The sequence below is a fragment of the Panthera tigris genome, chromosome X (genome assembly GCF_018350195.1).
Source record: "Panthera tigris isolate Pti1 chromosome X, P.tigris_Pti1_mat1.1, whole genome shotgun sequence".
Classification (NCBI taxonomy): domain Eukaryota; kingdom Metazoa; phylum Chordata; class Mammalia; order Carnivora; family Felidae; genus Panthera; species Panthera tigris.
The window spans coordinates 86,879,400-87,023,578 of NC_056677.1; the positions used below are offsets into that span (position 1 = coordinate 86,879,400).

The 144,179-nt window shown below is 39.4% G+C and overlaps 2 protein-coding genes across 4 annotated transcripts; both read right to left on the reverse strand.

The window, feature by feature from the left end:
• Positions 1 to 255: 255 nt before the first annotated feature.
• MORC4 (MORC family CW-type zinc finger 4) lies at positions 256 to 60,274 on the reverse strand. 2 transcript variants are annotated; one of them, XM_042974639.1, is made up of 17 exons: positions 59,915 to 60,274; positions 59,749 to 59,821; positions 53,244 to 53,376; positions 41,373 to 41,587; positions 40,126 to 40,273; positions 37,497 to 37,629; positions 37,058 to 37,186; positions 35,093 to 35,212; positions 33,573 to 33,673; positions 23,791 to 23,889; positions 18,796 to 18,924; positions 16,308 to 16,376; positions 15,855 to 15,903; positions 14,060 to 14,235; positions 1,506 to 2,199; positions 966 to 1,211; positions 256 to 622 (listed from the first exon to the last, which is right to left on the reverse strand). In XM_042974639.1, exons 1-17 carry the CDS (start codon positions 60,014 to 60,016, stop codon positions 542 to 544), a joined length of 2,697 nt encoding a protein of 898 aa, XP_042830573.1. In that variant the 5' UTR covers positions 60,017 to 60,274; the 3' UTR covers positions 256 to 541. The 2 variants fall into 2 exon arrangements, with proteins under 2 accessions (XP_042830573.1, XP_042830572.1); XM_042974638.1 differs by having other exon boundaries at positions 928 to 1,211.
• On the reverse strand, positions 19,164 to 21,266 carry LOC122235395 (histone deacetylase 1-like). Of its 2 annotated transcripts, XM_042974642.1 has the most exons (2): positions 19,808 to 21,266; positions 19,164 to 19,761 (listed from the first exon to the last, which is right to left on the reverse strand). In XM_042974642.1, the coding sequence occupies exons 1-2, from the start codon at positions 21,179 to 21,181 to the stop codon at positions 19,636 to 19,638; spliced, it is 1,500 nt and encodes a 499-aa protein (XP_042830576.1). In that variant the 5' UTR covers positions 21,182 to 21,266; the 3' UTR covers positions 19,164 to 19,635. The 2 variants fall into 2 exon arrangements, with proteins under 2 accessions (XP_042830576.1, XP_042830574.1); XM_042974640.1 differs by having other exon boundaries at positions 19,164 to 21,253.
• Positions 60,275 to 144,179: the final 83,905 nt, after the last annotated feature.

Here is a 144,179-nt window from a genome sequence, read left to right on the forward strand (position 1 = left end):
GAAACCATGAGTTATATTTCTTAATTTATCCCCAAACACCTACTGCGTTGGACCCAATATTTGCTGGCTGATTTCACCTAAATGAATACAAACCATTTAGGAAAGGATATAAAACAGGCCAAGTATCTACATCATCATGAAAATTACAGCTTTCAGGTCATCTGGCTTGGTGACTATTGCTTTTCTGTTCCTGGAAGTCCTGAAAGCCCATCAACTAGCCTCTTTCTCCACACCAAAACTGAGTAAGAAGCAGACTGAGTAAGAGCCAGGATTTACTCAAAGATACTCTACATAAGGCATAAAGGTGAGAGAGAGAGAGAGAGAGAGAGAGAGACAGAGAGAGAGGGAGGAGGAATAGAGAGAGAGAGAGAGAGGAGGGATAGAGAGGAGAGAAGAAGACAAGAGAAAAGAGAGGAGAATAAAGTAGAGTAGGGTAAAGGAGGGTGTATAAAGTAGTAAGTCTGGTGCTCAATCCAGTATGTGATTTGCCTCCAGCACCGTATACAGGATCCCATCCACTTGTTCTGAGTCAAACCCGATCTCACGAAGCTCCAAGTGAGGGAGGACAGAAGTAAGGAGATAGCTGACGTGGATACGCAGCCGCGTAAGCTTTGCCAAAGCCCTGTATGATGGAGTGAGGGGGCAGAAGAGATGACATGAAGTCATTAGCCAACAACAAAATGAAGCTCCTTACAAACGGGCCTACATTTCTCAACAATTAGGTTTTCATTAGCTAGACAGAAAGAAGAAAGCACAGTGCCACTAAGCACGGGGAGACTGACTGCAGCTCTCTAAGTAATTCCTTGATCCTTGGTGGCCTATGCATTAATTAAGGCTTCCGCCCTTATCTATGGCCAGTGACTGGGGTTCCTCAGGGATGCTTCCCATTAGCACTCACAAGCTGATAACTAAACCCTAGTAATTAACCTTTCTAGGTCATCTCCCTCTGGGGTCCGGTAGGAGACCTGAGCCTTCTGCAGCACTTCTAGGTGTGTCTCTGTCTCCTTCAGTTTCTCTTTGAGCTCCTGCTTTTCCTCCTTGGTTCTCTCCAGCTCAGCCTTCAGAATCTGGAATTCGGCTTGGCGATAGCCCATGTGTTTCTTGCTCCAGTACAAGCCTTCTGTCTCCTGGGTAGTATAGGTCACCAATTCATTTTGGACTTTCTTGAATTCAGAATGCCAGTGATTTCTCTCCTGTTCCAGCTCCTCCACCTGCAGTCCAAGAAACAGAAATTCAATGACCCCCACATGCTATGAGTGCCCTGGATTGCCCCTGACAATTTCACTCTGTGATTTCTCTATCCATATTCTACTTATGGGCCTTCTCAATCCCCAAATACGGGAGGGAAGCCCATTTGGGCCCATTCAATCTGAGACCTAGCACAGAATGACTCAATGTCTTCTTGTGTTTAAAGGCCTCAGGACACGAAACCATCAGAGCTCCAACTGTCTGGTCCCTTGGTTAAAATGAGGTCTTATATCCTAGTGGTAAGGGGGTGCCCTAACCTTTTGCTGGAACAAATTCCTTTCGGCCAAAACACGTTCCAGTTTTTCTGTGGTTCTTTTCAGTTCTTCCAGCTCTCTTTGGTTCTTCGTCTTTGGCGTACTGCGCCCTCCACTCTCCTCATAACCTCGTCCCTTCTCCCCAGTGGCTGCGGCAGGGGTGTTGACAGAGGCCACAGAGGAATAAGGCACTGGGCTCCAGGATTCAACCACTTTTCTTCTCTCGGCAAGTTCCTCTCTGTTAAAAGGGATCAGCTGAATGGGAGCTCCTGAATCTCTAACACCTTTTGCGACACCCACGACAGCTACAAAAGGTCCCTTGTTCACTTCCTCCTTGTTTATGTTTGTGCTGCCTCTGTTAGACTCTTCTGCTATCAATCTTGGCATCTGATCTTCTAATTCTTCAGGGAGCAGGGACCCCTGGTGTTGGTCTTGGGCCCCTGAATACAGAACAGAGACCTCCCTACTCTGATTGGTACTCTTGCCTGCTTCTGGGTATTCTGGGGAAAGGTACGGTGGTGTGCTTCTCTCGGAACTGGATTTATCATGGCTGTTCTCCCCATCTGGGTATGTGACAGCTGCCTCAACCCTCCTGTAAGGGCCAGGATTGGAATAATCTAGAGGAGGTGTTGTCCTCTCACTATGGAGCCTTCTTCGTTTCTCTGCCGGCTCCTCTCCCAGGATCCATTTGTACTTACTGCAAGAAGAAGAGGAAATTAAATTTTAAGCTGTCACAATACAAGCTAAATATATTCTTAATCCTGTGGAGCCTCTCTCCAAATTTCCCACATTAAAACTGACTTGAGCTTTTATCCACAGAGCATTTCAAGTTAGGAATATAACTCAACCCCCAAACTCCAAACCCTTCAACTCATGCGACTTGCTGAGATAGCAGTCGGTCTGAAGGGACAGCTGAAATCAAAAGGTAGGAGAGTGAGCATCTGGATATAACAAGACCAGATTGACTTTGGTAAGAATTCTGAAAACAGGATTGAAACCAGACTGACTTAGGAGGTCCCAAAATGCAAGGAAAGGCAGAAAAAACAAACAAAAAATACACATGCAAAATCCCTTAACACAAGAATGGAAAAAAGGTCATAAAAAGCCCCGCAGAGTATGTGGAGGAAAACCAAGCCAGCTCGTTAATTTTAAAGTGTCACAAAAACCTTCCAGTATCAAAGACTTAGACATATTTTTTTTTATATTGCAAGAGAACACCATACAGTTCCTTTGCCAGCCAACTGGATTGTGGTTATTGCCCATTATTCACTTGTAAAAGTTAATTAAAACACAGGGTGCTAGTCAGGAACAAACAAATTGAATCGGCCAATTCAAGTCATTTCCCTCTTAGGGCAAAAGAACTCCCCTCTGTCACGGCAAACAGGCACTCCCTCATTTCTTCAGGAAAGTGCAGGACAGTAATCTTGAGTCACCTTCCATTTCTGGCTGCTATGTGCACTGACTGTTGAAGGAATTAACAAAACAAACTTGTACCATGAAATCTGTAGGCAATTTAAAATCATGCAGGATGGGGACCCCCCCCCCCAATTTTTACCCATATCACTGTTCTGTCTTCCCTGCAGAAAACCAAAGAAGTTTCAAGGTAAAAAAATCAACTTTTGAATTTTCAATGAGAAAGAGTCAGGCACATTATGGGCCACCTCACAGTATTTTGAGGCCACTAGGTTTTCTCTGCAATTTTTGGCAACATCCGTAAGACATCTCAAACATTAGCTTCTTATAGCACCATGAATGTTCTTCAAAACTAGCGTTCACTCAGCAAGAAAACTGGTCTGCATCTTAATAGATCTTGCTGTGTCAACCTTTGGGGGAAAGCCAAAGTATTTGTGGGCAATGTGAGAACACATGGATCCATCTATATAACATGCGCAAGGGCCACTGCAGATGGCCCATTTAGCTGCAGCACTGAGGAAGATAGTAAAGCAGTCAATTCAGGGGCACCTGGGTGGCTCAGTTAAGCGTCCTACTTTGGCTCAGGTCATGATCTCATGGTCCAAGAGTTCGAGCCCTGCATTGGGCTCTGTGCAGACAGCTCAGGGCCTGGAGCCTGTTTCAGATTCTGTGTCTCCCGCTCTCTCTCTGCCCCTCCCCCGCTCATGCTCTGTCTCTGAGAAATGAATAAACCCTAAAAAAAATTTTTAAAAATAAAAAAAAAGCAGTCAGTTCAGAGGTCTTCATGAAGGAAGGTTATGGGATACTGGATAGCAACACCCAAAGTTTTATGAAAGGCAATGAAAGTCAAATGATCTGCCTTCTCTTCGTTTTCCCACCTCTAAGGGTTCTGTCCTTAATTCGCTTCTCTTCTCTCTTTTCTTTGGTAACTTCATACAACCTCTTGGCTATAACTTCTGGTCAGTAACTCTAAAGTCATTTCCCCAGCCCTGATTTCTAGTACTGAATTTCTAATTGCCCATCACTCATTCCTTCCTGGAGGTCCCACTTGTACCTCACGATGTATAAAACTGGCCTTTCCATTTTCATCTTTAAGCCTGTTCCCTCCCCTATGTTTCTGATATATGTTATGACACCAGCAAACTCTCAGTAATTTCATATAGTTCTACTACTATCAATACTCAAGTTCAAGCTCACATTACCTCTCCTGAACTACTGCAGTGGCTTCCTCCAGTCTCCCCTTCTCTCATCTCCAGATTACCTGCTGCCAAGTTAATCTTCCTAAGGTGTTACTCTGATTATGCTATACCATTAATTGAAATTTTTATGTACTGCTCCCCACAACAGAAAAGTTCAAATGCCTTAGCTTGGTATGCTTTAGCTTAGTCCATTTGGAGTGGACTCCAAAACATAAGAAACAATTATTCAGCACTTACTCTGTGCCAGACAGTGTGACAGGTGCTTAATGTGTATGGTCTCATTTAATTTTTCCAATAACCCTGAAGTAGGTGTTGGTATTATCTGCATTTTTTGAAGAGGATGCGCAGACCTAGAGATGTTAACTTTCTCTAGTCAGTGACAGCACTGACTGCACTAACTGCAGCTAGTCAGTGACAGAGCTAGGACATAATTTGGCCCTAGCTGCTCTCTCATTACCTCCCTTCAAGAACACCAGCCAAAAGAAATGTCCCATGATTTCTCATGCTGCTTCTTTTGATTGGAATGCCCTTCTCCTACCCAACACTGCAAATCTGAGTCCAGCTCAAATGCTACTTCTGAATTCCCATAGCACCTTAGCGCTCTATTATAATGTATATCACTTTTTACAGCATGCCTATGTGTCTCTTGTAAATTCCCTACTAAAGTACCAAAGTAGAAACTCCTTAAACGAAGAGAGCTTAACTAACTATGCTAGATGGGAATGAAGGAACAAAACTTTGCATATAAGAGGAAATCAAAAAGAAACTATTATGTGAATGAGAGAAAAATAGGTGGATATTACTTATTGGTTCTATAAGTACTTACTAGCTCTGTAAATTAAGGTCTGGTTCTTCCCTTTAGGGATTGATTCTTATTCTAGACCTGGAGTCACTCATTTTAGTAAAGATTAATATAGGGTTTGAATAGCAGGAATTCTTCTCCAACTGCATAGTTTCTTCTCATTTTCTTTCTCCTTTTTGTCATATCCCTCAAAGGTCTGTCTGCAGAAGAAAAGCTGATATTTTGATAGGGATTGCATCGAATCTGTAGCTCAATTTGAGGAGTACTGACATCTTATCAACATTACATCTTCCGATCCATAAACACAAAATGTCTTTCCATTCATTTAGGCCTTCTTTAATTCAGCAATATTTTATGGTTTTCAGTTCCCAAGTCGTTCTTGCACTTCTGTTAAATTTATTCCTAAATACTTCATTTTTGAGACTACTGTAAATAGAATCATTTTACTGTTTTCTTAATTTTTGGTGGCTATTTATTTTAAGTATAATTAACATACAGTGTTATATTAGTTTGAGGTATACAATGTAACGATTCAACAATTCTATACATTACTCAGTGCTCATCAAGAAAAGCATACTCTTAATCCCTTTAATCTATCTCATCCATTCCATACCACACATCCCCTAGCAACCACCAGTTTATTCTCTATATTTAAGAGTCTGTTTTTTCCTTTGTCTTTTTTTGTCTCTTTTTTCTTTGTTTGCTTATTTTGTTTCTTAAATTCCACATATGCGTGAAACTATAGGATATTTATCTTTCTTTGACTTACTTCACTTAGCATTATACCCTCTAGTGTTGCACATGGCAAGCTACTGTAAATAATGCTGCAATAATCATAGGGCTGCATATTATTTATTCAAATTAGTGTTTTTATTTTCTTTTGCATTCTCACCAACAGTGCACGAAGGTTCCTTTTTCTCCACATCCTTGCCAACACTTATTATTTCTGCTCTTTTTGATTTTGACAGGTGTAGGGTGGTATCTCATTGTGGTTTTGATTTGCCTTTTCCTGATGATTAGTGATGTTGAGCATCATGTGTCTGTTGGCCATTTGTATGTCTTCTTTGGAAAAATGTCTATTCAGGTCCTTTGCCCATTTTTTAATCAAGTTATTTGTGGGTGTTTTTGGTGTTGCATAAGTTCTTCACATATTTTGGATATTAGCCCCCTTATAGGATAATTTGCAAACACCTTCTCCCATTCAGTACTGGTTGCTTTGGCGTTTTGTTAATGGTTTCCTTCACTATGCAAAAGCTTTTTATTTTGGTGTAGTCCCAATAGTTTAATTTTGCTTTTGTTTCCCTTGCCTGATGAGACATATTGAGAAAAATGTTTCTAGGGCCAATGTCAAAGCTTTCTTCTAGGAATTGTTTTAATTTGTTTTTTTTTTTCTTCAAAGACCTGACTTTTGTTTCCACTGATTTTTCTGTATTGTATTTCTACTCTCTATTTCATTTCCATTCTGATCTGTGTTATTTCTTTCTTTCTGCTTGATGTGAGTTTAGCTGGCTCTTGTTTTTGTAGTTTCTTCAAGTGGAAGTTTAGGTTATTGACTTCAGGTCTTCCTTCAATTTTAAAATGAGCATTTACAAATATAATTTTCTCTTGGAGTGCATTAGCTTCATTCCATAAGTTTTGATATACTTTATTATCATTTTAATCTCAAGATATTTTCTAATTTCCCTTGTGAGCTTTCCTTTTACTCATCTGTTATTCTGAAGTGTTCTTTAATAGCCACATATTTGTGAATTTCCCAAGCTTCCTTCTGTTGTTGATTTCTAATTTAATTCCAATGTGACTGAAGGACATCCTTTGTATGCTATCAATACTTTCAATTTGTCAAGCCTTTTTTTTCATGGTCTAACACATAGTCTGACCTGGAGAATATTCCATGTGCACTCGAGAAGAATATGCATCGTGCTTTTTTGGGGGTGAAGTGTTCTATATGTGTCCATCAGGTCCAGTTGGTTTATGACATTCTTCAATTCCTCTACTTCCTTGTTGATCTTCTACCCATTATGGAAGGTGGGCCATTGAAGTCTCCAACCATTATTGGTTTATTTCTCCCTTCAATCCTGTCTGCTTTTCCTTCATGTATTTTGGGGGATCTGTTGTTAGGTCCATATTTAGGTATAATTATTACATCTTCTTGATGAACTTTATCATTATGAAGTGTCCCTTTATATCTAGTAACATTTTTTTTTTGGTTAAAGTCTATTTTGTCTTGGGGTGCCTGGGTGACTCAAGTCAATTAAGTGCTGCACTCTTGATTTCAGCTCGGGTCATGATCTCATGGTTTGTGAGATCAAGCCCCACAACGGGCTCTGTGCTGACAGTGCAGAGCCTGCTTGGTATTCTCTCTCCCTCTATCTCTGCCCCTCTCCTGCTCGTGCTTGCTCCCTCTCTCTCACTTTCTCTCTCAAAATAAATAAATAAAAACTTTTTAAAAAGTCAGGTCTATTTTGTCTGATGGTAGCATAACCACTGAAGCTCTCTTCTGGTTGCTGTTTGCATGGTATATCTGTTTCCATCCTTTTATTTTCAACCTATTTGTATTTCCAAATCCAAAGTGTGTCTCCTGTATATTTAGATATTTAAAAAATCTAATCTGATAATTTCTGTCTTTTGACTGGATAGTTTAAAGTTGTCATATTTAATATTATTGAAATGACAGAATTTACATCTGCTACTTAGCTTTCTGTTTTATACATGTGTCATGCATTCTTTGTTCCTTTCTTCCTCTACTGTTTCTCTTTTTATGTTATGTGGGTATTTTCTCATTTAACATTTACAAATCTAACAATATATTATTGTTTTATGTAATGTTATGTCTTTTGAGGAAGCTGAGAGAAGAAAGCAGAACAATTGCATATTGATGTTTATAGAGTTTGCTAAATCAACCTTATTTTTCCATTTAAAATTTTCTTCATTTCTTACTATGGTGTTATTTCCTTACTCCAATACCACTTTGCTCCCACTCACCTCCTCTGTGCTATTATTGGCAAACATTTTACATCTGTAGATGAGCCCAACAATAAGGTTATATATGTACATAAAATTATATACAAATATATACATATTGTTTTGTGAAATTATTCTTTAATTAAAGATAGAAACAGGAAAAATGCTATTCTATTGTCTTTTATAATTAATTAGGTACCACTGCCAGTGCTCTTTTATTTTTTCATGTGAATTTGAATTACTATCGGGTATCACTTGCTTTCAGCCTAAAGAACTCCCTTGAGTATTTCTTGAAAGGCAGTTTTGTAGAAACAAATTTCATCTGCTTTTGTTTATGTGAGGATGTATCTATTTCACCTTCATATTATAAAGATAGTTTTCCTGGATTTAAGATTCTGGCCTCACACTCTTTCTTCTTTTACTACCTTGAATATGTGATCCTACTGCCCTCTAGTTTCCACTGTTTTAATGAGAAGTCAGCTGTTAATCTTACTGGGATTCTCTTGTACATGATGAGTATTTTTCTCTTTCTGCTTTAGAGATTTTCTCTTTGCCCTTGGCTTTCAATATTTTCACTATGCTATGTCTGACTGAATCTCCTTGCATTTGTCCTATTTTGAATTTGCTAAGCTTCTTGGATGTGTAGATTAATGGTTTTCAGCCGTTATTTCTTTGAATATTTTTTCTACCCTTTTTCTTCTTGTAAATACAAGTAAATACATCTACTCTCAGATGTTAGTGTACTTAATGGTGTCCCACATTTCTTTTGAGGTGCTGTTCATTTTTCTTCATTCTTTTTTTCTCTTTGTTCTTCAGATGGCATAATCTATAATTGATATATCTTCAAGTCTGCTAATTATTTTGTGCCAACTGATATATCTTCAAGTCTGCTAATTATCTTGTGCCAACTCTAATGCACTTTTGAGTCTTTTTAGTGAAATTTTCATGTTAGTTACTATACTTTTCACGTCCAGAATTTCCATTTGGTTCTTTTATATATGTATTTACATATAAAATATATAGATATAGATACAGATATAGAAACAGATACAGATGTAGGTATAGATAACTTTCCCCTTTATTGATATTCTCTAGTTGATGAGATATGCTCTCCTTTTAGTTCTCTGAACATATTTACAATGGCTGCTTTGAAGTCTTTGCTAAATCAAACATCTGGATCTCTTTAAGAGCAGTTTCTATTATTTGCTTTTTTTCTTATGTACAGGTCACACTTTCCTGTTTCTTTGCATGTCTCATAAATTTTTGTTGACAATTGAATATTTTTTAAACTTTATTTATTTTGAGAGAGACAGACACAGTGCGAGCAGGGGAGGGGCAGAGATAGAGAGAGGGAGAATCCCAAGCAGGCTCTACACTGCCAACACAGAGCCCAATGCCAGAATTGAACTCATGAAACCACAAGATCATGACTTGAGCCGAAACCAAGGGTCCGACGCTTAACCCACTGAGCCACCCAGGCACCTGGATATTTTTTTTAAGGTTTCTTATTTTTAAGTAATTGCTATAGTCAATGTGGGGCTCAAACTTACAACCCTGAGGTCAACAGTCTCATGCTCCACCAACAAAGCCAGCCAGGCACCCCAACAATTGGATATTTCAGATAACACAGCATAACAACTCTAGATACTGAGCCCATCTCCCAGAGTAGTTGATCTGTTGTTGTTTGCTTGGTTGTTTATTTAGTGACTTGGCTGAACTGACTCCATGAAATCTATTTCCTCTGTGGTATGCAGCCTCTGATGTTCCTGTTCAGATTTCTTCTTGGTTTTTACCTTTTACCTGACAACCTAAGAGTCACCCTTGGGTCAACAGAGGCCCCTTAACTGGTCAAAGATTATGCTTAAGCCCTCTTATCCAGTTATATTTTTAGCTTTTATATTTCATGTATGGTACCATTGGCTTGGAGGCTGCTATCACAGTTCAAGGAATCTGTTTCTACCCCACATTCAGCCAGATAGTAGCAGTTTGGATTTTCCCTTTCTAATCACCTTTGAGAGGACACAACTTTGAGCATGCACACAGTCTTCCAGTCTACCAGGAAAAGTGTGATTTATTTTTAAGCCTGGTTTCCTAGGAATTGCCTATGGGTCAGAAAAGCTTACTGTTCAGCCAGTGGTTATAGGTTGTGCTTAAGCCCTTAGTGCCAGTGAGAGCCCTGTCCTTTGTTGTTTGATCTGTGTGAGGCTTGAGGGCTGCTTTACAGTCCACCTTATGTCCTAGTTTGATTGCTCTAGAGTAAATGCAGCCTTATGCTTATACACAGCCTTCCTAATCCTAGGGCTGACTATGATCCCAGAAGAGGTCTTCTTGACTTTTTCCTTGGTTTTCTCTGTTATCAAACTTCTGATTGTTCAGTCACCTTTCTTGTTGTAACTTGTATCATGGAGCTATGAGTGTCCTCTTAATGCTCACCAAGATTTCCATTTTTTTTTAAATTTTAGAGAAAGAAAGACAGCATGAGTAGGACAGGGAAGGGGAGGGGGACAGAAGGGGAGAGAGATAATCTTAAAACAGGCTCCACATTTAGGGAGGAGCCTGACATGCGGCTCAATCCCACCACCCTGGGATGATGACCTGAACAGAAATCAAGAGTTGGACGCTCAACCGACTAAGCCGCCCAGGCACCCCTCCATTATTTTTGACAATGCTTTTATGAATGGAATTCTCCATGATCTGTTCCACATAAAGGCAGCTCCTTTGGGCAGAACTAAGGAATTCATCTTTAAGGCCTCTCCCTAAGCAGAGCCTCAGTGCCATTGTGCACAAGTAGCATAAAGAAAAGAAAATTTTCTTTATGAATGGGTGCTGGGTGATGTTTTTTGGCTTGCTTCTTCAGGCATGAACCTCTGCCCTATAAGCAAGCTTGGGCTAGAGCAATAGGAGTCCAGTATTGTCAACATACTATCTCTACATGCTACGTGAGTGCTTCCCCTGAGTGGGGACTGCATAGGAGAAGAGAGACCTATTCCTTTTGAGTCTGCCTGGAATAGAGCTTCTGCATGACAGAACTGGGGGAGATGAGAAATATCAGAAGCCTATTCCTCCCAGGTGAAACCATAGCTCTAGACTGGGAGCTAGGGAAAGAACTTCTTGATCATACCCACCTGCATTAGAGCTCCCTGAGAAGTTTTTATAAAATATAGCTCGTAAGGGGGTGAGTGAGAGCAAGCTAAATGTTGAAGACTGTTGCTGTTGTATCTGAGATTTCATAGATTTTCTTGATTGAATATTTCTGTATGCCTCTAGGACCATTTCTAGGAACTCCAAATAATTGTTTTTGCTGTTTAATAATATTTTCCAGTTAAATTGTTATTTGTTCATGAAAGAGTCCATCACACTCCTCATTTCTCCAGTCTGGAAGTTGCTCTCAAAGATCATCTTTTAAAATATTAATACTAGCTGCTGAATCAACCTTACTCATTTATAAAACTGTTCTTCTAGTTCTACCTGTATTTGTTGTTTCAAATATTCCTTTAAACATATTAGAATGTCTTTCTTCCTCTCCTTCAGCTATCGCAGTGTCATTTGGATGGTATTTTTTGTTATCCTTTTAAAACATGAATTATCATTAGCCTTTGACACATAGTTTATTCAAAGGGTCTCTAAATAGCTAAATGAATTACAGCCGCTAATTTTCTCCTTTGTCCATATGCTAATGGATACTTTAGAACTTAAGTTTGTATCACACCTAATGAAAAGTAGCATATATTGGAGATCCTTACATATATAACTTTACCATAAGTTGCTTCATTTTTCATTCCATTACTGCCTTAGAACATTGCCTTTCAGGGGCGCCTGGGTGGCTCAGTCAGTTGAGTGTCTGCCTCTTGATCTTGGCTCAGGTCATAGTCTCACAGTTCATGAGATTGAGCCCTGCGTTGGGCTCTGTGTTGATAGTATGGAACCTGCTTGGGATTGTCTCTCTCTGTCCCTCTCTCTCTCTCTTTCTCTCTCAAAAATAGATAAATAAACCAAAAAAAGAACACCACCCTTCATTCAGCAAGCACTCAAATATATGCAGAATGAATAAAGAAAAAAGGACTATTTCCTTTAACAAAAATATGCTAAACGATTATGCCTGCTTACATACTGGCTGAACCCATTCTTTACTGCAAGTTCTCCCATCCCCTTGCTGGTTTGTGAAAACTCACAAAGTTATTTCCAATGACACCTTTGGAGCCCTGTACTCCACTAGAACTTTAAAAAACTCTGTAGGATACTGTGGGCTTTATTTTATCCAGAGTTGGAGAGCTGTACTGCACGACCCAAGGAGCCTTATTAGCTTTAGGTTTTGATAATAACAGGGACCTTTGTAACTCCTGAATAAACCTATTATTTCAAACACTGTTTTACCAAGAAAACCCTGTAAATTTTACTAAACTCTTGTGTACCTTCATTTTTCCCTATAAAAAGGCAGACTCTTTGCAATCAATCTGAATCCCTTTATACATGTAGCTTAAAATGACAAAATCATCTTACCGAGCTTACATAAAACATAACATTAGCAGCATCAATTATCACGTATCTCTTTCCCTTGAAAGAATATTATTGTCAAATTAAAATTACACATGATTGAAGTACTTTACCTATCCTCTATAGCCAAAACCCAAATCTAGATACAGCAGCTCCATAAACAACTCATACGGAAATCCCATTAAAGGATGATGAAGTATGCCACCCAATGGATGTACTGCCATACTGCACTCATAAAATACACGCATATATATATCAGCATTTGCAATCTCCTTCAGATTACCAGAAACCACTCTAGAGTAACAAAACAAACACTGAAGCAAAAGGAAAAGTTGTCACAGAAGGGAAAGAATAGCCTGCAAGGGCAATGAAACATTGATACGGCAGTGGCAATTTGGGTGCATGACCATCTCAAGGAAATCAAAGTAGAGAGATAACAATGTGCTTTGAAAACACATAACACTTTACTGTCTATCCCTCCCAATATACAATGGGAATTGGAAAACAATGGATAGGAACAGAGTCGAATTAGACTCAAGGCCCTGACACTGAATGGATTATATTTTGTGGCACAGTTCAATCTTAGAAATTGCTCCTTCAGCACTCCAGTGATACTCCAGTATCACTCAGATTTAACATTAGTTACTGAGTACCTATTATCTTCCAAGGCACTGTTCTAGATGATTTCATACAGATTCTCATTTAATTCCTTTAGCGTTGTGTTAGTTTTACTCCTAATAGCTTACTTCCTCTTGAGACTTTCTGCTCATGTTCGGGGGTGGGGGATTGAAGGGGGGTCATGCGATTCTTCCATTATCTATGGGGCCTAATTGTGAAGAATCACAGAATAGGGGACCTGCACACATGCAGAGATGTCTATCTAGATGAGAAGCTGAAGAGACCCACCTAAGAAGAAAACAACCCTTTATATAATTGTCACATTACTGATGACTGCAGAAGTTTCTACTTCTAGAGAGCAACTCTGTTATCTGCCTTATGGTTTGGCCCTGCCAGAAGTGAGAAGCATAGTAGAGAGGAGAAGGCAAGTCATAATTAGGAGCCCTGAGTTCCAGTCTTATGGTAGTAGAGGGGCAGTCATATCTTTCAGCACTTCAAACACTCCTGTTATTTAAGAAAAAGGAAAGGTATGCTTCTTCCTGTTATAAAGATGAACAAAATCGTACTGAGGAGGTGCTTGAAGATGGACATGGGAAGACCCTGACTAAACTCATACCAATACTGACACAAACTTCTAATGGTTATTATTTATATGTGACCGACATGTTAGGCCTATGGGGCCCTACAGGACTAAATGTAAGGAGAGAAGTAATGCTTATCTAGGTACCACTCCCTTATATCTGGATTGCATATTATGCTTTTGAAAGAGTTTTCACGCCCGTTATTTCACTCACATAGTTCCCAACATAATGTGAAGACATAATACATAAATGAGTATTTGTCAGATGACTAGCTCAAAAGAGACAGACAGACTTGACATAGCAGGTGTAATGTCAAAAAAATTGGAAATACATGCAACACACAAGTCTATCAGCTCCAAATGGTGTTTCTCCATCTGAGTTCTATGCTAGGCCTTAGGAGAAACATACACATAAACATGATAACCATACCTACTTTACAGGAAAATGGACCTGAGGCTTACTATTGAAGAGAGACTATGTTTTACCCACCTGGAAAATTGAAAAATACTGGAATCCAGAGGCTTAAGCTGAAGAGAAGGTGTCCTGCTTTCTTCTCCAACAGATGGAGGCCGGCTAGGACTATCAATTCCCTCATATCCAATTGTCTTATTGTTCAATTCATCCAAATCTTGAATAGCAGGAATCCTCAGTGGATTAGTGAACACCTAACAAAGAGAGAAATGATTCATAAAAATCCTAATTTCTTTTTTTTTTTTTTTTTAATTTTTTTTTCAACGTTTTTTATTTATTTTTGGCACAGAGAGAGACAGAGCATGAACGGGGGAGGGGCAGAGAGAGAGGGAGACACAGAATCGGAAACAGGCTCCAGGCTCTGAGCCATCAGCCCAGAGCCTGACGCGGGGCTCGAACTCACGGACCGCGAGATCGTGACCTGGCTGAAGTCGGACGCTTAGCCGACTGCGCCACCCAGGCGCCCCAAAAATCCTAATTTCAAATGAAATACCAAAGGATGAGTCAATCCTTCTGATGCTCGGAGAAAACACTTGGCCAAATAAAAAGAAACTGGTTTCTTACACAAAACAAACAGCACACGGTAATGTACACTCGAACACTGAACCCAGTTCAGTTATAACCTTATCAGCTGGACAGACCTCCCCAACTCACTTATTAGCTCCTACAGTCATCCCACCCACAACATAAAACCCAGGCCCACTAATCACCACCTAATTCTCTCCTGTGACCCAGTTTTAAGGCTGGGTTTTCACTCCTCTGAAATCTGTGATGCTGGCAGGGGTGGAGGGAATAAGCATTGCAGCGAGTGTCAGTGCTGGTTTTGGAGAAATGCATGCTAGAGACTAATGTATATCCACAATGCAAACACACAGAGACATGCATCTAAGATCTTGTGGAAGAGCCAGCTTATGAAGACAGTACAGATGATGAAGGTGGAGGGATGTAATGGGAAGGCAAACTGAATGAGGACAGGGCGGTCCCAGGAAATCTCCCAATCTCCAGATCAGACTACTAAGCCAAGACATTAGGGTCTGAAACCTATGTATTCATATACCCGGGTCTCGGTAGGATGTCAGAAGAAGAATAAATTGCCTCTATCCTCACCAGTCTGACCTACCCTGATTGAGTGGGTAGAAGGTGAATCTAACATGCGACTAGCAGATTATCTCTGGGAAAGAGGGTCAAGAGGACAATCATGCAGAAAGGCAAGGTTGGGTGGGGAAGATACATGGGTGCTATGGTGGCTGTCAGGAAAGGAGTGTCCCTGAGAGGACGGCCAACCTTATTGCACCCTTCAGCGTCCGGAGCTGGGCAACCATGTCCGAGAGACAGTGCTCCTGAAAATTCAAAACAGCAGAGTCTTTATAAAGCCAGCCAGCCTGAAAGCGGGGAGAGGGGAGGGGCACAAAGAACCACCCCTTCTTCCCAAGAGGAAGGAGGAAGGAATCACCCCTGAATCCTGGAAGAAAGGAGATTGAGGAAAAAACAGACACTCAACAGGAGCAGCCTGTATGAGAATGGAATGCAACCCTGAATATTCTGTGACATTGAATGTGATATTCACACTGTCCAGAATCAGTATGGAATCCCAATCTGGGAAATATATGATTTGGCTCTTCTATTTTTGGCGATCTGAACATCAGTAACAGGAGATCAAAGCAAAATCAAAAGATTAAACAGAAAAAAAGACCACCAGGAGAAATGTTTCATGATTTTTATGCAGCTTTCAAGATCGTTGCTTCCTTCCACCTATGTCCTCTGTTGGGGAAAATTTCATGTGAGAAAAAAAAGACGATGGGCTGTCTCTCACCTGGTGGTTCTCACTGTCCACTGGCAGCTTCTTCTCAAGAGCTTGATCTCTAGGAGAAGATAAAAGTGCTATTTAGTTCATTCATGAAATTTCTCCATCTGAAATGGATTACCAATTGCAGATTTAGGTTATATACAATGTTCCTACCAATTTAAAAATAGTGTGGGCCTCACTGAATAACTGAGGGTGCCTTCCCAAACTCTGCTACTTAAGAGAGAGTTCAAATGCCCCATCAAACGAGAGACAGGGAGGGGAAGGTAAGAGACTAAAGACAATCACTAATTAGACACTCAGGTGATGATCAGCAGGAATAAAGAACTGGTAGAATAGAGAAGTGAGAGGGAAATAGTTAAAAATCAAAAAAGAAAAAAAAATCTCTCTTCTCAAAGGTCCCCTGTCCTATGAGAGTCAGGCTCCTCTACCTTATGATCTAGAACCTTAAGTATACTCAACTGTTTCTTGGCTTTGTTCAAGTACAGGTCTTCATCGATGAGTTCTTGCTCCTCTGGAACAGAGCATCTCCTGCAGTACAGAGAAGAAATCATCTTTTGGAAACAAAATGTGCTTTTCAGTTTTACCCTTTACTTTCCTTACAACTATGACAAGACAGGTCATTGAGGTTAACAACCCTCTAACCTCACAGAGTTCAGATTCCACCCACATTACAAAACCTGTATGCAGGTTAACATGTAGCAATTCTTATTTCAAGGCATCATCTAATTCTTTTGGTGCATATATCACCTTTCTCCCATGACATTCAAAGTATTTGACAGCTACAAAGTTCCTATTATGGTGGACAGCAAGAAGCATAATCTTTATTTTTACACAGTGAGTTTCAAGAGAGACCTGTTTGAGGTTCCATACAGAGATTATTGTTAAGAGTAGAACCTGGGTCTTTTGCCTCTTGTTTACTAAGAAAGTAATTCCCAAAGTGCAGTTTAGAAGCACGAGAATCCCTAAACTAGGTGATGATGCCTGAAGAAAATCAAAGGCTATGAGAGAGAGAAACAGTAAGGGATTAGGAGTTTACACTGCAAAAACCACACAACAGATTAGCAAAGAGGAGAGAAAGGAGGATTTTATAAATTGAAAGCCATCTGTTATATGTAAAGCACAAGGAAGAGAATTTTAGGAGTTAACACTAAAAGGAGTACTAGAAAGTATATTCAAAGATCAAAAGCAGTCCTAGGAACAAATAAACAAAAATTAATAATAGTTGGAAACCCTCTATTAAAACTATTTTATTTTATTTTTTTTAATATATATTTTTTAAATTTTTTTTATGTTTATTTATTTTTGAGAGAGAGACAGAGCATGAACGGGGGAGGGTCAAAGAGAGAGGGAGACACAGAATCTGAAACAGGCTCCAGGTTCTGAGCTGTCAGCACAGAGCCCGATGCGGGGCTCGAACTCACGGACTGCGAGATCATGACCTGAGCCGAAGTCAGTCGCCCAACGGACTGAGCCACCCAGGCGCCCCAAAACTATTTTATTTTAAAGTTTATTTATTTATCTTGAGAGAGAGAGAATTCCAAGAAGGTTCCACACTATCAGCACATAGCCCCGTGTGGGGTTTGATCCCATGGAACCATGAAATCATGACCTGAGCTGAAATCAAGAGTCAGACACTTAACCAACTGAGTCACTCAGGCGCCCATTACACCCATTTTATAAGGAGGCAGTGTCCTGGAAGGGTATGTCTCCCTGATTGAGTAGAAACTGACAGAAGATACAGGATTAAAAAATGAGACTCCTAAACACTCAGTCCCATATTCCAATCACACAATCCCAGTTATTCTCCAGGAAGAGGTGCTTAGGCACATCTGGAGACTATGGGGGAATGCTTACTCATTACAGACCTAGACCTCACTTACTGAATTTCCTCCATTTTAAACATTTTTTTCTAAAAAGCATACCCTGTTTTAGTGCCTTTTTTTCTACTGCTGTCTATTGTGCAGAAAAAATATTAAGAAAATCACAGCTAATTGAAGCAAACAGGATAATTATTTTGAGTCTCTCTGATTACTGAGTCAAATAAATATTTGTTAAATTGAAATAAATGCTCGTGGGTATGCCAGGCACTATCTAGATGTTAGATGCTGCAAGGGACATGCAAACAAATGGCATTAAATGTACAATATGTACTATAATAGATTCAGGCATAGGAAGCATATGAGTGAAATTATCAACTAAACGTGAAATGTAAAGTCCTTGTTCTTGAATAGTTTACAATCTTTTGAAGAGCCAAACCATATACATATGAAAAGCATCTAAAAAAATACAAAACAGTATGCAAACAAATGTTAAGAATTAAATACCATGGGAAGCTAGCATAAAATCACTGTAAACTATTGTCAACAGGAGAAGTATCACACAAAATACTTAAGCTTCCCAGATGGATATGATTTGGATAGGCAGATGGAATGCAGAACGTCACTGTAAGCAAGCAGAATAACACTATCGAGTCATGGGGGAGGGAATAAGCATGGCATGTGTTGGAAATACTGAAGCCCGAAGCCTGGCTAAAGCATATGATTTGGGTTAAGTACAGTGAAAAATAAGGTTGGATAGATAGGGTGGGATCAGTTAGCAAGGGGCTTGGATGCCAGGCTGAAGAGTATAGACTTGAGATAAAAAGTGTTTTAGTGGGCAAAGTGAGTGAAAGGGAGTGGGAGTCCAGTTATGGAATGAGTAAGTCATGGGAAAAAGAGGTAGAGCATGGGCAATACAGTCAGTGGTAGTGTAATAGTGCCATACGGTGACAGATGGTAGCCACACTTGTGAGCACAGTGTAACATACAGAGTTACTGAGTCACTATGCTCATGCCATACATGTGAAACCAATGTAACATTATATGTCAACTGTACTCAAAAGAGCTTTTTGTAAGTGTTTTAGAACAGAGAGACAAATCAGGCATTTTCTCTGGCATAATAACCTTACCTGTACTTTGGATGGGAATTATAGTAACAGAACCATCTTGCAGGTAATGTAGATGGATCAACCTTGCCAGGAAGCTTCCTCCATTTAAGACACTCATCACACTGTACCCATGTCTGGTCGGGAATCTTCCTGAATGAAGGAAAACAGAAGTATGACTGTGTATATCCTAGCTCTGTGCTCTTATGTTAGAAAGGCACACCCTAAAAGGTAAAGAATAAAATTTTATATATGAATTGTGTTAGAACTGTAATGCTATGGTCTAAGTGTTTAAAACACACATCTTGAACTTCACAAAGAAAATAATAATAGAATTATACCAAACATGGATAAGAAAAATAGTAACCAGTCTTTTTTTTTTTTTTTAGAAATGTACCATTTTATTACAAAGACTCTCACAAAAATTAAAATAGTATCTCAAAAAGGAAACTAGACTACCAATCTCCACCTGCAGAACTGGGCGAGGATAGAGGGCAGGCAGTGTGAGTTTCTTGGCTCACAGGGGGCCAGTGGGAAGGTATGATAACAGAACCAATCTAAAAATGGCTGATATTACCTTAAGGAGCCTGACAGGGGGTCCCTCAAGATCTAGCCACTCCTAGAATGCCCAGTAAGGGCACCTTTCCAAAGCCACTAAGCAGGCACTTAACATTTCAGGATTTTGTCCTATGGCTTCTTAAGAATATGCTTTCCAGACCCAGCACCCTTTATGGTTCAAAATTAAGAAGTGGGAAAGGATGGGTGGCAAGACAGCCACTAGAAAAGCTCACTCCTAACACGTGCCCTGGGCTCAGGGCCCTGGTTCCTGTCTAGTCCCTGGGGATATTTATATTTAATATATTTTTATATAAATACACAGAGAGATAGAAAATATAAAATCTGAGGGGTTGTGGGAGAAAGGTGGGAAACTTGGCAGGAAGCCACAACTGGAGAGGTCTGCTCAGGCCAACTTGACCTCCTCCTTGACCCCTTTGGCTTCTTGCTTCTCCTCCTTGGTTTTCTCCTCTTCTGTGACTTCTTTCTTCTCTTCTGGATCTTTCTCTTTTTCATCCTCAGTTTTGACTCTCTTGGCTTTTTTGAAGTTGGAAGAGTTCTTGCGACCGCCTTCTCCCTCTTCATCAGAGTCCAAGAACTCTTCCTCACAGGCGATTCGTTTGTCAGAGGAACAGATCGAGATGCGCTTGTCAGGGTCTTCTTCGTCCTCGTTGCCACTCTCCTCTGGAATGGCATCCTCAGGAATCACCTGCATTTGGACCCCAGGTGCGTGGGGCAGCATTCGCAGGTTCTCAAACAGTCGCTGTTTGATCTTCTCCAGGTACTCCTTGGTGTTCTGGTTGGTCATACTGGAAGGACTGATGTGAAGTTTGAAATCTGGTCCAAAGTATTCGAAGTAGTTGTTGTATGGAAGCTCATTTGGGATCTCCGTGTCCAGAGCCACGGCTGTTTCATACGTCCAGCAGCGGGCCACGTTACGGATGGTATAACCACCTCCTCCCAGCATCAGCATAGGCAGGTTGAAGCTCTTCACAAACTCTACACACTTGGCGTGCCCTTTGATGGTCAGGTTGAAGCAACCTAGCCGATCCCCAGATAGGGAGTCAGAGCCACACTGTAAGACAACTGCACTGGGTTGGAACATCTCCATTACTTTGGACATGACCGGCTTGAAAATGGCCTCATAGGACTCGTCATCGATCCCATCTCGGAGCGGGTAGTTAACAGCGTAATACTTGCCTTTGCCAGCCCCAATATCCCGTAGGTCCCCAGTTCCTGGGAAGTACTCTCCGTATTTATGAAAGGACACAGTCATGACCCGGTCTGTGGTATAGAAGGCCTCTTCCACGCCATCGCCGTGGTGAATATCAATGTCAATATACAGCACCCTCTGGTGATACTTTAGCAGTTCCAGGATGGCCAAGACGATATCATTGACGTAACAGAAGCCAGATGCCTCAGACTTCTTTGCATGATGCAGGCCCCCAGCCCAATTCACAGCGATGTCCGTCTGCTGCTTATTAAGTTTCACAGCACTTGCCACAGAGCCACCAGTAGATAACTGACAGAACTCAAACAGGCCATCAAATACCGGACAGTCCTCACCAACGTTGAATCTCTGCATCTGTTTGCTGTACTCAGACATGCTATCTGGGCGGATGGAGCGCAAGAATTTAATGTAGTCGTCACTGTGGTACTTGGTCATCTCCTCAGCATTGGCCTTGTGAGGGCGATATATTTCCATTTTTCGATAGAGACCATAGTTAAGTAGCAAATTGTGAGTCATGCGGATTCGGTGAGGCTTCATTGGGTGGCCTTGTCCATAATAGTAATTTCCAACATCCCCGTCATAGTAGTAACAGACTTTCCTCCGGGTGCCCTGAGTCTGCGCCATTTTGCTCGGCTCCTGTCCCTCCCGTCAGTCGGTCCGTCTGGCCTCCCCAGTAACCAGTCTTAACATGGTAAGCTACCATTATTTATGGAACTAAATAATATTTTCCAGTATCTCTTGTTCTAAGCAAGCAAGAGGATCATTTTAACTCTAAAATTAACAAGGAAGAATATATATTACAATATTACCAAGAAATAAAACCCATATAATCATTGTATTTGCTTCTATCCAACTGTGTATCAAGTTTAAAATGTATTTGTGGGGGTCACGGAAGCATCATCATCAAAAACTCTTCCCCATTTCCCCGCAGACTCCCTAGTCCTCTCTTTTTGTCCATTTAAAAGTCTTTGGTTATACTTCAACCAAAATTTTATTAGGTTGGTACCCTCAACATTAATCTTAAAAACTCCTATAAATGTGATTAAATCTCGTAACTAGAAAGGGTGGCTTCAGTCTAACAACTGAGTGAAATTAAGGCAAAATCCTTCTAGAGGTCTATGCTTAAGATACAAAGCCACTCAAATCCCTGCCAGGAAGCCAGTCACCTACACCTTAAAGCAAATGTGTTTCTCTATGAAAGGAGGTGGTCCATATAGAACAGAAGTAGTCAGCAACTAAGGTGTGAAAAGCAGACTGGAGGGAGAAGGCTGGAGAAAAGAAACAGAAAGAGGGCACAGGGGTACCAAGGGTCAGTCTGAGAAACATGTAATTTAGCTTAGAGCATGATGTGCATATGTCACATTTATACTGCTCTTACCAGTAGCCATTTTCAATAGTGACAGAGTTCTTTTATGTCTTAGTTTGTATCTTTTTCTTTAGTCTTTATTTTGTTTAAATAATGCATTTTTTCTAGTTATAGGAGTCATATAAGCTCATTACAGAAAAACTGGAAAACACAGGAAGATATGAAAAAGAAAATAAAAGGCATGCATATTTCTACCAGTGTCTTCTTGTTCAAAAGTCTGTTTTAACATGGAAAATTCGTACGTGTTTTTGGATATATGGCTTCCTTATCTCCTAGCTCCAGGCTGCTCTAGCCTTGAAACTTCCAAGCTCTAAGCTCAGGCCTGACCTCTGGTGTCTATTTATTTCCATACAGCTACTGCTTAATTTAGAGCCAGAGACAGCAAAGGGCAGTTTCAGCAGCAGTGGGAGGGAAGAGGAAAGGTCGTGTTGGCTTTGGTTTGGCATGCGGATGCACAGAAGAGTTGCATGCAGAAGCATGCCAATGTGACTGCCTTGGAGAGAAGCATTAGAGACAGCAAATCCTTGCCTTAGGCTACATCAGACTATGGAGGATCCTTCCAACCAGGCAGACAGGAGAGGCATTTAGCTGTGATTGCAATAAATAGGTAGTTGAAGGGGCTGTACCATCCATACTCCCCTACTAACAGATTATATCCTTCCAGAAGAGCGTCATGGCTAAGCACTTGGGCTTGGGGGTCTGACTGCCTATATTTGAACTTCATATCTACCACTTTCTACTTGTTTCATCTTGAGCAAGTTACTTAAGCTCTCAGTATATCAGTGTCAGTAAAAAGGTAATAATACCATCTGTCTATCCCACAGGGTTGTTGTAACGATTCAATAAATCTAAATACATGTAAAAAACTTAGACCAGTTGACTGGCATGTAAGTACTCAATAAAGAATAATAATTATTACAATTCTGCCTCCAGAAAGGTTGAATAACATATACACACACTCTCTAGCAATATATGAACATCTGTTTAATGGCATTAATCACTACTTATTTGAAAGGCAAAAAAATGGCATCTTGTCCTAGCTGGAATTTCTTTGAAAACCACAGAGGTTATACATGAGCAGAGATCTTTAGAGTGTTATTCACACAACAGTCAGTCATGTTGCACCAAAACAAAATTTTGTATCATACATTTGCCTGATAACTTCCATTAAAAAAAAGTGCATGGGTGTCAACCCCAAAATCTTTTAACACTCTAATCCTTGTCATGATAGGGGTGTAACTGATTATATATGTGTTGGTATGTATTCTATCTTCTGTTTTACCCTTTCCTGGTTACTGAGGCATGTCATCCTGATCCACACTTCTGTATGTAATTTGCCATCCTAGACTCAATAAATTCTACCTTTTTCCTGATATGCTGGGTTCTCTACTTCTACCCTCAAATGCCTTGGTACAGGTCCAACAATGTTCACTAAGAATAAAGAGAAGGGAAGTTTGCTAACATTTCTGAACACCTACTATATGCCAGGCACTATGCTACAAATGTTATGCTCATTTCATATTCTTACAGAGGTGTAGTAACTTACTTACCCAAGCTCACCCAAACTATTAAGCAGATCCAGAGTTTCAACCCAGGAGTGTCTCATTTAAATGGTCATCATCTTCCACTATATCACACTGCCTGTAGGATAAACTGACAGTACTAAACTCTGCATATTTATGACCCAAGCCACACAAGTGTTAAACCAGAATGAAGAGGTCTAGAGAATGATGAAACCAGTACCTGTGATTTCCTATTTTTAGTTAATTAAACTTCCTATGTGAAAGCACCATCTTACCCTTGTTCCTTCCATTTGCTCTATGGACATTAACCCCTGACACTTCTATATTCTACATTTACTACTCACGGTGTTGGCCTGGCTATGGCTGAGGTCTCAAAATTCTCTTGGGAGGTCTTTTCCTTCCAATAAGCATTGAGCTTCTGGGCAAGGGCATTTATTGTCAACCTGAAAGAAGAAGGAAGAAGAAGCATATCAATGCTGAGGATCTGTTGAACAATTTTATGATCTCTAAGGTGCTCCCATTTAATAGAGGCCACCAATGTAGAATATTCAGCCTAAGTTTGAACATCTACACTTTCAGAAACCAGGATGGGAATCTACTGCCTTTGCAAATTACATGTCAAAATGACGAAGTCATACTGTTTACTAGTCGCTTTGGTTGAAAAGGTAAAATGGTCACAAGTCCTAAGAAATACTGTGCTCTTCAAATTTTCAGGTCTTTTAGAATCACGAAGTGGGAGAGATGACATTCTAGACAATGACAGAAGACTAAATTGCAGAGCTAGGACAGAACCAAATACTGGTAAGATTAAGGGGGAGCTGCTCAGACTGTCAGATGACTACAGGTAAACAATTCAGGACCAAATTGAAAGTCAGGGATCAAATGCTGTACCCTATGTATTAGAAATAAATCAAATACTAACATAAAAATGTCTACGCAGTTCTTCATTCAAATGTTGATCACAGAAGTTACAGCACCAATGGACAACAAAGTCCCCTACAACCTTCCACTACATATCCATTAGTGGAGGCTGGACCCCAGCTCTGGCTCTTTCTCAGTCTCCTTTATTTCTCTTTCCAAATGAACAACAGTAAGCGTAGGGTCAAACAATGTAAGGTGTAGAAGACAAAACCTGAATTTTACTTTTTTTTAAACTTCACTTTTAAAAACTGTCAATTCGAGTGACGAATTCCTATTTAATTCTAGAACCTAGGATTATAATTTTTTAAATAAAAAAACTTAATGTTTATTTTTGAGAGAGAGAGAGAGAGAGAGAGAGAGCGCTCACAAGCAGGGGAGGGGCAGAGAGAGGAGACACAGAATCCAAAGCAGGATCCAGACTCTGAGCTGTCAGCATAGAGCCCGATGCAGAGCTTGAACCCATGAACCAAGAGATCACGACCTGAGCCAAAGTTGGATGCTTAACCGACTGAGCCACTCAGGCGCCCCTTGAACCTAGGATCACAAAATAATGTCGAGTTGTACACACCTGGTATACTACAAATTTATGATTTAAAAAAAAAAAATCTTTGGACTTCTTGGATCATTGCCCAAGGGTTTTGTAGGCCTCATCTCTCCTTAAAAGGAATTCTTCCTTACCTCCACCTTACTAATATTAAATTAGATTCTGACTACACAGAAAAGAATAAAGTCATTATATGTGAGCCCTCCCACAAACACTTACTCTACTCCAACCTACTAACGTTCATACTTTTATGATTATATCTTTCCTTCAAGTCACGGATGAAGAACAGTTTCTTGTCTTCTCTTTAAATTCTATTTTAAAAATATTTTTAAATTTTTTAAAGTTTATTTATTATTGAGAGACAGAGAGAAAGAGAGCATGAGCAAGGGAGGGGCAGAGAGAGGGGGAGACACAGACTCTGAAGGAAGCTCCAGGCTCTCAGCTGTCAGCACAGAGCCCGACACGGGGCTCAAACTCGCAAACCGCGAGATCATGACCTGAGCTGAAGTCGGATGCTTAACCGACTGAGCCACCCAGGAGCCCTCTATTTTAAAACTATTTTTAAAAGAAGTAGATTAGATGGGATTCTGGAGAAGGCTTGAGTGGTAAACTGACACATTTCAGCTCTTAGAAAGGCAGCAACTACCCATCTCCCATCCACGCACAGCCCCCATGGCAGGCAGCTGTGCACATACTTTAAGAGCAGCTTATAGGGGCCAGTGTGGGCAAAATAAACCTGCCTCCAAATACAAGCTATCTGTACTCTGACTGCTGTTTGCTGCTCCTGATCACAGGATCATGTCATCCCATGGTAGCCACAAAGAAAACAGCTAGAGAATATACACAAAAAGAAATTAGGAATAGATCTTTCACTATAAAAAATCAACTGAACACAAAAGAAGACAGTAATAGAGGAAATGAGGGGCAAAAAAAATCTTAAAAGCCATACAGAAAACGGAGCAAAATGACAGAAGTCCCTCCTTATCAGTAAGTGCTTTAAATGTAAACGGTTTAAACTCTCCAGTCAAAAAACAGATTGGTGTAATGGGTAAAAACAAAACAAAACAAAACCACATGATTTAAATATATACTGCCTACAGGAAATGAACTTTAGATAAAAAAAAGACACAAATAGGGGGCGCCTGGGTGGCTCAGTCAGATAAGTGTCAGACTTCAGCTCAGGTCATGATCTCATGGTTTGTGGGTTTGAGCCCAGCATTGGGCTCCATGTTGACAGTGCGGAGCTTACTTGGGATTCTCTCTGTCCCTCCTGCACTCTCTTTCTCTCTCAAAATAAATAAATAAAAACTTGAAAAAAAGACACAAATAGTTTGAAAGTGAAAGGACAGGAAAGGCTATTGGTAAATAGTAACTAAAAGAGATAAATGATGTCTATACTAATATCCGACCAAATAAACTATGAATCACAAAAGCTAGAACGTGGAAGCAGCCCAAGTGTCTGTTGATGGACCAATGGATAAGCAAGATGTACTGTGCGTGCGTGCGTGTGTGTGTGTGTGTGTGTGTGTGATTATTATTCTGCCTTAAAGAAGGAAGGAAATTTTTTTTTAAACTTTTTTTTTAACGTTTATTTATTTTTGAGACAGAGAGAGACAGAGCATGAACAGGGGAGGGGCAGAGAGAGGGAGACACAGAATCTGAAACAGGCTCCAGGCTCTGAGCTGTCAGCACAGAGCCTGACGCGGGGCTCAAACTCACGGACCGCAAGATCATGACCTGAGCTGAAGTCGGCCGCTTAACCGACTGAGCCACCCAGGCGCCCCAAGAAGGAAGGAAATTTTGACACAGGCTACAACATGGATGAAGCCCAAAGACATTATGCTAAGTGAAAATAAGCCAGTCACAAAAAGACAAATTACTATACGATTTCACTTACATGAGGTACTTCAAGTAGTCAAAATCGTAGAGACAGAAAGTAGAACGGTGGCTGCCAAGGGCTAGGGAAGTGGGAATGGGGAATTATGGTTTAATAGGTATAGAATTTCAGTTCTGCAAGATGAAAAGAGTTCTGGGGATGAATGGTGGCAATGGTTGCATAACAGTATGAATATACTTAATGCCACTTAACTATACACTTAATGGCTAGGATGGTAAATTTTATTTTACCACAATATTTTACCACAATAAAAAGAAAATTGGGAAAAAAGGGAAGTAGATTGTGTGGTTCCCAGGGGTTGGAGAAGGGGAAGTGTGGAGTGGCTGCTAGTGGACAAGTGGTTGCTTTTTGGGGTGGTGGAAAAGTTTTGGAGTTAGGTAGAGGTGATAGTTGAACGATTTGTGAATATACTAAAACCCTCTGTAGTGTACACTTAAAAACAGTGACATTAATGGTATGTGCATTGTATCTTCACTAAAAAGAAAACTAAAGCTCTGTTCTCATGTATTCAGGTAAAATTTACACAGAGTGAAATGCATCTTTTTAAGTGTGTTGTTCTATCAGTTTTAACAAAGGTATACAGTCATGTAACCACCACCTTAACCAAGATACTGTTATTATGGATTCTCAAATTCCAGTTCTTCTCAAAAAACCCTGGCTTGACTTCACTGTTCTATTAATCTCCTTCCACTTCCCCAATCCTGGTGTATGTAACTAGACACTATCTCCTCTTCATTCTCTTGTCTTAATCCCCTATAGGCTAGTTTCTACCATCACCACTCCATGAAACTATTCCTTTTCCCAACGTCATTAATTCTATCAATGATCCTGCCAATATCCCAGTGTACTACATTTGAGACTTTGCAGTGATCTTTGATTCTTCCCTCTCCTTTATATGCCTTATCTGTCACCAAAATCTTTTGAACTTTTCTTCACAGTGTCTGTTGTACCCTTCCTTTTTCACAGCTATTCTTATTTCAGACGTTCACCTCACACCTAGGTTACTCCAATAGCCTTTAAAGTTTATTTATTTTGAAAGAGAACACATGCATGTGTGCGCATATGCATGTGTGAGCAGGAGAGGGGTAGACAGAGAGGGAGAGAGAATCCCAAGCAGGCTCCTTGTTGTCAGCGCAGAGCCTGACACGGGGCTCAATCTCACAAACTGTGAGTTCATGACTTGAACCGAAATCAAGAGTCAGACACTCAACCGCCACCCAGGTGTCCCTCCAATAAAGGGCCTTTAATCCTTCCTGTACCCTGTTTCCAGATTTGTCAGCTGACCTGATTCATGTAAAGGATCTTATAAACCACAAAGCAGTACACAGTTATAACAAACTATATTCTTTAGAATTGTTTCAAGTCACGCCCCTATTCAAGAATACACAATGAAGTGTCACCATCTGAGGCGTCAACTACTCTATCCAACATCCCTCTAAGACAGAAGTTCTCAGACTTTCTTGGTTCATGGCACCCTGAAGTCTCAAGTTTTTCATGGCATCTTTGGGTCAAAAGTGGTATGTACCAGTTCTAATTATTAAACAGTTAGGTCCAAACAATTTATGTTTGGTATTTATGTTCTAAAATGTAGCATTTATATTTGGTATTTATGTTCTAAAATGTAGCATTTGAGAAATCAATGCACATGAATTGAAAATAAATTATTTCATTCTTAAAATAGTCTCAATTACTAATGGGAAGTGTGTGCATGCCTGTTGGGTACTGAACCCCTACTCGAACCTTGGAATGAAAGTGGACACAGTTTCCCTCACTTCTTATTCAACACTGACTTTCATGTATTACTTTTTATCACAGCAACCACCAAAAACCCAGATTCACAAAGATATGGTGTACTCAAAAGGAATGCAACAGATTTTGGTACCTGGAAATGGGGTACTGCTGTGACAAATACCCATAAATGCAGAAGCAGCTTTAGAGTTGAGCAGTGGGCAGAGGCTGAACGAATTTAAGGAGAATGACACAAATTGCCGAGATTGTAATCTGGGTTCTAGATTGAACAGACTGTGGGTAGAAATACGGATACTAAACAGCTCTGTGGTGAGGGCTCAGATGGAAGTGAGGAGCGTGATAGAGAAAACAAAAATGTCCTCAGAGACTATCTGAATCACTGTGAACAGATGGCTAGGAGAATTAGGGATGTTAATGGTGCTGCTGGTGAAGGCTCAGAAGGAAATGAAGAACATGCTGATGGAAAATGTGAGGGAAGGTGGTCCTTGTTACACAGTGGCAGCAAGCTTAGCAGAATTGGGTCCTATAGTTCTGTGGAAAAGCAGAACTTGTAAATGATGTAACTAGACATTTAGCTGAGGAGATTTCCAAGTAAAGTGGTGAAAGCGTGGCTGGGTGTCTTCCTGCTGCTGACATAAAATGTGGGAGGAAACACAGAGATCAGGAAAGAACTATGTCAAAAAGGAACCACGGCTTAAATGATTTTGGACATCCTCAGCCTATGCAGATTGCAAAAGATGCTAAAATGAAGACATTCACTGTCAGGAAAGCATGCTCTGGAGAAAAAGTCAAGGCTGTAGCTACAAAACCTTTTGCTAACATCTCAGATCAAAAGGTCAGAGCATTCGGTCACACAAAAATCTCTTTCAAAAGATTAAACATGTGACTCAGATCACCACAGCCATCTCAGCAGAAGCCAAGAATAGAAATAGGATTATCTAGGAAAGACCTGTCAAGAGCTTCTTGCCTGACCGAATGAATACCCATGACATACATGTGGAGACCCACAAGGTTCTTGAATATGGGGTGCTAGCACAAAAACTGCCAGACTGGACTGAAGGGATGGAGAGAGTATGAAATTGAAAGAAGGCTGGTGGACCTCCAAAACTCTAAGGCCAGGAAACAGGCTGATACAACAACTCAGATGCAAATACATGCTACCTTTCCTGAGAAAGGTAATATGACTCTGAGGGTGCAGCCATGAGCCCACAGGGCAGGGCCTTCAGTTTACAGGAGGAAGCCACAAGCCCCAGAAGATTCTTCCCAGGTCTTGAAATTTAATGGAATTTGTTGGACTGGATTTTGAAATTGCTTGAGACCTGTGACTCCATTTTCCTTCAATTTTCTTTTCCGTCTGAAGTGGAATATCTATAACTGGTATCCTATGCTTGTCTTGCCATCATATCTTGAGAGCAAAATACAAAAAAAGGGACACAACTGCAGATGGAGTGGAATTTTATGCCAGGATGCATCAGACCCACACCTGATTCAGATGATGAGATTTGGGGATTCTGAGCTGCTGATGGTTAGATGAGAGTTTAAAGTTGCTGTAATAGTTGAGAGTTTGGGGATGTTGGGATGGGATAAATGTATTTTGCATGTGAGACATAAGTGGATCTCTGAAGGCCAGGAGGCAGGCTATGGTAGGCGGAATAATGGTCCTCGGTCCTCTCCAAAGAGGTCATGTCCTGATGACTGATCCCTGAAACCTGTGACTATATCAGGATTCTATGGCAAGGGGGAATTAAGGTTGCAGATGGAATTAAGGTTACTTACCAGCTGACCTTAAGAGAGGGAGATTATCCTGAATTATCCAATTGTAATCACAAGGGTCCTTTAAAGTAGAAGAGTGAGGGCAGAAGAGGCAGAATCGGAGTTGATGCAGCAATGATGACAGAAGCAAGGTCACTGGAGGCATGTGATGCGAGAAGGACTCAACCCACCACTGATGGTTCTGAAGATGGAGGAAGAGGGCCACAGGCCAAAGAATGCCAGCAGCCTCTAGAAGTTGCAAACAGCAAGGACGTGGATCCCCCCTGTAGCCCCCAGAAAGGAGTGTGGCCCTACTAATACCTTAATTTTAGCCTAGTGAGAGATCTGTGCTGGGCTTCTAACCTACAGAACTCGAAGAGAACAAATTAGTGTTGTCTTCAGCCACTAAGTTCGCAGTAATTTGTTCCAACAGGAGTAGAAACCAATTTCTATTATTTATAGGCAGAAGTCAAGCATCACTGTATTCCCTCAAAAATCTAAAATATCCTGTGGCTCCCCCATGAGTTCATTATGTGCAGCTGGGCACATAGTTTGGGAACTGTGGCTCCAGGACAGGGATTGGCAAACTACAGCCTGGGGGCTAAATTCAGGCCACTGCCTGCTTTTGTGTGTGTGTGTGTATGTGTGTGTGTGTGTGTGTGTGTATGTGTGTGTGTGTGTATTAATTACTGGACACAGACACAGACATGCTCGTTCCTTTACTTATTGACTGGCTGCTTTCATACTACAGCAGAACTGAGTAGTGACAGAGACCATATGGCCCACAAAACCTAAAACATTTCCTTTCCGGCCCTTCACAGGATAAGTCTGTCAACTCCTGCTCTAGGATATGGCCCTACTCTATCCGTTTGACTCTATTTCCCTTCACTCTAGTTATATCTCTTATCCTCATGGCCTATATTGTCACCATTCTGAGTTCTCACTGCTTTATATCATGCTATAATTACATCCTGGAATTCCCTTCCCCCTGTTTCTAAATCCCATATTCTGTAAGACAAATCTCAAGCCCTATCTGTCTTATCAGGGCATTTTTCCTATACCATATCATTTGGTTTTGATTGATCACACAGTCATTTTATTGCTCTCTAAATTGTTTCACATCTGTGACAATTCATTATTACAAACAGACCGTAAGCTCCTCAAAGACAGCAACCATGTCTTGAATTTCTCTGGAAAATTCCATAAAGCCCAGCCATGGTGCCATGCACCAGTGAGGTGCTCAGTGGGTATGTGTTCATTATATTTCTTCAGCTGAAACTCACTCTAAAAATGTTGTAAGTTTGAGCCCTGATAGGTCCAGCTGAAATCTGATATCCACAACTATTAACAGTGATATTGCAGATGATTTATTTGTAGACATTCCAGCAGTATGATGGCTGGTATCTCTTTTAGCATTTGCAGTTTTGATTATCTACAATACTCTTAGGATGGGTTTCTGATAGCAGACAGCTTTCTCTAATCCTCTTCTCAAAGTCCCCTATTTTTTTTTTTAACTAAACACCTTTTCATTTTATATAAAATAGAGTAAAAAAGGAAAATGATGCCAGAACTGGGATAAGAGTAGTGAAAATTTATTATCCTCAAAAGACTGTATGTAGGACAGTACATATAGTTTCCTGTTTTTAATAAAATGTGTAGCAGATATGAAGCCACTTAAGGCAGAAATCCTAGATGTTTAAATAAACCTACTGTCTATGGAATCTATTTGAATCTCCTGCAATCACCTCAAACACATCATGCTGAAAGATCACAAGCCAAGGTCTAATACCTCTAACATTTAAAAAGGATATGGGGAGGCAGTGACAAAGATGATATAAGAAAGACATTAAATAGTTTTTAATATCTAATATTTGAATTTCACAAATCTTAACTACCTGGCTAATCACCAGAAATTCACGTTCCTTTCACTCAAAAAAACAACCAAATAAACAAAAAACAAAAACAGAAAAACTTGGCTCACAGACAGTGTCAAACTGATGTCACTTCTAAGCTTTCACTCTTAGGAGTCAAGTCTTAGTCAAAGATCTCCATTATAAAAGGAGGATCTCACATTTATAAAAGGCCATTTTCCTTACACTGGGGGCAGGTAGTTACCATACCCACTGAGCAGCCCTAGTGATCAAGAACCAATTGCCCTGAAATTAAGTTGGGGCTGCCATCCAAACAGCTGTCTCTTTTTCAAGCACTAAACCTAAAATTCCCATGGTTGCCAATAAATTAAAGTGTAACACTTAACTAATTCTATTACATTTTTTGTGTACAAATGAAAAAAGATTTGGGGAAATACTTTTCCCCCACTCTAAAATCTGCTACTGAGGCTTCAAGGAAAATGGCACCAAATGTCCTGATGTCTTCTTCCTCCATACTCCCAGGACACCCCTTGCCCTTTCATGTCTTTGCATATACTTCCCTCTGCTTAGAACGTCCCTGCCCTATTTGTCCACCTAACAAACCCAATTTCTCCTTCAGGTTTAAGCTCAGGTATAATCTGCTTTGTGAAGCCTTGCTTGACTCCTTTAGGCATATTTAAAGGCTCTTCCCATTTTGCATGTATCTCCCACTGAAGCAATTATTTTATAGGTATTTATGTTTCTTATCTGCATATATCTCATCCCATTTGTTCATAGGCATCAAGGATTTTTATCTTTCATTCCTATGTTCTAGTATCTGGCACCTAGGAAATACCTCATACTTGGTGAAGGAAAGAATGAACGATCCATCCCTCCCCAAAAGTTTTACAACAAACTATTAAATCCTGGCTTTATCAACTCCTTTTTTGTCTCCTAAAAATATCCTTGCTGCTTCAGCCTCAATGTCAAATTCCTTTTCGATTCATTTTTAGTCTTACCCATGAAGATGCTTCCATGAAAACACACATGTCCTTCCTGCTGCTTTCCTCTCAATCTGTTCGTTGGCTTCAAGAAAATCTTTTGGGGGCACCTGGAGGTCACGATCTCACGGTCATGAGATGGAGCCCTGCATGGGGCTCTGCACTGACAGGGTGGAGCCTGCTTGGTATTCTCTCTCTGCCCCTCCCCTGCACACTCTCTCTCACTCTCTCTCTCAAAATAAATAAATAAACAAACAAACAAATATTTTATCTCTAATCTTGGGAAAGTGACTGGAAAGAATTCTCAAGTTAACTTATCTGCCTGGTTTTCAGAGATGATTTTAGAGGTTTCAGAGAATAGAATCATACCTGAATAAACTATCAGAAACACCTCAGGTCGGGAGTGACTCACCGGTACTCCTTGGTGTACTCAAAGTCTTGTTTGTTGTAGGAAGGTTTTAAGAAATTGCACTCAATGACTCCAATCACTCCCACACCTTCTCCATGAGTTGGCTTAGAAGAAAAATATTAATTTCAACATTTACATTATTGTTGACTGTATGAGGCATTTCCTTTTGATTTTAAACAGCAATAGAAAGGTTACATAACATTCAAAGGCAAGGAAAGTACATCATCTAGAGAAATACTCAAAATGCACTTCAATAGACTGCAAAAAATTAAATCGAATTGGAACCTCTGATAAATTCTAAGGCAGGGATTTTCACATGATCCATAGATTCTCTGGGATTTTCCAGGGATTAATGGCCATCTCTGCTTCACCCACATTACTTCCATTTCCATCTGTTTTATATTATGGGATTGCCATAGGATTTCCTTTGAACAAAGAATGACAATGCTACAAAAAATCAAGGCTATATACTACGGCTCTAGAGAATGGAAACGAAACTTCATCTGAAAAAATGATTTTAAGGAGGCTATGTAAATACCACACTCTAGTCATATAAATAATTTATACATTAGGTAGGCTACCAAACAATTACTAAAGGGAGTCAGACTTGCAATGGTTATTAACTACAAGCTGATACAAGAGATTTTTGGATTTAAAAAGTCAAGGTGTAATTAGACTGGCATATAAATATGAGTTGTGCATATAAATATGAGTTGTACATATAAAGATGATATAATAATAAAAAGCAGCTTAGCTGTTAAGTAGCTACCCTGGATCTTACAGAACTTTGTCCTACTGCAGAATACAAAGTGGCTTCTCATTCTTTGTGGTTTAATAATCCTATCTGTACAATAGGAACAAATGGGATACTTATGGATATTACTACTTTAAATTGCCATTAAAACATTAAAGACAATGGTAATATTTGTATAGTTCAGTTCATAAAGTATTTTCACATGCTTTATCCCATTTATGTCTCTCAAGCCTTTAAGCTGTGGAGCAGGCAGAGCAGGTAAAATTATTTATTGTTGTTTCTATTTTACAGGGAAGGAAAATGAGCCTCAGAGAAATTAAACAATTTAGTGAAGCTTTTACAGCTATACAGCTTTTAAGTGGAAAAGCCAGAACTCAAATCCTGGTCCTCAAACACTAAATTTTATGCACCTTCTACTAGGCCTTGTTGTCTCCCCAAGAAAAAAGACAGAGCTACCTTAAAGCATTAATAAGCTGATACACATGCCAAAGTCACTGGTGTTCTAATTCTCTCTCTTCTCAACAGCTACCTAGAAAATGCATTCAGTAAAGTTCCTGGATTGATTAACATCTGTGAAGAATGAGAAGTAGAAGGGGCTTTTTAACACAAGACGGCACACCAGCTCACTGGTAACAGAGTTCTGGGATCAGATTTAACAGCCATTGTAAGATGGGAGTAAAAGCCTATAGTGAGTCTATGCCCTTTGCAAATTTTAATCCTTGTTCTCCTTGTTTTAGACTTCTATGACAAAGAAACATTAACCACTTACCTTCACCTGGCATCCCACCTTCTCAAAAGACTTTATGAGGCGGTTGTTATGATACATCATTACTCCAAACTGGTTATCACTCTTGCAAGAGAACCCAAAAGTTATTTTCACCTGCTTATTCTGAGAGGAAAATCATTAAGGAGACAAACACCAGGGGATCTGGCAGACAACTTTTTGCACTGTGTTACAGCAAAAAACAAACAAACAAACAAACAAACAAAAAATCAAATACCATTGGATATAAATTGGTATAACATTTCCAGAGGACATTTAAAAAAAAATCTGTACCAACAGCTTTAAAAATACTCTTAATCTTTGACCAAGTCATTCTCTTTCCAAAAATTTACCCTAGAGAGACAGTCAGGAAAGCCCATAAAGGTTATGAGATTTATCAACTAGTTATGACAGAAAAACATAAATAATTTAAATGTTTGACACTAAGGAAATAACTAAATAAATGTTGGTATAGTCACATGGTCTATTATGCACCTCTTAAAATTATGTCCTTGAAAAATATTTGGTAACATTAGGAAATGTTAGAATATAATAATAAGCATTATCTAAAAACATGTATATATAAATATATGCATAGAAAAGAGTGTAAGAAAATACACCAAAATACCATCAGTGGTTTAAAAATTCATAAATAATCACAAAACATGTCTTAACCCTTGCTAGTTGCTCAGTTGGCTGCTAGGTAAGATAAGAGTTGTAGCTAGTACAACACAAATCCACACAATCATAGTTGATGCTTGAACAACACAGGTTTGAAACTGCACTGGTCCACTTACGCATGGATTTTTTTCAATAAATATATTGGAAATATTTCTGGAGGTTTGTGATGATTTTTAAAAACTCAGACAAAAAATGAGAAGTACCAAGACACAAAAAAGAAAAAGTTAGGTACTACTGTAAGAATGCAATATATAGTATCATACAAAATATGTAAACTGTGTATGTTATCGGTAAGGCCTCCCATCAACAGAAGGCCACTGGTGATTAGGTTTTGGGGGAGTCAAAAGTTATACTCAGACTTTCAACTGTGAAGGGGGTAAGTGTCCCTAACCCCCACACTGTTTAAGAGTCAACTGTATAAGCAATAAAGTAAGTCCTGATAATCACACAAAATACAATGAAAGCAAAAGCATGAAGAACAAAATCACTTTTAAAGGTAAAGGGCAACGAATAGTCCTGTTGTAACATATTTCATGGGAAGAAGTGAAAAAGCTTGGATAGATGAAATAAAGTGGACTAAATATGACACATAAAAAATGAACAATGATGTGTTTTTAGCAATTCTATTTGATTTAAAAAACCAAGATAAGAGAGTGAGAAAGACAAAGGGGAGACAGAGAAACTGAAATTTTCCTAAAAACAAATACTGAGAAATCTTCATGTCAAAATGAGTTAACTTAAAATTTACTTTTGTTACCAATTCAAAAAATGATCTCTAGGGGTGCCTGGGTGGCTCAGTTGGTTAAGTATCCGACTTGGTTTTGGCTCAGGTCATGATCTCACAGTTCATGAGTTGGAGCCCCATGCAAGACTGTGTTCTGTCATCTCAGAGCCTGGAGCCTGCTTCCAATTCTGTGTCTCCCTTTTTCTCTCTGCCCCTCTCCCACTCCCACTCTGCCTCTCCCTCTCTCTCTCAAAAATAAATATGAAAAAAATTAAATAAGTATTTCTTATGAAAAAAGAGATTTCCAGAATCTCCAAAATCTCAGGATGCTATATGATTTTAATAATTCCCAGGTGGTCTCTGATAAAACTGGTACATAGATTGGCATTTAAGAAATACCTTCTAAAAATAAAAAAGATCACCTTCTTAAAGAATATACCGTAAAAGGATTAGTATTATAACACACATTTTTTTAATTAGAAAAGGAAAGGCTTTTATTCTTCTATGCCAACTTGGGAATCTAATCCTGAAATGAAGAGGTCAACTTCATGCAGCTGTAAGGATACTGTGAAAGTAGGTTTATACAAATCATATCCTACATTGGCCAGGCTCTTGGCAATCATCTGGGTAGTCACCTTCTTTTGACGCAGAAAAATTTTCATTCGTGGCTTCATATACAGAATACCACAAAATGCCTATGGAACAGTGAAGGGAAAATTATTATGACATTGCCAATTCTACTGACACCCTCATAAAACACTGCTAGTAACTGAGGTCTATTCTGGGTAAAGAGTTGGCTTAGTTTCTATATCTTGTTTATGTCAACCACCACACTAAAGTGCTATTGACTCTATTAGCTAAATTCAGTGGAGACAGGGATAAAGGAATCCTAGCACAGGGCTAAGAGACAGTCATCTTAACTAAAGTGAGGGCTTGTCCTATAATGTTTTCATGGTTACAAGAAATCTTACCTCTCATTGTTGAAGAAAAACCACCCTCACTCACCCGTAAAGAATACTCTGTTTCTGGCAGCTCACAGGTAACACCACCAGTCTCTTTTTCATCTGTGCCAAAGTCTGATACCAGGATGTCATACTGATCTGTATCAAAGTCCAACTCAGACTTTCCATCTTTATTTCTGGGTAAAAGAGACAAGTACCAATCTAACAAATACTGGCTCCAAAGGACAAAAATGCACTAGGAACCCAAGAGAAAAGAAACAATATGAGCCAAAACTCAGATACCTATTTCTTTCCCTGGCTACCAGTGCAAGGGAACTACAAATTACTTGGTTTGAAGATCACACAATTTTGAGACATATTCCCAGTTTAAACAAATTCACTATATTTCATAGAAGTGGTGATGCCAAGTACAGAAGAAAAGAAAAAAAAAAGGGAAGGTGGGAATGTCTGTGATCTGATAAATCAACTGGATGTCAGCTACCCTCACGGTGGGATCTTAAAATAGATCACAACTTTCTGGGTATTGCTGGGTAGGTCATTCAACGGCATCTTCCCCAACCGTGTTAATAGATGAATGAATCAAAACCCGCTTCTTCTAATTTCAGCAATAGTATAAGGAATAATGAAATACCAAGATTTCCCAGATCTAATCCTATTTCTTAGAGGAGGAAAAAGGTTGCTATAGCAACAGCATGTATCTGCTAGTCCTCTAGAATATCATTTATGGAATTATCACTTAAATATAACAGTATTCATATTCCTTTCATAAAGATCTTTCTTCTTCTCATAATCCTTTTTGGGCTACTTAACTTTGATCCATTCCAAGACCCTGGACTGTACCACTAATAACTGCCAGGATAAAAAGGCAAGACCCATTTTTGTTCCTGGAAAAAACTCAAAACATATGATGAGTTATAGAGAAAACATCTTTATCAGAACAATAGTTCCCAAAGTTTGTTCAGTGGAACAGTAGTTCCCCCAAATACTCTTAAATAAGAAATAAAGTAGTAAGGGTTATATGACTGAATAAAATTGAGGAACAACTCCTGGTTCTCAGAGCCACCTCAGGCTCTAGCGATACCTCCCCCTCATACTTCAGGCTCCACAAGCTCAGAGCCGATGTGCTAAAACTGTAGCTCCTTCTTCAGGGCTGTACCAGAGCCATTGTGGTATGTACTAAAGCCCACCTCACTGTAATAGTATATTCTGGATTTTCCAAGGATATTCCTGATCCTTGCTACCTCACCCCACTATAACACATACTCTGAGGAAGTTCCCTGTCCTCCCTGCCTCTCACCATTCATGGAAAAGAAGTCTGGGGGCGCCTGGGTGGCTCAGTTGGTTAAGTGTCCCACTTTGGCTCAGGTCATGATCTCATACTTTGTGAGTTCAGGCCCCACGTCGGGCTCTGTGCTGAATGGCTCAGAGCCTGGAGCCTGCTTCAGATTCTGTCTCTCCCTCTTTCTCTACTTCTCCCCCACTCACCCCTGTCTCTCTCTCAAAAATAAACATTAGAAAATTTTTTTTTAAAAAAAGGAAGAGGTCTGGAGAAACTTTTTTTTTTTAATTGGGAAATACCACATACTATATTGCTCTCTTAAACATTTTCAATGCAGACTGAAATAACATTAGCATATTAAAGCCTCTGAGAAGTCGATCAATAAAGCAACATGGTAAACTTTGTGTAAGCCAGTTTTCCCCACAGTTACTTGACCATAGAATCTTTTATTCACATAACACCTAATACCATATAACTGAGAAACAATGTACAAAGAAACAAGTCTCCTTAATATGTTTAAATCATTAAAACACCTCAGGAAAATGATCCTTTATAATATAAATGTCATTACTAAAGGTTTTTCCAGTAGGATGCAGAAGATCTAAATTACCAATCTTTTTTCTTTTTAATTGAAAGCAGTCTATATAAACCATGATAGTTTTTATACAGTTTTACCCAGCTAAGAAATGAGGCAAAAGACTTGACCTAAGGAGAAAAATAAGAATGAATACATCTGATAGCCTGTTCTATTAGATACCAGTATCATATCCATTTTATATAAAAGGCTTCTTGATTTTTGTGGACACTTAAATGTATTACACTTGACATGACCAGATTAAACAGATGGTGACGTATCCTAGAGCATTTCTAGATGGTTTTATTAGCTCTGAACACATGACCTAAAGCTAAATTGACATTATAGGTCCAATTTACCTGCTTCAAAGATTTTCATACTTCTAATCCAGCTACTCTGAAAGCACAAATAAGAGGTCATCATTTTTAAAGATCATGTTGTGCTTTTCTAACTTTTCGTTCTCATACTTAATTTCAATTGTCAAATATGTAAAGTAACTATCATTATCCTATCTCAAAACAATGCCCATGAATATAAAACAATTATAATGGATCCTCCAGATCTTGGAATAATGCTGAACTGTCTTGATTATTTGTGGCAATAGCCTCAGGATATGCAGGTCTCCACTTTACCAAGCTCCACATTTTACCAGTAAAAACCACTATTACAAATGTCCAAGGAAGCAAATGCAAAATATGCAATGACATGCAAATGTATGTCAAAATTTATCTACTCTGCTTCTCTAAAGAAGACTTCTTAAAACGTGCTTCATCATACTACCTGTGCTTATTTGAATCTATCATCCTAGAAATACTATACCTGCGGATGTTCCAAATGAGAACACGAGTGCCTTTTTTGCCTGGGATGGCATCAAACTGGGACAGCAGGTCATTTTCACTGTTGAAAATGGAATAGTTCAAGATGGCTTCTAGGCTAGGCAAGGAATCCTCGGTGATAATCATTTTTTGTAAAACCAAATATAGTCAAAGAAAAATTAATATCTTAAAAATATCTTTTTTTTTAAATTGGGAAATACCACATACTCTATTAGCTCTGTCAAACATTTTCAATGCAGATTGAAATAACATTAGCGTATTAAAGCCTCTTTATAATAGAAATGTCATTAGAGGTTATCAATTCGGGAGATCTGCCTTTGGGGTTGCATGTTTAGACAAAACATGGACATACAGAGGGAAAGCATGAAAAGCACAGGCATTACTGCTACAGAAGGAAGGAAAGGGGGAACATGGAGAAAGGTTGTAGAGACAAACACCCAATCAGTTACCCCTGCAGACTGCACCTTCAAAGGTACAATGTAAACAAAGACTATTTAAGAAACATGAAAGGCTGAATTTTTAGACTCTCTGGGAATAAGAAATTCAAACTTCACTGCTATACTGCTTGGATCAAAACAAACTGTTGTCTAATAAAAAAAAAACAGCTTATCTAGATGTAGGGAAATGAGCCATTCTGCAATCAGATAAGCTAATAGTTTCTAGGAGTATGATGCAAATATAGCTACCCTTAGGGGAAACAGAGAAGGCCCTGGGAACTTTACCAAGAGAGTGGTGGGGTGGGGGTGGGGGTGAGAGATTATTTAAATCAAATCTCAAAACAATGGAAATTTTAATACAATAAAAACATTTCTAACATTCTATCAACAGTACAATTATTTTAAAAGTACTTAATAGGGTGAAATTCCAGTTAAATTTAAGATACTTGAATATCTCTTTAAATATGAAAACTCTTGTGGGTGCCTGGGTGGCTCAGTCAGTTGAGCCTCCAAGCTTCCTACTCTCCTACTATTGATTTCAGCTTGGGTCATGATCTCATGGTTCCTCTGGCCAGGGTGACAGTGCAGAGCCTGCTTGGGATTCTCTCTCTGTCCCTCCCGCGCGCATGTGTGTATGAGTGTGCGCGCACGCTCTCTAAATAAATAAATAAATAAATAACCATTAAAAAAAGAAATATGAAAAGTTTTGATAGCTGAAGAAAAGAGGTTTCTATCATTAACAGTCAGATCAGACTCGTTTTTAACTGACATTCTCCATTTCCAGAAAGGATATTGTTTTGATTGAATGGAACAATTGGTACAATAACTGCCTGTGCCTGGACACATTCCAGATAGGTCTGTGATAGGAGTCCAACAGTGAGAGTACCCCCATTCTTGGTGAAGACAAGAGCGTCCTTTCCTAGTCGCATGGAGCCTGACTTGAAACCATTACCAAAGATCCCGATGGGACACTGGCTCTTCTTTATTACTTTATCTGTAAAGCCAAAGCTGTAATTACACAAGAAAACAGAAATCAGAAAAAAAAAGAATTCAGAAAAGTAAAAAAACATCCTAAGATAGGTAACAGAATGGCTTGCAAGTTCAAAATACTTAGAAAAGTTCACTCCTGCTTTCTTCCTTTTGGTACTTGTGGGCAAAACTATTAAGTGGAAAACCTAGGAAATTACTGTGAGGTAATAGCACTGATTCTCCTGTGTGGTTTGTGTGTACACAGACACCTCCACCACAGCGGAGTCACACTTTACAAATGTAAAGGTAACAGAGAGAACTGGAGAAGGCCATGGGCAGCTGCCTTTCTTGCCTAGATAAAGTGGTTCTGATTGCTAATAGTAAAGTTAAGGTAAGATCGAAAGGGGGTTATCTCAGAGTACCCCCTAGAGAGGGTAACAAAAGTAACAGATGGTGGCACTGGTCAGAAGTACTAGACTAGGCATCCCCTAACCTGGTTATATCACCCGCTAGAGATCTGTAAGTCAGAGGTTACATATCTTAACAATTTCAACTCTCCACCCAAAGGATAACTCTTCCAATTCTTACCCTCTGCTCCATCTGCTGGGACAGGTCATTGGAATGTGGCCAAGGGATAAAAATAGGTAGTTCTGCCGCTGAATATCAGCAAACAGCTGCGGTATAAAGTCTCTCTTGTTTTATTAAGGGCCTTTCACTGAGTCACCTCAACAATCTCTGAAGCCAGATTCTTTCCCTTTCTTATATTCTCCACTCAAAATACATGACAAAGTAACAGAAACAAAAAATTATTAAAGACATGAAACCCAGAAAATGACTATTGGCTTCTTCATATGCCTTCTCTCACCACAAATAAAACTAATTTTAAGGATTGCTCCTCTCCAGATACAATGTTGTACGCTACCATTCATTCAGCAAATATTTACTGAGTACCTACTACTATGTGCTGGGCATTGTACTGAGCACTGGAGACACAACTGTTAATTAAAAAGAAAGACATGACTCTTGCCTTCATGGTTTGCATTGTAAGGAAGGATTTCATATATTACAGATTAGATGTTTCTCCAACATCAATGGACACTCTATCTGCCATGGGTGAGCAGGCTGGCCTTGGCTCTTACTCTTTTGAGCAGGGTTGAGGTGCCTAGTTTCCACTTCCTGAAGGCTGTGGTTTGTGCTTACTCCTTAAGAAAGGGGACTACCTTTTAATTTTCTCTTTCAAAGTGTTAAACAATAATACCAACATGTCCTCCTAGCTTCATAAGAGGTTTATATATCCTACAAATAAATCTAACCACAGAAAAAGGTAACTTCTAGGGCAGCAGTTCCTTTGAAGACACCAAAAGATCATTGAGTTTCTGTAGTCATGGGCCTTAGTGTGCCAGGAAATAAAACGTATAGAAGCTGGTAAAATTCAGGCATTCCTAATCCTCTTGGCTAAGAATGGCCTAGAAAAGATGGCATCATCAGGAGGATTAAATTACACATTGTCTGTGCAATGTATTTTAAGTTATAAAGTAGGGTTCAAACCTTAACTTTAACTCTAGAAGTCTTTCTGAGAACCGTCCCGTGCTATCCTCTACCTCAACTTCAGATCGAATGTCGTACCTAAAACTCAGGGCTCTGCATAAACAGTAATCTTACCTACCACATGGAGTGAATCTATATGGTTATCTGGACTTAAACCTCCAATGGACTTAACCTCTATCTGGACTTAAATATCTAATGCCACAAAAGCTTCAAATTGGTGGTTAAGAGAAAGTGGTGAAAACAGAGACTATATTAATCCCCTTAATTTCCCAGCCATTCCTGTGTCTTTTGCCATCTATCATCTCATTTTCCCTTTGTAAAGTATAAATCCTCCTCATGTTACTTAGTTTGGAGAGACCAAATGACTACCTAAGGTGAGAAGATAAGTAATAGCCCAAGGCTAGAACCAGACACGGAAAAGGATAAGAAAAATGAGAAACTCAGGATTTTGTTGTTGCCCGTTGCTGTTTTGTTCCACTTAACCCATCCTATGTGTTCCATTATTCTATTTATATTCCCATGTTAGGTATTCGATTTAACTGAAAATTGCAGAATGACTGCCAGATACCAATCAAATAACTACCGAGTAGAAAAGCCCTCACAATGAAGAAAAGAACTGTAGGGCTGAATTTTATATCGTTTGGTGTAGCACACTGGTTTTCCAGGTATCTCTTGGCTTAGGTGGCTTCCTTAAGTAAGTCCTGTTCTACCCTTTCGTGTGAGAGACAGCAGTGTTTACACACCAAGGGGGCTTGGATACCAGCTTTTTGAGTGGAATCCAGGAAGACAGCAGCTTGCTCCCGAGTTCCTTAAAATGTCAAGACTCTACAATCTGAAGAGAGAAATTCCAATTGAGACTCTGACCAATGAAACAAACCTCAGCAAATCCGTGGACATACAAAGGCAGGCACTGCTGTTTCCTAGACATACTGGTGATGTAGAATAGGTAAGAGAAAAGAATGGAAGGCTGCTAATAAGCTCATTATTATTCTTTGGCTGTTGTTTTAGAACAGACCTGCTAGGAAATGCACTTCTGAGCAGAGGTAGCAAATACCTTTAATCCATGGATCTGTGGCTGTTTTTAATCCTTGACCTTTGAAAGAGGTTTTCTACCTTGCTGAAAAAGGTAGCTGAACATACAGACTAGCTGGTTCACACTATCCCCAGAAGCTAAAGAGAATTCACTGTGGACTTTAAAGGAATTTAATGACAGGCTGTTCCTTCTTAATTTGATTTTCACTGGGATTCTGTATTTATGGGAGAAACTGTTGCTGCAGTTACAGAACTATTTTACTAAACTGGAAACAGGAAGGGTGACATGAAGAATTGAAAAACGTGAATAGGATTATTAAAAATGTCATACAGAGACCGAAGATGGCAGCTTAGGAGGACGCTGGGCTCACCGCGCATCCTGCTGATCACTTACATTCCACCTACACCTGCCTAACTAACCCAGAAAACTGCCAGAGGATTAGCAGAACGTAGTCTCCGGAGCCAAGCACAGACGAGAGGCCCATGGAAGAGGGTAGGAAGGGTGGAGAGGCGGTGCACGCTCCACGGACTGGCGGGAGGGAGCCGGGGCGGAGGGGCGGCCCGCCGGCCAAGCAGAGACCCCGAGTCTGGCTCACAAAAGCGGAGGGGCCGGACGGAGTGTGTTCCGACAGCAAGCGGGATTTAGCATCTGGGAGGTCATAAGTTAACAGCTCTGCTCAGAAAGTGGGAAGGCTGGAGGACAAAGGGAGGGAGAGTTGCTGAGCCCCGGGACGACAGAGCTCAGTTTGGCGGGGAACAAAGGTGCTCGCCAGCACCATCTCCCTCGCCCATCCCCCAGCCAAAATCCCAAAGGGAACCAGTTCCTGCCAGGGAACTTGCTTGCTCCGCGCAAACACCCAACGCTGTGCTTCTGCGGAGCCAACCCTCTGGCAGCGGGTCTGACTCCCTCCCGCTGCCACAGATCCCCAGCTCCACAAGCCTGGCAGTGTGCAAGTAGCCCAGACAGCCACGCCACCCCACAGTGAATCCCGCCCCTAGGAGAGGGGAAGAGAAGGCACACACCAGTCTGACTGTGGCCCCAGTGGTGGGCCAGGGGCAGACGTCAGGTCTGACTGCGACTCCACACACCAGCTCCAGTTATACACCACAGCACAGGGGAAGGGCCCTGCAGGTCTGCACCACTCCAGGGACTATCCAAAATGACCAACGGAAGAATTCCCCTCAGAAGAATCTCCAGGAAATAACAACAGCCAATGAACTGATCAAAAAGGATTTAAATAATATAACAGAAAGTGAATTTACAATAATAGTCATAAAATTAATTGCTGGGCTTGAAAACAGTATAGAGGACAGCAGAGAAACTCTTGCTACAGAGATCAACGGACTAAGGAACAGTCAGGAGGAGCTGAAAAACGCTTTAAACAAAATGCAAAACAAAATGGAAACGACGACAGCTCAGATTGAAGAGGCAGAGGAGAGAATAGGTGAACTAGAAGATAAAGTTATGGAAAAAGAGGAAGCTGAGAGAAAGAGAGACAAAAAAATCCAGGAGTATGAGGGGAAAATTAGAGAACTAAGTGACACACTAAAAAGAAATAATATACGCATAATTGGTATCCCAGAGGAGGAAGAGAGAGGGAAAGGTGCTGAAGGGGTACTTGAAGAAATAATAGCTGAGAACTTCCCTGAACTGGGGAAGGAAAAAGGCATTGAAATCCAAGAGGCACAGAGAACTCCCTTCAGACGTAACTTGAATCGATCTGCACAACATATCATAGTGAAACTGGCAAAATACAAGGATAAAGAGAAAATTCTGAAAGCAGCAAGGGATATACGTGCCTTAACTTATAAAAGGAGACCTACAAGACTCGTGACTGATCTCTCTTTTGAAACTTGGCAGGCCAGAAAGGATTGGCATGAGATCTTCAATGTATTGAACAGAAAAAATATGCAGCCGAGAATCCTTTATCCAGCAAGTCTGTCATTTAGAATAGAAGGAGAGATAAAGGTCTTCCCAAACAAACAAAAACTGAAGGAATTTGTCACCACGAAACCAGCCCTACAAGAGATCCTAAGGGGGATCCTGGGAGACAAAGTACCAGAGACATCGCTACAAGCATAAAACATACAGACATCACAATGACTCTAAACCCGTATCTTTCTGTAATAACACTGAATGTAAATGGATTAAATGCGACAACCAAAAGACATAGGGTATCAGAATGGATAAAAAAACAAGACCCATCTATTTGCTGTCTACAAGAGACTCATTTTAGATCTGAGGACACCTTTAGATTGAGAGTGAGGGGATGGAGAACTATTTATCATGCTACTGGAAGCCAAAAGAAAGCTGGAGGAGCCATACTTATATCAGACAAACTAGACTTTAAATTAAAGGCTGTAACAAGAGATGAAGAAGGGCATTATATAATAATTACAGGGTCTATCCATCAGGAAGAGCTAACAATTATAAATGTCTATGCGCCGAATACCGGAGCCCCCAAATATATAAAACAATTACTCACAAACATAAGAACCTTATTGATAAGAATGTGGTAATTGCAGGGGACTTTAACACTCCACTTACAGAAATGGATAGATCATCTAGACACACGGTCAATAAAGAAACAAGGGCCCTGAATGACACATTGGATCAGATGGACTTGACAGATATATTTAGAACTCTGCATCCCAAAGCAACAGAATATACTTTCTTCTCAAGTGCACATGGAACATTCTCCGAGATAGATCATATACTGGGTCACAAAACAGCCCTTCATAAGTTTACAAGAATTGAAATTATACCATGCATACTTTCATACTACAATGCCATGAAGCTTGAAATCAACCACAGGAAAAAGTCTGGAAAACCTCCAAAAGCATGGAGGTTAAAGAACACCGTACTAAAGAATGAGTGGGTCAACCAGGAAATTAGAGAAGAAATTAAAAAATATATGGAAACAAACAAAAATGAAAATACAACAATCCAAACGCTTTGGGACGCAGCGAAGGCAGTCCTGAGAGGAAAATACATTGCAATCCAGGCCTATCTCAAGAAACAAGAAAAATCCCAAATACAAAATCTAACAGCACACCTAAAGGAAATAGAAGCAGAACAGCAAAGCAGCCTAAACCCAGTAGAAGAAGAGAAATAATAAAGATCAGAGCAGAAATAAACAATATAGAATCTAAAAAAACTGTAGAGCAGATCAACAAAACCAAAAGTTGGTTTTTTGAAAAAATACACAAAATTGACAAACCTGTAGCCAGGCTTCTCAAAAAGAAAACGGAGATGACCCAAATAGATAAAATCATGAATGAAAATGGAATTATTACAACCAATCCTTCAGAAATATAAGCAATTATCAGGGAATACTATGAAAAATTATATGCCAACAAATTGGACAACCTGGAAGAAATGGACAAATTCCTAAACACCCACACTCTTCCAAAACTCAATCAGGAGGAAATAGAAAGCTTGAACAGACCCATAACCAGCGAAGAAATTGAATCGGTTATCAAAAATCTCCCAACAAATAAGAGTCCAGGACCAGATGGCTTCCCAGGGGAGTTCTACCAGACGTTTAAAGCAGAGATAATACCTATCCTTCTCAAGCTATTCCAAGAAATAGAAAGGGAAGGAAAACTTCCAGACTCATTCTATGAAGCCAGCATTACTTTGATTCCTAAACCAGACAGAGACCCAGTAAAAAAAGAGAACTACAGGCCAATATCCCTGATGAATATGGATGCAAAAATTCTCAATAAGATACTAGCAAATCGAATTCAACAGCATATAAAAAGAATTATTCACCATGATCAAGTGGGATTCATTCCTGGGATGCAGGGCTGGTTCAACATTCGCAAATCAATCAACGTGATACATCACATTAATAAAAGAAAAGAGAAGAACCATATGATCCTGTCAATCGATGCAGAAAAGGCCTTTGACAAAATCCAGCACCCTTTCTTAATAAAAACCCTTGAGAAAGTCGGGATAGAAGGAACATACTTAAAGATCATAAAAGCCATTTATGAAAAGCCAACAGCTAACATCATCCTCAATGGGGAAAAACTGAGAGCTTTTTCCCTGAGATCAGGAACACGACAGGGATGCCCACTGTCACCGCTGTTGTTTAACATAGTGCTGGAAGTTCTAGCATCAGCAATCAGACAACAAAAGGAAATCAAAGGCATCCAAATTGGCAAAGATGAAGTCAAGCTTTCGCTTTTTACAGATGACATGATATTATACATGGAAAATCCGACAGACTCCACCAAAAGTCTGCTAGAACTGATACATGAATTCAGCAAAGTTGCAGGATACAAAATCAATGTGCAGAAATCAGTTGCATTCTTATACACTAACAATGAAGCAACAGAAAGACAAATGAAGAAACTGATCCCATTCACAATTGCACCAAGAAGCATAAAATACCTAGGAATAAATCTAACCAAAGATGTAAAAGATCTGTATGCTGAAAACTATAGAAAGCTTATGAAGGTAATTGAAGAAGATATAAAGAAATGGAAAGACATTCCCTGCTCATGGATTGGAAGAATAAATATTGTCAAAATGTCAATACTACCCAAAGCTATCTACACATTCAATGCAATCCCAATCAAAATTGCACCAGCATTCTTCTCGAAGCTAGAACAAGCAATTCTAAAATTCATATGGAACCACAAAAGGCCCCGAATAGCCAAAGTAATTTTGAAGAAGACCAAAGCAGGAGGCATCACAATCCCAGACTTTAGCCTCTACTACAAAGCTGTCATCATCAAGACAGCATGGTATTGGCACAAAAAGAGACACAGAGACCAATGGAATAGAATAGAAACCCCAGAACTAGACCCACAAACGTATGGCCAACTCATCTTTGACAAAGCAGGAAAGAACATCCAATGGAAAAAAGACAGTCTCTTTAACAAATGGTGCTGGGAGAACTGGACAGCAACATGCAGAAGGTTGAAACTAGACCACTTTCTCACACCATTCACAAAAATAAACTCAAAATGGATAAAGGACCTGAATGTGAGACAGGAAACCATCAAAACCCTAGAGGAGAAAGCAGGAAAAGACCTCTCTGACCTCAGCCGTAGCAATCTCTTACTCGACACATCCCCAAAGGCAAGGGAATTAAAAGCAAAAATGAACTACTGGGACCTTATGAAGATAAAAAGCTTCTGCACAGCAAAGGAAACAACCAACAAAACGAAAAGGCAACCAACGGAATGGGAAAAGATATTTGCAAATGACATATCGGACAAAGGGCTAGTATCCAAAATCTATGAAGAGCTCACCAAACTCCACACCCGAAAAACAAATAACCCAGTGAAGAAATGGGCAGAAAACATGAATAGACACTTCTCTAAAGAAGACATCCAGATGGCCAACAGGCACATGAAAAGATGCTCAACGTCGCTCATCAGGGAAATACAAATCAAAACCACACTCAGATACCACCTCACACCAGTCAGAGTGGCCAAAATGAACAAATCAGGAGACTATAGATGCTGGAGAGGATGTGGAGAAACGGGAACCCTCTTGCACTGTTGGTGGTAATGCAAACTGGTGCAGCCACTCTGGAAAACAGTGTGGAGGTTCCTCAGAAAATTAAAAATAGACCTACCCTATGACCCAGCAATAGCACTGCTAGGAATTTACCCAAGGGATACAGGAGTACTGATGCATAGGGGTACTTGTACCCCAATGTTTATAGCAGCACTCTCAACAATAGCCAAATTGTGGAAAGAGCCTAAATGTCCCATCAACTGATGAATGGATAAAGAAATTGTGGTTTATATACACAATGGAGTACTACATGGCAATGAGAAAGAACGAAATATGGCCCTGCATGGGTATGACCCAGATTTGCTGGGTCCACTCTTCGACACCCATGTCACTAGGATAAAGAACGAAATATGGCCCTTTGTAGCAACGTGGATGGAACTGGAGAGTGTGATGCGAAGTGAAATAAGCCATACAGAGAAAGACAGATACCATATGTTTTCACTCTTAGGTGGATCCTGAGAAACTTAACAGAAACCCATGGGGGAGGGGAAGGAAAAAAAAAAAGAGGTTAGAGTGGGAGAGAGCCAAAGCATAAGAGACTCTTAAAAACTGAGAACATGGGCGCCTGGGTGGCTCAGTCGGTTGAGCCTCCGACTTCAGCTCAGGTCACGATCTCTCGGTCTGTGAGTTCGAGCCCAGCGTCGGGCTCTGGACTGATGGCTCAGAGCCTGGAGCCTGCTTCCGATTCTGTGTCTCCCTCTCTCTCTGCCCCTCCCCCGTTCATGCTCTGTCTCTGTCTCAAAAATAAATAAACGTTAAAAAAAAAATTAAAAAAAAAAAACAAAAACTGAGAACAAACTGAGGGTTGTTGGGGGGGTGGGAGGGAGGGGAGGGTGGGTGATGGGTATTGAGGAGGGCACCTTTTGGGATGAGCACTGGGTGTTGTATGGAAACCAATGACAATAAATTTCATGTATTGAAAATAAAATAAAATAAAATAAAATAAAGGTTTAGTAGAATACACCTGTGGAAAAAAAAATAAAAAAATAAAAATGTTATACAGGTCAAATAGAATTTCAGTGGGCTTAATCATTTTTGTAAAATTACTTCTATGATTATGCAAAAGTAATATGTCCCTAACCAAATCCAGAAAAATGAACATTCTTGAATAATTTCCAAAGCTACCTCTAAAGTTCAATTATTTATAATCAAATTGTGGTAAGTGGAATCCATGGCTAGGAGTTAGGATCAGACTACAAGAACTTGTAAATAAATGGGACCTCCTAGCTCATTCAAGTTTGTTTTAAGATATAATCACAAATAAAATCTGGTACCCATACTATGCATTAATCCAGGACTCATTAAAATCCCCTAACATTAATTTTTTAAGTATGAAGAACAATTTCCCAGTTCAGATTAGTGGGAAACACATTTGGTGTGATAATGCCAAAAATTCTATCGTTAAGTAAGTTTCTGCCTGTTTTGCTGTTTTGTTCCTTGGGGAGGGAACAGTATCATGAATGGATGATACTCATCCTTCATATTTCAACTCAAATGCCATGTCTTCAGGATAGCCTTTTTTAATTCCCTAGACTAGGTTAGATCCCTCCATTATATATTCTCATAGAAACTGTATTCTTCCTTCACAGCACTTACCACTAGGTGAGATAACCTATTTAGTTGTATCACTAGTCAATTATTTTCTAGCGTTCTCACTAGACTGTCAGTCAGCCCCTTGAGAGCAAGGATCACGTCTAGAGTCTGGTTCACCACTTTATCTCCAGTGACTTTCACATAGGTGCTCAGTAAAAATTGGTTGAATGAATCTGGAACAAAAATTGTTGCAATTGCTTTGAAACCATCCTCTTCCCTTCTCTTGCCTTGTAACTATAAGCACCAACTTTCATAGATGTGGCTCCATAGACAAAATGGAAGGTGGTTAAGATTTGCTGGGTCCACTCTTCGACACCCATGTCACTAGGATAAAGTGTGGTGGGAAGGAGTTATTAAAAAAAATATATGGGGGCACTTGGGTGGCTAAGTCAGTTAAGTGTCCAACTTTGGCTCAGGTCACAACCTCTCAGTTTATGAGTTTGAGCCCCGGGTGGAGCTCTGTGCTGACAGAGCCTGGAACCTGTTTCAGATTCTTTGTCTCCCTCTCTCTCTACCCCTCTCCCACTCACGTTCTGTCTCTCTTTCTCTCTCAAAAATAAACATAAATTTTTTTTTTAATTTTAAAAATGAAAAATTTTAAATAATTTAAAAAAAGAAAAAATGTGATTTTATGGGGCACCTGGGTGGCTTAGTCAGTTAAACATTTGACTATTGGTTTTGGCTCAGGTCATGATCTCATGGTTCATGGGTTTGAGCCCTGCATCAGGCTGCACAGCTGGCAGTGCAGAGCCTGCTTGGGATTCTCTTTCTTTTCCTCTCTCTCTGCCCCTCCCCCGCTCACACTGTTTCTGTCTCTCTCAAAATAAATAAATAAGCTTAAAAAAAGAAAATATGTGATTTTAGAAAAAAAGCAAATACATACATAATTAGAAATGTTTTGGTTCCATCCCATCTAACACTGTATTTTTCTTAATATAAAATATTAACTTTAGGAGATAAAAGTAATGCTAAAAATTAAAAGAGTGGGCCAACTCCACACCTTCACCAACATACTGGCCACATCTTTATCTCACTTCTAGCTTTCCTTGAATATTCTTCTAATTATAAGGGTCTGAGACACAAGGTACACAGACTGCTGAATGGTAAAACATAACATATTAACTGGTTAGTGCCCAAATTTCATTTTTTTTCGATGGATCAAAGGGATTTCCTATAAATAGAGTTGCACAATTAGAATACCTTTAAAGAGAACTACAACAAAATGAACGTTTTCCATTTTTATAGTTCAGAACCCTTTCCCTCCTCCATAGAACCCCTCTTCCATTGTTACTTATGTTTCACATACTAGTTCAGGAAGCCACATGGAGAGTAATTAACCTCATCTGCTAAAAATGAAGAGAGAAGGAAGGAGTTGAGGAAACACTCATCTTTCACTAAGTGAAATGTGAAGTACAAACTCATTCTCAGCTATAAACCTTTTAAGGTAATTAAATGAATGGAGAGTGGCAACAGAAATCTCTATCACCAGCTTTAGCAGTCAGAAAAGGAAATTCCCTAATTTTGCAATTCTACTACAAAACCTCCTGAAGGTTATGTGTACCAACGCCTTCTAGTTATCTTTCATGGGGCTTGATTATACCCAGGCACGTTCATGGTTCGAATCTGCAAATCATCCCAACTCTAATACTTCTGATCTAAGAGTGAGTTCAGGTTAAAATAAGTTGGAGGAGGTCTCAGACCAGTGAAGGCCTTTTAGGTCTTTATTATTTGCTGTTCTCTGCCTGAACTCTCCTCCTTTACCCCCTGCTCCTTGACCTTGTTAATCTCTACTATTCTCCATAAACTGTAAGTTCTGTGACGGCAAGAATAGTGTCTACTTCATCACCAGTGCCCTGGCACATAACATATGCTCAATAAATATTTGTTGAATGAATAAAGGGAAACTAAAATACTTTAAAAAATTATTAAGCCTCAAATAGAGTTCATAAACTCAAGACAAGAGAAAAAGAATGAGGACATGTTTACCTGAGCATTCGGTGTAGTTTATGAGGTGTCATCCCACATCCATCATCAGTAAAGGTCAAACAAGATTTGTTCTTGACCTCCTCGACATCTATAAAGACCGTCCTGGCACATACATCTGGATCTACAGCATTATCTGCAAAAGGTAGAAATCTGTGATATTAGATCCCTTTTTCTAGTACTTCATCAAAATCTCTACTTCAGTGCCCCAAGACAAAGAAACTATCCTTTATTCCCCTCATGTGGATGTCCCCAAAGGTGGGCAGGGAGCTTTAATGATAGTGTGCTTACTAAGTTACAGGGAATGAGAGACGTGGCTGCAGATGGGGTTATGAAGCTGATTTCTAGATTTCATATAATGATTGAGCTACAATCTGCCTTTCTCCTTTCACATTTCTGGGTCTGTGGGAAAAACAACTCCTATACACAAAGCATTTTGCTCCATTTCATATTACTACTTCTTTCTTTTAGCCACTTTACTGCTCATGAACACGTAAAGGGTGGCTATGGAGAACAGCTGAGTGTGCAATGTATACAAATAGATGCACGCTCTACACAGTACAGTGCATTTGTGAATGTTTTATTTTCTACTTTTTGACATCACGTCCTCTGTTAAAGAACACAGATATTAACACCATCCCTGTTTACCACCTAAGGAGCACTGAAAGAGAAGTTCAAATCGAAACATTTAATTGCTGGACTAGATTCCAGTGAGGGTAACAAGCATGCTTAGAGAAGAGTGATTCTGCTTTAGCACTCTGTAATAGTCTTAAAGGTGAAGCTGACCAACCCTCATCAAATAGAGAACACAGAAGTTAAGCAGAAAAAAAATTATATGGAAAGTTTTGCGATTCCTCCCCAGTTAGGTCTTCATAATGGGCTAATCATTTAAGACTCAGGAGACAGCAGATATAGCTATATTCTAACATATGTACCATGTCTAAAACCGCAGGGGGTATCAATGTCTAGAGGCCACTTCTTTCTATTTTCAAATTTTGTAATGTTTATTTACTTAGAGAGAGACAGCACGCAAGCGCAGGGGGAGAGGAAGAGAGGGGGGAGGAGAGAGAGAGAGGGAGAGAGAGAGGGAGAGAGAGAGGGAGAGGGAGAGAGAGGGAGAGAGAGGGAGAGAGAGGGAGAGAGAGGGAGAGAGAGGGAGAGAGAGGGAGAGAGAGAGAGAATTCCAAGCAGGATCCACGCTGCCAGTGCAGAGCCTGATACAGGGCTTGAACTCACGAACCCTGAGATGATGACCTGAGCCAAAATTAAGAGTCAGATACTTAAATGACTGAGCCACCCAGGTGCCCATAGAAACCACTTCTTTCTGCCACAGGCACCAGTTCACATAACTGGTGGTCACTGACACATGTACTGTAGAACTAGTCTCATTAGGGCTCACTGGCCCGAGAGGGAGGGCAGTGTGTACAATCTGTTGGATGGGCTCCCTAAGCACTCCTGTCCCTACTAGCTCTTTAATCAAGACAGAGACTAACCCTTCCAGCCCCCTTCCCTCTCCCTGGCATCCTTACTGATACCACATGGCTAGGCTGAGAGAGCCAGGTGGGGTCCTGGCTGTATACCTGTCCCACTACCACCGTTCAAATCATGGCATTTCTCCACTGGGAACATCTAAGCAAGAGAAGTATTACTCATATTCAAAATATCAATTTTTATAATATAATTAACAGTTTAAGCTACAAACACTTAGATGTGTGTCATGGCCATCAAATAAAACAAGACACAGATTAATTTCAAGGGTCATAATGGCGCTGCCTGTGCCATTGATAGAAGTCATTAACTGTAACCAGCAAAAGTCTTAACAGCTGTAAGCCATCACCAATAGCCCCAGAAGGGAGTTATGAGGTCTGATAGTCAATCTTTAAGGACTAGGTAGGGCCAAAGCCTTGTGTCATGTGGTAAATCAAGTGGGCCAACTTTTGGCAGAATTGGAAGTTTGATGTGCAATAGAGGCTTTATCATAAATACAGTCTTTGTGTAAGAGGCAACAGTTTTTTCTTTAAATGACAAAAGGATTCAGCATTGTGAAGCTGCTCACATTGTTTCAAGAAACTACTTGGCAAGCAGGCCCTGAATTGTTCTGGGACTTATCAGTTACTCTTGCTGGCAGGAAGCCAGGATCACTGAGATGGATACCTTTACCTTGTCAACCAACTGGGCATCATTTCTATTTTGCAAACTTTGAACACAGGAGGAAGTTTTCCTAACACTTTATGAACATTCACAGTTCAAACTGGTCACACGTATCAATTCCAAGTTTATATAACAGCACATTCAATGAATCAACACGGGCTTCTCACAAAATCACTTTGACTTCTTTGCTGTTTCCTGCACATTTTGCCCAAACTTTATTAGATGCCTTTTTTTTTTTTACAGGGACATACCAAAGAGTTTTAACACAGGCACTTCAGGGGTTAAAAGGTAGCTGCCAGGAGCAGCTAGATATCTTATCTCCTTGGCTAGAGGCTGCTGGAGTCCGGGGAGGAAGGGGCACACAGGAGGCCAGGGTCAGCTCCAGCAGCAGGGAACAAGACAACAGCAGGCAGCAGTTAGCACAGCTTACCCTTATTTTCAGTTTGAAGTGGCCTTTCCCTTGGTCTCAACAAATGACATTATAATAGTGAGCCTCAGCAAATGACTTTATAAGAATATGGCACCAATCTGGTGGCTGGTTTCAATCCAACCTCTTGCTGTCTCACCTTCCAAAAATTTATCAACACGTTGCACAGGCTATCCCAGCCCACCCGGCCAACGCACAGGTAGGACACTGAGAGAACCCCTGCTCCCCTCCCCCTGCCCACCACTCAGGCAAGAGAGGCAGTACCAGACCCTGGGATGTCTTAACCCCCAACATGGCCCAGACGAGCTTGCGTGCTACCAGATCCCAAGGAGTCTTGTCTCTCCTCACCTGGCCCCATGCTACCCTGAGTGGGAGGGAAACCCTATCTCTACCTCTCCTTGCCCCCACTGAGGCAAGAGCATGAGAAACCAGATCCCAGGGAAATCTATCTTATCCCTTAACCTGGTCCACGCAACCCCTGGTCTTCTAAAAGAAAGCATTCTATCTAAATGAAGCCTCGTACCCATCAGAGCCTGGGAGGCAATGGGAAACTGTCCCATGATAATCTCTCTGGGACAGATAAAATGGAAAGTGGGAGGGGACTTTAGGGCTGCACTTCACAAGCCTCCCATCCTCTCCTGTTCCAGGAGGACAACCTATGTGGATTCTTGCAAAGTCGCCAGGGCCAAGCTGCTGCCCTACAGACATCCTGCATGTATCTAAAAGCATTCTTGTCTAAAATTAAGGTCATTACCTACCAACACAAGCCTATTCTTCCTCTGTTCCATATACAGTAAAACCCTGGATTGCAAGTAACTTGTTCTGCAAGAGTTCACAAGACAAGCAAACATTTCTAATCAATTTTAACTTGATAAATGAGCGATGTCTTGCAATACGAGTAGTACGTGCAGCCAATCGTCACATGATCACAACCGAACCAATGGTTCTTGAAATTCACTTTGATATACGAGTGCTTTGGATTATGAGCATGTTCCGGGAATGAATTATGCTCACAAACCAAGGTTTATATATATATATATATATACACACACACACACACACACATACACATATATAACGCCAGCATCCAAAAGACCTCAAGTGTGAAATTCAAAAATCCTGGTTTGTCTCTCACTCTTTTACCCCATGCATCTCTAAGCTCTCCCCCATCTTCCTATTTATGGTCCCACTGTCAGTTTCTTAGTTTACAGAGTGTATTCCCTCTCATCTGGATTATCACATTAACCTCCTAGCTAGTCTCTCAAGGCCATGACTCTCTTCTCCAATCCATCTTTCACCTGGTTGTAAGATTAACTTTCTTGCAGCACAGCTCTGCTCATGACTTCCCCCTGCTCAGAAAACTTCAGACTAAAAGGCCCAATACCTGAGCCTCCCAGTCACATCCTGGTCCTAGTCTGCCTTTTCTAACCTTATTATCTACTTGGTACTTGGAGCAAAAAGACCTGGGCTTGAGTCCTGGATCTGCCACTTACTAGACCTACAACCTTGGAAAAGTCCATTAAATTCTGAGCCTCTGTATCTTTATCTGCAGGATGAGGATAATAAGGATGGTAATGACAGTACTAATATTAATTGTAATAAGGCCGTTGACTTCAGAGAGTAAAGTTACAAATGTATTTGTGAAGGCTCTTTATCAGCTCTCTAATGACAGACAGTTTTGACTACTTGTAAACTCCCTGCTCTAATTAAACTCAACTACTCAATATTCTTCATGCCTTTGTTCACACAGTTGTTCCTTTTGCCTGGAATGCCCTCCCCTCCCCACATCCATATGCACATGTCCCAATCCTTCAAATCTCAGCTCAAATGTCACCTCCTCTACAAAGCCTTTCCTAACCCTCCTCTTCCTGGTGAGCTGGAAGCCATCCCTCCTTCCTCTGAACTCCCACAGCATTCGAGATGTGGATCTTTGCTGATGCACCCCTTTCTGTTTTGCTGTTATACAAAGCATAAACCTCCTGGACATGTTTTATCTCCCCCTACTAGAAAAGGGAGTCTGTGCTGTGCTCATTTTTGTGCCTACCACAGTGGCCTTGCCCACAGTGTGTGCTCAATAAATATTCACTGGATGAATGATTCACTAGAAAATTAATACATAAGTGGAGAAGAAAACCCTATTGAAGGAACACCTAAAATGAAAGCTTTGGGCTACCAGTTAACATTTTGCTCTCCTCTTTTTCCTATTAGTAATATTACCACAAAGAGTTGTGATTTGGTGTTTAAAATCTGGGTTTTCAGGGCACCTGGGTGGCTAAGTTGGTTGAGCATCCGACTTCAGCTCAGGTCATGATCTCACGGTCTGTGAGTTCGAGCTCTGCATGGGGCTCTGTGCCAACAGCTCAGAGCCTGGAGCCTGCTTCAGATTCTGTGTCTCCCTTGCTCTATGCCCTTCCCCCACTCGCAGTCTCTCTCTCTCTCTCTCTCTCTCTCTCTCAAAAATAAATTTAAAAAAATTAAAATAAATAAAATAAAATCTGGGTTTCTATATGCATGTGTGCAGGCATGTGTCTGTGTACAGAATGCACATACACATTTGCACTCATAGGAGACATCTTAGGCCAGGCTCAGGTTAATTAAACGTTTAGGAGAAAAATAATATGGCATATTCAAAATTACAAACAGAACCCACTCCTTAAGTCACCTGTAAAGTTCGGGACACAGTACAGCATAGGCATGTATGGTTTTGCACAGTTCCACTGTGAGAGAATAATACATCTCTGTCTCCCATTTTCCCCTAAGTAAATTGCTCCTTTTCCCTCTTTTTTTTGTACGTTACATGCACAGAGATCTCATTCCACTGTACAGACCTTCGCTCAAAGCATGGTACAAAACCTTAAAGATACCTGTTCTCTAGGATTCAGAATGTGTCAATGTCACTTTTTTCCCCCTGTACCTTCAAAAGAACAGTCATACATAATGTAAGCATTCTTGTTATGGCCAAACTAATCCTCACAGTTCTCTGTCACCTTTCCAAATAACTCTCCTGACCCTCCTGCTGCCCGCTGACTTCTTGGCTCAAGACAATTCACACTGCATGGTCATAGCAATTGCTTTAAGTAGGGGCTGGGGTTCATCTAGCAAGCTTTGAAACCACTTTCAAGATTTTGTACCGTGCTACCTTGTCCCATAAACGTCTCTCCCTTCTTTCAATTTCTGAAATATTTACAATGTGCTCTGTGTGCTGCATTTGGTCTGGGAATGCCTTTCTTCTTTGCTTTCCACACAGTATTTAGCACACTACTGCAAATGCTGATGTACTTGGCTTCAAGGGATCAACTGAAAACGCTTTAAAAGCAAACATCGGTGGAGCGAGAGGTTAAGTGCTCAGTATTCATTCCAGCGGTGTGAGGGCGCTCGTGGACCACGGACCCAGCCCTCCGCAGTCGCAGGGAGCCAAATGCACTCGTGTCATCTCTTAAGGGATGTCCCATCATTCCCAGATTCCCTGGTCCCAAAAGTTGAAGAACTCCGTCTTCCAGACCTTTCCTCAGGACCCTATCGGGTCCTCCGCAATGCCCCTCTGCTAACTTGACGCCCTCCGTCTGTCGCCAGTGCCTGCGGAGCCCAGCTGCCTCAGGGCCCTGTATTTTTATGCATCACGTTTTGATTATTAACTAAGCTATCCTAAAGTGCCCGGAACATCACGAACCAGAAAGAAAACGCACAAGGGAGTCCTAACTCTTCCGGCACACCTTGTTTCCTGAGCTTTATTCGCTGGACCTCGCCCCCTACCCCCACGCCTGGCGAGATAGCCGTCCCCCTCGGCCTGCGGGGTCGGGGCCGGTCCCAACGCCCCCACGCCAGCCCCGGCCCGCCCCGCGCGGCTCCGCGCATTCCTCTCGCGACCGCGGCACCACGTTGGCACCGCTGCTTCGGGCTATCGCGGCCAGGCCCGCCCTCGCCACTCACCTAGCAGCTCCGCGATGGCACTGAAGGGTCGCGTGTGGCTGCTGGAGTTGCTCTGTAGGTAGCGGGGGCTCATCTGGGGGCGAGAGAAGGTCCCGTCCCGCGTGAGGCCTCGGCCCGCCGGGCCCTCCCCGCGCGCCCCCCGCAGCCCCTCGGGCCCCCGACCTACCGTGCTCAGGCGGATCCCAAAGGCCTGCGGGCCGCCGCCCGGCCGGGCAAGCGCGCTGCCCGGCGCGCCAGGGCCCGCGGGGGCCCCTCGGTACAGGAGCATTTTTTTGGCCGCCACGATACTCGCTTGCTGCCGCCGGACTCCTCGCCCGGCAGTCCCGGACTGGCCCTCACTCACTCTCCCTCGCAACTGGCGGCGGCCGTCTGGGGCTGGCCCTCCCTCGCTCCCACCCGCAGCTGGCGGGGGCGGGGCGCGCTCCAGCCACCTGTCCCGGGCGGGAGGGGTGAGGCCGGCGGAGCAGAGCGGCGGCCCCGCCCTGTCAGCACCTCTCCCGACCCACAGACTGCCCGCCGGGGCGGCCTCAGGGCCGTACAGAAATATGGCGACCTCCTGACAGCCTCTCCTTGATCCCCGCCCCTAATTAATTCTTGGCGTTTGCCATAGGCCAGGCCGCCGAGCGGGAAAGCGCGGGGGTGGAGGGGTGCGCGGGGAGGGGCGGGAATGAGGCAAGGGAAGGGAGAGGATGTAGGGATTTCTGGAACAGAGTCCCAGTTAGGCTGCATGACTAACGGGCAGGATAAGACAAGTCTTTCAAGTTCTAAAGACTGCAGTTTTGCTATCTGGAAAGATAGCAGGCTCGCGTGGTGGGAAAGCATTCTGACTCCTCTGGCTCCAGTGCCTCCAGAAGCACCCAGAAATTTCTGGAACGCAATTGGCAAATCATCTTCAAAGCTTTTCAAGTGTGTGTGTGGGGGGGGGGGGGGGGGGGCGGCTGTTTATAAAAGAAAAAAAAATGGGATGCACTTAAATGCTCCAAAATACAGTATTGGTTAATTTATGGGGTGCCCATGAAATGGAATACTATGCAGACCTTAAAGGCCATGTTTGTAGATGAATATTTATAGATGTGCAAAATATTCATGAAGGAATTAAAGAAACAAGAAGTTACAACATATTGTGTAATGTGATATCTTTTTATTGGAAAAACAAGGATGTATATGCATATATATATATATTCATACATACATAATACATATGCATGCATATACACACACAGTGAATAACACTTGAAATGATGTATTCCACGATATCTCCAGGTCTGGAACTCTAAATTTGTTTCTTATTTTTCTTATTTGTATTTTCTAATTTTTGTGCTACCACACATACACTATTTGATAATAGAAAAAAATTTTAATATTTATTTTTGAGAGACAGAGCATGAACGGGAGAGGGTGTGTGACACAGAATCCAAAGCAGGCTCCAGGCTCTGAGCTGTCAGCACAGAGCCCTTGTAGATCTCGAACCCACAAACTGTGAGATCATGACCTGAACTGAAGTTGGATGCTTAACTGCCTGAGCCACCCAGGCACCCCAAGATATTTTTAATTAAAAAAAAAACTATAACATTCCCTGGTATGGATGAACTATAATTTATTTGACCATTCCTGTATGAAAACTCTGGTTGTTTTCAATTTTTTTTTGACTACACAAAAAATGCTGCCTCAGACATCCTCATGTATAGATCATTAATTTCTGGTACTGTAATTTCTATAAGATATTGCTGTCTAATAGCATGTGCGTGGTTAACTTTAATAAATACTCTTAGGTAGAGGCAATTTGCCCTCCTAGCAAGTCAGCTATTTTGCTGTGCTCATAGCACTACATATCAGATCCTGCTTTTTTAACTCCTTCCAATCTTTTGAATAAAAAATAGCATCTCTTTATTGTTTTAATTTGCATTTCCCCAACTACGGGTGATGCTGAATCTCTTCTCAAATATTTATTGTACATTTGAATCTTCTTTTATATAAATGCCTGTTTCTATCCATTGAGCATCATTTTCCTCCCACTGGGTTCTTTGCATTCATCCTTTTTTTTTTTTTTGGTATCTTAAAAATTGTGTTTCAAATACACAAAAGTACAGAGAATGATATAACAAATCCCCATATACTTATTATCCAGATTCAAAAATTATCAAGACTTTGCCATACCTGCTTTATACGTTCTTTTTTTTCATTTCTGTAACCATTTTAGAGCAAATTTGACATCATTTTACCCTATATACTTCAGTGTCCTCTAAAAATATGGACACTTTTCTAAAAAAACAAACTGTGATGCCACTTTCACACTAAACAAAATTCATTAACAATTCTCTGATGTCCTCTAGTGCCAGTCCATATCCTGATTTCCTCAATTATCTCAAAAATATGCCTTTTTACATTTGGTTTGTTTAAATCTAGATCCAAACAAGATGTACACATTGCACACGGGATTTGTCTTAAACCTACTTTAAACAGTCTCCCCTCTTCTACTTCACGCTATTGACTTGCTGAAAAAAACGAAGTCACTTTTACTGTTGAATGCCATACATTCTTCTCAGGTGTCTGTTTGCTCCCTCATGTTGTCACTTAGCCTGATCCTCTTGTTAGAATAAGTGGAACTTAGCTATAAATCATGAGTTGGTTCTAAAGGCTTGGTTCTAAAACCTTCATTAGATTCCAGGACAAAGATTTTTCTGAAAAAAGGAATGCTTGTAGATGGTGCTGTATACTTCCTGTTACATCACATCAGGAGGTACATACTATCTAAGACTTAGTGGTATTCAGTTTGATCAGTGGGTTCAGGTGGAGGCAGCTTGAATGTTCCACCATACAGTTCCCCATCAGCCTTTTCCTTTATGGTTTCATCCATCCATGTTCATCATCTAAAACAAAATTGTATTGGGGTTGCAAAACAATGATTGTCTAATCCCAGAATTTCTTGTAATGTATTAACTGGATTCTTCTGTATAGAGCTTACCTTCATCAACCATGGCTCTTTGGTTACTCTGAAATACAATTCGTATAGGAAGGACAGGATAAGTACTCAATTCTTTACTTTTAATTGATAATTTTTAGGGTCAAGAGATGATGCCTGTGGTGGCTACTGTGATACGCCAGCCCATCTTCCATTTATTTTTTGTTTTAATTTTTTTAAAGTCTATTTATTTTTGAGAGGCAGAGACAGCATGAGCGGGGGAGGGGCAGAGAGAGAAGGAGACACAGAATCTGAAGCAGGCTTCAGGCTCTGAGCTATCAGCACAGAGCCAGATGTGGGGCTCCAGCTCACAAGTTGTGAGATCATGACCTGAGCTGAAGTTGGATGTTTAACAGACTGAGCTACCCAGGTGCCCCTCCCATTTCAATAAAGGACTTTTGGGCCCAGCTGTTCAGAGCACTGTAGGCAAGCTGACTTCAGCTCTTACCCCCTTCAGGGATTGCCCCAGATACAGAGAATGGCTTCCCTTAGGATCACAAAGTTTTCTGAGGCAGTCTACAGTATCTCACCAAAGAAGAGGTATAAAGGCTTGACCATCTCAGCCCAACTCGGGACAATTCTGAAGGATCATTCTAACTCCAGATCTCTCTGTGGAGTTGGCTGAGGCTGTTGTTGGGCCTGTAGTGCAGGTCTATCTCCCCTCTGCCATTGCCAGCTTCCTTCCATTGACACTAATCCAAAAGACACCTCTTAGTAAGCATTCTGCATGCTATGTTCTATCTTGGAGTTTGCTTCCTGGGGAACTCAAGTGATGATCCTTGAAACTAAGACTTATCCAAGAAATTGGCACTTAGATGGGATTGGGGAGCTAGGTCATTCACTGCCCAGTTGGAAATTAGGACAACATTAGAGATAGCCCCCTGCCACAAGGTGGCAGTCCTATTATTGTTAAGATCTTCACTAGGTGGTGAACCGGGATGGTATACTGGTAGAAGGTAACATAGGATCTGGTATGAAATATCAAGTGTTTGAGAAATATGGGGGAAATAGTAGCCCTAAGACCAATAGAACTCAGTAGTTACTGAGCGCCAAAGAAGATTAAACTTCCAATAGAGACAGGTTTGCTATGCCCAAATCAGAATGCTTCCTGGGAAAGAATAGGACACTGACACATGGTTTGTGGATATCTAGATTGATGCCACCAAAACCTTGAATCTCCAGATTTCCCTACAGAATTGGGCCAACTTCCCTACTGGTAATCTCCTCACCTCCCGCTTGGAGATGTTGCAGAATTTCTCCACAAAACAATGTGTACACTCCCTTTCCCTCCTGGCCGCTAGGCCTATAACAAAGGGTTAAGGCACAGCATGAACATGCTATACCTGATAAGGGAGGAAAGTGTCTATGCCCCCAGGAAGCTGTAAAGTCTAGCCAGCATGGATTGGCAGGAGCTGGAAGAGTTTGCATGGAATTGGATTCTGAGTGTGCTTGATCAAGGGAGCTAGACTCTAACGTTGGATAAAAGTGAGTTTATCAATCTGGGAACACTCTCCTGGAATATAGGATTTAACACCTGGCATTGGCCACAAGAAATGGTGCAAACTCACTACTGGGATGGCTCCTAGAATACAGAAAAAGTGATGATCCATGCTACGTGAGCTTAAAATGCCAGCATTGCTGTGGCAATAGTGGAAGAAGGAATAAAAAGATTCAGAACTGAGCATACTGGAGTGGATGTACTAAACAAGACTGGAAAACTAAACAGAAAGGCACAGGATACACCATTTACTGAAGAAGAGGAATGAGCTGGTGAGAGGGGCACTAGCACCACTAAGAAATTCAGTGGTGGATGATCGTCTCAGTGGCTCAGTTGGTTAAGCTTTGGACTCTTGCTTTCAGCTCGGGCCATCATCTCATGGTAGTGAGATTAAGCCCCGTGTCCGGCTCTATGCTGGGCATGGAGCCTGCTTAATATTCTTTCTCTCTCTGCCCCTTTGCCCCTCCCCTGATCTCTCTCTCTTTCTCAAAAAAAAAAAGAAAAGAAAAGAAAAGAAAAGAAAAGAAAAGAAAAGAAAAGAAAAGAAAAAGAAAAAAATTCATTGGTGGATCTCTTCTGCAGGTTAGGCCTGACAATAAAGTGGTAGCAGTCAATACAGACCTAGGATCACTATAGCAGTGGGGATTGTAAAGCTCTGAAACAATAGAAAGCCTATGGCTGAGGGTAACTATCAGAAGTCAGGTGGGTACAATTACCAAAATGAGTGACAAGGTTGGAGGAGGAGCCAGAGAGCCTGAAGTGCAGTTATGGAAATAGAATATAGCATCTCTGGGGGAAGAATACATGCACAGAGACAATAAATGTCCATTCTAATCAGAACCCTTATATCTGGAAGGAGCATTCCTAATTTTCCTTGCAGAGTGATCCACTGCCATTTCTTCCTTGCAGCAACATATGGTATTTTAAAAGCCCTGTTTGGCCCTCACTTTTATTTGACTCAAGATTTGGAATTTCTAACAATGTCCGTTTACTGCTTTCTTCTAAGGTATGTGGTCTATGTCTCTCATTTGCTTTGGGCACTGGGGATGCTGCACTAAGTATTGGTGTGCTTACTACTTGGGGGATTTGGTGTTTAAACAAAAGCTTTACTCCTCCCAAGGTTTTGGCCTCCTGATTGGCATCTGGGGTCAGAGACTGCCTCTCAGCCCCTCTCCAGCTCCCCAAGATACAGGGACGATCCTGAGGGGCCAAGGGAGCTGCTGGAAGTTTAGGGTTTGGCCTCCTCCGGGCCTTGCTGCCATTGCACAGCAATAAACAAAAGCAGCAAATGAATCCATACAAATCCCATCACCGTGGCTCCACGGAGCAGTAAAAAGGCCATAACACAAGGTTCCACATACTTCACCACCAAACAGGCCTGCAGCAGCAGCTGGTATCTTGCAAGGGAAGATTCCAGTGACCAGATCCTGTCAGTGGGCAGAGTATGGGTGGCAGTTGTGAAACCCTGGGTCTTGCTTCAAAACAAAGATCAGGGAAGTGCTTGAGCGGGGTGTGGTGGGGCCCTCTGAAAATCCCCAGCCTGCCTGTCTCCGTCTTGGGGCAGAGCTTTAGACGTCAAGGCCAGCCTCACCCTGATCCAGGGCCTTGGGTCTAAAGCCCTGAGCCATCTTTTTGATCTTTTTTATTTGTGCCTAGTCCAGGCCGGGTTCTCCCAGCCGTTGTTCCAGGCAAGGGAAGGAGCCCTGGGAGAACAGAGAGGCATCTTGCATTTGCTCCTGGCTGATTCGCCTGGAACAAGTAGCTCCATTTGTATGACACACACATGTACTTGTTACCATGCAGGGTGCTCCTGGGGAAGGAGGCGTTTCTCCTAGCATCTTTTGACTCAGTCTCTAAGGTCACTTGTCCCAACTTCCCAGATGGATGTGCAGAGAAGGAGCCTAAGAGGAATCAGTATGGGAGGTCAGCAAGATGGAGTGAAGGGTCGAGAGTCAGAAGGCACGGGCTCCTGTCCTGACTCTACTGAATTGGCCTGTGACCTTGGGGAAGTGTCACCTAGGGAAACAGTGTGACACAGAGCTTTGCGGGCAGGAGGTTTCTTGGGGAGCATTCTCAGGATCAACACCTACAGGGAATGAAGAAAACAGGACTGACAGAGGAGGAGGCTGAACTGCAATGTGGCCACACCAAAGGCCTCAGCTGATCCCACAGAGAGCTCTGGAGCCAGCGTGGCCCCTCAGACATGTCCTAAACTGTGGTAAACAGGCTGGCGCTTCATGCTCCTGCACTGACCAGTGACCTGGGATGGGTATATGACTTTGGGCATGGCGGGTCTTCTCAGACAAGGGCCACTGCTGGCGAGGCCTTCAGCTGTGCACTGATGACCACCGACACTCCCTACAGCTGGGGAAATGAGACTTTGACACTAAAGGGTCGGGGCGGAGCTGGGAAGTGCTCCCACGGCTTCCCATCAGCCAGTCAGGGAGTCATTTCCCCTCTCCGGGGCCCCACTTTTCTCATCTGTCAGATGTGTGCTGAGGATGAGTTCTAGGATCCCTTCCAGCTCCAGGGCTCTCTGATTCCACCAGCTCACCCCTCTGCTCTTAGCACCACCTCCCAATCTCTTAAGCCACACCCTGTTTAACGTCCCAACCCTTCTTAAATGTTTGCAGGGATTCCTCATCCACTATGGCAAAGTACAAATTCCTTAGGTGACGTCAAGGCCCTCCACGATCTAGCCCCAACCCGTTCCCTCTGTCTCCTTTCTCATTACTCCATGGGGAGCATTTTGTTTCTATCATGTTTTTCCAGAAAACACTCTCCCCTCCTTTTCTCAGCTCTTTCTGTAAAGGATGTGTCCTTTATGCATTCATGAGCAAAGCGACTGCAAGGGCTGTGCAGCCAGAGCTGGGACCCAGGTCCAATTCTTATCAGTTGTGAGACCTTAGACAGGCCACTTAAGCTCTCTGAGGCTCAGTTTCCTTATCTAAAAAAATGGAATGTCTTTTTTTTTTTATTGATGTCTTTTCATATGGTTGTGGCAAGAAGCAAATGACGTAACATATGTACAGGGCTTAGTGCAAAGCTTAACAGAGCTCATAAATGTTAGTTCTCTTCCTTCTCTCCCTTGTTGAAATAGCTGAACCTAAACAACATCATCCAATGATTGGTTTCAAAAATATTTAGAATGTACAAATGCTGTATATAATTTGGTTATTTTTCTTGCTAATTCTTAACTCAAGAAAAATCAAGTCACTTCGAATTTTTAGTTTGGTGCCCAAATAAATCCCAAGGCCTGTTCAGGCTGCTCCTTGGTCTGCATCTCTCTCAGGGGCCAAGGCCCCTCTGCCTCAGGCACAAGAACACAGGAAGCCTTTTTATTTCCTTGACCAAGAGGTGTCAGTCAAAGCCACCTGGGAACTTGTTGGAAATGCACATTCTCAGCCACCACCATCCCAGACCTACTGATCAGAATCCCTGTGGCTGTTGCCCAGCAATCTGGGTTTTAGCAAGCACTCCCCTCTCCCAGTGACTGTGATGCATGTTCAGTTGGGGAGTCACCCTGCGCTACAGCAAAGGGCTCATAATGGGCCACGTGTTCTAGGGTTTATTGGTGCCTCAGTTCCCTCCACCACACACAGGAAGAGGGAGGCATGGCAGCAGGGGTTAGATGACTCCAATAGAGACTAGACCTTTGACAGGATGTTCTGCATATAACTTAATGCTCTTTAGTCACTGTAGGTGTCCCAGGCATGGGTTGCTGAGCTCTGCCCAAGGCCTGACTGCATTGACCCAGAACCTCCTCCAGGTTACATGGTGCAGTCCCTGCCTCTGGACAAGTTCTCCCAGGACCAGAGATTCCTGACCTTCAAGCCTACTCAGCACAGCACCTACAGCAGTGGTTCTCAAAGTGTGGTCTCCATTACTACTGAGCTCAGAGAAATAGAAAGGATTCTAAGGAATACTATGAACAATTGTATGCCAGTAAATTAGATAACTTAGATGAAATGGACAAATTTGTAGAAAAACACAAACTACTGCAACTGATTCAAGAAGGAAGAAATAATCTGAATAGTGAAGAGATTTAAGAGATTGCATTAGTCATTCAAATCCCCCCCCCCCATAAAGGAAAGCCTAGTAAAAGATGGTTTCACTGGTGAATTCTATTCAATATTTACTGGAGAGTTAACACTAATTCTTCACAAACTCTTCCAAAAATAGAAGAGGAGAGAGCACCACCCAGCTCCATCTATGAGGCCAGCATTACCCTGATACCAAAATCAGACAGATAACACCAGAAAACTACAGACCAATATCTATTATGAATATGGACGCAGAAATATGTAAGAAAATACTAGCAAAGTGAATCCAGTGAAATGTAAAAAGAATTAGATACTATGACCAAGTGGGATTTACCCTAGGAATGTAAGATTACTTTAATATCTGATAATCAATCAATGTAATAAACTATATCAATACAAATAAAAAAAACAAAAACCAAATGATCATTTCAATGGACAAAGAAAAAGCATTTGAAAAAATCCAACATCTTTTCATGATAAAAACACTCAACAAACTAGGAAGAGAGAATCTTCTTCAACCCAGTTAAGAGCATCTAAAAATCACCCACAGTTAACACCATGTTTAGTGGTAAAAGACTGATGTTTTCCCCCTAAGGTCAGGAACAAGACAAGGATGTCCACTCTTATCATGACTATTCAACATTGTACTGGAGGTTCTGGCCAAGGTAATTAGGCAAGAAACAGAGACAAAATACATTCAGATTGGAAAGGAAGTGGTAAAAACGACCTCTATTTGTAAATGACATGATCTTATAGACAGAAAACTCTAAAGAATACACACACACACACACACACACACACACACACACACCACTATTATAATTAATCAATGAATCCATAAAAGTTGCAAGATACAAGGTCAATATATACAAATCAATTTCTGAACACTTACACAAACAATCTGAAAATGAAATTAAGAAAATTCATTTGCAATAACATTAAAAAATAAGATGCTTAGGAATAAATTTAAATAAATTTAATAAAAGAAGTGCAAAACTTATTCTCTCAACATTATAGGACATTGTTGAAAGATATATGAAAAGCTCTAAATCAATCAATCAATCAATCAATCAAATAACAAGTGTTGGTGAGGATGTGGAGAAAAAGGAACCTTTGCACACTGTTGGTGGGAATGCAAACTGTGTGTGTAGCCACTGTGGAAAACAATGTGGAGCGTCCTCAAAAAGTTAAAAAATAGAAGTACTATATGATCCAATAATTCTACTATGGTATTTATCCATAGAAAGGGAAAACACTAATTTGAGAAGATACATGTGGCCCTATGTTTAGTGCAGCATTTTTTACAGAAGCTAAGCTATGGAAGCAACATAGCACCCATTGATAGATGAATGGATAAGAAAGATGTGGCATATACACAATGGAGGGTTACTCAGCCATAAAAAGGATGCCATTTACAACAACATGGATGGACCCAGAGAGTATTATGCTAAGTGAAACAAGTCAAACTGAGAAAGACAAATACCGTATGATTTCACTCTTACGTGGAATTTAAAAAGACAGATGAATAAACAAAACAAAAAGCAGAATGATACCTATAAATACAGAAAACAAACTGATAGCTGCCAGGGGGTGGGTGGTTGGAGGAGTTAGGCAAAATAGGTGGAAGCCAGTGGGAGGCACAGGCTTCTAGATATTGGATACATAAGTCACGAGAATAAAAGGTACAGCACAGGGGTGCCCGGGTGGCTCAGTCAGTTGAGCATCCGGACTTCAACTCAGGTCATGATCCCACGGCTTGTGGGTTTGAGCCCCACATCAGGCTCTGTGCTGACAGCTCGGAGCCTGGAGCCTGCTTCGGATTCTGTGTCTCCCTCTCTCTCTGCCCCTCCCCCACTTGCACTGTCTCTCTCTTTCTCTCTCTCAAAAATAAACATTAAAAAAAGCACAGCACAGAGAATATAGTCAATGATATTGTAATAGTGTTGTATGGTGACAGATGGTAGCTACACTTGGGGTGAGCACAGCATAATGTATAGAGAAGTTGAATCCCTACGCTGTATACCCGAAACAAATTTAACATTGTGAGTCAACTACACTCAAATGAAAAAAAGCTTATAAAGCTTGAAATAAACAGCAAAACATCCCGTGATCATGGATTGGAAGACTTAATGTTAAGATGGCAAGGCTCCCCAAATTGATCCATAGATTCAAGATAACCCCTGTCAGAATCCCAGCTGACTTTGTAGAAATTGGCAAGTTGATTTTAAAATTCACATGGAATCACAAGGGATCCAGAATGGCTGAAACCATTTTGAAAAGGAAAACAAAATAGGAGGACTGCCACTTCCTGATTTCCAAGTGTAGTCATCAGACCAACAGCATCAGTGACACAGGGAGCATGTTAGAAACACAAATTCTTAGGCCCACACCAGACCCACAAATTCTCAGGACAGGTGATTCGATACAGGCTCAAGTTTGAGACTCACCACTGGCATAGACTGCAAACTAGGTTAACTCTATAAGATGAAATTAATTTGTTTTTTCAACCTCCCCCTTCTCTGGATACCTCTTTCTTTTGTACTACACAGAAGACAAACAGAAAGATAAAACCATATTGATGAAGAGAACATATGAAGCCCTATTTCCTAATTAGAAGGAACCTTTCCACTTTGCTCTTTGAATCTCTTTTCTGACCAGTCAACCGAATGGGACCTGCGGCGGGTCTAACTTGATTTGCACTTGCTACTTATTTCTCCAGTGGCTACTGGTAAAAGCTTCGGTAAACAAAACAGAGCATTTGGAATACAACATGAACAAGCATTTTGAACAGAGATTTGGTTTCATTACAGCCACTGGCATGGTGTGTTCTATAGCTCTGATCTCAGTTCCAGTTGTGAAGACTCAGGGAAGGCAAACAGATTTCAGAAAATAAATAAAGAAAATAAAGGGCAGGGGGAGGGAGAAGATATACTCCCCACGTGGCAGATCAAGGCCAGAGAACTAAATTAGCCAGGAAGTTTTATAGCAAGGGGAAATAAGCTGTGGAGCCCTCACCAGGGAAGGAGGGGGCTGGAGAACAGCAGGGCTGGCTGGGGGCCTGGACAGGAGAGACCAGGGACCAGAGGGAGTTCTGTGGGAGAATCCCAGAGGGCGAATCAGGGCCAGGGGCTCAGGCCTAAGGGTCAGTGGTAGGGACTACCAAAGGAGTTCCCTCTGCAGCCAGGGTGATGGCTCCATAACAGACAGAGAGGAGTCAGCACTCGCCCTGCGTACCTGCCAGTGTGAGAGAGATGACAGGAACAAAGTGTGAAGTGAGCCCCCAGGCCTCCCCTGCCCCCCACCGGGCCTTCATACAACTCAGTCCCTCTCCCCAGTTAGCGGGACAAGACTGCTTTCCTCCTGCTCATGCCAGGCGTAAGGCCTTCCACAGAAAGCCACTCTCCCTTCTGGGCCTTGTTGGCTTTATCCTTCTTTCTCTTCCTGGGGTCTAACCAGGAGCCTGAGCAGACCTGCCCTGGGACTGGCGCCCTGGTCAGCACAGAGCATGTGTGCTCGGTGACTTCAGGAAGGTTTTCCCTTCCTGACGTGGGCTGCCCGCCTCCTGGCTCCTACCTGGCAAGAATCCCAGAGAATCTCAGGGGAAAGGAGAGGGAAGCCTCAGCTACCAGGAGAAGTGGGATGGGGGAAACCCCTGGGGGGGTGCACTCCAGATGAGGCAGGAGTGTGCTGTTCGCTCACCCAAAGCTTACTCTCCCTGGGAGTGCTCTTGATGCTGGCTGGCCACAGTGCCAGTCTTCAGCTGTGAGTCAAGGAGATGCGTTCCCTGGGTATGCGGGGCTCAGAAGAAGGCACCTGTGTAACTTATGCACAAAGGACTAGCTGAATAGCTTGTTAGCTCACCCAGGTGGGGCTGGTCCCAGGTGGGGGTGTGTTTTGGGGACAGTAGGTACTTAAATGGTATGATACATGGGTTATATGCATTTGTCAAGTCATCAAGTGGTGCACTTAAGATTTGTGCATTTCATTATAAGAAAATGTTATCTAAAATAAGAACTGTAAACAAACGTCAATATACATGCTCAAATATTTCAAGGAAAGTGTTCTGATGTCTGCAACTTACTTTGAAATGCATATAAAAAAATTACATAGGTTGTGGGGCACCTGGGTGGCTCAGTTGGTTGAGCATCCAATTTTAGCTCAAGTCATCATCTTGTGATTTGTGAGTTTGAGCCCCACATTGGGCTCTGTGCTGACAGCTCAGAGCCTGGATCCTGCTTTGGATTCTGTGTGCGTGTGTCTCTCTCTCTGCCCCTCCCCTGCTCACACTCTGTCTCTCTCTCTCTCTCTCTCAAAAATAAATAAACATTAAAAAATTTAAAAAAAATAAAAATTAGGGGCGCCTGGTTAGCTCAGTCGGTTGAACATCCTACTTCGGCTCAGGTCATGATCTCACAGTCCCTGAGTTCGAGCCCCGCGTCGGGCTCTGTGCTGACAGCTCAGAGCCTGGAGCCTGCTTCTGATTCTGTGTCTCCCTCTCTCTCTGCCCCTCCCGTGCTCATGCTCTCTCAAAAGCAAATAAATGTAAAAAAATAAAAATGAGATAGGTTGACAGATGGATGAAAAATGTAGATAAATAGGGGATAAAGCAAATATAAAATGTAAAATTTAGAATCTAGTTGGTGTCTACATGGGTGTTAACTGTATAGTAGTTCCAACCTTTTGGAAGTTTAAAATTCTTCCATAATGGAAAATTGGGGAAAATACTATTGCATTTAATAGGTAGGTATGGAAATCAGTACCATTTGTAAAGATCTAAGCATGCAAGGGTGTTAGGCCCTGTCACATCTATATTTAATTCACTAATGTAACCCCTGGGGAAAAAATGGACAGATCTTAGAAAATGACAGAACATTCTAAACTCAAGTCACATCCTAACTTCTGCCACTGTGCTAGATGTGGTATATTTGCATGTAAACATGGCTTCATGTACATGGTATGTTGCTGTTGATTTGGTGAATGTCTTCTTTTCTATACTATTCAGAAAAGAGGATCTGAAAAGGTTCAAATTCATATGGAACAAACAACAACGTACATGTGTAATTTTGTCATAGTTCTGTGTTCACTCTCTTGCCCTCTGCCGTAATATAGTCTGAAGAGATCTGGATACACTACAGAACATCACATTGATCCATTCCATGAAAGAAAGTGCACTAATCAGCCTGGAGGAGCAAAAAGTGGCTTGCATATTGGTCATGATGATAGAGAATCACTCACAACATGGGAGATGAACCCTATGAAGCTTCAGGGGCTTGGCGTATCAATCAATTTCCTCAGTGTCCATTGGTTATGGGCACATGAGTAATCCTATCTGAGGTAAAGAACGTGTTATTGCACCTTGCGCCTCTCATCATAAGGAAGGAAAGAACAACATCTGGCAGGCCTCTTTTGGCTATGGAGGCAGTATATTGATCACTTGGGAATACTGCTCTGACCCATATACTAGATTATGGGAAGACTGACAGCTTCGAGTGGAACTCGCAGAAGGAGGAGCTCTGCAACAGGTCTACACTACAGTGCAAGTGACACTGCTGCTTGGGCCATATGACCAGAGTACCCTATAGTATTAAAGGTAATAGTGGTGGGAAAAGATGCTATGTGGAGTTCACAACAAATCCCGTGGGATAATCACAATGTAGACCCCAGGAGTTTTAGAACAGAGCCATGACATCTTCAGAGAATTCTATGCTTTTGAAAAAACTCCCAGCACACTACTAGGCACTGGAAGAAATGGAACAAGCTGGTCATAGGATACCAAGTGAGTATGTGGTCACAGCTGCTCATCATGAGCTGCGCTCTGTTAGACCCACCAAATCCTAAGGTCAGCTGGGCCTAAGAGTAAGCTTTCATAAGGAAGTGATAAATCCAGCACAAGTAGGACCAGAGGACGCAAGTAGCTATATGAGTGGGTGGCCCAGACCTCTATGGCATCCACCGTTAGTTTACTGGCATCTCTTCCTGTGCTCACACTTATAATGTATGGAAGCATCCCTTATGACCAGCTGACAACAGAGGGAAAAGCCTGAACTTGGGTCATGGATGGATTACCATGGTGCATAGATATAAGCTGAAACTGAGTGATAGCCACGCTACAGCCAGGCTCATGACAGCCTTGGAAGAAAAGTGATGAGGGGTAACTCTGAAGAATTGAGACTGTCTTTGAGCCTGCATCACAGCTCTACTTCTCCCTCTGCCCACTCATGCTTCCTTCCTCTCCCTTCCACAGCTGTTGATCCAAAGGTTACTTCTTTTTTTTAAGTCTTAATTTCTTTTTTTTAATTTTGAGACAGAGTGAGCAGGAGAGGGGTAGAGGGAGAGAGAGAGAGAGAGAGAGAGAGAGAGAGAGAGAGAGAATCCCAAGCAGGCTCCATGCTCAGCACACAACCCAACATGGGCTTGATCGCATGACTCTAGGATTATGACTTGAGGTGAAACCAAGAGTCAGATGCTCAACCAACTGAATCATCCGTGTGCCTCCAAAGGTTACTTCTTAATTAACATCCTGCTTACCAACATCATCTCAGAGTCTGCTTCCTACCACAACAGTGCCCTTTAAAAAAAAATCTTTTGGGGCACCTGTGTGTCAGTTAAGCATCTGACTTGGGCTTAGGTCATGATCTCACAGTTCATGGGTTTGAGCTCCGCATCGGGCTCTGTGCTGACAGCTCAGAGCCTGGAGCCTGCTTCCGATTCTGCGTCTCCCTCACTCTATGCCCCTTCCCCACTCATGCTCTGTCTTTCTCTCTCAAAAATAAATAAACATTAAAAAAATTTTTAAAAATCTACTCCCTCTCTAAAAAAAAAAATCTACTCCCTGTTACATGCGTTGCAGATTTTTTTCCTAATCTTTTATCGTTTAACTTTGCCTACATTGTTTTTTGCAAAACAAATAATTCGATTTTTTTTTGTAATCAAATCTGTTAATCTTTCCTTACATCTACCAAAAGGTAGTGACTTCAATATATAGGCATTAACCTGAAAGGATAACCGTGTTGTATTGTATTGTCGTATTGCTAGGAGATAAAAACAAGTTGTAGAATAATATAGACAGCATTTATCACACTCTTCTGATTATAGAACTCACTAAACTAATTTGCATAGGGTGCGGCCCAGGAATCTGTATTTTTATTATTTATTTATTTTTAAAATACATTTAAAAAATATTTATTTTTGAGAGAGAGACAGACCAAGTGTGAGTGGGGGAGGGGCAGAGAGAGAGGGAGACACAGAATCCGAAGCAGGCTCCAGGCTCTGAGCGGTCAGCACAGAGCCTGACACTGGGCACAAACTCACGAATCCGTGAGATCATGACCTGAGCAGAAGTAGGATGCTTAACCAATTGGGCCACCCAGGCACCCCAGGAATCTGTATTTTTAAAACAAATACTCAAGGCAATTCTATGATCAGACTCCTTTGCATGTAAAGTAACACTCCAGTTTTGTAAAGAAAATGAAGGGAGAAGGAGCTATCTATTGGGGTGTGTATGTGGGTATGTGTGCGTACGTAGTATAGAGCATAGAGAAAGTGTGTAAGGATACACACCAGATTAATATTGATTTTTCCAAGTGGATGGAATCAGAAAAAATTAGAATATGTCTTTAAATACTTTTGTTATTCTTATTACAATGGGCATGAATTACTTATGACATTTTAAGAAATCTAGTACATTTTTAAGGCCATTTTCAAATTGCCTTTTGTCCTTTTAAGAGAATACAATAGAGGAAAAAGAAGCATTCAGAAGAGTCATCTTAATTCTTGGCTAAGCCTTCCCTGCAAGCTCCACCAAAGTATCAGGAATTTCCCCTCTGTTAGGGCAGCTAAACCTGGCCAGTGGTGGATGAGGTTTATACCTATGTGACCATGAAATGGTTAATAGTTTCTATGTTGTTAAAATTTTGGTTCACACCAAAAATAGTTTATACAGGTTGTGTAACAGCTGCTGTTGCAATTATGTCTAATGGAAGGTTTTGATTCACACCAAAAACACATGTGTTTTCAGTGGCTAAAACTTCTGGTTTCCTAGGAACTAACCACACAAGTCTCCCCTGGGGACTCTGAAATCATCCTTCTTACTTTTGCCTGGTTCACTGCCTTGGAAACTTTCAAAACAGATTGCTGGTCTGCTTCTAGGCACTGAGCGTTTGAGACTTGCTTGTCCCTTTTATTTAGAAAAAAATGTTTTTCTGATTATACAAGTGATTACATGCTCACTGTAGAAAATTTCAAAAAGAAAAGTATGAAAAGAAACAGAAGAAAATTCACTCATAACTCTGCAATTCAGAGGCAAACACTGCTAACCTTTTAGCATATTACCTTCCAATTTTGTTTCCATGTACTTTTTACATAGGTGAGCTCATCCTATGAGCTTTTATATACTGCTTTTTATCATGTAATGTGATAAAATAAGCAATTTTATATACTGCTTTTTATCATGTAATGTGATAAAATAAGCAATTTCCAACCGTGCTTTTTTAAGATTCCATTTGTATGGATGCACTCTATTTCCCTTTTATTCAACAGCTGTTTCTATTGCTTTGTTATTTTAAGTAACACTGAAGCTTGTATCTTTAACAATAAAATCTGTTTGAATTTGAAATCATCGTCCATTTGTAATGCTGATGATGGGAGAGCCTGACAGTTGTACTCCATTAAGGTGCTTACAACTTTTCACCTTGTAATCATCACAGTGAATTGCAGGATCTCTTAAGCTCATGAACTAGAGGCAGCTCTCCCAAAAATAGGAGACAAGGAAATAAATGAAATCATAGTTCCAATGACAGAAAGGACAAATGTTATCTTAAAGCACAAGTCTCCCGAAATTCCCAAACAGCAGCAACAATGGCATCCTCTATATCCAGCCCAAACTCCTATGTATCTATGTCTGAGCTGTGCTTTGTTCTTATCTGAAGTGTTCAAAGAACTTTTCCATTCTGTTTTTTCTGGCAGAACGCTTCTAAAGGGAGAAGGGCCAAAAGACACCTTGTCCAGTTGAGCTGTGTGTTGCTAGCTGAGCTAATGCCATAAAAGAGATTTCACTAAAGCTGGAATCATTTTTAAAAAATTATGCTGGCAATTTAATTAGGGCTAAAGACCCAGGAGGCTTGGAAGGACATATATTTTCTCATTCTAATTTCACACCCTTTCAAACGTTTCTCAAAAATAAGACTGTAGTTGCTTTAAAATGCTCCAGGAAAAAAAAAGTATGGTTGTATGAAGAAAATAGATTAAACAGGATTAGTAAAGTGTTGATAATTGTTGAAACTAGATGATGGGTATGGGTTATATGATTCTTCTACTTTTAGGTATGTTTCCAAATTTCCATGAGAGAGGGAGAGAGAGAGAGAGAAACACTAAAAGGCATCCAATAATCAAAAGTAAAACCAAACACTGTAAGAAGTCCATGCAAAAGGTAACATTTGATCTTATTTAGGCTAGAATATTCTAGTGAGCCTGTAGCTCACTTTCTAAAATAGCTAGGAGCTACATAAACAGTTTTAAGGGGCACATTTGATTATGTAGTTTCTCACCTATAATAATTTAGCTATTTGTGACAAACAGTAATCCTATCAGTAGCTATATGTTTGATGAAGTGATATTGCATTGGCTTAGAAAATGTACTTCAATTAATTACTACTGCCTTTCATACCTTGCAGAAGGAAAAGTTAGATGAATGAGATGGACTACAAGTTTTCAGAGACCAACCAGCCTTGCTATGATTTACCGCACACACAAAGCAAATAGATGTTGCAGCAGCATGGACAAAGCATGCACGGCCTTTGAGTTGTCTGTCACACGTGGCTTCCTTTTAATGGTGGCTCCCACAGCACAACCAGTTATTCCACCCAGTTTGTCCAAGTCTCTAGTCCAGCATCCGGTATGTGATATTATGATATACCTCTCTATTGGTCTTTCTTCCTCTCTAGAATGCCAGCTACTTCAAAGTCAAGACTGTGTCTTAATCAGTGTTTGTTTTCATTGTGCCTGGTACAGTCTCTTGAAATGTAGGGAGCATTAATGTATGATAAATGAACAAAGGAATAAATAGACAAAATTACTGGAACCAGACTATGTGGACAGAGGGTTAAGATCTGGCTTATATTTATTGGTTTTTACAGTCTTAAGAAAGTTCCTTAACCTAGGTGAGTCTCAGTTGCAAAATGGAATGACAATGCCAAGCTTTCCTAACTTCACAGTGTTATTTATTGCAAGACTTAAGATCAATTTAAAGTGGTGCATATGAAAGGATTTAGGAAACCAAAAGGAGGGAGGGCCACCTGTGTTGTGTTAAGGAGGGAGAGCATACAGCATGGTGTTTATGGCTCCTATCACTGGGTTACTGTGAGATTAAAATGAGGTGATATATGTAAACTGCTTGGCAAAGTACCTGGGACAAATAACCTTTCCAGAAATGGAAACAGCGAAGATTATTCTCTTGCATGTGAAAAGGTTCATGCAGCTGAGAGGGTGGTGGGAATATAAGGGAGCTGACAAAATGGACCAGATGTCCTTTAAAATGACCACTTGACCTTTTGGATGCTATGGAAAGCAATTCAGAATCCTCCATCCTGTTTAAGTAATAACAGACCCACATACAGTCTCTATGGCTGGCTGGTGCCCTCACTGGGCCTGAGAATGGCTCCCTCACATATGCATGTATACATAAGTGTGTGTATATGTTTATCTGTGTATCTGTGCATACATGTGTATGTTTGTAAGAATGTATGTGTGCTGGGCCTAAGATTGCCCCAAATAAAGGGCATGTGTCTCTATTTTTATGTATTTGTTATATGTCTATATGTATATATATTTGTTATATCTATATGTATATGTGTATACACATGTTATGTATGTGTGTTAGTATTTGTGTATATGTGTATATGGTGTGTATTTGTATCTGTCCATGTGTATGTATGTATATGTATGTGTACCTTGACCAGGGTTGTTCACCTTGGCCAACCTGAATGGAAGGGTGAGGAGAAGCTGCAGTCCCTGCCAGGTCCCAGGCTGGATTAGACCGTAGCCTTGTCAGCAGGGCTGTGAGGTTGGTAGGAAGGTATCAGTTTGGAGGCTATGTGAGCATTCTCAGCATGGCAGGTGGGCCTAGCTCTGGCAGTGCTGAATGTGAGGGAAAGCACAAGGAACAGAAGGCGCCTGGGTGGCTCAGTCGGTTAAGCATCCAACGTCAACTCAGGTCATGATCTCACAGTTTGTGAGTTTGAGCCCCGCATGGGGCTCTGTGCTGACAGCCTGCTTCCAGTTCTGTGTCTCCCTCTCTCTCTGCCCCTCCCCCGCTCACACTCTGTCTCTCTCTCAAAAATAAATAAACATTAAAAAATTTTTTAAAAAGGACAAGCAACAGGACTTTTGGAGGTCAGGAGCTGCAATAGAAGTTTCAGGCTGGTGAGGGCCTCGTGTGCAGGAATAGGTCTTTCCCTGGGGCTTTCAACTGATGAACTTGGGTAGAAGGGAGAAACAGTATAATGCCAAGAGTCTACAGGGGTCAAAAGCTACATCTGCAGCACTCCCCAATTTCCACAGAGCTCCCTCATAGAATAGCACCTTGGGGATTGGAACCTAATGCTGATGAAACTGCATCTGACACTTGGAAGGCTCGAATCACATTTCACTTCAGTGGGATGCTGTGCAGAGGTGCAAAGTCACCTTCTCTGGGAAACAAAGTCAGCCTGAGGAAAATTATAGCCCTGAGAACTACACATTTGGACAGCCCAATTGGCCTTTCCCCTAAATTCATATACAGATAATTTCACTGTGTTCCTTTTATTTCTGAGCCCTGAAAGCCTTATTTAAAAGCTGAAAACCTTATTGAACCTTCAAGTCAGAGATTTCTGCATGCCTTGTTTTAGATTGTACATGACACCCAAGACACAAAGTGGCAAAGAACTCAAGGAAGAGTAAGTTACCTGAGCAATCTTACATTTGGATTTTTGTATTATGTAAATTTGGTTGGAAGGTAAGAAAAGTTGTTGGTGGTAAGAAGCCCTTTTAAAAAACAGATTTTGATGGGGTGCCTGGGTGGCTCATTTGGTTAAGCATCTGACTTCAGCTCAGGTCATGATCTCACGGTTTGTGAGTTTGAGCCCCTTGTCGGGCTCTGTGCCGACAGCTCAGAGCCTAGAGCCTGCTTCGGATTCTGTGTCTGCCTCTCTGTGCCACCCCCACCATGCTCTGTCTCTATGTCTCTCTCTCTCAAAAATAAATAAAACATTAAAAAAATTAAACAAAATAAATAAAAATTAAAAAAAGGTTTGGAAAAAAAGATTTTGGAAAAATGTCTGTAATCTCATCTCCCAGATAATGTGTATTGGAAAAAAGAGTAATTTACACTCAAGGCTAAAAAGTTCAGAGAAGGTAGGTTATAAGTGGCAGCCTTCCTTTGCCCCTCCACCAGAACCTCTTCCTGAAAATAACAACTCTTTATCAGTTTCTCATAGTTCTTCCCAGAAAAAAGTACTTATTTTACTCAACTTATTAGCATCATTTGACATATAGTTGCTCACTCCCTCCCCTCTAAAACACTTATTGGGGTGCCTGGGTGGCTTACTTGGTTAAGTGTCCGACTTCAGCTCAGGTCATGATCTCATGGTTCACAGGTTCGAGCACCAGGTCGGGCTCTGTGCTGATAGCTCGGAGCCTGGAGCCTGCTTCATGGATTCTGTATCCCTCTCTCTCTGCCCCTCCCCTGTTCATACTCTGTCTCTCTCAAAAATAAATAAAACATTAAAAAAAATAAAAAAAAAACACTTATTCACTTAGCTTTCATGCTCCCAAGCCCCTTTGGTTCTCTTCCTCTCTCCTGGGAGGCATCTTCTCAGTTTCTTTTGTTGGTTCTTTCATCTTCCCCACACATCCTTGTTCAAAACAAACTGATGATATTCTGTTTCCTCATCACCTGGGGCTAGCAAGTGGAAATATAGTCATATCCAGCTTTAACAAAGATAGTTGGGTTCTGGGTCCAACGGCTCACAATCTATCTATGGTACATTGTTTCCAAAGATGACTATGACAGTCCCTCCAATCCTGCAGGCCCACTTGCAATGTGTCTTTTTGGTTCCTCCCATCAAGAAAAAGTCTATTTTCCTTGTCCTTGAATCTAGACTGGCCCTGTGGCTGGCTTTGACAAAGGGAATGCAGCAGAAGTGATGTGGTACAATTTCTGAGACTAGGCTTGAAGAGGCCTTAGAAGCTTCCATTTTTGCCCTTTGGAGAGCTACCCTACTGGAAAGAGAAGCTACATGGAAGAGAACCGAGACACACCACCCAAGAATGAGGACCAAGATCCTAGACATGTGAGTGGGGCCGCCCTGGGTCCTCCAGCCTCAGTTGATCTGCCTCAGTTGACACCATGTAGAATATAGGCAGCTTCCTGAGCCCTGCCTGAATTTCTGAGCTTCAGCATAGTGAGCAAATAAATGGTTATTTTGTCATTCATTTGGGGTTGTTATATAGCATTTGATAACAGACACAATAGTGCAAAGAATCCACATTCAACCAACTGAACATTACACTGATTCCTACAAACTATGGCCCACATGCACAAGTCTGCCCATTTTACCACAGTTAGCCAGATAAGCCCTGACAAAAGGAGGAATCATTACTTCCATTTGTGCTGACATCAGCTAAACAGAATGATTTTTCATTCAATCTCTGCTTTTGAAAGTAATCAAAGACAAGTTCGTAAAAATTAACGATTTCAAAAATACTTTTTGGTGAGTTCATTGTTTTCTGTTTAACCCAAGTTAGAGGTAAAAATAACACATTAACCTGGACTGGTGGTAATTAGCTGGCCATATTACAGGTCCCAACTTACCTAACCCCCAACAACTCATGTTAAATAATTAATGTTATTCCCATGTTATAGATGAGAAAACAGACTTAGGTTAACTAAGTTGTGCGCAAGGTCACACACACAGCTGGAAAAAGTTAGAGGAGAGAATCATATTCAGGTTTTCTAACTCCAGATACTTTACACTCTTAACCAGCATACATAATCCTTCCCATTCATTAAGAAGGTGTCTGATCTTGGTCATTAGCATATAAAGACTGTTATGATGAAAGGTGTGTCAGGGTAGAGGGAATGAAAGGGTCATAGTAGCCTCCCCTTGACCCTCTCCACTGTTGTTTTCACTTCCTTCTCCCATCTCAGATGCCAGATGGAAAATTCCCTCTCACCTATACACACTCACAAGGCTTCTATTTGAGCTGACTCTGAGCTCACCCAATTTGAAAAGCCTTTTCCCCAGGAGCATTTGTCAAAAACAATCAGTGACAATTGTTCAACATAGCAGTTTCCTGAGGCAATGACAATAGTTGGCAAACAACAAACTGTCCAAGAACTTAAAAGCTGGAGAATTATATGTACAAGGGAGCTTTGAAGAGCATCAGCATATTCCTGGGAATCTAAAAAGTCATGCACATGTTTAGGGCTGTGTGCATGCCCAGAGAAGACCTGAGAAGGCTATAAGTTCTCACCTATGGCTGACCTTGAGGCTCTGTATAAGTAGGAAGTGAAACCTAAGACATAGTTGTCAGTCACCTGGCTGAGTGTCAAAAGTGTGCCCCAACATGCACACAGAGCCCCATAGAAAAGACTGGGAAGTTTATTGGTTCCAAGTATTTAAGGAAATCATTCTCTAATCATTACCTGACCACTAATAATGAAGCAGAGACTTTAGTGGCCATGCATAATAAAGAAAACAGACTTCACAGAAATTAGTTCAGAAAAGTCACCAAACAAACAACAAATACCATGGATGGAGGGATCTGATTTCTAGAGCTGCCACATTATATTATTTTAAATGTCCACTTTTCAACAAAAATCTGAAGAATACAAAAAAAGAGTATAGTCTATACAAAGAGTAAAAAGCAGTAATTAGGAGCTATCCTTGAGGAAGCCCAGGCATTGGATTCAATAGATGAAGACTTTAAACTGTTTTAAATGTATCCAAGTAACTGAACTATGTCTAAACTAAAGGAAAGTATGAGAATGATGTTTTACCAAGTAGAGAATACCAAGAAAGAGAAATTATAAAAGAAGAGCCCAATAGAAATTGAGTTGAAAATTATACTAAGTGAAATAAAATCAGGAGGCTCAAAGTAGATTTGAGCATATAAAAGGAAGAATCAGTCAACTTAAAATAGATCAGTTAAAATTATCCTATGTGAATATCAGAAAGAAAAAAAGAATAAATAAAAGTAAACAGAGCCTCAGAGAAATGTGGGAAGCCATCAAGCCTACCGATATATAAATAATGGAGTTCCAAAAGAAGAGAAAGACAAAAGGGCAAAAGATATATGTGAGAAAATGTAAAAAAATTCTTGAAGGTGACTCAAAAAAAAAAAAACAAAACCCAATAACATCTCAATCTACAGCTCAGCAAACTCCAAGTAGGATAAACTTGAAGAGATAAACACATCATAACCAAACTGTGAAAAGCTAAAGCCAAAGGGAGAATATTGAAAGCAGCAAGAGAGAAAAGTGACTTACACATACAAGGGAACTTCAATAAGATTAACAGCTGATTTCCAATCAAAAACCATGGAGGCAAAAGGAAGTGGGATGACATATTCAAAGCAATAATGAAAAAAAGATCATTGTCAATGAAAAAATCTATCTTCAGCAAACCTGTTCTTCAAAAATGAAGTTAAGACATTCCAAGATAAACAAAAACTGACAGAAGTATTTGCTAGCAGATCTGCCCTACAAAAACACTAGAGGCTAAAATGTAATGAATAAGTACTTCAGGCTAAAATGAAAGGATACTAGACAGTAACTTGAATCAACATGAGGAAATAAAGGCATAGGTAATGGTAACTGCATAGGGAAATATAAAAGGTAGTATAAATTTTTCTTGTAAACTTCTTTTCTCCTATCTAATTTAAAAGATATCTGCATAAACTACTAATTATAAATTGTTGATTTATAATTTATGTTGATGAGAATACAATGTATAAAGGTGTAATTTATATCACAATAAGAATACAAAGGAGAGGGAGAGAGAATGGAGTTGTATAGGAGCAAAGTTTTAGTAAATTATTAAAATTAAATTGGTATTAGTCCCAACAAGAATGTTATAATGTAAGATGTTAATTTTAATTCCCAGGGCAAAGGACTCTAGGAAGAAAATGAAAAGACAACGTACAGAATGGGAAAAATTTTTGCAAACTTTATATCCAGAATATATAAATATGCAGCTCAACAAAAACATGATAAATAACCTAATTTTAAAATGACCAAGGAAAATTAATATACATTTCTCCAAAGAAGATAAACAAATGGCCAATAAACACATGAAAAGATGCTCATATTTTTATGACTATTTTTCATCCCTAATTATTACTAGGTAAATATAAATAAAAATCACAGTGAGAGAGACACTTGGGTGGCTCAGTCAGTTAAGCATCTGACTCTTGATTTCAGCTCATGTCATGATCTCATGATTTGTGAGATTGAGCCCCCCATTGGGCTCTGTGCTGAAGTGTGGAGTCTGCTTGGGATTCTCTCTGTTCATCTCTCTCTGCACCTCCCCTGCTCTTTCTCTCTTTTCTCTCTCTGAAAATAAATAAACATTTAAAAAAAAAATCACAGTGAGATACCACTTCACCCCCACCAGGATGGCTACAATGGCAAAGACAATAACAAGTGTTGATAAAGATGTGGAGAAATTGGAACTCTCATATACTACGGGCCAGAATGTAAAATGGTGGAGCCACTGTGTAAAAATGGTTTTGCAGTTTCTCAAAAGGTTAAATATAGAGGTGTCATATAACTCAGCAATTCCAATACTAGGTATGCATGTGCAAGATAAATAAAAATATTTCATAGAAAACTTGCACATAAATGTTCATAACAGCATTATCCATAATAGGCAAAAGTGGAAACAACCCAAATGTGCATCTACTATTGAATGAATAGTCAAAATACATTATATTCATATAGTGGAATCTTGTTCAGCTATTAAAAAAGAATGAAGTTCTGGGGCATCTGGGTGGCTCAGTCAGTTAAGCAGCTGACTTCAGCCCAGGTCATGATCCTGTGCTTCAAGGGTTGAGCCCCGCGTCAGTCTCTGTGCTAACAGCTCAGAGCCTGGAGCCTGCTTCTGATTCTGGGTCTCCCTCTCTCTCTGCCCCTCTCTTGCTTGTATTCTGTCTCTCTGTCTCCCAAAAATAAATAAATACTAAAAAAAATTTGAAAAGGAATGAAGTTCTGATATATGCAATAACAAACCTGGTAAATAACATGCTAAGTGCAAGAAATCAAAAACAAAAGACCACATATTTTATGATTCCATCTATATGAAACATCCATAATAGGCAAATCTATAGAGACAGAAAGCAAATTAGTGATTGGTCAGAGCTGAGGTGTGGAGAAAGGAATGGGGAGGGGAATGCTAATTGGTATGGGATTTCTTCTGGGGGTAAAGAAAATGTTCTAAAATTGTGGTGATGGTGTGTTAATTATATCTCAATAAAAAAATAGAATAATAATTACACAGGCAGAATTCTCAATATGAGCAGGATTTCCTAGAATGCCATAAGTGAAGTCAGGGCCTTAGAGACCACAGTCTTCTTACAACTGCCTATGCCAGTATAATGCCAGTTCTGTCACTACCACCTCCACCACCCCAGGAGTAGAAAGAGATTCTGGTGAGGACAGGGCTGATACTTTTCAAAATGTATATCTACTACTCATTATGATGAAAGAGTGAGGAACGGAGTCCCACTAAGGTAGGGGGAAGTAGCCCCTGTCAAAGAATCGTAGTTCTCTGTTAATCCTAGAGCTGTAGGTTCTTTTGGCTTTGCTGGACCAGCCCAACAATTTGGCAGGTAAAGTATACGTAGTCTGCCTAACTTTACCAGTGGGCTGAGACCCAGGAAACAATAACTTGCCAGAGTTACCTGTGTGCTATGGAGTGGAGAGTGCCAGGGTTCAGTTGAGTCCATGCTGAACTAGGATTTGGATCTCGGTTGTCTGCCAGCTTCTTGGGAAAAATAGATGTTTTCAAACAGTTCAGTTAAAAATGGCCCCTAGGCAAGGAGCCCTATGGGAAATGAGAGGAAGCTTTTAGACCAAATTGGATAAGAACAAAGGGAAGAAAAGCATCTCTTTTGTTGTAGCAGGAAGAAGCCTAGATAGTTGGGAGACCGGAGTTACAGTCCAGCCATTTTAACTCAGGAATGCCACAGTACTTTTCTGGGCAAACTTCTTCATAGGTAAAGGAAGCAGGCTGAATGAATTAGATTGGTTTTTTTCTCCAGCATTTTCAGGGAACTTTATGGCATTGTTAGAGACAAAATATGTCAACAAAATCCATATGTTGAAGTCCTAACCCATAACGTGCCTGTATTTGGAGACAGGGCCTATAAAGGGCTAATAAAGCTTGAATGAGGTAATAAGGGTAGGGCCTTAGTTCCAAGGACTTGTGTTCATGTAAGAAGAGGAAAAGACACCAAAGATCATTCCCTCTCTCTCTCTCTCTCTCCCTCTCATTCTGAGTGCACACAGAGGAAAGGCCACATGAAGACACAATGACAACATGGCCATCTACAAGCAAGCTAGGAAGAGAGATCTCACCAGAAACCAACCCTCACAGCACCTTGATCTTGGACTTCTAGCCTCCAGAACTGTGAAAAAATAAATTTCTGTTATTTAAGCCACCTAGTCTGAGGCATTTTGTTATGGTGGCCTGAGCTGACCATTACAAGTATAGTGGAGGTGCACCAGTTCATAACCTTTTATCTGACTTAACTTTTTAAGCATTTATTTTAAAAGCTTAATAAAAGTCATGGGGACACTTATATATGTCATATGCCCAAAGGGTTAGAAACCACTGATTTTCATTAAATTCTGCTGCCAGGTTAGCTCATTTTTAGAAAGACCTTTGAATGAAGCTTCTGTTCCTTTCAGCTTAAATATGGATTGTAAGTCTATTTCAGGGTAGCTGTTTTATTTATTTTTTATTTATTTAAAGATTTTATTTTTATGTAATCTCTACATCCAACATGGGGCCCAAACCCACAACCCTGAGATCAAGAGTTGCATGTTCTAGTGACTAAGCCAGTCAGGTGTCCCCAGGGTAAGCTGTTTTAAATGAGTGAGTTACTAAGCATAGATTTAAGGAGATGGGGTATAGACACTTCCTGTTAATGGAAAAAATGTGAAGCAAGTTACACACACCTTTTTAAACCATCACAATTTTATAACTATCTGTGTGAGTTCAATATTTTCTCAGTACTGTATAACCAAATACAATAATAAATTCAATCCTGAACCTGAAAAAAAAAGAACCACGGCAATAGAGCAATTTCACCAATGAGAATATTAATGAAATCAATCCAGCAATGTATTCAAAACCATTATATCATGACACAGAAAGATTTACACAATAAATTTGAGATGATCAACACAAAAGAATCTACTTATGTTAACTGTGGTAATATCTGGAAGGTGAGAATATGTAATTTAATTTTCTTATTTTTGCCCTTTTATGTTTTCTAATATTACTGCAATGCAAATGTACTGCTTCCATAATAACAAAAGATTATAAAGTTTTTAAAAAAAGAATCTGAGAGAGATAATTTGCAAAACTTATATCATAGTGAAAGGGCAATATTCCAAATACATGAAGATTTTCAAAATTTTTTTAACGTTTATTCATTTCTGAGAGAGAGAGAGAGAGCATGCGCACGCGCGCGCGCAAGTAGGGGAGGGGCAGAGAGAGAGGGAGACAGAATCTAAAGCAGCCTCCAGGCTCCGAGCTGTCACCACAGAGCCCTACGCAGGGCTTGAACTCACAAACCAGGAGATCATGACCTGAGCTGAAGTTGGAAGCTCAACCAACTGAGCCACCCAGGCGCCTCTGAAGAATTGTTTTCATAGTGCACTAAAAGACCAAAACTTCTATAAAAATTGTTTCAAATGGCATTCTAAAAAAGATGTTAAAATGCCACTTAAGCATATTAAAATGTTTTCAATTTAACTCATAAGAGAAATGCATTTTGTTTATTTATTTATTTATTTAGACTTCAGTTTTTAAGAGCAGTTTTACGTTTGCAGCAAAATTGAAAACACAGAGATTTTCCCATATATCCCTGCCCCCAGACATGCATAATCTTCCCCGTTTTCAACATCCAATATCAGAATAGTACATCTGCTAAAACTGATTAAAATACACTGACAAATCATAACCACCCAAAGTCAATAGTTTACATTAGATTTCATTTCATTTCACTCTTGATGTAATATAGTGCACATCCTCTTCAGTATTTAGTGTTGTCAATGTTCCAAATTTTAGACATTCTAATAGCTGTGTAGTGTGTAGTGGTATCACATTGGTTTAATGTTCATTTTCCTAATGAGACATGATGTAGAGCATCTTTTCATATGCTTGTCATTTGTATATCTTCTTGGATGAGGTGTCTATTCAGGTCTTTGGCTCATTTTTTAACTGGGTTGTTTGTTTTCTTATTGTTAAGTTTCAAGAGTTCTTCATATATTTGGGTTTTTTTTTGTTTTCTTTAAAGTTTTAATCTTAATTCCAGTTATCTAACACACAATGTTATATTAGTTTTAGGTGTACAATATAGTGATTCAACAATTCCATACATCACCCGGTGCTCATCATGACAAGTACACTTCTTAATCTTCAACACCTATTTCTCCCATCCCCCCACCCATTACACTCTGGTAACCATCAGTTTGTTCTCAATACTTAAGAGTCTATTTCCTGCTTTCTCTCTCTCTCTCTTTTCCTCTTTGCTCATTTGTTTTCTTTCTTAAATGCCACATATGAGTGAAATCATATGATATTTCTATTTCACTGATTGACTTATTTTGCTTAGTATGATATTCTAGCTCCATCCATGTTGTTGCAAATGTCAAGATTTCATTCTTTTAATGGCTGAATAATATTCCATTATGTATTTATGTATATACCACATCTTCTTTATATATTTATCAATGGACACTTGGGCTGCTTCCATATCTTGGCTATTACAAATAATGCTCTATAAATATAGGGGTGCATGTATCCCTTTGAATTAGTGTTCTTGTATTCTTTGGGTAAATACCCAGTAGTGCAATGGCTGGACTGTAGGGGGTAGTTCTATTTTTACCTTTTTGAGGAACTCCCATACTATTTTCCAGAGTGGCTGCACCAGTTTGCATTCTCACCAACAGTGCAAGAGTGTTCCTTTTTCTCCACATCCTTGCCAACACCTGCTGTTCCTTGTGTTGTTCATTTTAGCCATTTAGACAGGTGTGAGGTAATATTTCATTGTAGTTTTGATTTGCATTTCCTTGATGGTATGTGATGATGAACATCTTTCATGTGTCTGTTGGCCATTTGTAAGTCTTTGGCAAAATGTCTTTTCAGGTCTTCTGCCTATTTTTTAATTGAATTATTCATTTTTTGGGGCAAGTTGTGTAAATTCTTGATATATTTTGGATACTAACCTTTCATCAGATATGTCATTTGCAAATATCTTCTCCCATTCTGTAGGTTGCCTTTTAGTTTTGTTGACTGTTTCCTTTGCTGAGCAGAAGATTTTTATTTGGATGAAGTCCCAGTAGTTTATTTTTGCTTTCATTTCCTTTGCCTCAGGTGATAGATCTAGAAAAAAGTTGCTACAGCCAACACCAATGAGATTACTTCTTGCATTCTCTTCCAGAATTTTTATGGTTTCAGGTCTCATATTAAGGTCTTTAATCCATTTTGAATTTATTTTTGTGTATGGTGTAATAAAATGGCCCAGTTATATTCTTTTCCATGTTGCTGTCTAGTTTTTCCAACACCATTTGTTGAAAAGACTGTCTTTTTCCCATTGGATATAATTTTTTGTTGAAAATTAATTGGCCATATGCTTATGCATTCATTTCTGGGTTTTCTATTCTGTTCTATTGATCCATGTGTCTATTTTTGTGCCACTACCATTCTGTTTTCATTACTACAACTTTGTAATATAACTTGAAGTCTGGAATTGTGATCCCTCCAGCTTTGCTTTTCTTTTTCAAGATTGCTTCAGCTAATCGGGGTCTCTTGTGGTTCCATAGAAATTTTCCATACAAAATGTTTTTTCTAGTACTGTGAAAAATGCTCTTTGCTATTTTGATGGGATTGCATTAAATGTGTAGATTGTTTATAGTGGTATAGACTTTTTCTTTCAATCCATGAACATGAAATTTCTTTCCATTTCTTTGTATAATCTTTAATTTCTTTCATCAGTGTTTTGGTTTTCAGAGTACAGGTGGTTCACCTCTTTGCTTAGGTTTATTCCTAGATATCTCATTATTTTGGGTGCAATTGCAAAAGGGGTTGTTTTCTTAATTTCTCTTTCTGCTGCTTCATTATTGGTGTGTAGAAATGCAACAGTTTTCTGTACATTGATTTTGTACCCTGCGACTTTACTGAATTCATTTATTAGTTCTAGCAGATTTTGGTGGAGCCTTTCAGATTTTCTATATAGAATATCATGTCATCTGCAAATAGTGAACATTTTACTTCTTCCTTGCTTATTTGGATGCTTTTTTTTGTTGTCTATTGCTGTGGCTAGGACTTCCAGTGCTATGTTGGATAAAAGGGGTGAAAGTAGACATCCTTATCTTGTTCTTGACCTCTGGGGAAAACCTCTCAGTTTTTCCCCATTGAGGATGATATTAGCTGTGGTTTTTCATATGTAGCTTTTATTATGTTGAGGTATGTTACCTTTTGTAAACCTACTTTATGCATGGTTTTTATCATGAATGGATACTGCACCTTGTCAAATGCTTTTTCTGTGTCTATTGAAATGATCATTTGGTTCTTATCCTTTCTCATATTGATGTGATGTATCACATTGATTGATTTGCAAAAATGGGACCATCCTTGCAATCCAGGAATACATCCCACTTGGTGGTGGTGAATGATTTTTTTGCTGTATTGATGAATTCAGTTTGCTAGTATTTTATTGAGGATTTTTGCATCTATGTTCATCAGGGATATTGGCCTGTAGTTCTCTTTTTCAGTAGAGTCTTTACCTGGTTTTGGTACCAGGGTAATGCTGGCCTCATAGAGTGAATTTGGAAGTTTTCCTTCATTTTCTATTTTTTTTAATAGTTTGAGAAGAATAGGTTTTAACTCTTCTCTAAATGTTTGGTAGAATTCACCTGTGAAACCATCTGGTTCTGGACTTTTCTTTTTTGGGAGTTTTTTTTTTTTATTACTGATTCAGTTTCTTTACTAGTTATCAATGTGTTCAAATTTCCTATTTCTTCCTGATTCAGTTTTGGTAATTTATATGTTTCTAGGAATTTATCCATTTCTTCTAGGTGGTCCAATTTGTTGGCATATAATTTTTCATAATATTCTCTTATAATTATTTGTATTTCTGTGGTATTGGTTGTTACCTCTCCTCTCTCATTTGTGATATTATTTATTTGAGTCCTTTCTCTTTTTTTCTTGATAAGTCTTGTTAGAGGTCTATCAATTTTATTGATTTTTTTTTTTTAAAGAACCAACTCCTGGTTTCATTGATCTGTACTATTGTTTTGATTACTTTCTATATCACTTATTTCTGCTCTAATCTTTATTATTTCCTTTTTTATTTCCTTCTGACTTTATTATTTCTGCTGGCTTTAGGTTTTGTTTGTTGTCGTTTTTCTAGCCCCCTTAGATGTAAGGTTAGGTTTTTTACTTGAAATTTTTCTTGCTTGAGGTAGGCTTGTATTGTTATAAACTTGTGTCTTAGAACTGCTTTTGCTGCTTTCCAAGGTTTTAGATTGTTGTGTTTTCATTTTCATTTGTTTCCATATACTTTTTAATTTCTTTTTTTTATTTCCTGGTTGACTCATTCACTATTTAGTAGCATGTTATTTAACCTCCATGTATTTGTGGTCTTTCCAGAGTTTTTCTTGTGGTTGACTTCTAGTTTCATAGCATTGTGGTCAGAAAAGATGCATGGTATGACTTCGATCTTCTTGAATTTGTTGAGACTTGTTTTGTGGGCTAATATGTGATCTATTCTGGAGAATGTTCCATGTGCACTGGAAAAAAATGTGTATTCTGCTGTTTTAGGATGGACTGTTCTGAATGTATCTGTTAAATCCATCTTTTCCAGTGTGCCCTTCAAAGCCAATATTTTCTTGTTGATTTTATGTTTAGATGATCTCTTCATAGATATAAGTGAGGTGTTAAAGTCCCCTACTATTATTGTATTATTATTGATCAGTTCCTTTATGTTTGTTATTATTTTTTTTACAGATTGGGTGCTCCCATGCTGGGTGCCTAAATATTTACAATTGTTATATCTTCTTGTTGGATTGGCCCCTTTATTTTTATACAGCGTCCTTCTTTGTCTCTTATTACAGTATTTTAAAGTCCATTTTGTCCAATATAAGTACTGCTACTCCAGCTTTCTTTTGATATCCATCTGCATGATAGATGTTTCTCCATACCCTCACTTTCCATCTTCAGTTGTCTTTTAGGTCTAAAATGAATTTCTTGTAAACAGTATATATATGGGTCTTATTTTTAAGTCTATCCTGTCACCCTAGGTCTTTTGTTTGGAACATTTACTCCACTTACATTCAAAGTAACTATTGATAGATATGTATTTATTGTCGTGTTAAAATTTGTTTTGTGGTTGTTTCTGAACATTTTTCTCTAATCCTTTCTTGTGTTCTCTTTCATATTTTGCTGATTTTCTTTAGTGATATATTTGGATTTCTTGACATATTTATTAGTGGCTTTTGATATATGGTTATCATTAGGTTTGTATATAACCTCTTCTGCATATATAGCAGTCTGTATTAAGTTGATGGTCATTTAATTTTAACCCATTCTTTTCTCTTGTTCTCCCCACAGTTGTGACTTTATGAAGAAAAGGTACTGGAGTGCCTGCAGTACTTTGTCCTCTATTCACCAGAACCCAGCACTTCAGGAGAATAGACGTTGTGTGTTGCTTATGTCCTGCTATTGTGTCCAAGTCACTTTTCCTTTCAGTGTAGTCATCTTCACTGACTCTCTGCCTGTTGTGGGGTGTGCTTGCTTTCTGCGGTGTTAGTGAGACTCAGGCAGGCTAGCTCTGAGAGGACATGCATGCTGGGGAACTTGGGAGCTGGGCAACAATGTTACAAAATTTGTGCTCGGCCCCCCAAATGCTGTGGCAGCTGGGGGCTGTGCACCAGGGAAGCTGGGGCATGAGACTGAGTATGGTGTAGCCTGGCATGCAATGGTGGCTGGGGGTGTGCAGCTGGGCACAGCATGGCAGCAGCTGTACACCTGGTGGCTTTAACAAAATTTTCTCAGAGCCCAGGGCCAAGGCTACCAGGCTGTGAGTGGGTGAGTCCTTAGAACTCAGGCATGTGGTTCACTGTTTGGAGGTTAGGTAGCAAGTGTCTGTGCAGTACTGCTTCCTACAGGTGACCCTGTGTCTATGCTGGGGGGCGGTGAGGGAGGAAAACGGTGCCTTCCAGCTCCCTCATTTTTTGAGAAGTCCCCCAACACACTCCTAAATCAGTATAAACAGATCTATCTCCTGTTTGCCCCCAGAGTAGTGTAAACTGCCCTTTTTATGTTGCCTCTCCCCACAAGCTGCTGTCTCTAAGGGTGCAACCCAGCTATCATTCATCCTTCCAGCTCAACCGGTGCTCAGTCAACTGACTTTTAGAACTCCAGGCTCCCAGTCCCATTGGTTTTACAAACTCACAGAAGTCAGCCCCTCTGGTTTTTAAAGCCAAACGTTATGGGGTCCGTATTCCCTGTGTGAGCTCTCTGGTGCAAGGGCCCATTTCTCTTCCCTGTCTATGCATGCAGCTCTCTCCCTCATGCAGGCAGCCTACCTCCACTTTTCTGACCTTCCTAACTTTTCAGATGCAGCTTCTTCTCTATACCTAGTTTTGGAGTTTGTTCTCCCAGTCTTCACTCTCCAGTTTATTGACTTGGATGTGGATGATGTCTAGTCGTAAATGTGGGGCATGGTAAGCTCAGGGTCCTCCTACTCTGCTATCCTCCCTGAAGTCCCCTCTTCATGTGTTTTGGATAACAGTCTTTTAGTAGACACATTTTTTGCAAATATTTTCTCTCAGTCTGTTGCTTGTTTTCTCATTCTCTTGATATTCTCTTTCATTGAGCAGAAGTTTTTAAAATGTTTTTTAACGTTTATTTATTATTGAGAGACAGAGAGACAGAGCATGAGCAAGGGAGGGGCAGAGAGAGGAGGAGACACAGAATCTGAAGCAGGCTCCAGGCTCTGAGCTGTCAGCACAGAGCCCGACGCGGGGCTCGAACTCACAGACCGTGAGATCATGACCTGAGCTGAAGTCGGACGCTCAACTGACTGAGCCACCCAGGCGCCCCCAGAAGTTTTTAATTTTAATGCAGTCTAGCTTATTTTTTTACATAGATCATGCCTTTGGTGTTGTATCTGAAATATCATCGCCATATCCAAAAGTCATCCAGGTTTTCTCCTATGTTATCTTCCTTGAGATTTATGTTTTTATGTTTTACATTTAAGTCCATGATTCATTTTGTGTTAATTTTTGTGAAGGACGTAAAATCTGTGTCTAGATTCGTTTTTTTGCATGTTGATTTCCAGTTGTCCTAGCACCTTTTGTTGGAAAGACTATCTTTGTTCCAGTATTATCTTGGCTGCTTTGTCAAAGATCAATTGACTTTATTTATGTGGGTCTATTTCTGGGGTCTCTATTTTGTTCTAGTGAGCTATTTGTTCTTTCATCAATACCATACTATCTTGATTACTATACCTTATATACTAATTCTTGAAGTCAGGTAGTATCAGTCCTACAATTTTGTTCTATTCTTCAATAATTTGTTGGCTATTTTGGTCTTTTGCCTCTAGATATAAATTTTAGAATCAGCTTCTCACTAACCACAAAATAACATGCAGAGATTTGGATTGGAATTGCATTGAATTTCTAGATCAAGTTGGGAAAAACAACTTGATCAAAACAACTTGGGAAAACAGGAAAAACAACTAACATTTTGACAATGTTGAGTCTTACAATCCATAATCATGGAATATCTTTACATTTATTTTTTTCTTCTTTGGTTGTGTTCATCAGAGTTTTGTAGTTTTTCTCATATAGAACATGTACATATTTTATCAGATTTATACCTAAGTATTTCTTTTGGAGAGGTGCTAACATAAATGGTATTGTGTTTTTAAATATTTATTTTATTTTAGAGAGAGAGAAAGAGAGAGCATGAGTGGGGGAGGGGCAGTGAGAGGGAGGACAGAGGATCTGAAGCAGGATCCTTCCTGACAGAAGACAGGCTGATGAGGGGCTCAAACTCACAAACTGTGAGATCATGACCTGCGCTGAAGTCAGATGCTTGATCGACTGAGCCACCCAGGCACCCCACAGTGTTGTGTTGTTTTTTTTAAACTTCAAATTCTGCTCATTCACTGCTGGTATATGGGAAAGTGTTTGACTTTTGTATATTAATTTGTATTCTGCAACTTTGCCATAATCATTTATTAGTTTCAAGAATTAAAAAAAATCAATTCTTTCTTGTTATTATTGATTCTTTGGGATTTTCTACATAGATAATCATGCCATCTGTGAAAAAAAGAGTTTTACTTCATCCTTCCCAATCTGTTTACTTTTTCTTTCCTTTTCTTGTCTTATTGCACTAGCTAGAACTCGCAGTACAATGTTGAAAGAAGTGGTAAGATGGGACATTATTGCTTTATATCTGCTCTTAGTGGGAAGGCCTCAAGTTTCTCAACATTAGTATGATATTTGTTGTAGGCTTTTTGTAGGTATTCTTTATTAAGTTGAAGAAGTTCCCTGTATTCTTAGTTTACTAAGAGTTTTTATCATGAATGGGTGATGAATGTTGTCAAATGCTTTTCCTGCATCTACTGATATGACCACATGATTTTCTTGGTTAGCCTGTTGATGTGATGGATTACATTAATTGATTTTGAACCAGCCTTGCATACTTGGATAACCCCCATTTGGTTGTGGTGTATAATCTTTTCCATATATTGTTGGATAGAATTTACTAATGTTTTGTGAAGGATTTTTGCATCTGTGTACATGGAAGATATTGGTCTATAGTTTTATTTTTTTGTAATGTCTCTGCAAAGTTTTCACATTAGGGCACTGCTGGCCTCATAAAATGGGTTACATTTTCCCATGCTTCTATTTCCTTTGCTTCTATCCTTTGAAAGAGGTTGTAGATAATGGGTATAACTTCTTCCTTAAATATTTGGTAGAATTTACCAGTGAACCATCTGGGCCTGGTGCTTTCGGCTTTGGAAACTTATTAATAATTGATTCAATTTCTTCAGAAGATATAGGCCTATTCAGATCATCTATTCTTTCTTGTGTGAGTTTTGGAAATTTTTGTCTTTCAAGGAATTGGCCCAGTTCATCTGGATTATCAAATTTTGGGCATACAGTTATTTGTAATATTCCTTTATTATTCTTATCAAATTTTGGGCATACAGTTATTTGTAGTAGTCCTTTATTATTCTTTTAATGTCTATGGGGTCTGTTGTGATGTACCTCGTTCATTACTGATATTAGTAATTTGTGCCTTCTCTCCTTTTTTCTTAGCTTTGTTAGAAGTTTATTGATTTTATTTATCTTTTCAAAGAACTACCTTTTAGTTTCATTTATTTTATAAAATTTTTTGGTGTTTATTTATGTTAGAGAAAGAGAGAGAGAGAGAGAGAGAGAGAGCAAGCAGGTGGAAAGGCAGAGAGAGGAGACACAGAATCCAAAACAGGCTCTAGGCTCTGAGCTGTGAGCATAGAGCCTGACGTGGGGCTTGAACTCATGGACCAAGAAATCGTGATCTGAGCTGAAGGTGGAAGCTCAACCGACTGAACCACCCAGGTGCCCCTCATTGATTTTCTTTATAGATTTCCTGTTTTCAATTTCATTGCTTTCTTCTTTAATTCTTATAATGTGTTGATGTTATAGGGAGGCAGGGTTCTCACTGAGTAAGAAGGGACATTCCAATAGCAAACAGGAAAGGCAAGAAAAAAGAACCCTGTGGGAATGTATTGGAATCAGAGGTGTCAGCATGTACTTTGATTTCTAAAATGCATATGTATTTTTCTAGACACGTATGCGCATATATACATGTATACATATTTACATGTGTATATGTACATGTGTATGTGCATACATATATTCCTACCACTAACCACGGAAAGGATTTAGAGGCAAAGACACCCCAGTTACAATGAGCAGACCTAGCACCTTAGTCTGTCTCTAAAATTTTCCATTATAGGGATCTTTAGAGAAATGGCTGATTTCAGGTTTGAGACAGGGAATATATGAGATGAGTGTGGAATATCCTGTCATGTGTCATAAATTAAGAAATACAATTATTTTTTCCCTCAACTATCTTAGAGTTGCATACATCTTGGCTCTTTACCCCAAATACAGTAAAACCTTGCATTGTGAGTAACTTGTTCTGTGAGTGTTCACAAGATGAGCAAACATTTCTAATCAATTTTAACTTGATAAACAAGCAATATCTGGCAATACAAGTAGTATGTGTTGCCAAACGTCACATGATCACAACTGAGCCAATGGTTCTTGAAATTTGCTTTGATATGCAAGTGCTTTGGATTACAAGAACATTTTTGGAAGGAATTACGCTCACAAACCAAGGTTTTACTGTACTTCCATGAGTATTTCTCAAGTATAGGAATATTATTTGACATAATCAGAGTATAGTTATCAACTATAATAAATGTAACACTGCTTCAATATCTAATCGACCATCTGAATTCCAATTTTGTAAAGTATATGCATACTTTCCCTCCCATACAGAACAGGTCTAGGATCAGTTATTGTATTTGGTTTTCATGTCTCTATCCATCTTTAACTTGGACCATTCCCATAGTATTTGTGTGTGTGTGTGTGTGTGTGTGTGAGACTCAATTTTAAAAAGAATTATCTCTCTCTCCTCACTTTTTAAAATAGAACATTCCTTATTTGGGATTTGTCTAATATTTCCTCATGATTAGGTTCAGCTTATATATACTTTACTGCACTACTGCATAAATGAATATTACACAAGTTCAGAGTATCACATCCAAAGGAATATAATGTCCATCTGCCATTCATTGGTGATGTTAATTGGGATCATCTGATCTAAGTGTTGCTTTATTTCCACACTATTTAGTTACTATTTTCCCCTTGCTACCTATAAACATCCTGTAGAAAAACACTTTAAGACCATGCAAATGTCCTGCTTCTCTTGAAAAGGTACCTTCAGATTTAGCATTCTTTGATGATTCTTGCATGATCAGGCTTTACAATGGTACACACAATATATCTATAAATATTTTTATATGCAAATCTGTATCCATATTATGTTAAATGTGGGTTATTATTGTTGTTTCCAGCTCTAATCCATTGCTGCATAGGTCATTCTAGGATCCTCCCCCTTGCCATACTGTAAATGTCCACTCCGAGTGAGAAATCTGACTCCCACCATTTGCCATCTATTTACTTAATTGTTCAATTCCCGATACATGTGTATCAGTTTCAGAATTGCTAACCCATATCCAATGAGAAATAACTTATTTTCTAGACTACAGTACTTTTTGTCTTCAGTCTTAAAGATTCCATTAAGTTTCAAAGTTAAAATTTTTTTAATGTTTATTTTTGAGAGGGAGGGGGAAGGGGCAGAGAAAGACACACACACACACACACACACAGAATCCGAAGCAGGCTCCAGGCTCTGAGGTGTCAACACAAAGCCTGATGTGGGGCTCGAACCCACAAACCGTGAGATCATGATCTGAGCTAAAGTCAGATACTTAACCAACTGAGCCACCCAGCTGCCCCAGGTTTCTAAAGTTATTTAGGTCATCACCTTTTTCCCTAAGCCCCCACAGAGAGGTCGTTTCATACATTTGTAAGGCAGTTAGATTTTTTTGTCACAGTTTACATTCTTGGGATTTCCTGACCTTTTCAATGATTTTTTAAATTGACATGCATTGAAGTTCACTTTTCATTGTAAAGTTCTATAGGTTTTGACAAATACATTATGTCATTATCCACCATTATGGTATCATACAGAATAAATTCACCATCCTAAAAGTCCCTTGTACTCCACCAATTTATTTCTCCCCCACCCTTCATTAACCCCAGGTAACCACTGATCCTTTTATTATCTCTATAGTTTTTCCTTTTCCAGAGTGTCAAATAATTGGAATCATACAGTATGTAGGTTTTACAGATGGCTTTTTTTTTTCACTCAGAAATATGGACTACATGGACTGGTGGAAGGGAGCCAAGGCGGTGGAGGGGCAGCCCGCCCAGCAAGGCAGAGCCCCCGAGTCTGGCTCGCAAAAGCGGAGGGGCTGGACTGTGTGAGTTCTGACAGCCAGCGGGGCTTAACATCTGGAATGTTAAAAGTCAACAGCTCTGCTTGGAGAGTGGGAGGGCAAGAGGACACCGGGAGGGAGAGTTGAGCTCCGGAAGACAGCTCAGCTCAGCGGGGAACAAAGGCACTGGCCAGCACGATCTCCCTCTCCCATCTCCCAGACGAAATCCCAAAGGTAAACAGTTCCCATCACTGAACTTGTGTGCACCCCGCAAACACCCAAAGCTGTGCTTCTGTGGATCCATCCCTCCGATGGGTCTGCCTCCCTCCTGGTGTTGCAGGGCCCCTCCCACAGGGGACCACACACGGCAAAGCCAGCTGAGCCACCCCTCCCACCCATGTGCACCTTGCGGATCCACCCCAGCTAATACGCAGGATCCCATCAAAGTAGCACCACAAGCCTGGCAGTGTGCAAGCAGCCCAGACAGGGGCCACACAGCTCCACAGTGAGTCCTGCCTCTGGGAGAGGGTAAAATAAGGTACAGACCAGTCTGACTGTGGCCCCAGTGGTGGGCTGGGGACAGACATCGGGTCTGACTGTGGCCCCGACCACCAACACAAGTTACTCCAGACAGCACACGGGAAGTGCCCCGCAGTTCTGTGCCACTCCAGGGACTATCCAACATGATGAAACAGAATTCTCCTCAAAAGAAACTCCAGGAAGTAGCAACAGCTAACGAATTGATCGAAACCAATTTAAGCAATATAACGGACCATGAATTTAGAATAATAGTCATAAAATTAATTGCTGGACTTGAAAAAAGTATAGAGGACAGCAGAGAATCTATTACTACAGAGATCAAGGGACTAAGAAATAGTCACGAGGAGCTAAAAAATGCTATAAATGAGGTGCAAAATAAAATGGAGATGACCGCAGCTCAGATTGAAGAGGCAGAGGAGAGAATAGGTGAATTAGAAAATAAAATTATGGAAAAAGAGGAAGCTGAGAAAAAGAGAGATTAAAAAATCCAGGAATATGAGGGGAGAATTAGAGAACTAAGTGATGCAATCAAGCACAACAATATCTGTATAATAGGGATTCTGGAAGAGGAAGACAGAGAGAAAGGGGCTGAAGGGGTACTTGAACAAATCATAGCTGAGAACTTCCCTCACCTGGGGAAGGAAACAGGCATTGAAATCCAAGAGACACAGAGAACTCCCTTCAGATGTAACTTGAATCAATCTTCTATGCGACATATCATAGTGAAACTGGCAAAATACAAGGATAAAGAGACAATTCTGAAAGCAGCTAGGGATAAACATGCTCTAAGATATAAAGGGAGACTGATAAGACCAATGACGGATCTATCTACGAAAACTTGGCAGGCCAGAAAGGAATGGCAGGAAATCTTCAATGTGATGAACAGAAAACATATGCAGCTGAGAATCCTTTATCCAGCAAGTCTGTCATTCAGAATAGGAGAGATAAAGGTCTTTCCAAACAAAACCTGAAGGAATTCATCACCACTAAACCAGCCCTACAAGAAATCCTGAGGGGGACTCTGTGAGTGAAATGTTGCGAGGACCACAAAGCACCAGAGACATCACTACAAGCATGAAACCTACAGACATCACAATGACTCTAAACCCATATCTTTCTATAATAACACTGAATGTAAATGGACCAAATGCTCCAACCAAAAGACATAGGGTATCAGGATGGATAAAAAAACAAGACCCATCTATTTGCTGTCTACAAAAGACTCATTTTAGACCTGAGGACACTTTCAGATTGAAAGTGAGGGGATGGAGAACTATCTATCATGCTATGGGAAGTCAAAAGAAAGCTGGAGTAGCCATACTTATATTAGACAAACTAGACTTTAAATTAAAGGTTGTAACAAGACATGAAGAAGGGCATTATATAATAATCACAGGGTCTATCCATCAGGAAGAGCTAACAATTATAAATGTCTATGTGCCGAATACAGGAGCTCCCAAATATATAAAACAATCACAAATGTAAGCAACCTTATTGACAAGAATGTGGTAATTGCAGGGGACTTTAATACTCCACTTACAACAATGGATAGATCATCTAGACACAGGATCAATAAAGAAACAAGGGCCCTGAATGACACATTGGACCAGATGAACTAGACAGATATATTTAGAACTCTGCATCCCAAAGCAACAGAATATACTTTCTTCTCGAGTGAACATGGAACATTCTCCAAGATAGATCACATACTGGGTCACAAAACAGCCCTTCATAAGTATACAAGAATTGAGATCACACCATGCATACTTTCAGACCACAATGCTATGAAGCTTGAAGTCAACCACAGGAAAAAGTCTGGAAAACCTCCAAAAGCATGGAGGTTAAAGAACACCCTACTAAAGAATGAATGGGCCAACCAGGCAATTAGAGAAGAAATTTAAAAAATACATGGAAACAAATGAAAATGAAAATACAACAATCCAAATGCTTTGGGATGCAGCGAAGGCAGTCCTGAGGGAAAATAGATTGCAATCCAGGCCTATCTCAAGAAATGAGAAAAATCCCAAATACAAAATCTAACAGAACACCTAAAGGAACTAGAAGCAGAACAGCAAAGACACCCCAAACCCAGGAGAAGAAGAGAAATAATAAAGACCAGAGCAGAAATAAACAATATAGAATCTAAAAAAAAAAAACTGTAGAGCAGATCAATGAAACCAAGAGTTGGTTTTTTGAAAAATGAAACACAATTGTTAACCCTCTAGCCAGCCTTCTCAAAAAGAAAAGGGAGAGGACCCATATAGATAAAATCATGAATGAAAATGGAATTATTACAACCAATCCCTCAGAAATATGAGAAATCATCAGGGAATACTATGAAAAATTACATGCCAACAAACTGGACAACCTGGAAGAAATGGACAAATTCCTAAGCGTCCACACACTTCCAAAACTCAAACAGGAAGAAATATAAAGCTTGAATAGACCCATAACCAGTGAAGAAATTGAATCAATTATCAAAAATCTCCCAACAAATAAGAGTCCAGGACCAGATGGCTTCCCAGGGGAATTCTACCAGACATTTAAAGCAGAGATAATACCTATCCTTCTCAAGCTGTTCCAAAAAATAGAAAGGGAAGAAAAACTTCCAGACTCATTCTATGAAGCCAGTATTACTTTGATTCCTAAACCAGACAGAGACCCAGTAAAAAAAGAGAACTACAGGCCAATATCCCTGATGAATATGGATGCAAAAATTTCAGTAAGATACTAGCAAATCGAATTCAACAGCATATAAAAAGAATTATTCACCATGATCAAGTGGGATTCATTCCTGGGATGCAGGGCTGGTTCAACATTCGCAAATCAATCAACATGATACATCACATTAATAAAAGAAAATATAAGAACCATATGATCCTGTCAATCGATGCAGAACAAGCATGTGACAAAATTCAGCATCCTTCCTTAATAAAAATCCTTGGGAAAGTCGGGATAGAAGGAACATATTTAAAGATCATAAAAGCCATTTATGAAAAGCCCACAGCTAACATCATCCTGAATGGGGAAAAACTGACAGCTTTCCCCTGAGATCAGGAACACGACAGGGATGTCCACTCTCACCTCTGTTGTTCAACATAGTGTTGGAAGTGCTAGCATCAGCAATCAGACAACAAAAGGAAATCAAAGGCATCAAAATTGGCAATGATGATGTCAAGCTTTCACCTTTTGCAGATGACATGATAATATATATGGAAAATCCGATAGACTCCACCAAAAGTCTGCTAGAACTGATACATGAATTTAGCAAAGTCGCAGGATACAAAATTAATGTACATAAATCAGTTGCATTCTTATACACTAATTATGAAGCAACAGAAAGACACATAAAGAAACTGATCCCATTCACAATTGCACCAAGAATCATAAAATACCTAGGAATAAACCTAACCAAAGATGTAAAAGATCTGTATGCTGAAAACTATAGAAAGCTTATGAAGGAAATTGAAGAAGACATAAAGAAATGGAAAAACATTAGGTGCTCATGGATTGGAAGAATAAATATTGTTAAAATGTCAATACTACCCAAAGCTCTCTACACATCCAATGCAATCCCAATCAAAATTGCACCAGCATTCTTCTCAAAGCTAGAACAAGCAATCACAAAATTTGTATGGAACCACAAAAGGCCCTGAACAGCCAAAGTAATTTTGAAGAAGACCAAAGCAGGAGGCATCACAATCCCAGACTTTAGCCTCTACTACAAAGCTGTAATCATCAAGACAGCATGGTATTGGCACAAAAACAGACACATAAGACTGATGGAATAGAATAGAGACTCCAGAATTAGACCCACAAAAGTATGGCCAACTAATCTTTGACAGAGCAGGAAAGAATATCCAATGGAAAAAAGACAGTCTCTTTAACAAATGGTGCTGGGAGAACTGGACAGCAACAGGCAGAAGAATGAAACTAGACCACTTTCTTACACCATTCACAGAAATAAACTCAAAATGGGTAAAGGACCTGAATGTGAGACAGGAAACCATCAAAATCCTAGAGGAGAAAGCAGGAGAAAACCTCTCTGACCTCAGCCACAGCAATTTCTTACTTGACACATCCCCAAGGGCAAGGGAATTAAAAGCAAAAATGAACTATTGGGACCTCATGAAGATAAAAAGCTTCTGCACTGCCAAGGAAATAATCAACAAAACTAAAAGACAACCAATGGAATGGGAAAAGATTTTTGCAAATGACATATCGGACAAAGAGCTAGTATCCAAAATCTATGAAGAGCTCACCAAACTCCACACCCAGAAAACAAATAACCCAGTGAAGAAATGGGCAGAAAACATGAATAGACACTTCTCTAAAGAAGACATCCAGATAGCCAACAGGCACATGAAAAGATGCTCAACGTCGCTCATCATCAGGGAAATACAAATCAAAACCACACTCAGATATCACCTCACGCCAGTCAGAGTGGCCAAAATGAACAAATCAGGAGACTATTGATGCTGGAGAGGATGTGGAAAAACGGGAACCTTCTTGCACTGTTGGTGGGAATGCAAACTGGTACAGCCGCTCTGGAAAACAGTGTGGAGGTTCCTCAAAAAATTAAAAATAGACCTACCCTATGACCCAGCAATAGCACAGCTAGGAATTTACCCAAGGGATACAGGAGTGCTGATACAAAGGGGCACTTGTACCCCAATGTTTATAGCAGCACTCTCAACAATAGTCAAATTATGGAAAAAGCCTAAATGTCCATCAACTGATAAATGGATCTAGAAATTGTGGCTTATATACACAATGGAATACTACGTGGCAATGAGAAAGAATGAAATATGGCCTTTTGTAGCAACGTGGAGGAACTGGAGAGTGTGATGCTAAGTGAAATAAGTCATACAGAGAAAGACAGATACCATATGTTTTCACTCTTATGTGGATCCTGAGAAACTTAACAGAAGACCATGGGGGAGGGGAAGAAAAAAAAGAGGTTAGAGAGGGAGGGAGGCAAACCATAAGAGACTTTTAAAAACTGAGAACAAACTGAGGGTTGATGGGGAGTGGGAGGGAGGGGAGGGTGGGTGATGGCTATTGAGGAGGGCACCTGTTGGGATGAGCACTGTGTGTTGTATGGAAACCAATTTGACAATAAATTTGATATTAAAAAAAAAGAAATATGCACTTAAGATTCCTTTGTGTTTTTCGCAGCTTGATCACTACTTCCTTTTACCAGTGAATAATATTCCATGTATAGATATACTACAATTTGTTTATTTATTCATCTATTGAATGGCATCTCGGCTGCTTCCAGTTTCTGGCAATTATGAATAAAGCTGCTGTAAAGATTTACGTGTAGGTTTTTGTGTAGACATAAGTTTTCAGCTCAATTGGGTAAATACTTCTGCTCCTTTTCTTCTACTCCTTTTTCTTTCTCCTTTTTTCTTCTGCGATTACACTTTTGTAATGGTACCAAGTCCTTGGATACTCTATTCTTTTTTCCCCATTTTCTTTCCTTATGCATTTCAGTTTGGGTAGTTTCTATCGACATATCTTCAAGCTCACTGATTATTTTTCCTTGGCCCCTTAGGTGAGATCGGAAGTCCATATGGTGCTGGAGTTGGTTAACTGCTCTTCTCTCAGGTAGAAAAGTTATGATGCAATCTTTCCAATGGATAGTAAGGCTTTGTTATGGAGAAACTTCTGGGAATGTTTTTAAATGGTTACTTTTCCCTTTCCCCTGCTAGAAGTGAGGTGATTTTTCTCAGATCTTTATCTTGATAATCTGCTTGGCTTCTCTTTCTTTTTCTTTCTTTCTTTCTTTCTTTCTTTCTTTCTTTCTTTCTTCTTCCTTCTTTCTTCTTTCTTTCTTTCTTCTTTCTTTCTTCTTTCTTTCTTAGGGGACATAAACATTTATATCATCAAAGTGCTTGCATAATCAAAAGTACAATAATAAGGATAAGAATGTCTCCTATTTCTTTTAGAAAAAAGTACTTTACAAGCTTGCTACATCTTTTCTTGAAGGTATAATGTGTAAAAATGTAGAGGTGCTCCTAATAGTGGGTCCCCAGAAGGTTTTCACTGTAAAGCTAATCCACACTCAGCCTCCAGCAATTTGTTGAAATTATCATGTAAGTGTCCTTATCAACTGTGGCTCCAGTGCATTCTGTTCCATATAAACTAATTTTGTCTGTGATTCTCTGTATTTGCCTGTGTCTCTAGATTTTGGAGTGGCAGCTTGCCACTCAATTCTCTGATAGGTCTTAGGTCATTGCTTTTTAGTTTGTTCATCTTTTTGCCTATTGTTAGGATGGGAGTGATGACTTCCAAACTATTTAGACTTCAGAGCTGTAACAAGAAGTCTTAAATTATTTTGTTTATTTCTGTTTGTGTTGCCATTTTCCAGAAGAGTCTAAAAGTTAAATATTCTTCTAAGAAAATATTTTTCATGGAAAATTGAATTACTTGTTTTAAACACAGTTTATTTTATTTTTTTGATAGTATTTGTTGAAATCCATCTTGAAATTGATTAAAATTATAGTCTCCTCTTATACATTGGACAGACTATCCTTTTTCTTTCTTCCCTTCATTCCTTTCATTCATTCATTTATTCACTATTGGCCATGATTACAATTCATCGCATGTTTATTTTTCAAACTTAAGTTTTAAAAGTTATTCTTCCTTCTAGAGCAAGAAGTTGTAAAATATTCTCAAAAACAAGAAGGATTGACATCTATTATTAAAGGTTACAGGGGTGCCTGGGTGGCTCATTTAAGTGTCTGACTCTTGATTTTGGCTCAGGTCATGATCTCACGGTTTGAGTCAGGTTCTGAGCTGACAGCAGGGAGCCTGCTAGGGATTCTCTCTCTTCCTTACTCTGCCCCTCCCCCAGGCATGCTCTCTCTGTCTCTGACTCTCTCTCTCTCTCAAAGTAAATAAATAAACTTAAAAAAAGCTACAGAGTTTGAGAATTTTTAGTTCCTCTTGACCTTGGTATATGTTACATGGTGGCCCCAACTCTACAGTTCTACCTTGATAGAATGAGATGCTTCTCTAAGGAAGAAAAGAAAGGCATAAAGAAAAAGGTGGAAAGAATCATCTTTGTTTTTAATTAAAGGCAGTTGTTCGTCTCTGGAATTTTAATTTTAGATCTCAATATTTTACATTTTTATATTTGTGTGTACTCCAAAATAATATGAGATTTACAGCAAAACTTCCAACATTATTCTTGAACCCAGATAAATACAGCCTCTGTGACTATAAGTTTTGCACATTACTTAAGCTGGAATTCCTATATTGGAAATGCATACCTATGAGCATTTATAGAGGCCATGATATCTATAAATTTTCAGATCAAAGTGATGGATGTTCCCCTGCATCATCCTTGAGGACTGTGGAGAAATAGTGTTAGTAGGAACTTAGCAGACAGGGGTTGGGGGTTCTTTCAGTCTAGCTGCCATGTCCAGCTCTTGAGAGAGGTACTCTAGTGCTTGTCCTCTGAGGATGGGTTTTGACACATTAATGTACAATGTTGACATTAATTCAGTATATCTTGAGCTTGGAATAAAGGAGAGCTAATTCCAGTTACATGCCAGTTAGAAGGGTACTGTTACCCTTGGTGGCAAGGTGATATAGGAGATGTGAGAAAGTTTAGAGATTACCTCTGGTTTGATACTTGAAAAGCTGGATGGTTCTTTGCCCTTTGGCACAGTCAAAAAGGGAGCTGGTGATCCAGAAGACAGATATTTAGAAATCATAAATAATAAAGCAAAAATAGGTAGAAATATGAACAAGAGGTTAAGATGTTGGACAATAGACATGAAAAAGCTTAATATACATGTAGCAGGAGTCCTAGAGAGAATGAATGAAGAGACCTTTTTTGAAGCAATGATGGCTGAGAATCAATTATATTCCTATATATCTTCGTTAGCAATTTAAAAATAAAAACTTTTTAAAGACTATAATGAGCCTAGGAATTGTGAGAGAAAAGTATTTAAACTTCACTCTTTTAGAAAAACAAAATCAGAAATAAGAGTTCTCAATTAGAAATGGAAGGCAGCTTTTTATTCTTTATTATTTTTATTTTTTAGAAGGCTTCATTTCTTTTGTGCAGTTTTAGGTTCATAGCAAAATTAAGAAGGCAGCACAGAGGTTTCTGAAATACTCCCTGCATCCACATATACAAAGCCTCTCTCCTTATTATCCCCCACCAGAGTAATATATTTGTTATAATTGGTGAACCTACACAGATACATCATAATCTGGAGTCCATAGTTTACATTGTTATTTATTCTTGGTGTTGTACATCCTATCAATTGGGACAAGTCTATAATGATGTGTATCCATCATTATATTATCATACAGAGTATTGTCACCGCCCTAAAAATCCTCTGTGTTCCACCTATTCATCCCTTCCTCCCCAAAACTCCTGGCAACCACTGATCTTTTTACTGTCTTCATAATTCTGACTTTTCCAGAGTGTTATATAGTTGGAATCATTCAGAATGTTATACAGTTGGAATCATTCATTAGGCAGACCTTTCAGATTGGCTTCTTTCACTTAGCAACATGCATTCAAGTTTCCTCCATGTCATCTCACGGCTTGAAAACTTTTCCTTTCCAGTGCTGAGTAATATTCCGTTACCTACATGTGCCACAGTTTCTTAATCCATTCACCTACTGAAGGACATCTTGGTTGCTTTCAAGTTTTGGCAATTATTTTAAAGCTGCTATAAACATCTGGTGCAGGGTTTGGGGTGGATATAAGTTTTCAACTCATTTGGGTAAATATCAAGGAACATGATTGATCACATGGTAAAGATATGCTTAGTTTTGTAAGAAACTGCCAAACTATCTTCCAAATTGGCTGTACCATTTTGCATGTCCACCTATTATATATGAGAGCTCCTGTTGTTCCACATCTTTGTCAGCATTTGATGTCATCTTTTAATATTTTTTAAAGCATTTGCTAGCTAGATATTGGAGGCCAAGGAAATTTCTCAAGATGATTACATTTTTTAAATGTTTATGTATTTATTTTGAGAGGGGGAAGGACAGAAGGAGACTGCGAGTGAGAATCTCAAGCAAGCTCTGCACTATCAGTGCAGAGCTCGATCTCAGGAACTGTGAAACCATGACCTTAGCAGAAGCCTAGAGTCCCACGTTAATCCAACTGAGCCACCCATGTGCTCCAAGACAATTGCATTTTTGCTTTGAAGTTATTCTCAGTCTCCCAACACTCAAGGAGAAAAAGTAAGAATTCTCCTAGTGCTACTAACTTTTAATTAATTCCTTGAAACCTGCATTTAATTAAACTTTTATGATTTATTTGTTTCAAATACTTGTGAGGCAATGTTCAAATAAACAGAATATGGATTTATAAATACTAATTGATGTAAAAAATTCAAGAGATGCTATAAAAAGTGAAAGACAAGACACAAAATTAAGAATTGTAAAACCATGGAATAGATTTACACACAGAATAAAGAGAAATAACAATTCAACAGGACAAACAGCCCAATAGGAAATTGTGCCAAAGATGAAATTTGGTACTTCACAGAAGATGCCCAACTGGATAAGAAGCATGTAAAAAATACTCAACCTTGCTACTAATTGGGTAAAATCATATTAAAATGATTGTTAATTTTATAGCCATCATTGAAAAGACAATCAATGACTGATAACATCAAGTGTGGTGGCCAATGTTGGGAAGTAGGAACTCACATACTCATTGTGGGAGTGTAAATTGGTTTAACCACTTTAGAAAGCCATTCAGAAACACTTAATAAGCATTCCCTAAAGCTCAGAAATTACACTTCTAAGATTAAGCACTCCCTAAGTCTCAGTAATTACACTTGTAGATGTGTGAATATAATCTCTAAATTACAGACAGGGGATGCCGTTGTGAAACAGTGAGGAGTACAGAAATTGCCAAGTAATTACAACATAGCATGATCAATACTAAAATGAAGGCAGTACAAAATGCCATTGGAGTATCCAAGAGGAAGAACCTCCATTTTTCCATGGAAAAATTGAGACAGGTTAAGTTATTCTCAAGTTCACATAGATGGGAAGAGCTGGAGGAAGGGATTCCTCTCAAGTTTTCTAATTCCAGGTATCCAACATGTTTATCCAGCATGCAGTTTTGTGCCATATATTAAAGTCCTTCTCTGTTTAAAATAAGCCTGGTACAGTCTTACATTGTTCTCTAAAATTACCCAAGTGTGAATGTGCCAATTTCTTCTTGACTGAAATCTGTTAATATAAGGTATTTTCATTCAACCTTATTGTGACTAAATCCACTGTTCTCTTGGTGCACTCAAAGGGTTTCCATAGTGAGGAGCACAGGATTTAATGATACAGTAATCTCTGCTTTGTATGGCAGAGATCCATTCCATTGAAAAATTATTATATATTCAGTGAGTATCACAAACACGGCAGGTATTATAGCAAATATATTTGAGTCTCAGTTCTAGGAGTCTACATGGTATTCTCTAGGAAAGAATGGCTCTTTTTATTTGGATAAAGTATAATTTCTGACAAAATATGCAGCTTTGGGAGGCACACAAAGAGCTCCTGATGAAGAAAGGAGACTCCTCCCTGGCCATCTACTGTAGCCAACCTAAACCCTATTGATCAGTCGAGAGACACAGGTCCTCACCAAATCACCTCAAAACCTAGTGATCTAGTAGCTTTTTATTAAAAAGTTTATTTTTGAGAGAGGGAGAGAGCGAAAGTCGGGAGGGGAAGAGAGAAAGAGAGAGAGAATCTAAGCAGGTTCTGCACTGTCAGTGTGAGCCCAAGGTGGAGCTTGAACTCACTAACTGTGAGATCATGACCTGAGCTGAAACCAAGAGTCTGACGCTTAACCAACTGAGCCACCCAGCCACCCTGCTCTAGTAGCTTTTATAGTAAATTGACATGTCTCATTCCTATCATGTCAACATGGAATGTTTATTGTTTTGTGAGTTTTTCATTCTGATTTCTCCTTAAGTTTTCCTTTAAAAACACATGAATTGGGGTGCCTGGGTGACTCTGCTGGTTGAGCTACCGACTCTTGATTTTGGCTCAGGTCATGATCCTAGGGTTGTGGGATTGAGCTCCGCATTGGGCTCCACACTCAGCTTTCTCTCACCCTCTCCCCCACTTGCTCTTTTTCTCAAATAAAAACGATGTAAAAACACATGAATCAATTGTCAGGGTGTGTTCATTAATTTTAGTTGTGTTTTCTTTTCTGTATGTCACTGATGTCCAAACTTACTGGACTGAATACCTATAGGTGCTGCATTACTGAAATTTGCGGTTATATTTTTATTTGGTTAAAAATTATAGTTATGCAGGATTCCATCTCATCTGACATGGGAATTATAGAGAAGATTTCTGAGTGTTTGATGTGAGACGCCAAGGAGGATGAGTGAGCAATGGTGCAGCTGTGGCTTGGATTCAGGAAAAGAGGAAATAAGTTTGAAGATCCCATTTCTGAAACTGGTAATTCAGATGGATGGCATTTTATTTTTTCATATTAAATTTGTAGCTTTATTTAGGTTTGATTTTAACAAATGTGTCGGGGAGAGAGCCCACAGGAAATGGTGAGGCCCATGGCAAGCGGATAGAATTTTAAATCCCATTTACTAGCTTGTTATTTCCCAGAGTATGATTGCCTTTGGAGAAAGGGTTTCTAAGGGGTAATTGGACGAAGGTGTATGATCAGACAAACACTCAACACTTGCAATGTGGAGCATGTTGTCTCAGTAAGGATCATTTGATTAGAACTGAAGAACCAAGACCCAATCAAGCTAGTTGTGGAAAGAAAGTGGTGGCTATAAGGATACTTGTAGAGTCAGGATTCAAACCCCATCCTTTTCAGGTTAAGCCTGGAGTACAAAGTCTAGAAATTCTGCTCTTAAGTTCCCTCTAACTCTCTCAGACTCAAATCTGCTCTTTAGTCAAGGATCCACTTTGTCTAAACCTATGTCTCTTTCTTAAGAGTCTGTTTTCCATCTGACCACCCCCCACACACACACCTTTTGCAAACCTCTGTCTTGGCTTACCGCTGTTCACAAAAGGAACTGACCTTGATGTAAGAATTGGCTCTGCTCCAAAGGCCAAAGCAACTGTACCACACCTCTGAAGGGAATATAGCCAGGTTCCCAGAGGAACTGTCTCTATTCAGTGTCTGAACGCCAACAAAAACTGGCAGTTCAGTCTAAGACTTTCCTAAGAACCTAATGGAGTTGGTTAGCAGACAGGCATCCATAGAAATGTTTTAGAGAAGAAGTTGGGAACATGTGCTTTTTGTTCTAATTGTGGATCTTCTTGGCCTCTTTTAGATCCAATCTAAAAGTATAATATTAATAATAGTTATAATTTCTATATGTACTAATAGGCAAAGCATATTTCCCAGGGTCTGGCACATAAAAATTGCTTAGAACTGTGGGGTATCACTTATACTCCTGCACAAAAATGGCTACAAAACAAGGACATCTTTCAGATCAAGATTGCCAACTTCATCTTTATCCTCCCCACTTCATATCCAGTACCTGGAATCTACTTAGAATTCAGTCATGCACATGCATCTAATTATAGGTCATTTCCCATCATTATTATTGTCTTGGTCTTGTGGTTTTATGGAATTGAGGCTGTTAGCTGTTCCTCAACAGAGTATGAAGCTGACTGGTCTTCCCATAACTCTTAGGAGACAGTCCAAGGTCTTTACAACTCCTAAATTGACCTTCACCCCAATGAAAACAGCCTTTGATGGCTGTTTGATGGCTGCTTATTTATATAAGCTGTTTATGGCTTATATGTGACCCAAACCAGCTATCCTATCTGTGGGGCACCCTCTCCCACATTCCAGTATCTTAGTCACTTTTACAGGCAATAATCCTAATTGCTACAACTTTACTAGGAATTTTGAAGCTGATCAAATCATAAAGCTACAGTCAGTAGGGGCATATAGGGTAGTTGTGGATCTCATCAAACTTGTTTTTGTGTGTTTGTGTGTGAGCAGTTTTTTAACTGAGATACAAATAACACAAAATTTATCATTTTAATGTATAAAAGTTTTTAGTATGTTTACAATGTTGCAAACATGACCAATATTTAATTCCAGAACATTTTCATCATTCCAAGAGGAAACTTATTACCTGTTAGCAGTCACTCTCAATTCCTCTCCCCTTCATTCCCTAGAAACCACTAATCTACTTTTGATCCTTATAGATTTACCTATTCTGGACATTTTATATACATTGAATCATATAATACATGGCCTGGGTTCTTTCATTTAGCATAGTAATTTTAGGGTTAAACCAAATGTAGCATGCATTCATTCCTTTTTATGGCTGAATAATATTTCATTGTACAAATACAACACATTTTGCTTATCCATTTATCAATTGATGGACATTTGGATTGTTTCCATTTTTTAAGCTATGAATAATAATGTTTATAACTCCTTATGAATGCAGTCCATTTTGCTCCCTGTGATATGGGAAGGTGGGCTGATATTTTCAAGGCTATCCTGATCTGGAAAATGAAGGATAGGGCTAGAGAAAGTTAAAATGCCACAAAACTTGCCATTCTTACTGAGAATAAGCTGTTTTTCTTGAATAAGTGCTCCCCATGTTATTTAAAGCTTTGTTAAGTTTTGAGGTTACCTGAAAAGTTGATTCTGACAGTTTTGCTGGTTTTATAATTGTTTTTATGGAGGTGCAAAATTCTGGGGTTTTCATTTTTTGCTGATATCCCACATCAAGTGTTAAATAAAAATAGTTCACATCTACCTGGAGAAGATTTGGTAACTGGATAAGTCAAAGAAATCAAGTTCTTTTGTCCCCAAGATGCAAATGCCCCAGGTTTCATAGTCTTTTCTACTGTTGGGATTGGTAGTAAGTTCTGCTTCAACTCATGCTGGAAATCCAATTGGTACAAGCCTACAGAGAACAGCCTTTATGCAGTTGGCATAAAGCACTAGGAAAGGGGTAAAAAATATGACCAGCTTGAGAAGCTCCAAAGCTCAACTTTGAGAAGGGAAGAGGAGGTCCAGCAACTTTCTTCAGGACACAGACTACTGTTGGGACCTGGCTGACTTTGAGTCTCTCAGGAAACTGCTGAGTCATAAAATTGGCTCCATTAATAAGTGAATTTCAAGCAAATAACTGAAGACATGTCATCAAGTCAGACATGCAAAGCCACATAGCAAATACATAGGGATGATGAGGCATACACTTTGAACCCACACTCATATCAATAGTCTCCACAGACTTTATCTGGAATAAGCACTTGACTGAGAGTTTATAAAACTAAAAATGTAGAGGGGATTTCTGTGGAATATACTGAGCCAAATTTAAGGATTAGAGCCCTAAAGTTCTTGGCTCTTATGCAGGTTCTTTGAAAGGGAATTAAGCAACTAAAAACTATAGGAAAAACCAGAAAGCTGTCCAAGTGTATTGCATGATTTTGGGCAACTGATTCACTAGACATGGGGTTGACATTGGATCTTCAGAGACTAGAATATAACCCAGCAAACCACTTGACCTATCACTGGTCAGTATTTAGGTAGTCATCACAATGTGATGTTGGTTTTTGGTTTTTAAACTTCAGAATCAACCCACAGACAAAGCACATAAGACTTAATCTGGTTATAAAACAGAATCCATAATCCAGACAGGATAGGAACCTCTCCTATATACTCCCACAGAATACTCAAATGTTATGCACAGTACTCAGATGGACACCAGGAGTAGATGCACAGTTCCCTGTTTTACTGAAATCCTGGAGAAAGCTGTACAAGGGTCAGATGCAGCTGGACACATTGAGTCTGTGCTACAAGAGAGGAAACCAAGCCCCTGTGGCTCTCCCTTTTTACAGCACAACGAAGAGAGCAGCTTTGCCAGAAGAACAAAAAGAGCCCAAGTTGTGACACCAAATGATCTGAACATAGGTGTCAATTTTCCTGGGAGTTGCTGGTAATGCCAACTTCTTAGTATCTAGAGGTCGTGAAGTTGAGGTCATGTGCAGCTCCTATCATGGAAGGGCAAGGGATCCCATATAGCTCTTCACCAGGCTATCCTAAGAAGATACCTGCTGTCATTCATTAAAATTGGGTATTTACTTTGTCCTTCCTACTAGTCTGAGTGACTTTTGAAGCCAGGGACCCTGTTTTATTGATCATTATGTCTCTTGCACCAAGTCAGGTTTTGCCAACTTTGTTTTCTTTGAATGAATCAATGAATAAATGACATGCCCTCTGACATTACACTTGGAAAGAGTTATTTAATAGGCCTCTCCTATTCACATGTATGTTACTGTCTGAGCCTTTAAAAGGATATCCTTGTGATTGGAAAACTTCCTTGAGAGCCAAGTGAGAAAATCTCAAAGTTGGCAGAACTCCTTGATATTATCAAGATGGAGAATCATGTTCCTTTGACTCCTTACTTTGTGTATGTACATATGAATGCATGCATCCATCATTCTCCACTGGCTTCAGTCATAATCACAGAGAAGGGGAAAACACTTATATTAGAACTTGAACTGAAGTCTTTCTAACTCCAAGCATAGTCTCAGAAGACATAAAGATAATATAAAACATTGGCCCATGTAATGCAACAGTATCTCCCTTATGAATAAATTTAAGACTTTTTAAAAACATCTCTAAACTTTTTTGGAACATGCTGCTGTCTTTCTAGATTTTTGTTGGATAAATTATAAAGCCATAGCAACAGAGAAACTACTTTAATACAGAACAGAGTTCTGAATTGTCCCTCCCTTATCACCACGAATGCTATAGCCAGGTCTATTTTCCCCTTCCTTCTGGGGAGAACAGAACAGCACCCCCTCCTTAAATAATGTAGGAAAGGGGTCCTTTCATCTGTGCAATGCTTTGACTCTGACACAGTCTTCTCCTGATCATGATAGAAACCTAAGAGTCCCCCAAGGAGCTAACAGATAATTCAAGGGATACTTATGGTAAAGAAGGAAGCATAGATCAACAGTAATACTTGGAGTCTAATCAATTGAAGTGACGAGTATCATGAAATTGCTCACCAGAAGAAGTAATTACATGAATGTTTAGGCCCATCTAAAAGAAATGTCCCATTTGCAAATTGGCTAGTGGGGACCTACCTTATTTCATTGAAATTCAGGGATTAAAAAAGACAAGATTGGTTTTGTTCTCACCTGAGAAAAATTAATTATATATATTTTCAATTGTGTTTAGTGTGGAGAAACACTAATTTAAAAGTAATGAAAAAACTCAATTGAATTTTTTAAAATATTATTTCTTCATGAATTCAGTTGCTTTGGAACTTAAAGCTCAATGAAATGAACTTCATTGCTTTTAAGTCTCTGATAAAAATGTTCACTAGTCAGGTAGACTTCCCATTGTAAATGGACTGATTTCTACAATGTGTATCTTAACACACTCCTACCAAAAAATAAAACCCTACCAAAATTAACTTATACTTGGTAAATATTTTATTTGGGAAACATGTGCTACTCATTGCAAATATGTGGATAAGATCAAATTTCCAAATAATGAATACCTTATAAATAAATTATTCTAATCAGGCAGTGATATCTCAAAGTACCTCTTGGTCTATGATTCATTAAAAATCTAAATATGTCATCTAGAGACACATGTAGAAAATACGAAAATAAACCATGACTAGTACTTGAGGGCATATCTGGCTTGACACATATATGTACATGTACCATTAAACTGGAGTTATAGAATGTTATATGAGCCAGGAATCTATCTCTTACTCTCAGATATTTGTAAGAGGAAGTGACCAGGAGTAACTTACATAATGAAAATTTTAGGGGTCAGTCATACTTGATCTAGGTCTTTGTGAAGAATATTCTTCAGGAAGACACACATAATATTTAAGCACCATCGGGACTATTCTCTTTAAGTACAAAAGTTAGTTTACATTAATCTCTTTCAAACTAAACCCTGGTTGGAAAAGGCTGAACATTCTACAGAGAGAGACCACCAATTTTTCAGTTTTACTACTAAGAAAAGGTAATGAACCATTCTTTTTCTTTACCTTGGCTTTACACAAATTTTGGGGGCTTTCCTTCTATGATTTACCTATAAGTAGCCAGAGAAACTAGGGTATCTGGACTGTCATAGGTACATGTATATTTTTTTAAAATAATTGGAACTTCAATAGAGTAAAGTCACTTTTTCTAATCACCAGAAAATCTAGAACATTAAAATGAAATAAGTATTCTCTTTTCTAAATTATGAGAAATGCAGCTTATGGTATTAATTCAATGTTTACCCTGTCCATGCACAATGGTTATTTAAAAATAGAAAGCACAGCTAAAAGATAGTTAAGTGACCAGATCATATCTGGGTCTTGAAAAGTTGTTTTCCTTAATAAGCCTTGTTCTTCTTGGGAATAAGTTGTCACTTAAATCTCTTCTATACTGCACTTTATAGGGTGTATTTCACACACAGTCATAGTGGTTAGTGTGTACTTTATCAGCAGTTTTTCAGAGCTGTTTTTACTTTTTCCTACAGAGGGGAGAATGGAGCCCAATAATACATACTATTTATAAAGTACCTTTTTCCTTCCCCAATGGACACTGCTTTTTTCTGATTTTGTAAACTCCCTTTTTCTATTTCACTATATTACTCTGTAACTGTCCTCTGATATTTCTACATTCCACTTTACAACAACCTTGGACCTAGAATTTTCCCCCTTGAGCTTCTCTTAGCTACTTTCAAAGCACACAGTGAACTACTGTCATCAAATGGTTTTGGTTTCTTTTTTCTACCTTCTCTGCTGTGTGTTTAATGCTAGTTTGTTTGTATCATTAATCTTGTAATTAAACCCCTCCTTCATTGAATTTATACCCTCTGTTCCTCCTTGAGCACCACATTCTTTCTGAGCCTTTGAAAGTAATTCTCCTGATCTGTAAGTCTTGTATCATTCCTAAATTTCTTTGATCTTCAAAAGTGGCTTTCAGGTCCACCAGCTGGGAGGTGGAAAGATACTATGACATCTTCCAGGACATCTTCAAGCCTAGGGCCCTTAAGGGAAAAGGGCCACTTCCAAGCTGTAAGTTCAGTTATTTCAATAATAACAGGGTTATAATATTTGTTAAACATGGTGGGAATAATAACAACACCACCCATGTGTGACAGGATCCCCATGGCAGCCCTTGATCTTACTCATGGTCTACCAGTGAAAATCCTAAATAAATGCAAGCCCACACAGGAATAACAAAATCGTATTTCTGATAGGAAAGTTTTCTTTCTCTCTCTTCTTTTTCTCTCCTATTCTTGGGAGCTTGAGACAGGTAGCAGCACATTAACATACCAGAAAACTGTCAGCATTATCAACTGAAGGTCTAATTGCTTCACAGATCTCTAAGGATCTAAATTACCTACATAAAGTCATCACAGATGAAGAACTCAAGAGTGGAAAGGGAGGGGGTAAAGAGCAAGACTTAATGAGATCTCTTGAAAGTAGAGGAGATGGGGGGTAAAGGTGGGAATCCCAAATGTCCATTAGAAGAAAATTTTGGATTGCTGATGATTTGATGGGGAAAAATAAAGAAAGGTTGGTCTCATCCCCTTGACTCTGTGAAGCTGTGATTGGATAGCAATAAAATCTGATTTCTAGTAATGATCTTTCTAACACCTTTCTCAAATGCTGTTTCATAAAAAGGGGCTATAGATTCTTTACCAAAGACATTGGGGGAACCAGGGAAATACTTTATATCATGCATCTTTATGAAACTTCATAAAGATAGTTGTGAAACACCCTTTTCATTGAAGAATTCTTCTCATTTGTTAGTAATCCTTACTGCTCCTTCTTCATGGAATTTATTTCTCAAAATTACACCAATTTTCCATAGATATCTAACTCCTATGTTCGCATTGGCACCTACTTAACTTAAAAAAAGCCTGGCAGTCAGCCAAAAAGCAACAATCTACTCTTAGAAGTCATGTCCCATGAGAATCTGTCCCTAACCCAACTGGCTTTTCAAAGTACTTTATTCAGGAACGACTACTCCCATATACCTTATATACTATTTTATTGAAATGTTACTATAGTGCTAGGCCTTTTATATACTCATAATATTCACATGTACAGACTTAGCACAGAATGTCGAAAGGCTTTCCAAAATTGTTACACTGATTTACATTTTACCAGCAATATATGAGAGCTTCTGTTGCCCCATATCCTCATTATTTGCTGTCATCACTCTTTAATATCTGACATTCTGCTGGCTATGTAGTGATATATCATTGTGAGTTTTATTTAAATTTCTGTGATGGTTAATGATGTTGCACACTTTTTGATATGTTTATTCATCATTTATATCTTCTTTTATTAAGTGCCTATTCAAGTCTTTTGCCCATTTTTCTATAGGGTTTTCTCTCTTTCTTACTGATTTGTAATAGTTCTTTTTAAAATTTTTTTGAATTTTTATTTATTTTTGAGAGAGAGAGAGAGAGAGTGGGGAGGAGGGGCAGAGAGACGGGAGACACAGAATCTGAAGCAGGCTCCAGGCTCTGAGCTGTCAGCACAGAGCCCGATGTGGGGCTTGAACTCACAGACCATGAGATCATGATCTGAGCAGAATTCAGATGCTTAACTGACTGAGCCACCCAGGTACCCCTGTAGTAGTTTTTTTTTTTTTTACATATTTTGTATATGAGTCCTTTGTCAGTTTTATATTGTGCAAACATCTCTTATTCTTTAGCTTTCCTTTTTACTCTCTTCATGGTATAATTTGATGGTCAAAAGTTCTAAATTTTACTAATTTGGATGTAAATTTTTAAAAAATTAAATTAAAAATTAAAAAAGTTGTAAATTCTAATGTATTCCAATTTATTAATCTTTGAATTTAATGGTTAGTGTTATTTTTGTGTTCCATTTAAAAAATATTTGATATTCCAAAGTCATGGATATATTCTATGTTATTTCCCAAAAGCTTTATTGTTTTAACTTTCACATTTGGATCTTTCCATTTAGATCAACCTTGAAATTATTTTCATATAACTGTGTAGTTGAGGTTTAGGCTCATTTTTCCCTTTATGGCTATTCCATTGACTCACATGATTAATTTAAAAGAATGTCTTTTCAGGGTGCCTGGGTGGCTCAGTTGGTTAAGCCTCTTACTCTCGATTTCAGCTCAGGTCATGAGCTCATGGTTGTGAGATTGAGCCCCACATTGGGTTTGCACTGGTCATGGAGCCTGCTTAAGATCTCTGTCCTTCTCCCTCTGCCCCTCCCCCACTCTCATTCTTTCTCAATAAAAAATAAAAAATAAATAAAAGCATTCCTTTTCCCAATGCTCTGCAGCTCTCACCTTTTTCATAAATCAAATTCCACATATATGTGGGCTTCTGGACTTATTTTTGGACTCTATTCTGTTCGATTGCTCTATTTGTCTACCCTTTTGAAAAGACCAAACTATATTTATGTCATTTTATGAGTCTTGATACCTGATATTGTTAATCCTCCAAATTTGTTCTTCTTTAGAATTGTCTTAGCTGTTCTTCACTCTGTACTGCTTTACAAATTTTAGAGTCAGCCTGTCAATTTTCACAAAAAAAAGAATGTGCAGAGATTTGGATTGGTTTAATTACATCTATCTATAACTCAATTTGCAGAGAACTGACATATTTACACTATTGAGTCCTCCTGTCCATGAACTTAGCAAATCCCTCCATTTGTTTACATCTGCTTCAAGTTTTTTCTTTTTTCTTTTTCTTTTTGATGGGGGGAGCAGAGGGAGAGGTAGAGAAGGAATCTTAAGCAATACATGGAGCTTGATCTCACAACCATGAGATCATGACCTGAGCCAAAATGAAGAGTCAGACGCTTAACTGACTGAGCCACTCAGGCACCCCTCAACTTTTTAAAATAACATTTTGTTTCCTGTGTAAAGGTCTTGTTAGATTAATTCATAGGTACTTCATGTTGCTTGTTGATAGTATCTTAAAATAAAATTGATATTTCCATATTGACTTTTTATCCAGTGAATTTTCAAAATTCACTTATTAATTATAACATTTATCCATAGATTCTTTTGTGTTTCTACATACACATTCATACAATCAATACATTTTTATAAATATGTGTGTATGTGTATATGGATTAATATGAATATCTATTGGGAAACTGTAACAAAGGAATGCCTCATATGTGGCCACAAACGAATCTATCAGCTGTGGTTTCCACTCAACATCTACGCTGTTCTTTCCTCCCTTTCTGGATCCCAGTTGTCTGTATCTGCTATCATAAAAGTACTCAGAAAAGCATCACCACTGACACCACATATAATCTCAAGTAGACTGTCTCTAGATTCTAAAATGCTTATGCTTGGGATATCAGACCTGGGTCCCACAAAAAGTCAAAGGAAAGGGCCTCTCTACTTTGTGTTATACTGTGTTGACTGAGTTCTAAAGCCAACTTGCTTGTGCCAAGAGTTTCAGAGCCTTTCTTAAATGCCCCATCTCTCACCATTCTCTAACCACAAAAGGTCATTCAGTCCACAGGGCTGGGTACACATCCTGTATCATCATCTTTATTCTCTATTTTCATCTTTTTAAGTTCCTCTCTCCAGAATAAAATAAAAAACCTCTCCTAGTTTATGAATAGATGCAAACAGATATTGGTATGTGGAGGGTGGAGGGTAGACAGGGACCTCACTGCATTAGCTGCAGACAACGTAAATCTCCCATTATAATTTCACAATAGTAAAATCTTTATAGTTTCTTGATTTAGTTGATCTTTTCTTAGAATGGTGTATGTTTTTGGTGAAACTGTGGGTACAAATACACAGAAATTAGGATAATGCAACTGTAAATAGACTAAAGAGACTGAGAATTTTTAGCATAATATCTCATAGGAGTTATGTTCAAATGCCAGACCAATGAAGGTGGCTTTCCTTCATCCCATCCTCCATCGACATGGATTTAAAGACCTTTACATCTTTAATGAAAGAACTAGATGGAACAAATGACAACCCACTAGATCAAACAAATTGTGGGAGCTCAGAAGAGGAAAACAGAGAGGTTTAATGACAGAAGAAGCCTGTGGAGGAGTGACGAAACAGATAATGACTCCAAAGAGGGAAGATTTTCCCTAAGAGAAAAGTGACTACATTGGTAGCTCCAACAATCAAGACAAAGATTCAACACACCTGTAGTGGAGCAAGCAGAATGAGCTACATAGTGTGGGAAAGCTACTTCCTGTTCTCCCATAAAGGAAATGCTCTCCTGAACATTCTTATGGATTTGGGGCATGTGGCTGATTGGCTGAGAGTAAAATTTGTCATTTTGGGAATACATTTTATTGTGCTCCGTTTGGGTATTCAGGGCACAGTAAGGAGGCTATAGTCTCTAACTCTTAGTGTATTTGGCTTTGAATGATTTCCAGGGAAGCTGCTGTGTTGGCGACATTTTTTATTAAATGCAGAAAGTAGAAATTTACTTTTGCCTCTGGTGCCCTTAGTCATCTTTAGCCCCAAACTAGATTCTACATACATAGTTCTTTCCTTCCTCAAATGGTTAATGCCACTATTAAAACTCTCACAACCATGGTAACAGCGTTCTTGAGGAGGTTTAACCAGTTGATTCCATTGCCCTTGCACAGGGTATAGTAATATAACATTAATCAGTTCTCATTTATGCTATTCTTCAAGCAAACTTCAAGATAACTTATATAGTTTCTCCTAGAAGGCCTTTAGTTTTTCCTTTAATCAGCCATTTTATCTTGCATTTTGCCCATTGTCCTTTATTCTAGGTCTTACTTCTAGTTGGAACATTGACAAGTTTCCATGACCATAGGGTTGATCCCCACCATAGACTTAGTCTCTGGAGGCAGCCTCAAGTTGTTGACTTTTTTACTTAGGAAAGTTTCCTATACTTTGGCAGCTACAGATAGCCATGAACCCTTCATTGGGGATAGTTTCAATAGCTTATTGGTATGTGTTATGAGAGACAACATCAACTTCTTAATCTTGATCTCAGCTTTCTAGAAAATATTGCATTAAAACATAAGATTAAATTTTATTAGTACTACTTCTGATAGCACTGAGCTTCGTATTGGTAAGCAGTAAATCTGAAAAGGCTCACCATAAACATATTCTCTGTAAGAACCAATTTTAAAGTCAAGAGTTTTATTTTGCAAATAGGATATGGAGTCTCAACTTCAGACAGACTTATATGGCAATAACTGTGTATATCATATTTTCATAATTTTACGGATAAACCACAGTATTTATTTTAAAAGTATGTTAAATACAGGGTTTTATGAGGCCAATAAATATTAGGGCAGGAGCCTAAGCGGGTCATCAATCCTGAAATACCTATGTATAGGCTTTTCCAACCAATGCCTCAAGGGGTACAAAAACCTGCCTACCCTCTGCCAATCATTAAACTTTTCCAGTTTTAATCTGACAACTCTAAGTTGGTTTGTGAATGGGTTTCACAAATATATAATGTCCAATGAAACCCAAGAATATCCTTAATGTCCTATAATTGGTGAACATGGCCAGTTAATAAGAGTAAATCTCTTTTTAGAATTTGGGATCACCTTTAGTTGTGGCACGATATATTCTACATGTTCCAGGACTGGTAGAATTGGCATTTGTCAATGGATACTTTCAGGCTTGCATCTTCCAAGTGGTCCCATACCAGAAACAGTACTCATTCATGTTTCTTCAAGTTCTTTGCTAATATGATTATGCCTTCTAAATAAATTAACATCTCCAGGCAGTTCAAATGACCTATCATTTTTTCCCCATCAACTGCTGAAACGTAGCAGTCTCTCTCGCAAGATAATTTAGGGCATCCTTTCAGATTGGTAAAACCACACAGGACAGATGAAAGCTTTCTTTTTGTTGTTCACTTCATCCATTGGGGTTTGATAATACTTGCACTTCCAGGCCAACAAACATTAACTCATTACAAACTAATTACTAATAAATTCAACTAAATAAAGGTGCTATTATCCCCTCTTAGAGATGAGGAAACTGAGATATTGAAAGATTAATTAACTAGCCCAAGTTCACAAACTAGTTAATGTTGGAACTGAGATTTGAACCCAGACCCAGAGTCTCCATTTAAACAATTGTTTTTAATTTTAAAATATGTTCATTTATTCTGAGAAAGAGATGGAGGGGGGGCATGCCTGGGTGGCTCAGTCAGTTAAGCATCTGACTCTTCATGTCAGCTCAGGTCATGATCTCACAGTTTGTGTGTTTGGGCCCCACATCGGGCTATGCACTGGTGGTGCAGAGCCTCCTTGAGATTCTGTCTCCCTCTCTCTCTGCCCCTCCCCACTTGCTCTCTCTGTCTCTCTGTCTCTGAAAATAAATAAAATTAAACTTTAAAAAAATAAAAGAGAGAGAGAGAGAGTGAGAGAGAGAGAGAATGGGGGAGGGGCAGAGAGATAGAGAGGTAGAGAGAGAATCCCAAGCAAGCTCCACACTCAGCACAGAGCCTGGCACAGGGCTCAATTTCACAAATGGTGAGATCATGACCTGAGCTTAAATCAAGAGTCAGATGCTTTAACTGGCTGAGCCATCCAGGTGCCCCTAGAGTCTGCACTTTTATGTTTGAACCCACTCTTTACTCCTCTCCCTCCCCCCAAGTTTTATGTATATAGTGTCATAGTTTACATCCTTCTATTTTGTGAATCTCTTGAAAGATTTTTATAGATATACTTAATTTTACTGCTTTTGTGATTCCTACTTTTCACACTCCTATTTATGGTTTTTCCTTTTCACTCAAAGAGTCTCCTTTAACATTTCTTGTAGGGCTGGTTTAGTGGTGATGAATTCCTTTAGCTTTTGTCTGGGAAATTCTTTATCTCTGCTTCTATTCTGAATGATAAGAGTATTTTTGGTTGCAGGTTTTTTTCTTTCAGCACTTTGAATATATCATGCCAATGTCTTGTGGCCTGCAAAGTTTCTGCTGAATAATCAGCTGATAGCCTTATGGGGTTCCCCTTGTACACAATTGTTTTCTTTTCTCTTGATGCTTTTAAAATTCTCTATCACTAGTTTTTGCCATTTTGATTACTATGTTGGGGGCTCTCTGTGCCTCCTGGATCTGAATTTCTGTTTTCTTCCCCAGATTTAAGAAGTTTTCAGCTACAATCTCTTCAGATTTTCTGCTCCCTTATCTCTCTCTTCTCCTTCTGGGATCCTTATAATGTGAATGTTATTATACTTTATACTGTGAGCTCCCTTGGTCTATTTTCATTTTTGTTATTGTATTTTCCTATCTCCTGTTCAGCTTGATTACTTTCCATTACTCTGTCCTCCAGGTCACTGATTTGCTCTTCTGCTTCCTCTGGTTTGCTATTTATTCCATGTACTGCAATTTTAATCCAGTTATTGAGTTCTTCATCTCCAATTGGTTCTTTTTTATTTTTACTATCTCTTTATTGAGGGTCGCACTGAAGTCTCACTGTTTTCTCAAGTCCAGTGAGTATCATTATGACCGTTACTTTAAATGTTGTATCAGTCATATTACTTATCTCCATTTTGCTTAGGTCTCTTGCTGTAGTTTTTTCTTATTCTTTCATTTGAAACATATTCTTCTGTCTCTTCATTTTGTATAATTATGTTTTAGGAAGGTTGACTACATATCCTGTTCTTTAAAGTAGTGGCCTTATGAAGAAGAGGTCCCATAGTACCCTGCAGTGCAATGTCCCCTGTTCACCAGAACTTAGTGCTTTCAGGAGTGTCTCCTATGTGTGTTGCATGCACCCTACTGTTGTGGCTGAGCCACTTTTGCTTTCAGTCCAGTCATCTGCAATGACTCTCTTTGTTGTGGCAGGATTTGATATCTTTGTTGTTAGGGCATCAGTCTGGGGCCACCTTGGGCTGGTTGAGTCAGACTATGCACATGTCAGAGATGCAGTACCACTGAAATACAGAGAGCTTTCTCTGTGTTGTCCCCTGAGAAGCTTTCATTGATGGATGGGACCTATAGTCAGACCCAATGTCTGCCCCCAGCCCACTGCTGGGGCCACAGTTGTACTGGTGTGTGAGTTATCTTCCCCTCTTTCTGGGGCAAGAGTCACTTTGGAGTGGTGCTGGCCCCTGTCTGGTTTGCTTGCTCACTGCCAGGCTTCTTGCACCACTTTGGATGGGAGCCAGCCAAGAGTGTATTGGAGAAAGCAGGTCTGCAGGAGAAGATGGAGGCAAGGTGTGTGGTGTGAGCAAGGTCTACATTGGTCCACTATGGGAAGGGATGTGCAGCTGCCTGGGAAACTTCTGCCAATGTGGGCCAAGTTGGAGGGGGCAGAGCCACAGAAATAGGCAGAGGTGGAGTGCACTGTTAGCAAGCTAGGTAGAGAGTGTTGAGTCAGGGGATGGAAATGTCACCCGCCAGCTCTTTTGTTCCTGAAGAAGTCTTCCAAAGATCCCTCCTCCTTCAGCACATGATCTGAGATTAGTAAATAAATCTCTGTCCCATATACCCCAGGCATTTTTCAAACTGCTGCTTCTATGTTGTACCTTTGTGAGACTGTTTGTTGTGTTGTCTCTTTAAGGGTAGGGACATAGTTTTCTACCACCTTCCAGGCTATCCTAGGGCCCAGCCTGATGATTTTTTAAAGTTTCAGGTGTTAAGCCGCACTAATTATAAGAACTCACAAAGCCAGAACCCTCTGGTTTTCAAAGCCGAATGTTATGAAGATTTATCTTCCCTGTGCAGGTCCTCCATGTCTGATGTGCCTGGTGTGGTGGTGTGTTCATTTCCCCTTTCTGTGCCTAACACATCCCTCCCTCCTGTGGACAGTCCCATGGGTACTTTTGCTCCCAATTGTTTCTTTGCCCTTCCTACATTCTTTAATGTGGCCTCTTCTCTACATTTATCTGTGGAGAGTCTGTTCTGCCAGACTTTGGGTCATTTTCTGGGTTATTTACACTGATGTTGGTGTATATTTAGTTGTATCTATGGGGCAAACTGAACTTAGGATCCTCCTACTCCACTATCTTCTTCCTCACTGCAGAGTATGCACTCTAAATATCTACTTTTCAATCTTTCTAAATAGCTTCTTATGTGAGAAAAGATTCCTGTAACTTCATCTTAGGTTTATCACCTTGAGCACAGCCCACATCCCATTCACAGAGGGAGAAAATTCTAGACTCAGAACTTTCTCCTCAATCTCACCATTCTCTCTTTAGATATCAATAGGTCCTCCTAATTAAAATTCTGGATTTAAAATTGTGGAAAGAGTAAAAATGTCAATTGACTGATGAATGGATAAAGATGTATATATACATACACACACACACACACACACACAATAGAATATTACTCAGCAATATAAAAGAATGAAATCTTGCCATTTGCAATGGCATGGATGGAACAAAAAAAACAGTATTATGTGAAGCAAAATAAGTCAGTCAGAGAAAGACAATCACCATGTGATTTCACTCATATGTAGAATTTAGGAAATAAAACAAATGATAATAGAGGAAAAAAGAGAGAGGCAAACCAAGAAACAGACTCTTAACTATAGAGAACAAACTGATGGTTACCAGAGGTGAGGTGGGGTGATAGGTTAAATAGGTGATGGGGATTAAGGAATGCATCTGTTGTGATGAGCACTCGGCTGGGTGTTGTATGGAAGTGTTGAATCATACACTAAATCATAAACCTAAAACTAATATTACATTGTATATTAACTAACTGGAGTTTAAATAAAAATTAAAAACCAAAAAAAATAAAAATAATAAATAAAATTCTAGATTTAATTTAGAAGACCAGGGATTATTCACCTCCAGGATAGAAACATGGTGTGGGGCAATGGGATAATGCCAGAAGAAGGTTGTGAAAACCATCAGTATACTCAAGCCAAAATGGGAAAAGGTAATCCGCCCCCCATCAGTATAACAGCCAGTGGCATATAGGCTTTGTCAAGTCTACCACTACTGGCCATCTGGTTTATAAATTTGGTGTAATTGATAAAAGAGCCATTGATAATTTTGTGAAGGCAGTAGCTGAAATAGGAAAAATAAGTGTAGGTCCTGGATAACCCGAAGGTTAAACATGAAAGTGGTGGCACCACTAATATCCTTCTGTGGAAATTTGAGATAATAAAACCCTATGTGATCTTCATTGATATTTCAGAACAAAAATGTGTTTTTTTTAAATACACACACACACACACACACACACCCCTCAGCCTGATGGAACTGCCCAGTATGAAACAACTGGTTGTTAGTTTTAATAAAATGTATCTTACTAAGTCACTCTACAACCAAGAAATATTTGAGGAAATTGTCAAAGGATCTAGCCTTTACTTTTCAAAAATTGGATACTACTTAGACACTGTAGCATTTGTTCTAATTTCTGGTTAAAATGGGGAAATGTGTTGGAGTCGAGCTCTAACATGATTTCATCAAATGGATGGAAATTCATATATAAGGATAACATTCTGGTGGAAATACACTGCTTGAAGTTTTATACTGCATTTTAAAAAAGTAAATACCTCAAACTAATTTAGCCTACCATTGGAAGTTTCAGTATAAGACTTATTAGTGATAACACTACATTATAAAAGCTTCAGATGGAAAGAAATGTTTTGTGGATCATTTGTTTTCTGCAAGTTTGTGTCAGACTATGTCAGCTTCCTATTCAACAACTACTACTTCCATCCTTTGGTGGCAGAAGTATCATCAACTATATGTAAGTATATATGTATAAGTGGTGTATATGTAAAACTCCAGATACCCATTTTTCTAGCTTCCTTTGCAGATAGGTAATGAGCATGTGATTCAGCTTTCATGAGGTTTTTAGTAAATATTCACTCCTATAAAAATTGGTGCTTTTGGGAAAACACTTTTCTTCGTTTTTGAAAGTGGTTATGTCTGCATATGATGGGTAGAACTGCTGTAACATTCTTGCAATCATGAAGGAAGATATGACTGATAAACTTGAGGATGGCAAAGCTTAAAGATGGAGAGAAACTGAATCCTTGATGAATCCATTGAAACAGTGCACCACCCCAGGGACCATCATATATCTGTACTTTCTGTTATGTGAGATAATAAATGCACTTATTGTTTAAGACACTTCAGATGGGTCATTATGTTATTTCCTGTTATTGGATGAATTGTGTCTCCCCCACATGAAATTTGTATATTGAAGTCCTAACCCCCATTACCTCAGACTGAGACTGAATTTGGAGATAGGGTCTTTAAAGAGGTAATTAAGTGAAAATTAGATCTTTCAGGTGGGCCCTAATCCAATATTATTCATGTCATTATAAGAAGAGGAAATTTTGACACACACATATACAGAGGGAAGACTACATGAAAACACAGGGAGAAGTTGGCTATCTACCAGCCAAGGAAAGAGGCCTCAGAAGAAACCAACCCCACCAACACCTTGGTCTTGGACTTCTAGCCTCCTAGACTGTGAGAAAACAAATTTTCATTGCTTAAGTCACCTAGTTTGTGGTACATTGATATGACAGCCCTAGGAAACTAATATATTGACCTCTAAAGCACCCTAACTGATAAATAGTTCTTAGTTAATAAGATTGACATTTTAAAAGTGATGTTAATGATGTCAACACTGACGTTAAGACAATAACTTAACATCACATGAAAAAATAAAGAACACTGGTAAACTACTCAGGTAAATAGAAAAGCTATTATTACTGCACTTATAGTTTGTATCTCCTCCATTTTTTCCTGTGTCATTAAAAGACAAATGCATAAATCAATATTTAGAAATTTACATTAATAGGCACAGTGCATGGATATATGATTTGTGGCAACAATAATATAAAGGGATAAGGTAGAGACATATAGGAGTGGAGTGTTTTTATACTATTGAAACTAAATTTGTATTATTAAAACTGGGTTGTTATAACTTTAGGATGTTTACTGGAATCCCCAAGATAACTACTAAGAACATAACTAAAAAGTATACAGCAAAGCAAACAAGGGAATAAAAATGGTGCACTAGAAAACTTTAACTAAATATGAAAAAAGGTCAGTGAAAGAATTAGAGAACAAAGAACATATAGGATATACAGAAAACAAATAGCTAGATAACAGAAGTTCTTCCTTATCAGTAATTACTTTAAATGTAAATAGATTAAATTCTTCAATTAGAAAGAAAATATTTTAAGATTGGGAAGAAATACATGATCCATCTAAATTCCGTTTAAAAGAGACTCACTTGAGATACAGAGACACAAAAATGATGTAAAATGATATACAGATAGTAACCATAAGAGAGCCAGGATACCTATATCATCATCAGACAAAATAGCATTTAGGTAATAAAAGGTAATAAGATACAAAGAAGGACATTATATATTGATAGAAGTTTCTATAATTCAAGAAAATACAATAATTATAAGCATATATGTACCTAAAAGCAGAGCCCCCCAAATATGAAGCAAACATTGATAGATTGAAGAAAGAAATAGACAATCTACAATAATAGTTGGAGGCTTTAATACCCTACTTTCAATAGTGGATAGAACAATCAGACAGAATAAGAAAATAGAAGACTTGTACAACACTGTTAACCAATTAAACCTAACAAACATATACAGAACACTTTACTAATATAAAGACAGAATTTGCATTCTTCTCAACTGCAAATGAAACATTCTCCATAATAGACCATATATCAGGCCACAGAAAGTGTCTCAATAAATTTAAAAAATTGAGATCACAGAAAGTATATTTTCTAATTATAATGGAATAAAGCCAGAAAATTAGAAAACTCATAAATATGCATAAATTTAAAAACACACTCTTACAAACAATGAGTCAAAGGATAAATCACAAGGGAAATTAGGGAACAGCTTGAGGTGAGTAAACATGCAAACACAACATAATAAACTTGTGGGATGCAGTGAAAGTAGTACTTAGAAGAAAATTTATAACTGTAAACATCTACATCAAAAATTGAAGACAGACCTCAAATTAATAACCTAATTACACACCTTAAGTAACTAGAAAAAGAAGAGTAAACTAAATCCAAAACTAGCAGAAGGAAGGAAATAATAAATATTAGAGCAGAGATAAATGAAATTGAAATTAGAAAAACAATAGAGAAAATATGTACACAAGCTATATGCTGAAAACTATAACACCTTTATTCACCTTATACAAAATATATCTCAAAATGTGTCATAGATCTTAATGTAAACTGTAAAAATATGAGACTTCTAGAAGAAAGTATGGTTGGATTTCATAACCTGGGGTTGGGCAAAGAGTTCTTAGACATGATAACAAAAGTAAGATCCATATGAGAAAATACTGATATATTAAAGTTCATCAAAACTGAAAATTTTTCTGATAAAAGACAATGTAAAGAAAATCAAAAGGCAAGCTAAAGTTTGGAAGAAAATATTTGCAAATCACACATGTGGCAAAGAACTCATATAGAGTTGTTAAAACTCAATAGAAAGTGATCAAGACTAGCATCAACATTGATAAGCCCTGTTTATATTATGTACCTTTGATGTGATGTGATGAAATGGCACTTTACCTCTTTGGTCTTCCTCCCCAGATTCCATTCTAATTGTAAGAAGAATTAAAAAAAAATAAGTTGAAGGTTAATCTACAAAATACCTGACCAGTACACCTCAAAACTACTAAGGTCATTGAAAACACGGAATGTCTAAGAAATTGTCACAGCCAAGAGGAATCTAAGGAGACATGATGACTAAATGTAAAGTGTATCCTGAATGGGATCTTGGAACAGGAAAAAGACATTAGGTAAAAACTAAAGGCATCTGAATGAAGTGTGAATTTAATATATCAACATTGTTTCATTAATTATAGCAAATGTAACAAACCAATGTAAGATGTTAATAATAGGGAAAATTAGGTGGGGTATTTGAAACCTTCCTATACTATATTTCCTTTTTTTCTGTAAATATAAATGCAGTCTAAAAAAACACAACCGGAGGAAAACCAACAATCCAATTTTATAAATAAGCAAAAAAACCTTGAACTTCACCAAAGTGACGTTGGCACTCGCCAGCGCCATCTCCCTCGCCCATCCCCCAGCCAAAATCCCAAAGGGAACCAGTTCCCATCATCGAACTTGCACCCCGCACAAACACCAAATGCTGTGCTTCTGCGGATCCATCCCTCCAGCGGATCTGACTCACTCCCTGTGCCACAGGGCCCCTCCCGAAGCGGATCTCCAAAGGAAAAGCGAGCTGAGCCTGCCCCTCCCACCCCTGTGCACCTTGCTGATCCACCCAAGCTAATATGCCAGATCCCCAGCACCAGAAGCCTGGCAGTGTGCAAGTAGCCCAGATGGGCCACACCACCCCACAGTGAATCCCGGCCCTAGGAGAGGGGAAGAGAAGGTACACACAAGTCTGACTGTGGCCCCAGCAGTGGGCTGGGGGCAGACATCAGGTCTGACTGCGGCCCCGCCCACCAACTCCAGTTATTCAAGACAGCACAGGGGAAGTGCCCTGCAGGTCTGCACCACTCCAGGGACTATCCAAAATGACGAAACAGAAGAATTCCCCTCAAAAAAAACGTCCAGGAAATAACGACAGCTAACGAACTGATCAAAAACGATTTAAACAATATAACAGAAAGTGAATTTAGAATAATAGTCATTAATCACTGGGCTTGAAAACAGTATAAAGGACAGCGAAGAATCTATTGCTACAGAGATCAAGGGACTAAGGAACAGCCAGGAGGAGCTAAAAATGCTATTAATGAGCTGCAAAATAAAATGGAGACGACCACAGCTTGCATTGAAGAGGCAGAGGAGAGAATAGGTGAACTAGAAGATAAAATTATGGAAAAAGAAGCTGAGAAAAAGAGAGATAAAAAAAATCGAGTAGTATGAGGGGAAAATTAGAGAACTAAGTGATGCACGAAAGAGAAATGATCTACACACAATTGGTATTCCAGAGGAGGAAGAGAGAGGGAAAGGTGCTGAAGGTATACTTGAAGAAATACTAGCTGAGAACTTCCCGGATCTGGGGAAGGAAAAAAAGCATTGAAATCCAAGAGGCACAGAGAACTCCCTTCAGACGTAACTTGAATCGATCTTCTCCACGACAATCATAGTGAAACTGGCAAAATACAAGGATAAAGAGAAAATTCTGAAAGCAGCGAGGGATAAACATGCTCCAACACATAAAGGGAGACCGATAAGACTCATGACGGATCTCTCTACTGATACTTGGCAGTCCAGAAAGGAATGGCAGGAAATCTTCAGTGTGACGAACAGAAAAAATATGCAGCTGAGAATCCTCTCTCCAGCAAATCTGTCATTTAGAATAGAAGGAAAGATAAAGGTCTTCCCAAACAAACAAAAACTGAAGGAATTCATCACCACTAAACCAGCCCTACAAGAGATCCTGAGGGGGGCTCTATGAGACAAAGTACCAGAGACATCGCTACAAGCATGAAACCTACAAACATCACAGTGACTCTAAACCCATATCTTTCTATAATAACACTGAATGTAAGTGGACTAAACGTGCCAACCAAAGGCATAGGGTATCAGAATGGATAAGAAAACAAGACCCATCTATTTGCTGTCTACAAGAGACTCATTTTAGACCTGAGGACATTTTCAGATTGAAAGTGAGGGGGTTGGAGAACTATTTATCATGCTACTGGAAGTCAAAAGAGAGCTGGAGTAGCCATACTTATATCAGACAAACTAGACTTTAAATTAAAGGCTGTAATAAGAGATAAAGAAGGGCATTATAAATAATTACAGGGTCTATCCATCAAGAAGAACTAACAATTATAAATGTCTATGCACCAAATACGGAAGCTCCCAAATATATAAAACAATTACTCACAAACATAAGCAACCTTATTGACAAGAATGTGGTAATTGCAGGGGACTTTAATACTCCACTTACAACAATGGATAGATCATCTAGACACATGGTCAATAAAGAGACAAGGGCCCTGAATGATACATTGGATCAGATGGACTTGACAAATATATTTAGAACTCTGCATCCCTAAGCAACAGAATATACTTTCGTCTCGAGTGCACGTGGAACATTCTCCAAGATAGATCACATACTGGGTCACAAAACAGCCCTTCATAAGTATACAAAAATTGAGATCATTACATGCATACTTTGAGACCAAAATGCAATGAGGCTTGAAATCAACCACAGGAAAAAGTCTGGAAAACCTCCAAAAGCATGGAGGTTAAAGAACACCCTACTAAAGAATGAGTGGGTCAACCAGGCAATTAGAGAAGAAATTAAGAAATATATGGAAACAAATGAAAATGAAAATACAACAATCCAAACGCTTTGGGATGCAGCGAAGGCAGTCCTGAGAGGAAAATACATTGTAATCGAGGCCTATCTCAAGAAACAAGAAAAATCCCAAATACAAAATCTAACAGCACACCTAAAAGAAATAGAAGCAGAGCAGCAAAGACAGCCTAAACCCAGCAGAAGAAGAGAAATAATAAAGATCAGAGCAGAAATAAACAATATAGAATCTAAAAAAACTGTAGAGCAGATCAATGAAACCAAGAGTTGGTTTTTTGAAAAAATACACAAAATTGATAAACCTCTAGCCAGGCTTCTCCAAAAGAAAAGGGAGATGACCCAAATAGATAAAATCGTGAATGAAAATGGAATGATTACAACCAATCCCTCAGAAATACAAGCAATTATCAGGGAATACTATGAAAAATTATATGCCAACAAACTGGACAACCTGGAAGAAATGGACAAATTCCTAAACAACCACACTCTTCCAAAACTCAATCAGGAGGAAATAGAAAGCTTGAACAGACCCATAACCAGCGAAGAAATTGAACCGGTTATCAAAAATCTCCCAACAAATAAGAGTCCAGGACCAGATGGCTTCCCTGGGGAATTCTACCAGACATTTAAAGCAGAGATAATACCTATCCTTCTCAAGCTATTCCAAGAAATAGAAAGGGAAGGAAAACTTCCAGACGCATTCTATGAAGCCAGTATTACTTTGATTCCTAAACCAGACAGAGACCAGTAAAAAAAGAGAACTACAGGCCAACATCCCTGATGAATATGAATGCAAAAATTCTCAATAAGATACTAGCAAATTGAATTCAACAGTTATAAAAAGAATTATTCACTATGATCAAGTGGGATTCATTTCTGGGATGCAGGGCTGGTTCAACATTCACAAATCAATCAACGTGATACATCAGATTAATAAAAGAAAAGAGAAGAACCATATGATCCTGTCAATCGATGCAGAAAAGGCCTTTGACAAAATTCAGCATCCTTCCTTAATAAAAACCCTCGAGAAAGTCAGGGTAGAAGGAACATACTTAAACATCATAAAAGCCATTTATGAAAAGCCCACAGCTAATATCATCCTCAATGGGGAAAAACTGAGAGCTTTCCCCCTGAGTTCAGGAACACGACAAGGATGTCCACTCTCACCTCTGTTGTTCAACATAGTGTTGGAAGTGCTAGCATCAGCAGACAACAAAAGGAAATCGAAGGCATCAAAATTGGCAAAGATGAAGTCAAGCTTTCACTTTTTGCAGATGACATATTATACATGGAGAACCTGAAATACTCCACCAAAAGTCTGCTAGAACTGATACATGAATTCAGCAAAGTCACAGGATACAAAATCAATGCACAGAAATCAGTTGCATTCTTATACACTAATAATGAAGCAACAGAAAGACAAATAAAGAAACCGATCCCATTCACAATTGCACCAAGAAACATAAAATACCTAGGAATAAATCTAACCGAAGATGTAAAAGTTCTGTATGCTTAAAACTATAGAAAGCTTATGAAGGAAATTGAAGAAGATATAAAGAAATGGAAAAACATTCTGTGCTCATGGGTTGGAAGAATAAATAGTTAAAATGTCAATACTACCCAAAGCTATCTACACATTCAATGCAATCCCAATCAAAATTGCACCAGCATTCTTCTCGAAGCTAGAACAAGCAATCCTAAAATTCATATGGAACCACAAAAGGCCCCGAATAGCCAAAGTAATTTTGAAGAAGACCAAAGCAGGAGGCATCACAATCCCAGAGAAGAAGACCAAAGCAGGAGGCATCACAATCCCAGACTTTAGCCTCTACTACAAAGCTGTAATCATCAAGACAGCATGGTATTGGCACAAAAACAGACACACAGACCAATGGAATAGAATAGAAACCCCAGAACTAGACCCACAAAAGTATGGCTAACTAATCTTTGACAAAGCAGGAAAGAATATCCAATGGAAAAAAGACAGTCTCTTTAACAAATGGTGCTGGGAGAACTGGACAGCAACATGCAGAAGAATGAAACTAGACCACTTTCTTACACCATTCACAAAAATAAATTCAAAATGGATAAAGGACCTGAATGTGAGACAGAAATCCATCAAAACACTAGAGGAGAAAGCAGGAAAAGACCTCTCTGACCTCAGCCACAGTAATTTCTTACTTGACACATCCCCAAGGGCAAGGGAATTAAAAGCAAAAATGAACTACTGGGACCTTATGAAGATAAAATCTTCTGCACAGCAAAGGAAACAATCAACAAAACGAAAAGGCAACCAATGGAATTGGAAAAGATATTTGCAAATGACATATCGCACAAAGGGCTAGTATCCAAAATCTATAAAGAGCTCACCAAACTCCACACCCAAAAAAGAAATAATCCAGTGAAGAAATGGGCAGAAAACATGAATAGACACTTCTCTAAAGAAGACATCCAGATGGCCAACAGGCACATGAAAAGATGCTCAACGTCGCTCCTCATCAGGGAAATACAAATCAAAACCACACTCAGATATCACCTCACGCCAGTCAGAGTGGCCAAAATGAACAAATCAGGAGACTATTGATGCTGGAGAGGATGTGGAAAAACGGGAACCTTCTTGCACTGTTGGTGGGGTGCAAACTGGTACATCCGCTCTGGAAAACAGTGTGGAGGTTCCTCAAACAATTAAAAATAGACCTACCCTATGACCCAGCAATAGCACTGCTAGAAATTTACCCAAGGGATACAGGAGTACTGATGCATAGGGGCACTTGTACCCCAATGTTTATAGCAGCACTCTCAACAATAGCCAAAATGTGGAAAGAGCCTAAATGTCCATCAACTGATGAATGGATAAAGAAATTGTGGTTTATATATACAATGGAGTACTACGTGGTAATGAGAAAGAATGAAATATGGCCCTTTGTAGCAACGTGGATGGAACTGGAGAGTGTGATGCTAAGTGAAATAAGCCATACAGAGAAAGACAGATACCATATGTTTTCACTCTTATGTGGATCCTGAGAAACTTAACAAAAACCCATGGGGGAGGGGAAGGAAAAAAAAAGAGGTTAGAGTGGAAGAGAGCCAAAGCATAAGAGACTCTTAACTGAGAACAAACTGAGGGTTGATGGGGGGTGGGAGGGAGGGTAGGGTAAGTGATGGGCATTAAAGAGGTCATCTTTTGGGATGAGCACTGGGTGTTGTATGGAAACCAATTTGACAATAAATTTCATATATTAAAAAAAATTAAAATGTTTAAAATTTAAAAAAATAAAATTCAAAAAAATAAAATAAAAAAATAAGTCTTTTTATTTTGGAATAGTTTTAGATTTATAGAAAAGTTGCAAAAATAGTACATAGCTTCAGTTTCTCTCAATGCTATCGTCTTACATTACTGTGGCATATTTGTCAAAACTAAGAAACCAACATTGGTAAAATATTAACTAAGTTGCAGACTTTAATCATGTTTTGCCACTTTCCCCCCATTCATTCAATTTTTCATTTGCAGGGTCCAAGCCAGTACACTACACTGCATTTAGTTGTCATGTCTTCTTAGTCTCCTCTTGTCTGTGACAGTTTCTTTCCTTGTTTTTCATGACCTTGACAGTTTTGAGGAGTACTGGTCAAGTATTTTGTAGAATGTCCCTCAATTTGTATTTATCTGATATTTTACTCATGATTACATTTAGGGTTTTGAGTTTTTGGGAAAAATACCAGAGAAGTGATGTGTTCTTTTTGCATCATATCAGGAGTACATAAATCAACATGACTTACCATTGCTGATGATAACCTTGATCACTTGGTTAAGGATGTGTTTCCCAAGGTTCTCCACATTAAAATTTACCATTTTTCCCTTCCCAGTATGTATTAGTTTTATAATAAGATAACTAATAACATATTTTTTAAAGTAGAAAAATTATGTCAAAGATCAAATGGGTCCTTGCAGATTAGTGGGGTTACCAACCTGTCCAGAGCCGTTTTCAGGAGAATCAGACACTGAAAATGTTATTTCCCAGAGAATAGAGGAATATGACTTACTGGAAATTTTCTTTTTTATTTACTATACTGACAAAATTAAATTTTACTCATATTCTTTCTATGCTTCCCCCAGGAATACAAGACTTGCTTTGTTGAAACAGTTTAAGCAGTAATGGAAAAAGAAAATTTCTACTTTGTTTTATAGCAATCTAAAAAGAGTGATTTGACTTGATTCTTGGAAGTAGCTTGAAATATTCTATGAGGATCCTAGACCACAGCTGTGCTGAACGAAAGTTTACACTTAGGGTATGGTATCATAGAATGATTTTTCTGTTACCTTCACGACTGAAAGGATATGAAAAGGCCTCATTCTAGTTGAAGTTTACATTTAAATAATTAATGCTTTTGTGGAGAAATTGCCCTGCTTCCCTGAAGAAATATAGAGAAGGGTCATTGTTCCTTGTGTACTACAATCCTTTAATTTCAATCATGAAGAGAAATGGTCTTTTTTCCCAAAGAATACTGTATAGTATTTAGAAGCATAAACTTGTTCTGGATCCATTATTTACTACTTGTGTAAGTCCCATAATGTTACTGTGACTTGATTTCCTCATCTGTAACAATTGGAATTAAAAAATAGTATCTACCTCATAGTATAAGGACTATTGCTTTCCTTTTGAATTGACCTTTTTGTCATTATGAAATGTGCTTTACCTCCAGTAATACTTCTTGCCTTAAAGACTACTTAATCTGAGGACACCTGGGTGGGTCAGTTGGTTGAGCCTCCAACTCTTGATTTTGGCTCAGGTCATTATCCCAGGGTTGTGGGATTGTGCCCCACATTGAGCTCTGTGCTGAGTGTGGACCTTGCTTAAGATTCTTTCTCTCTCTCCCTCTGCCCCTCTCCCCCTCTCCCTCACTTCTGTGTGATCTCTCTGTCTCTCTCTCTCTCTCTGAAATAAAAAACAGACTACTTAATCTGATGTTAGTATAACCATGACAGCTTTGTTGTTGTTGTTAGTGTTTGCATGATATATTTTCCATTCTTTTACTCTTTTTTTTAATGATTCTTTGGCTGTATTTTTATTTTTTTAAGATTTTATTTTTTTAATTTTATTTTTTAAAATTTATATCCAAATTAGTTAGCATATAGTGCAACAATGATTTCACGAGTAGATTCCTTAGTACCCCTTACCTATTTAGCCCATCCCCACTCCCACAACCCCTCCAGTAACCCTCAGTTTGTTCTCCATATTTATGAGTCTCTTCTGTTTTGTCCCCCTCCTTGTTTTTATATTATTTTTATGTCCCTTCCCTTATGTTCATCTGTTTTGTATCTTAAAGTCCTCATATGCATGAAGTCATATGATTTTTGTCTTTCTCTGACTGACTAATTTCACTTAGCATAATACCCTCCAGTTCCATCCACATAGTTGCAAATGGCAAGATTTCATTCTTTTTGATTGCCGAGTAATACTCCACTGTGTGTGTGTGTAAGTGTGTGTATATGTGTGTGTGTGTGTATATATATATATATATATATGTATATATATATATATATATATATATATATATATACCACATCTTCTTTATCCATTCATCCATCAATGGACATTTGGGCTCTTTCCATACTTTGGCTATTGTTGATAGTGCTGCTATAAACATGGGGGTGCATGTGTCCCTTTGAAACAGCACACCTGTATCCCTTGGATAAATGCCTAGTAGTGTAATTGCTGGGTCATAGGGTAGTTTTATTTTTAGTTTTTTTGAGAAACCTCCATACAGTTTTCTAGAGTGGCTGCACCAGCTTGCATTCCCACCAACAATGCAAAAGAGATCCTCTGTCTCCACATCCTCGCCAACATCTGTTGTTGCCTGAGTTGTTAATGTTAGCCATTCTGACAGGTGTAAGGTGGTATCTCATTGCAGTTTTGATTTGTATTTCCCTGATGATCAGTGATGTTGAGCATTTTTTCATGTGTCAGTTGGCCATCTGGTTGTCTTCTTTGGAGAAGTGTCTATTCATGTCTTTTGCACATTTCTTCACCGGATTATTTGTTTTTTGGGTGTTGAGTTTGATAAGTTCTTTTTTTTAATATGAAATTTATAGTCAAATTGGTTTCCATACAACACCCAGTGCTCATCCCAAAAGGTGCCCTCCTCAATACCCCTCACCCACCCTCCCCTCTCTCTCACCCCCCATCAACCCTCAGTTTGTTCTCAGTTTTTAAGAGTCTCTTATGTTTTGGCTCCCTCCCTCTCTAACCATTTTTTTCCTTCCCCTCCCCCATGGTCTTCTGTTAAGTTTCTCAGAATCGACATAGGAGTGAAAACATATGGTATCAGTCTTTCTCTGTATGACTTATTTCACTTAGCATAACACTCTCCAGTTCCATCCACATTGCTGCAAAAGGCCATATTTCATTCTTTCTCGCTGAGTAATTTTGAAGAAGACCAAAGTGGGAGGCATCACAATCCCAGACTTTAGCCTCTACTACAAAGCTGTAATCATCAAGACAGCATGGTATTGGCACAAAAACAGACACATAGACCAATGGAATAGAATAGAAACTGCAGAATTAGACCCACAAAAGTATGGCCAACTAGTCTTTGACAAAGCAGGAAAGAATATCCAATGGAAAAAAGACAGTCTCTTTAACAAATGGTGCTGGGAGAGCTGGACAGCAACATGCAGAAGATTAAGTTCTTTACAGATTTTGGATACTAACCCTTTATCTGATACGCCATTTGCAAATATCTTCTCCCATTCTATCAGTTGCCTTTTAGTTTTGCTGATTGTTTCCTTTGCTGTGCAGAAGCTTTTTATTTTGATGAGGTCCCAGTAGTTCATTTACCATCCTTTTACTCTTGATCTATCTGTATCTTTAGATGTAAAATGTCTCTTGTAAATACCATTTAGTTCATTTATATTAATGTAATTAATGAAATATTTAAGCTGATCACCTTGCTATTGTTTTCTGTTTGTCTTATTTGTCCATTACTTCTTTGTTCCTCTTATTCTGCCTTACTTTGGATTAATCAAGCTTCTCATTATGATTATTTCATTTGAGTCCTCTATTAGCATTTTGTTTATATCATTTTCTATTATTTTTTGTCATTATTCTAGAGCAGTATTTCTCAACTAGGAGTGATTTTGCTACCCAGGGGACATTTGGCAATGTCTGGAGATATTTTTGGTTGTCACACGCGGGGGAGAATGCTAGTGGCATCTAGGGAGTGAGTGAGTCTAGGGATACTGTTAAACATCTTGCAATACACAAGAGAATCCCCCACAACAAAGAGTTATCAAATGTAAAAAGTCAGCAGTGAAAAGGTTGAGAAAGAGCACTTCAGATAGCTAGAGATTACATCATGTATATTTAATTTATTACAGTCTACCTTATATTAGTACTTTACCACTTCATGATAAATGTAAAATTTATGTATCAGTAAAGGTCCATTTATCTGTTCCCATACTTTTAGCTATTATCATGTTTCACTTCTACTTACAACATAATTTTGCAAGGCACTGATATTATCATTAAATAATAAACAATCTTTTATATTTACCCACATATATATCCCTTCTGGTGTTCTTCATTCATTCCTGCAGTTCTGTTCAAGGTAGTATCATTTTCTTCAGCCTGAAGGAATTAGTATTTCATACAGTTCATTTCTGATGCAATGAATTCTTACAACTTTTATTTGTCCAAAACATCTTTATTTTACCTTCGTTTTTGAAGTATATTTCCCTGAGCAAAGTGGCACTTTTCTCTTACAGTATTTTAAATATGTGACTATATTATATCTTGGCATAAAATATGTGACTATACTATATCTTGGTATCCATGGATTGTGTTGTGTTGAAGGTTACGTTGTTATTTTCACTTCTTTGAAGGCAATTTGTCTTCTTCATTCTATGCCTGCTTTTAGGTTTTGCCCTATATCCTTTGTTCAGAAGTTGAACTATGACATGCCTAGGTATGATTTTGTTGTTTATCCTGCTTGGTCTTTACTGGGATTCTTGGATCTATGGTTGTCTTTAACATTTTTGGGAAATCATCAGTCTCACATAATATTTTTTTCTGGCTTATTCTTTTGCTCTTCTCATTCTGGGATTCTAATTGCACATATATGAGACTGACCAACAATTTCCCACGTATTTCTTATGCTTTTTTCTCTTCATTCAATAATTTGTTCTATGTTTTAGTTGGATAGTTTCTATTGAACTGTCTTTGAATTCACTATTCCTCTCTTCTGCTGTGTTCAGCCTGCTAGTAAACCCATTCAAGGAATTACTTTCTAAATTGAGGTGAAATACACACACATAAAATTAATAATTTTGAAGTATACAGTTCAGTAGCATTTAGTACACTTACAGTGTTGAGCAACCACCACTTCTAGTTTCAAAACATTTTCATCACCCCAAAATTAAACCCCATGCCCATTAATCAGTTACCCTCTATTCTTCCCTCCTCCTAGACTCTGGAAATCACCAGCTTGCTTTCTGTCTTTATGGATGTATCTATTCTGGTATTTCATACAATTTACTCAAACAATATGTGATATTTTGTGTTAGGCTTCTTTCACTTAGCATAATGTTTTGAGGTACAGCCACATGGATCACCAGTGGGTCTACTTCTACTGACTGTTTTCCTATTGATTAAGAGTCACATTTTCCTGTTTCTTCATGTCTCATAATTTTGTAGGCTGAACATAGTGCATAAAGTGACCTTAAATTCTAATGTCAATGTTTTTTTTTTCCAAGAGAAGGTATGGTTATTGTCAGGAAAATGATTAAGGAGCTAATCATCTCAAACCAAATAAGAATTGAGCTAAGTAACACTGGGTTGTGGCTTTAGTTCCACTCAGTTTTAACTAAAAGTCTCAAGGGCCAAATTTAAAAGCAGATCCTTCCCCTTTAATAGAGAACATTTTAGTTACCTAAACTCTTGTCTCCTATAAATCATGAGACTGCAATTGATCTATCTCTGAATTCCCAGTCTAGTCTCTTAGCCTCCAATGTCATTCCAGCACTGAGCAAAAGTATATAGCAAGATGAGATCTGACTATGGGTTTGAGGCTCCTCCAAGTTCTGGCCTGTCATGCCAACCCATTAGGCTGTAAAAGTTCTGCTGCTATTTTCCCCCTCAGCAGAGTGTCTCTGTCTACAACAAAAACAATCCTTACTTCATATCCAGACTTTCCTGATGTCCATAGAAGGAAATAGGTTGCTAAATTCCACACATATACAAAGGACTCTTCTCTTGTTAGGATATACAGATATGGATAGATATATAGATATCTCCTTTTTTCCTAGTTGTTACAGTGGAAAGGAGGTCTGTTTCTACATTCTATACCCTGCAGGGTTAAGCTCCATTACATCAGGTGAAAAAGAGTTTATAGGATTATATTAGTTAATTTTATTAATTTATTCAGCTAATATGTTTTCCTCCCCTTCTATGTGCTATGTATTATTCTAGACTCTAGATGTATTTTAATGTACTTAGCTTTAGCAGTTGTGTAAGTGTTTATACCATTTAGGGGATAAACCGTTGCTAATGGAACCATTTTTTAGATATGAAGTGTATCAAGAGCTCTATTTTGTATAAGCTTAGTTTGAGACTCCTATTAATCATCCAAGTGGAGATATCATGTAAACAGATGTATATACAAGTCTAAAAGTTGGGGCACCTGGGTAGCTCAGTTGGTTAAGCAACCGACTTTGGCTCAGGTTATGATCTCGCAGTTTGTGAGTTCGAGCTCTGGGTCGTGCTCTGTGCTGACAACTCAGAGCCTGGAGCCTACTTCAGATTCTGTGTCTCCCCCTCTTTCTACCCCTCCCTTGCTCACACTCTGTGTCTCCCTGT

Coding starts and splice junctions, on each gene's coding strand:
- MORC4 (XM_042974638.1), bottom strand. CDS start 60,016: ATGCTCCTGTACCGAGGGGCCCCCGCGGGCCCTGGCGCGCCGGGCAGC. Junction 59,822..59,914: donor TTGGGATCCGCCTGAGCACG/GTAGGTCGGGGG, acceptor TCTCGCCCCCAG/ATGAGCCCCCGCTACCTACA. Junction 18,925..23,790: donor GCCATAGCCAGGCCAACACC/GTGAGTAGTAAA, acceptor TCCTTCATTCAG/GAAGATTCCCGACCAGACAT.
- LOC122235395 (XM_042974642.1), bottom strand. CDS start 21,181: ATGGCGCAGACTCAGGGCACCCGGAGGAAAGTCTGTTACTACTATGAC. Junction 19,762..19,807: donor ATCCAGAAGAGAAGAAAGAA/GTCACAGAAGAG, acceptor AAGAAGCCAAAG/GGGTCAAGGAGGAGGTCAAG.